The sequence below is a fragment of the Culex pipiens genome, chromosome 1 (assembly GCF_016801865.2).
Source record: "Culex pipiens pallens isolate TS chromosome 1, TS_CPP_V2, whole genome shotgun sequence".
In the NCBI taxonomy this organism is placed as follows: Eukaryota; Metazoa; Arthropoda; class Insecta; order Diptera; family Culicidae; genus Culex; species Culex pipiens.
The window spans coordinates 109,504,114-109,626,009 of NC_068937.1; the positions used below are offsets into that span (position 1 = coordinate 109,504,114).

Consider the following 121,896-nt stretch of genomic DNA (forward strand, 5'->3'; position numbering starts at 1 on the left):
GAAACCGGAAATTGGACAGATATAGGACTGAATAAGCAGAACAATAAAGGTAAAAATTGTTAAAAAATCAAATTATCTCCCAATTAAACATTTCACAGCACAATTAAAATTGCGCTAAATATTGTTTTTTGCAATTCCGTTTTGAAACTTACAGCTTTTCTGTCATTCTCGCATGACGAAAAGACCTACTAAAAATAAAAGAATCGAAAAGTAGGGGAACTATACCCTTTCTCAGCCTATTTCTATTATCGGCCTATCAGCACTTTGATCATGAATTACAGCTTTCATAAAGTGTTTTTGACTGTTACAAAGTAATAAATAGGTCAAATAAAAGTGAGCAAGCAACTCTCCATTGATGAAACATCTGAAAATGTTGATTTAATAGTGGAAAACGGCAAAAGTGATGAGAATTGGTCGAACGGCTTAGAGTGATTAAAATGGGTATATTTCCCCTAATACTTTACGATACAATACAGTAGAACTTTTCAGCACTGAAATGGGAGCTAAAAAAAGTTAATATTTTCAGCACTTGTGTCGAAAAGTATTGTTTTGATTTTATCATTTATTGAAAATCGGACCATTATTTGCTGAGATATCAACTTAAGAAAAAGGAGGTTTGTTTAGGTGATCAATTTTCCTGTTTCTTTTGCCTTCCTCACTGAGGTAAGGCTATAATCCTGCTCTTCAAATGAACTTTTTATTAAAAGCTCAAAGACCCACCTTCATGTGTACATATCGACTCAGAATCGAAAACTGAACAAATGTCTGTGTGTGTGTATGTGTGTGTGGATGTGTGTGTATGTATGTATGTGACCAAAATTCTCACTGAGTTTTCTCAGCACTGACTGAACCGATTTTGACCAAACCAGTTGCATTCGACTTGGTTTAGTGTCCCATACATCACTACTGAATTGTTTGAAGTTTCGATAACTAGTTCAAATGTTATGTATAAAAATGTGTTTTCACATATATCCGGATCTCATTTATATGCATGTAAACGATGTCCGGATCCATCATCCGACCCATCGTTGATTAGGTAATTAAAAGACCTTTCAAACGAGTCCACAACATTGAATATCTGGCAACCCTATCTCGAGTTATGACCACATAAGTGATATTTATGAATTTTTTTTCACTTAAATGTAGCTGGTCGCACAAGGCGGTGCGTCGGCTGTCACTCGAGACAGCAAAACGTCATATCCTGCACGTCGGGGAAGAAGCCAGTATGCAAGTCATCGTCTGTGAGAAGAGGCTTTACAACGCGGGTACAGCAAACGTGTAGATTATCGACAAATTATAGTTTTTTCGAACCGAGAGAAGAATTGAAAAGTAGTGGCGGATTTTCTTATATATAAATTTATTCTAACTAATTCTACCTGCTTAGGTGACTTCGGCGCCAGCGGTATCGGGGGGAAATTACCAGTACCTGCGGGAGTCCGCATTGCAGGATACGGCTAAAATTAGTTGCTACCCATTTCTTATTTAAAACATGTTCTAAACCAAACTATGAAACTTAGGAACCATCAGCTAGCAGTCGCAACAGTAGGCCAATCCACAAAAAGAAGTCGTTGTGCACCAAATAATGTAAGCCCTCCTCCAACAATCCCAATGAATTCTCTAAAAATAAACTTAATTTACAGCTTGAAGCTGACAACAGTAAATTGTCTGCTTTCTCGATTTGGGACGCAACACGTTTCCACCCTAACAGTATGTAAACGATGTCCGGATCCATCATCCAATCCATCGTTGGTTAGGTAATCAAAAGTACTTTTCAACGAGTCCAAAACATTGAAGAACTGGCAACCCTGTATCGAGTTATTACCACTTAAGTTATATATGTGTACTTATTTTTCTGGATCTAAAAAAAAAGCTGAAGTATGTGTCCAAACCATTCATACCATTGTTGGTAAAAAGTGAGGAAGGCATCAATCACATAGGTGGATTAAGTTAGTTTTTCTATATGCCGCTATATCTCAGCAACCAGTGTTCCAAACTCAATGTCTCTTAGACAATTTTATAGCAACTTTTCAAAAAAATATTTTTGAAGATGGTCACCATTTTTGAAAACCAAAAACAACTGCAAATATTTCGTTAAAATCAAACTTTCAGTGGCATTTTTTTGAAAACAGGGCTCTTTATCAAAAATAAATTTAAAGTTTTTTTTCGATTGCTATATGTCGACTTTTTCAAAAAATCACTATATTTTCAAAAATTAATAACTCGGCGTCAGATTTTTTGACCATACTTCTAAATGGCGGGTTTTGTCTCTTAAAACATATAAAAAATCTGGGAAATTGAGTTTTTGTGAAAAAAAGTCAATTAAAAAAAAGGCAAATATTTTTTTCCGAGCACCTATTTTTTCTCAACAGTCCTCAACATTACCTACACAGCAACTTATTTTTGTGTTTACAAAAATTGTACATGCAGTGTGTAATATTAAGTGTTTATTTTGACGACGAAGGTGATGTGCATGCTTTTGCATGCGATTTTACCATTGGATTTTTTGCTGTGTACAACTTTGGCTAAGACATCAATTTGATCAGAAAATTCATTCAATAGTTACAGATTTTCGAAAATTTACGTAACATTTTTGTAAGGACAGCTGCCAAAATTGTATGGAGACTTGTATGGGTGAACCAATGACACAAAATAGCATCCTAGGTCATAGAGAAGGCCTCCATTATGTTTTAGCCAAAGCATACAATACAAAAAATAAAAATGGTCGAAATTGGTCGATTTCCTAGAGAATTGCTCTATAGTAGAAGATGTAAAAAACAAGCGAAAAAAATAAATTGAAAAGTGACTGTAAAAACATGAAAAAACCTAGAAGGGAAAAAGTAATGGAAGGTTGTGGTAACGTAAGCCAAAAACTATCAGAAACAAACATTAACTGAACATGATAAAAGCAAATAAAAACCATAAAAAAAGAACATAAAAAATAAAACAATAAAAATAAAGCTTTTCGTAGGACAAAAGATGATTCAAATAACCTTCTGAACACGGGAAAAATACAAAAAAAAATCGAAGAAATTGGACATTATAGGGTTAATGAAACAACTAAATTACATTTGAACGAAAAGTAAAACTTATGTGTTTGTATTTTTTTAGTATTTGATATCATCACACTGGTCATATCCAAACCAAATGGACTGTAAAACAATAGCTTCTATGCTTACTCCCATGCAACAAGTTCAAAACTTTCTTCGTCATTGGCTCGGTGCTCTAGAAACAAATTGTTCACAACAGAGAAGATCACTGTCTATTTCTGTTACGAGCTGCCCGATGAATGGCAGGCATGTCAATTTCCGGCCAATATTGCTAGCCAAAGTGTTTCGCAAAATGCCCCTGGCTGTAAAACGTAATGCTCCCAGCATAGAGTAGCCCATAGCGGTATCAACCGGTGGTTATTTCTGTACTATTTTTATACGCTTTTCTTTTACGACCAAACCGTCGGTGAATATTGCACCCATTTTCTTACGGACCATTTCCCGGGTAACCATCGAAGATGCAAGAACCCGAGAGCACCGATTAGCCACGGCTGCTTGGCCAGTGGGCTCCATTTCACTTACCCAAGAAAAGCGGGAAAACGATGCGAGGGGCAGCTCCAGCAGCAATCCTTGAGAGCGCAGTTCTCGCCTTTGAAGATTATCCCGTTGTTGGCATCTTGATTTCCTCCAACTCCTGCTTCCACGAGATGCCCTTGCCGACACGGATGTTCTCGTTTGTGATGTCTCTCGAGTTACAACACACTTCACTCTGATAATATTTTACTTTCCTGCACCCGTTTCGGTCACTGAGCTTGGATTGTCGGAATAAGGTTTACGTTGCGAACTTTTGTCACTTTGCACTAGATTTGTTCGCGTTTAACCACAAATCACCACTGCTGGCTGTTGTCTGATTTCGTGCTGTTTTTGTTGCCCAGCATGCTTTATCTTCATTTAATCAGGCTCTGCTCATTCAAACCGAACGTCCCACCACCATTTAGTATAGTCAATATCGTTAAAGGCATACATTTTATGTATTTATGTTAAATTAGATAGACACAATATCTAAAGCTTTAAAAAATCACTTTTTATAGAAATTTAAATATTTTGGGCGCAGCTAGAAGCAGTTCTTTTATTTTAAGATAAGTTCGAACCAAGGACTTTGTTTCCACCCATCTACTGGATCTATCTGTATTTAGCCAACTTATGCAGGAATGTACAAATTTATTTATTTCTATCATTATTTAAAACAATTATCAAGTACAGGGTTTGAAAAACATGGTCGGTACAGGCAATTTTGATGCTACAAAAGCATTTTGAAGATTTTTTTTCCTGAGAGCAGAACAAGCCGTTACTCGTTTTCGAGTGAAATTATTTTAAAGAGACTTGCTTTAAAAAAAAAAATTCGAATTTTAATACAAAACTATTATGGCCTTTATCCAATAGTAATAAAGTTTTATTGATTCAAAACTAAAATAAACTAAAATTCATTCTAGAAAGTTATAATCATAACGTGCAACTTTTCCAAAGAACCACATCGATCTTTTTCTTTCTCTTTTATTCAGGCACTCCAAACTATTCTTTCTCCCGAAACTGAGTGTACTTCCGTCAACTTGTGCCTCGTCAGCTTGACGAAAAACGGAGCTTCCGGCGATGTACAAAAAGTTAATTAATTGCCACCCAACCAGCCGCCCTGTCACGGAATATTAACGGGTAATTTTTCTTCCGTTTAGCAGGACGCAATGATTCGTCAGACTGTGTCCACCCCCACGGCGAAAAGTTTCACAAAAAATCGTGCAATATTTCGGTATGTTTACCTATCACTTTTTCACAGTTTTCCACGTGCCTCAGCTACGAAACTTTGCAAGGTGTGTTTGCGTTCCAAAAAAAAAGTCTGTTTGCGCTCAGCCATCCCCCAAACTGAAGCGTTTGATTACACTCGTCACAATTCTACCGAAAAGTTATGATGTCGCCCTTTCAATCACCTCACCAACAACAAAGAAAAAAGGCTATCGTCATCGGTAAAAACGGGGGAAAAAAAGGAAGGTCCCCTAAGCAAACAAGTCACTAAGTAGTCTCAGGGTGACGAACTACCTCCGAGGAAAGAATACCGGTGCGCGAGCGTCTTCAAACACTCAATTAGTGGCCGTCGATGGTGGTCAAGTACTGAACTCTCTACTGGAGGAAGAGTCTATTTGATCTGGCTCTGAAAACTCGAGAGACGATCGCGGATCGATCAGCGAGTAAGCGAGAGCACGATTTTGTGTTTGAATGAGATGATCTGAAATAGAGTCGATTACAAAATTTACATTAATAAAAACGAAATCGTTTTAAAATACTATAAAATACTTAACCAATACAAAATAAAAACTATGAGGTTTGGGCAATCTCTAAACCACAACTCCAAAAAAAAATCTACACAAATCGAATGTAAAAAAAAAACGAACATGTTTTGTTTGGTTGACCGTTCTGTGCATTGTCCCGAAGTTTGATTGAAGAGGGTCCAAAAAAAATATTTTCAGTAACTGGGAATGTACGTGTGACAAAACGTCCTCTTGCTAAATTCCCTTTGGCCAGTTGTCGCACTTGCTGCAATTTGCAGGTTGTGTCAAGACAGCACAATCAGATCGAAACTTCTTTCAAATGAAGAGTGACAACAACTATTTGTTTTTTTTTTCCGGTTTTGTTGAATATCAAAGGATTTAAATCGTACTTTGGAGATCTATTAAGGTCGAAAGGTGAGGTATTGAATGCTGTACAAAAGTGCGTCCTTAACTCAATTTTGCCAATCTTGATGTAGTCTTTTTGAAATCTGATGTACTGAACCTGAGCCAAATGATGACCGATTTAAAAAAAAAATATTAGGGATTCGGAATACCTCATTGTTTAACGAGTTAAACGATGTTTCAAAAAAATAAGGCCGAAATTTGACATTTTCAAATCGTGTAAATATCCCAAAGATTGCATTTTTCAAGCACATCTTCCTCCTAAATATTTGGCATTTCAAATAACTGTACGGATTTTTGCTTAGCAATGTCTGAGCGCTGATTGAATTAAAGAAATTGATTCATATAATGTGTTCAACAATCTTTTTTCATTATGTTTGATACATTCTTTGCCAACTCTCACAGCTATTTTCCCGACCCTCTTCAATTTATGGATCATCGATAAGACTCAACCCCCGGTGGTTAGTCATTTTTTCGATTGACACTTTTTTAGTTTGTACCCCGCTGGTTGGTCAAAGTCAAACTGAAAAGTGATGAACTGTCACTTTTTACACGGGACTCACACTTAGTATTAAACCAAACGAGGGTGTCAAACTAAAAGTGACCAAATCATCGGGGTTTCAAAGTACTCGAATTTAAATATGGGACAAAATACAGCTTTAATAAAAGTTTTTTTTGATTATTTTTAATCTGGTTATTTTTGCGATCCTTTCAAAGTACGATTTTCCAATTCTATTATCTGATAATTTGGGTTCGTGAATTTGCACGATTTTGCGGACAACGTGAAATTGAATTACAAGATAGCGGCAAAAATAGTGATGATAAAACATTGAAAAAATGTATTTGGGTAATTCTCCGCCAACTCACACAGCAGTTGCCCCGACCCCTCTTCGATTTGCGTGAAACTTTGTCCTAAGGGGTAACTTTTGTCCCTGATCACGAATCCGAGGTCCGTTTTTTGATATCTCGTGACGGAGGGGCGGTACGACCCCTTCCATTTTTGAACATGCGAAAAAAGAGGTGTTTTTCAATAATTTGCAGCCTGAAACGGTGATGAGATAGAAATTTGGTGTCAAAGGGACTTTTATGTAAAGTTAGACGCCCGATTTAATGGCGTACTCAAAATTCCGAAAAAACGTATTTTTCATCGAAAAAAACACTAAAAAAGTTTTAAAAATTCTCCCATTTTCCGTTACTTGACTGTAAAAAATTTTGGAACATGTCATTTTATGGGAAATTTAATGTACTTTTCGAATCTACATTGACCCAGAAGGGTCATTTTTTCATTTAGAACAAAATTTTTCATTTTAAAATTTCATGTTTTTTCTAACTTTGCAGGGTTATTTTTTAGAGTGTAACAATGTTCTACAAAGTTGTAGAGCAGACAATTACAAAAATTTTGATATATAGACATAAGGGGTTTGCTTATAAACATCACGAGTTATCGCGATTTTACGAAAAAAAGTTTTGAAAAAGTTGGTCGTCGTCGATCATGGCCGTTCATGGTCACCCGCGACAGACACGGACGACGAAACAAAAAGAAACGCAAAAAGTAACTTTTTCAAAACTTTTTTTTCGTAAAATCGCGATAACTCGTGATGTTTATAAGCAAACCCCTTATGTCTATACATCAAAATTTTTGTAATTGTCTGCTCTACAACTTTGTAGAACATTGTTACACTCTAAAAAATAACCCTGCAAAGTTAGAAAAAACACGAAATTTTAAAATGAAAAACTTTGTTCTAAATGAAAAAATGACCCTTCTGGGTCAATGTAGATTCGAAAAGTACATTAAATTTCCCATAAAATAACATGTTCCAAAATTTTTTACAGTCGAGTAACGGAAAATGGGAGAATTTTTAAAACTTTTTTAGTGTTTTTTTCGATGAAAAATACGTTTTTTCGGAATTCTGAGTACGCCATTAAATCGGGCGTCTAATTTTACATAAAAGTCCCTTTGACACCAAATTTCTATCTCATCACCGTTTCAGGCTGCAAATTATTGAAAAACATCTCTTTTTTCGCATGTTCAAAAATGGAAGGGGTCGTACCGCCCCTCCGTCACGAGATATCAAAAAACGGACCACGGATTCGTGATCAGGGGCAAAAGTTACCCCTTAGGACAAAGTTTCACGAAAATCGAAGAGGGGTCGGGGCAACTTTTCCCGATTTCGTGTGAGTTGGTAGAGAATTACCCATTTTGTAATTTGATAGGCATCCAACCATTCACATTTTAGTAAAATGGGGCCGCAGAAATCGAATTTAATGTTAAAAGTGAGAAATAACTTAAACCATATTTTTTAAATATTTCAAAATGCTGCTTTTAACACGATGGGGCTTGTTTGAAATTATATAAAATAAATTTGACTGCCATTTTATGTTGCTGGTAGAGTTCCAAAAGAAAAATGAAAGATTCAAACTCTTGAACTCTTAAAGATTGAAGATTTGTGCTTTATAAGGCCGATGATAATATTTTTCAAAGTTTTTGTCTCTTGACTCCGGCCGAAGTCTAGGGGGTGGCAAAATATAATAAATTCAAGAACAAGCCAGAATTACAAAATTTCTATGAAAAAGTTGTTTGAAAATGCATCATTCACTAGAACAGTTGCTTTGCAATTATCAGCTTTTAAAAAAAAAGTTTTGAAGAAATATATTTTTCGCGTAATTATGCGCTGAAACTGAAAATATTTTAAACGAATTAAACATGTGGAAAAATTGTATCAACGCAGGAGAATGCATTTTAACCCTCTTCAACGCAACCTTTGACCTTAAAATTCACCAAAAATCAATTTTCCAACCATTTTATTTTTATTTTTAGAAAGCATTAGAAATAAAACTCTTAAAATTTAAGAAAATCATTAGTTTTGAAGTGTGACTTGTTTTATGCGACTTTGCCAACGTTTTTAAAAAAATATTTTTTCTGGGGTCAACTTTGGCTGTGTTTCTTACTAACATTGCCCCCATATTGTGTGATAATAAGTATGCAGTAATTTTGTAGTGCACCAGACTATCCCCTCTACGCATTTTTTTTTACAATTCAAATGATAATGGTATCGTCCAATAGTAGAAAATAAGAAAAAAAAGCAAAAAAAAAGTGACTGTAAAACATGAACAAACTAGAAAGGCAAAAGGTACTGTCAGAAACAAACATAAACTAAAAACTAACTTAATCCACCTATGTGGTTGATGCCTTCCTCACTTTTTACCAACAATGGGTAATATGAGTGGTTTGGACACATACTTCAGCTATTTTTTTAGATCCAGAAAAATAAGTACACAGATTTAACTTAAGTGGTCATAACTCGAGACAGGGTTGCCAGATCTTTAATGTTTTGGACTCATTGGACAGGTCATTCAATTACCTAACCAACGATGGGTCGGATGATAGATTCGGACATTGTTTACATACATTTAAGTGAGATCCGGCATCAAAAAAGGAAAAATATTTCACCTAAGTGGACATAACTCGAGACAGGGTTGCCAGATCTTTAATGTTGTAGACAAGTTGGAAAGGTCTATCAATTACCTAACCAACGATGGGCTGGATGATAGATCCGGACATCGTTTACATACATTTAAGTGAGATCCGGCTTCAAAAATTTACATAAATATCACTTAAGTGGTCATAACTCGAGACAGGTTGGCAGGTTGACAGGGCTACATACATGTAAATCGGCAAAAATGTCAGAGGTTTGTATGAGCACTTACTTCAACGTTTTTTTCAAATCTATTTTCAGGGCATTAAAGTATACATTTTCATCAAGTAACATAAAAAATTTATAGGTATTTGGTTGCATTATTGCCGAGATACAGTCCAGACTCGATTATCCTAAGGCCTCGGAAAAACATTCACTTCGGATAATCGAAACTTCGGATAATCGAATCACGGCTATTTTTTTATTGTTGAGCTTACTTATGACCCCTAGACTACGCTAAAGTGATTTAAAATGTTTAAATCCAATATGGGGGCCAATATGGCGGTGACGAAATATTGAAAAAATGCATGTTATAATTTAATAGACAATAAACTATTCAAATTTGACTAAAATGGGGTCGCAGAGCTCAAATTTAATGTTTTAAACAAGAAAAAGAAATAAAACGAAAATAATATTTTTTGGTTCGTGATTCGATATTCCGAAGTCCCATACCAACCTTCGAATAATCGAACTTCGGATAATCGAAATTTTGGAAAATCAATGCTTCGGGTAATCGAGCCTGGACTGTATACACGGAGAAAAAAGAGTTCCAAAAATCGTGAACGTACCATGGAATTTGAACACTTTGTTCGTGGTTCCCATTTTCATGAACGCTTGTTCACGATTTCGGGAACTCTTTTTTCTCCGTTTAGCTTTTTGAAATTAGCAGTTTCAAAAAACGGGTGCCAAGATATCTTAACACTGCTTAGACCAAATTTGTTAAATATTTTGGTGAAGGTTCGTCAAACCGGTTCCGTGTGCATGACGAAGGCTGATGGCAAATTTGTCAGCTTACATTGTCTCTTTCGCAGTTTGATCATGAAATATCTTCATGAAACTTTCAAGAATGATTGAAAATCATGTTCATTGTGGATTTAATAAATTTTCTGTAATGTTAAATTTTGTGATTTTCTACATGTATGTAACCCCTAAATTTAGAGTAAAAAACCTTTCCGGTTGTTGCTCTTTGAAATTTGTTTTTTTTTTTGTGAAAATTGATTTTTTTTTTGTTATAGGGTAATTCTCTACCAACTCACACGAAATCGGGAAAAGTTGCCCCGACCCCTCTTCGATTTGCATGAAACTTTGTCCAAAGGGGTAACTTTTGTCCCTGATCACGAATCCGAGGTCCGTTTTTTGATATCTCGTGACGGAGGGGCGGTACGACCCCTTCCATTTTTGAACATGCGAAAAAAGAGATGTTTTTCAATAATTTGCAGCCTGAAACGGTGATGAAATAGAAATTTGGTGTCAAAGAGACTTTTATGTAAAATTAGACGCCCGATTTGATGGCGTACTCAGAATTCCGAAAAAAAGTTACCCCTTAGAACAAAGTTTCACGCAAATCGAAGAGGGGTCGGGGCAACTGCTGTGTGAGTTGGCGGAGAATTACCCTTTAGCTTTGGCTAGACATATACTAAAATTGGAACGATACAGAGAAAATTATTTTTTTAGCGTAAAAAATCACTAAGCCTACTGATAATGAAATTTCTTCTAATTATTCAATCTGTTTGAGATCGACTCTATTGCAGCACACTCGACTCATCAGCACCACTCGATTGGAACCACCACGCGCCTGGTCACTACTGTCCAGTTGGGGCTGCTGGTTGGCTGGGTTCGGCCGTATTAAGTTCCCCGTCGAGTGGAACCGACCACCACGTCCACCATGGACGATCACGCCGCCAATATCCCAAGCGGCTGTCTTGAGCAGTCCGTTGCCACCGTGTGTCAGTTTTATTTGTTTACTAAAAAGCAACATACACACTCACGCACAGACACTGCTGGTACACACACAGAATGTAAACGCGATTCACACCTTTATTATTTTTCAAATGGTCCTCCACGGGTTTTTTCTTAATAACACTGTAACACAGTTTTTATTTTTGGAATTTATTCATTCATTCAATCCGCATCATATTTAGATTTACAGATCTCAAACAGTCGAATAAAGTTTTAAATCACTAGAATTGGTTTAATTAGGATTCAAAAGTCTTCTTTTTTCTTCTAGCAAACCTTCGGCATTTCAGATTCACATTTTTTTAAACATTTCTTCGAGTTAAAAATTGTCGAACTGTGTAACCGCTGCCAGCCACCGCGACTAGAAGTAAAATACTCAATGAAGGTTGGAATTCGATTCCTCACACATGGTCACACTTGTAGCAGTATTCACTTTTGAGACAGACCGTTGAGTTTACAGCGTTTGGTACACGTTGTTTGTAATTCTTCCGGGGATTCTGGACAATTCTACACTGTTTCCAGTTGATATCTCATAACTACTAAAAAAAAACCCCCGATTTTCACCACACAATAACTATTCCTCAGAACTGTTCTGCTAGATCCAGCTGTCCACCATCGGAGGTTGTTCCGGATTGCGCGTCCTATCCGACCGACGGTTCGCAGCAAACTGTCCTCAACGGTCCGCTATCACAGCCGGTTGAGTGCTACCACTATCGCGCGCCCAAACAGCATCAATCTGACAGCATTGTTCTTGCATGTTATGCTGTGAGTTGGCCAATTTTGGCGGGATTTTGGCACGCATGCGCGTTCTTCGTGTCGAGTCCGGAATCGTACATTGCTGTAAACGAATACGCTACACTGGAATCTCTTGTTATTCGAGTGCCGCCTTATATTACACGCTGCCAGGTGTGATGCTTCAGGGCGTTCGATGATCTCATATAATGGATTTGTAAACAATGTGGACGGTTGTATGCTTTCTTGGCCGCAAATCTAGTGGTTGCGCTTCTGGGTACCGCTTCCCAGATTGTTGTTGACCTGTGGGACTTGGTGGTAGAACCTTGGGATTCCAGCACACCGCGATGCACTCAGAGTGAATGCAAATTTATGTTGGTGTGGAAGTCGGAATGAAATCCGCTGATATATGTAATATCGTTTGCATACATATTAAAGACAGGATGTTGCTCGAGTTTGCGTCTTGAATTTGAACATTACATGGATGAGTATAATCTTACGATAAGATATTTTAGAAATTTTCAGAAAGACTACCTAAACAGGAGTAGCTGTACAAACACATGGATAAAGTTAACATTTTAACTAATGAGACACTAAACCGAGTCAAATGCAACTGGATTTGACTTAACGTGGAGCCATCCATCATTGCCATAATTTTTCGTTCAAAGATGTAAATTTTGCGTCGCTTTCAATATTTTGACAACATTCCTTCAACGACTCCGCAGCCCTGGAAAAAAGGAGTGTTGGATTAATCTTGGGAAACTTTCAAGAATTTCCGTCAGTTCAATTCTAGATTTTTTTATTAGGTCTTACAAACAAATGTAAACATTGAGTGTATCCCGCTTACTTCAATAAACATTGACTTTTTTTTAAAGGCGGTGAAATAAATGAAATGCCATAAGGTGTGAAAGGGATACAGTCAATGTTAACAATTGTTTATAGGACCAAATAGAAAAAAAAGTTATTAATTTATGATTCAGCTGATTAATTTTGTCTTGCCCGTGTGGATCAATCGGACCGCGCACTGGATTCACAATCCATAGGTCGCCGGTTCGAATCCCGTGGCGGGCGCTCTAAAATTCGCTCCGTGCCGTACTCAAACACTTAGGAGCCCAGGGCGGCGAAGTCCTTGTAGATAAAAAGGAAGACACCAGTGGTTGGTACTAACAATGGTGGCCGACAGCTGTAAAGTCAACCTCGTTTAATTTCTTTTTTTTTATTTTTGGGATTCCTTGACCAAAATATTTAGAACAGATTTCCATCCTCAAACCACGTGGATACGTTTTTGGAAATCTCAACCACCCCCCTCCCCCCACATATCGTGGACAATTTCCATACAAATAAAATCTTTTTTTTTGTATGGAGCGTGGACAATCGCCAAAGTATAAAATATAAAATGCTGTTTTGAAGGTCTTAGGACCTTTGTCTTTGTCTGAAAATATTTTTACCGGATTCCTCGGAAAATTTTACAATATATATCAAAAAATTGTGAGGTTGTTAAAACAGGATTCCGAGATACCGTCATATGGGGCGAATCGGGACACATGGCTCGAATTCAGACAGCTGTTTATGCATTGTTACTGCACAATATTTGAATATTTGATTGGGTTTTGATAGAACAGACACAGAGTAACAAAAACAGTTCTTTGAATTCCAAATTTCAAGCATTTAAGTGCTCTTACACCTGCTGTCCCTATTCAAACTCTAGTCCCAATTCGCCCCAGATGACGGTACTAGTTTTTGAAAATAAAAACTGGGGTTTTCGACGCACCGCGCGCAAAACCGAAAATAGGCACCGGTTCCGTCTGGGATTGAACCCAGGCCTGCTGGGGTTCAGAGGCTACCACGCTAACCACTAAACCACCGGACCCGGCTGCCTTCTCCTTTTATAACTATTATGTCAAAATCTAAAACAGAACAAACTGGAGTGTGTGAATTTAAAATTATAATTTTAACTAATCATGGCTTTTGCATAGTCTTTGCTTTATTGAATTGTATAATTCAGTTTTGCTTTGCATTTAAATTCTTCATTTTGTAAAAAGAGTAACGTCTTTTAAAAGTGTAATTTAAACCAAATTAACCATCGGAAACCTAAAGCTATTCAATATCCTCTAACAAGGTCTCCCTGGACCGGTGCCAAAAATAATCACCCTTTAAAGCCTCTGATTACGCGACGCTCTTAAATTTCCATAAAAAGCTGCTTGTGTTTTTCATTCTCTTTTTTTTGCTTCAATCCTTCCCAAAAGCTCCACGTGCCGCGGTGTCATACTTCCGTGCGTCGACAGAAACCGCCATTGATCATACTGCTGCACGCGCGTCTCAAGGCCATCGGGCTGGGCTTTTTGCTCGCAATCAGCTGGTGTGGCCCCGGGAAACAGACCAGCCGAGGCCGGCAGAGACCAACTGAGTGAAAAATGTGTTCCAAAGGTTGCACGGGAAGAAGTTAATCCAGATTGCTGCCGGTGATTTACTTTTGGGGTAATTGGACAACCTTGGCACTCCATACTATTTGAGGCAAAAAAGGCATTTATGACCAAAGATTTTATTTTCCTTTTAAAAAAGGCACAGTAATTGGATGTTTGAACTAAATTGAAAGAGACACAGACCTAATTGTTCTTGGATAACTTTCGAATGCTCTTTTTTGGTCTATCTTCAAATTCGTGTTTAATGTCTCAAACTGAAACCATCTTGAAATAGGAAAAAAAAATCTTTTTCCTAATTGAATTCAATTGGGGTGACATAGTGCCCGGGAACGTGCCCCCCACTCCCTGATACCGCCAGTGCCAAGAATTAAATTTAGTTCAAAGCAGGGTTTTTAATAAAAAGATACAAATCAAATAAACTGAAAATGCAATATGACCCAGTATTAAACAAATTGTGCAAATCTGAACTATTTTTTGATTTGGTCCTCTAAAAAAATAAACATTGAGTGTATCTCTCTCACATTTTTTGTCCATTAGAGAATGAGTAATGCATTCTATGTTTACATTTGTTTTGTAGGTACTAATAAAACAAATCTAGAAATCTGGGCCACCACGAGTAAAGGGCGAATAACCATTTTTAAAGCTGAAATTATTTTACAAATTTTGGAGCTATTTTTTCATTACACTCGATTTTCAATTAAAAGTTCGCCGCTGTAAAAAAGTAACCCATTGTCTGGGAAATGGCAAACGAGTCTCAGCAGTTTATATTTTGACATGATGTTTTCAGCATTCATTTCAAAGAAAATCGGCTTTTTCTGGTAATCTCACTTTCAGTCGGATGCCTTCAATTCAAGAAAGACGTGCAAGTATTCCTCTTTGTAAAGTATAAGTGAATTCGAGCAGGGGAAAATAACACATGAATACCAAATTTTGGTATTACTTGGGCAAATAACAGAGACCAAAATGTGCTCTTGGTTGCCCAGTAATAGATGATAAAAAACCATAAAATCATAACAAAATCATGCATGTGAAAGACCATCGCTGAAATTTTCAAAAGTAATATCAACATTTGGTATTTTCATGCAATTTTTAGTGCAGCAGTTGCAAATAGTGAAAAAACGGATATGATATCACAATGCTACATATGTAACAGCAAAATCTACTCACCTGATGATTCCATGTTGTTCTCAGTGATATTCTTCGCCACATCGGATACATTTGTCATTGATGAACGGCTTACCCTTGAAATGCTTGAAGCTTCTGAAAAATAACAAGATTGAATAATAAATGTCATCAAAATTTCAAATACTATCAATTGACTCGTTAATTAAGGTATTTGGTTATCCCAACAACGAATTTAAAAAATTTCTTAATGGGTATATCGAAAAAAAAAATAATCAGCTTTAAAATTTATGGTTTTCAGGCCATTTTAGCCAAGGTAATTTTTTCAAAATTTTCGCATTGTTGCAGAAAAAATGATAAAATACTGTAGAACCAAAATAAAACCAAAATATGGTATCCTGACTTAGAAAATTTTCCATAATTTCAAGTCATTTCTTTAGGGGGTATATAAAAAAAAATATAATAATATCAAGTTTGAGATTTTCGGTTTTCAATGAAAGCATTTGCGCAAAATTAATTACCTTTTCAAAATAGGTCAACAATTTCCTATAGTTTCAGAAGAAATTGATAAAATACTGTAATGCCAAAATAATACCAAAATGTGGTGTCCGATCATTGACAAATTGTGGAGTTTTGCAATATCAAAACAATACCTTAAATTGGTATGATATCAAATTGTGCTCTTGCACAATCCTTAAGACAAATTTTAAATGGTCCTGGAATACCAAAATTTGGTATTGATCAAGGGAATGATGGAACGAGAAGAATCACAAATCCGCATAAACAATAATTTCAAGATTGTTCAGGTGTAAACCGAAAACGTGATCAAAAATTAAAGTGGAAGAATAAGGCTTTAACTGCTTATTTGATTGTCGGTGTACAGGACGCCGCACTGTTCAATCATTTTCTGGCGTACATTCAATTTTGCAGTCTAAAACCAGTCATTGAATTGGAAAAATAAAATTCTTTTTCAAATTTGCTTTTCTTGATTTGTGTGCACCTAACGTCATGATTCGAATTCCCGGACGCTTCGAAACCCGGACACCTCATCTTGTTTTGTGATTTTTTTGGATATAAGTTTGCATAATGAATGTCAAAACTGTGTTATTTGATGAATTCTAACATCAACTTTCATTTAAAGTTTGTTTGAACGCTGTAATTAGTGTTAAAACAATAAAATAAAATAAAATTATAAGATTACCAAAAATGCGAAACATTTCACGTGAAATATTTCATAGGCGTCCGAAGCACCGGGAAAGCAAAGCAGAAATTTATTGTTTTGATTTCCTTAAATTCTAGCGAATTTTTATATAAAATATCGATTGTTTTGATGTTAACAGCTTCCATTCACTAACATGTCAGCAGTGGTGTCACGGTTCGCTCACTCGAATCGTGGTTCAAACGATACGTCATGACGCTCAAGTGTGGTTCGCTCATGATTGCGAACCAAGCACGAGCGAACCACGATCCGAACGCCTGCCGTGGTTCGCATGAACCCTTGCTCTCTCATCGCGAATGAGAGTGAGAGGGACCATCAATGAGCGGTTCGCAATAAGAGCTAAAAAACAGCACTCAGAGAAAAACACTTCATGGTTTTGACAACAGAAGGCTACGGCAGACGGCTTAAGTGACTATGGAGGGCTACAGTGCATGGCTGCAACAATTGGGATGTCCTGGGTTTTCCAATGACTCCCTGGATTTATTATCGGTGGGTACACCGCCGTAACAAGCAAGAGGTCTGCGGTTTATGACTGCAGATCATACCCGCATAGCTCCAGTGAGTATGGTAGACTTTTTTATATTATGTTGTTATGTCCTGGGTCAACAGAGGACTCCCTGGTTCCTTGGGGACCATCCACAAACGTGGACACTTTTTTTGGAAATCCCCCCACCCCCCACCCCCCATCATGGACAATTTCCATTCAAATTAATTCTTTTTTCCATGGAACGTGGTTAATCGCCACATACCCCACCTCCCTCTCACCCTAAGGTGTCCACGTAGTTTATGGATGGTCCCTTGATAACTTTATCGTTAACAAATTTGAACAATTTTGTGGGAGTGAAGAATAAAAACAAATAAGTTTTTCTATCAGTGCCTACATTCTCCGTTGGCGAACCGTTCGCTGAACGCTCTCTTTACTCCGTTCAGAGCGGAGCGGCAAGCGAGCAGAGAAATGATGATCGAAATTTTGGTTCGCGAACCGTTCAAACCCGCCGCTCTGAGCGTTCGATAAGCGCTCACCCGATAGGTTCGTCGATTGAGTGGCTGTGATACGCTCAAAAGCGAACCGTGACACCACTGCATGTCAGTCCAAATTTGTGCGATTCATTAGCAAAAACGAGTGACCGGAATTCGAAGCAAAAGTGTCCGGATTTCGAATCAGCTTTTATTAGTGTCTGGGATTCGGAACACAACAAGTCATTTTAATTTTCAAATTCTGATGAAAAAACGTTAGAAAATACATAATTTGCATGCATTCTCTGAAAACTGATTGTTAATACTACATCCTAATGATATTTCTTCATTTCCTACTTATTACATGGTTTTTTGTCAACTATAACGAAAATAATATGCTACTAAGTGTCCGGATTTCGAATCATGACGTTATGTCGAAGACCAAGATTGTTTACTTTTTGCTCTTTGGTCTGACAGTCTTCGTCTGACAGATTTGGTCTGACAGCTATATCATGGATTTTGGTCTGGTCTAGGTGAGGGATAGGACACAGCACCTTCCTGGTATTGATACCAGAGAAAGGTATTATTACGCATTTCCCTTGTTATTTACCCATGCTCGGGAAATTCAAATGGTTAACAAAGCTCGGGTTCTCTCCCAGGTATTATCACTTCCAAGTGCTCACGTTCACATAATGTGGTTGCCAAAAGTTAAGGATGAGGAAATGTTCACTAAACTGCCTTTGTTTCATTTGAAATAAAGAGCATTGGGGTAAACTTAACATTGTTATGAACACTCGTTTGGAGTTTGGTTTGAAAGTATTTTTTTGTATGAAAATGACCTTTTAAGCTAACCATAATCAAGCTTAACCATCGCTTAACATAAAGCTTAACCATCTCTTAACAAAAATAATTATAAATTTATTACATGCCTACATCTCCCTTTAAACTCTAGTATAGCATAAGCCAAAACAATTCGATAATCCTTTCTTATGAAACTGCTTTTCCACACGCAGGCACTGAAATTCATATTTTATGTTATGCAAGTGACGTGAGTGTTGGATTACTTGTTTTAGGCAACGTGTTTTCTGAGCATTCTGTGGTACACAACAAATAAAATTCGCTTCAGCTTTGGTGGTTCCCAATCGTGGCATTCCATCTGCTAACCAGTAGTTAAATTCAATTTCCCGCATCAAATAGCGTATAGGGTTTGTCACACGTGTGATGGTGGTGCTGCAAAATTGGAAAATCGATTTCTGCGGTCGAATGCCATCGAAACCGAAATCACAATATCACGAGTATCCAGAACGAGTGTGAGTGTGTGGTAAGAAAGTATTGTTGATCACTTGTCTGCTTATCGATGCGGTTGACAAGGGGGCGGTGGAGGTCTTGAAAAATCAAATCGAAGTTTGGTAGTCAAACTGCTGAGTCGCAACTTCTGAGAAAGAAGGTCAAGCGATTTGCCTGTTGAACAATGGTACGTAACTTTATTTAAATTCTTGGAAATGAGGTAAAGTTTGATTTGAAATATTGTACACCAAGTTTCTCTTGGAATCGGTTATGGAGAAAGAACGTCGAGACTTATGCGGGCTTTTTTTCTTATGCGTGCTTTTAAATGTCACTGTCACTTTATTTGACGGAATATGTGGCCAACCCAAAGGGTGATCGTCGAAAATTATATTTTTTAAGCTGAATTCTTATTTTGTAATGAATGCATTGAAAAAAATGAAGTCAGTTGATGTCCGAAACGAGCAGGATAGATGTATATATGAGTTGGTAAGATTACAAGAATATTAGATTGTATGAATTGTATGTTTGAAACATTGTTAAAAAATAAGATTGTGGTAATGTTACTATAAAAGATAATAGATTAATATGAGAATAAAACGTGATAGATAAATAAACGTGCAAGATAAATTTTATCTTATCTTCCTTGCTTTATTATAGCAATTACAGCTTGAAATCCCCACCGATACAAGTTAGAGGGAACATTAAGATATAACTAGATTGGTGCGGAAAATGCTTTCGCTTCAGCAAACCAGCAGCTGTCCTAATTTAGTTGGGATTCTCCCCCAAACTTACAGATTTTCCCATGACGGGTCTGTGTGCAGAAACTGAACGTACTTCGGCTGGGATAAGTGCCCAAAGTGTGTGTATGAAGCGGCACTGGTGATAATTTGTTACCCTGTTTAAAATTCATAAGGCGTTTTCACACAGAACACGGTAACCATGATTGCTTTGCTCAGCACAGCTCAAAGTTCTTTTTGTGCAAATGTAATTGAGCCAGAATCCGACGAAATGTCGGAGGCAATGGCAATGGTTGAAACGTAGTTTAAATAAGCAAAGCCATTGAAAGCTATGGAATAGTGTTGAACTTAGAGGGTGACGATTCTCGAGATTTTCAATATCCCGGGAATCGAGAGTTGAATTTTGCAATTTCCCGGGAATTCCCGGGACCCAAAAGTGCCAATAATTTAAAAAGAATAATTATAAATTTGTTTTTTTTTCAACAATTTTAGTTACAAATAGTTAATAATTATTCAATTAAACGTTAATTTAAGTAAAAAAGTAAAAAATAAATAATATAAAGTTAATTTTAGTAGCCTCATTATTGAGGGACTATTCCTTCCTTTTGATCTTCATTCTGAATCTGTTTATACAAGATCGTTTAAGGAACTTATTTGGACCCAACATTGTAGTTTCAAATGTTTAGGAATCATCATTCGCACTAAGTGATTTTTCAAAAGTAGCATGAACTTATTAATAGATTTTTGTGAAGTTAAAATGTAGCAGATATTAAATTTCATTGCAGTGGCTTTTTTACAATATGATAAATAACGACTCAAAACAACAATTTAAAGTTGTTTAAAGAAGGAAAATTAAGATCAACTGTAAATATTCACTGATGAAATTTTTACAGTTGTCAGAAAATCCCGCATGTTCACAATTGCTGTACCTGAACTTTAAAATGCAAGAGCTTTAATTTTTTTTTATATAATTTAATATTAAGGTAGATGCGAGTCACAAAATGACTATTTGGCACCAAAAAAAAAAAAAAAAAAAGAGGAGGACATGAAAATTGAACGTATCTTGACTTGGCTTTTCCCTCTTAGAAATAATAAATAAAAATTATATTCAATTTTTTTTTTAGTTTTCCATTTTTAGGGTATAACTGTTAAGTAAGGTAAATTTTGGAATCCACATTGTTTTGGCTTATCTCAATTATAATTATTAGAATTTTTGACAAATTTAAATTTACTCTTTCTGAATAAGAAAATTAGAGAGCCCAATGTTCTAAACAATTTAGAATTTCTCAATTGTTTTTTTGATTAGCTTAAATAATGTTGCTTCGATATTTATGTGTATAAAATTTCCCGGGAGTGGTCGATTTCCCGGGAAATTTTTCCCGGGAATTCCCGCTCGTCACCCTCTAGTTGAACTTTTTTAAAACTTAAACTTCGAAGTCAGTTTGAAAATGTTTACGCAATTTTTCAAACAGATTAACTCTTGAGAAATAAGTAACATTTTCAGAAAACATTTTTGTTTATCTCAGAAGATTTCATGCAACTCAAAACTCGTATAGTTTTAAAGAAACGTCATGACCTTATAATCGATTGCTTCAGAAAAAAAAAATCCTGCTACACTTATTATCAATATTTTGAAAACAGTTTAGCGAAAGGTGAAGGATTTCCAAATAAATTTCAAAGGTTCTCTAGAACTTCACAAAGCCAAACATTTTTATGAGTACACAGCAGTCAAGGAAGCTGTTGTCTTCTTATTCCAATTTGGTCTAACTTACGGACCCAATCCTGCAACATTCTGATTGTAAAAATAGTCAAACTTAGTTGTTAATAGTTTTGCAGACAGCACCAAAAATTCTCTTTATAGTTCTCGTAGTTTTTAGAATACTAAAATTTCTGTAACAAAAATCTTGGTGCAAAAAGCTCTGGTTGATGAGCACCGTTTATTTTTATATTTTTTATGGGTTTTCTTTGTCTTTCGATTAGTTAGGTCCTCATAAGCCATATTGCATCATTGGTCTCTCTCTTCTATTTGATAAAAAAACATGGAAAAATTAACCAATGTTTATACTAAACTGTTTATGACAAATAAATTATTTTGGCAAAATTAACCTCCTTCGATCATTTTATTTTAAACATGTTTTTTTTTTTAAAGTTGACAAAATGTTCCAACTTTTGAGGGTTTTCATTTTCGCAAAGCCACGATTTTTTAATGTGGCTTTTGGTAAGTATTGAAAATTAACCCGAAAAAGCTATCAAAAATTGAATTTGGAATCAAAAAGTACTTCGTGATTTTTGATAAATGCACCGTTTTATATTTGAAGCCATGTTCTCAGGCCTTACATTTTCAGAAAAATGTTTTTATTTTTTATAACAGTTTGTATTGATGATGACTGATTTGGACCTAAGGAATCATTTCATTCATTCATTCGGTTTTATTTGTGAATAATCAAGTTACAATGAGTTCATTTAGGTACACAACAGAGTTTTGGTGTACCTTTCAGCTGTGTTTTACACCGTAATTCAATCGAAAAATTATTACTTATAACTATGGAATAGACAAGAGTAAGAAAAAGTTTTCAAAAAACTTACAGAAAGTGCAAACCTAAGGAATCAGGAAATACTATTTAAAGTCGATTTTTGAAAACGAAGAGAATTGCCCAGAAGGCTAAAGTTAAAAAATAATATTTTATTTTAAACACAAACAATCACACCAACAAACCAGCATGGAATCACCTATTTTTGTAAAACAATTTAATATTAAAGCTTTCTCGACTTTCACCCAAAAGATGGGCAAATATCCCAACCATTTTTTTTTTTAAATTTTGAAGTGAGGTCTGCTGCTTAAATTATGCAGGAAATATTTCTAAACATGAAACCAGTTTGGATTGGTTTGATGTGCAAATTTAATACTGGTACCTAAGCTTTCATGTGTAGCTGTTATGCTGATTCAGAGCAAGCCCATTTCAATATTAGTGATAAGTTGGAAAAGTTTAATTGATTCGCTTTCAGAAAAAAAAATCCATCAACTCAAACAATCCATTACCCACCAAAACCCCAATCGCCGGAAATCGTTTTCTCTTTACCATTGTTGGAATTCGAGCGAGAAGAAGGAAAGCATTTCTCGCTCGCGAACGAGGGAGAGAACTTGTAGTACTTTTCTCTTCTCGCTCGCGCTCGCATTTTCGTTCGCGTTCTCGCTCTCGCCGCGAGCGCTCGCGAGCGCCTCGTGCTAGCCGTTCGCCCCAAGCTAGCAATTTGTTTATCAGGCTTATGAATAAGAACCAGGCGATGGTATAGAGGTGTAACTTCAATCGCTGTGTTGTTTTTTGTTCGTTTCTAACACGTTCAACTTCTCGCGAACGGGCAATTCTGGCTCGCGAGAAAGCCCGTTCGCGAGCGGAGGAGAGCACGGGAAATCGGTGAGTTTCTCTCGGCAGCTTGAGACTCGCGGCGAGAACTCGAGAGAGAGAAAATTTTGTCGCGAGAGCGCGATAATACCAACACTGCTCTTTACAAATTTCGCCCCTGTTCGTTTGTATCTGAAAGCAATAAACAGTAAAGGATTAACTGTTGAAAAACTTTGGCACAGATAGTCAATTTAGTGTCGACATTCACAGATGCTTGATAGTCAAATAACGAAGTATTTCGACAGTCAATTTGGTTTATTTTGTAGCCAATTTCATTGAAATAAGAGTTTGCCCGTTGACGCAGAGTTTTATTGGATTCTCATAGCTGAAGTTGAACGATTAACTGCAACTGAATTTTGTTGAATTCGGTTTATTTCTCTTGTGAAATATGCTACCCGAGGGCTTATCAAAAATGTATAAAGGTAGAAAGTACTTTTCTAGGCTTGGAAGAATAAAGAAAGTCTTCATCGTATATTATAACCATAATTATCCTTTGAACCCATTTTGCTTCTAGCACTGTTTGAGGGCTATTAAATTGAATACTTTGAAAATTGTAAAATCAGACTTCAAACATTAAAGCACAAAGCATCAAAATTTGCGTTGCATTAATCAAAAACTTTCCTTAAAAATCAACTGCCATTCCAATCAGCCCAGAAACTGCACCCATTTTTCCTGCACAAACTTTTACACAATCCAAATAAAAGCCCCCGTCCAAATTGCGAAATTCAATTAAATGCGTCCGCTGACGGCCAGCTCGCTCAAAATTAATCCAACTTTTTGAACCGAATCATGCCCGCTTGAAAAAAAGCTCAAACTTTCAGCTGGCTTTGTGCTTCAAGGGCGGCGAACTTTGCGCGCAGCAGGAAGTGACAAGCCGGTGTGGAAAATCGATACCGCCGATACCAGCGAATTCCACCGTGTAGACTTCTTCCCCGAACCGACGCGCGACACGGGTGGGAAAAATACCCAAGAAGCTATCCGTGTCGGTACACAGAAAGCCATTACACGCGCGCTTTTGACTTAATTTGGGAAATTTTCCAATTGAGGCTGCACTTATCGAATTACTTAGGAATGGCACTTTTCCAGACATCCTGTCGTCGTCATTGTCACTTTCTCTTTGTTAGTCACAGCTGAGTTCAATTGGGTGATTTGTTTTTTGCTGAAATGGCGTGGTTTTACGGTCGGACATTTGGTGGTGGAAATAACCAAGCGATTGTGAGTAAATCTTAATTCTATCACATTTGACATTCCTACAATATGAACAATAAAATTACGTACGGGAAATGAACTCTCGATTCGAAACGATTAGTTATTTTTGCCCTGTGAATGAAAACAGTCGCAGGATATTCTCTAAAAACTGAGGCAAATAAAACCGCAAGAAACAGAAAAAAAAGTTGAACGCAAACAATGCCTTCTTCATTGGATTTAGTTCGATTGACTTTCCCAATTGAGACAAAGGAGGTCACCGGCACCAGGAGTAACAAAAGTTCGCTTTTTAAGAGGCAGTATTTGTAGATTTTGCTCGTTTTGTTCTAGAGGTCGTATCGAGGTGCTCCGATTTGGATGAAACTTTCAGCGTTTGTTTGTCTATACATGAGATGAACTCATGCCAAATATGAGCCCTCTACGACAAAGGGAAGTGGGGTAAAACGGGCATTGAAGTTTGAGGTCCAAAAAGCATGAAAAATCTTAAAATTGCTCCCATTTGCGTAAAACTTGATCAATTCTAATTCTCTTAGTTGCATTCGAAATGTATTTTGAAGCACTTTAAAATGTGCTATATACATCCGAGATTGGTTTGGCTTTTTCTCATAGGCTTAGCAAATTACTGTTAAAAATTGATATTTTAAAAAACCCAATATCTTTTTGCAGCAACTTCCAATACCCATACTCCTATAGGTCAAAAGTTAGAAGTTAGATTTACGATTTTTCTTTAAAAAACTTTTTAACAACGTTAACTTTTGCCCTGTAGCCCAAGCAGACGGCCCTTTTTGGGCTCAATTTTTGCATATTCGGATTCCTTGGAAAATTTCACTTAAAAACTTCAGTCGTAGAGGGCTCATATTTGGCTTGAGTTCATCTCATGAATAGACAAACAAACGCTGAAAGTTTCATCCAAATCGGAGCACCTCGATACGACCTGTTACAGATTGTTGAAAAACTCGCTCTTAAATGCGACTGGCCCAACATTTACATTTGGAAATAATGCCTACCGACCTTACTTTTCCGGTAAGTCCGTACTTCGTTAATGAAAAAAGTTTGAGCGACTCATCACCTGCGACTGTATATTATTTGGACTTGAAGATGACTAGAGGGTCTTTATCGAAAAACCGTATTAGAGTTGTTTACTACTACACTGTAATTTATATCACCCAACATTAAAGGATCTCATAAGTTCCATTAGCCATAATTGTGTTTGCTACTCACGTGAATTATCCAATCTCTAATCATGATATTTGAACAAACACCAGACACACCATGGGTTCGTCAGGTATCAATATCGAATGTCCTGTTATCTGTAATCCCAAACGTAAACAATCCTAAATGCCAACGCGGCTTATGATCTTTTAATTGCAGCTCAACCGAATCGCACAAATAAATAGGACAAACTGGTCACAAAAACAGACTGAAGCCGGCAGTCTTTTTTTTTTTTCCTCACAGCTAGACGATATCAGTCAATCGATGTCTGCAGGCTGTGACGAGGTCGATGATGCACTCCCACCGACAGACCGGCAATCTAATCAATCATCATAACGCTCATTATTTGGGTTGATACTCACAATGAATGAAAGGGAGAGCAATGAGGAAGACATACCCGACGGATGATTGGCATTCTAGGGGTTATGACGGTTTTTCGATTACAACGTTTGGCCCATTGTTTTGAAACAATCAAACTGGAATTGGTAATAGACCAAGGCTTGACGTTTAGCTCAATTTCATGATTTAAGCCGTTTTAAAAAAATATTCAATATTTACCAAAAAAAAGCAAAGAATTCATGAAGATATTATCACAACTTACGCCATTCTAGTGTAATGCAGAATGTTTGGTGAACTTGTTTCTCCATCTGACACTGCTGCAAGCAATGTAGCTCTTTCACTTCCGTTCCGTTTCGGATTGTAGACCACACCGCAAGACACGCGCTAGTCACAGACCGACTGTGACAAGACCGTTGTTCCAACGACAGCAGCGCAAGCATAATTAATACAAGCATTATACGGAAGTGGATGCACCCGCTCGTTTGTCTGCCCGTGGAAGACTCTGGCGGAAGGCGGTCAGGGTTGTAATGGGACGATCTTGGAATCTTATCCTGTGGTCTTGTGGTTTATGCGAAAAGTTTATGCGGTTATTTATTTGCTAATTCAAAAAGGGTGCAACAAGTTTTTTGGAGATTAGTCAAGGTTATTGTTTATTATATGTACTTTGGGCTGCGTAGTCGGGCCATATTTCAAAAGACTGACTCCGACTCCAGCCTACCAACTCTAGCCGACTCCGACTCCAACTCGCCCTGCTTTATAGGATGACTTTGCATCGTATCTATAGATATTTCCGTCAAAAGCGACTTACAACAAGATAGCACGATGACGTCAGTTTGAAATATTCGAACAAGGTATGCAGATTGAATCGGTAAGGCGGGTTTTCGAGCTGTCAAAAAATAGTTATCACTAATAGAAGTTTATGCAACAAGTTGCAAAAAGATGACTTTTTCAGCATGAGTCGTAGATTTATCCAACGAGTGCTGAAAAAATCAAGTTTTGCAACGAGTTGCTTACAACATTCTTTGCAATTCCGGAAAAGACCCATTGAGTGAATTTTTAAGTAAAATTTTCATGTATTTTCTCAATAAATCGTTTTAATCAAAAAAATGTTGAAACGTGTTACTTTTCGAAACAAGTGCTGAAAAGTTCCATTTCAGTGCTGAAAAGTAGAACTTTTCAGCATTTATTTTGAAAAGTGTTGCTATTCGATTCTGTTATTTTTGGTACAGAAAAGAAGGCTATTTCGTCGTTCAAGAATGACAGGAAAAGTAAGTAGTTTCACGACGGAATTGCAAAAAAGCATTTTTCGATCCGATTTGACATGCTGAAATATCGTGCAGAAAAAATCCAGTGCGCAGAAAATGGTCAAACTTTCCTTTTGACGAAGAACTTCGTCTTAGGGCTCTATACAGGGTAGCAATCCAAAATTTCGCGAAGCGAAATGAAACCGAAAAATGAAACGCCTTCCCCAAGCAGAGGGGAAAATCACAGAAGCAGCGCGGCCGACGGTTTTGATATAAATATAAACGGCACCCCCTCCACCGCATTAGTTTAGTCGGTGGTCTACCACCGAAGCGAGAGGAGCTCAGCTCTTCTCGCGAGCGCCAGCCTTCTCTCTTCCCTACAAAACCACGGGAAATTTGAAGGCTGGCTTCAGTCGGTGGTCTACCACCGAAGCGAGAGGAGCTCAGCTCCTCTCGCAAGCGCCACTAGGTGGCGTCTTCAGGAACTAGCCTTCCCGCTTCCCTACAAAACCATGGGAAATCGGAAGGCTGGCTTCAGTCGAAATTTGACAATTTGGCAGTAGTGGCCACCACCTGGAGTGGCCGGAGGCCCCGGGGATGTTCCGATAAGGGGACATTTGCGGAACCATAAGAGTTGGGGCAATATGGGTATCAAACTTAAGGGATTTTGATACTGGACATGAAATTTGACATTTTGGCAGTAGTGGCCACCACCTGGAGTGGCCGGAGGCCCCGGGGATGTTCCGATAAGGGGACATTTGCGGAACCATAAGAGTTGGGGCAATATGGGTATCAAACATTAGGGATTTTGATACTGGACATGAAATTTGACATTTTGGCAGTAGTGGCCACCACCTGGAGTGGCCGGAGGCCCCGGGGATGTTCCGATAAGGGGACATTTGCGGAACCATAAGAGTTGGGGCAATATGGGTATCAAACTTAAGGGATTTTGATACTGGACATGAAATTTGACAATTTGGCAGTAGTGGCCGCAACCTAGAGTGGCCGGAGGCCCCGGGGATGTTCCGATAAGGGGACATTTGCGGAACCATAAGAGTTGGGGCAATATGGGTATCAAACTGTAGGGATTTTGATACTGGACATGACATTTGAAATTGGCGGAACCATAAGAGTTGGAGGAATATGGGTAGCTGCTCCTCTGTGATGTTGTTGCACGGTTACGCAAAACAGAAATGAAATTAAATCCAGCCTTGCAATCAGAATCACCTCGAAATTTACGAGCGATTACATATGTGTATGTGTGAGTGTAAGCGCGTGCAGTCCAAAAATCTCAGCCTGCTTTGCTGCCAAATTGTTGGCCGATGCGCCAAACGCAAAACAAGAAAATGCCCAAAAAGAATAAAATGAACATAATCATAGCCAACTGCGCTGCTCTCGACGACAATTAAATCTTACCAAGCGGAAAACAGAACCTTTTTTTCACATCTCGCATACTTACGCACATGACATGTTTTTGATCGATTCTCTGCTCGAATCCGGATCAGGCACCGTGTTGGCGTCGTTTCGTTCGAATCCAGATGAATACAACCACATCAGCAGATTTACCCTTCGATGCGAAAGCAAATACGTGTGTATGTACGAGGGCGCGCGCAGTGACAAAAATCTGCGCCTACTGCGTTGCCCAGCCGTTGTCAAAAATCCAATCCCACAGCACAAAAACAACAAACATGAAAAATGCTCAAAAAGAAGAACTGAAAATTCGCAATAAACTGCGTGGCAAAATTATTGAAAACAGTTAGCCCTGAACAGGGTTAATTAACATTCTTGAATTTCCGCTGGACGTTTCCTGGCTGTCAGCAGCTGGACCAAAAATCGTTGCTTCGCCCGAATGCGAATCATGAACCACCGGCGTGTAGGCGTCGTTCCGCTCGAATCCGGATCAGGAACAGTTGTGTTGACCACACGATGAAATCTTAGGCAGGTCCAGTGGCCAAGTCCTCCTCGTCGTTGTTCGCTGCTCGAGTTGTGAAATCTTAATGAAATTGAACACAACCGCAACAGCAGATTTACCCCCCGATGCGAAAGCAAATACGTGTGTGTGTGTGTGTGTGTGTGTGTGTGAAGGGCGCGCGCGCATGCAGTGACAAAAAGTGGCCGATCTCACGCACACTAGCACGCCATTTGTTTTAGCGTTCTAAAGTTTCCAGGGGAAATATACTGTACGCAAACTGGGCAGCTACTCGGCAGGACGTCTTCTCCGTGGGGTTTGTTTCGGTGTGGGGAACTTGCCAAAATCAAAAACGAACTTTCGAAGAAAAACTATACGGCTTTGACTTGGGCCATTTATTCAAAGAAAAAAGCGAAAAGTGATTTTGGCAGAGGTTCCTCCTCGATGTATTCTTGCGAGCGTTGTCGAATACAGACTGAACTGATGAGCCGCAGCTCCCTATCGGCTACCCGATCGATCGTGCTGACGATCGTCGGCGGAAATGCAAAAGATCGCAGAGAGCGATAAGAGATTGATTGAGAGAACGCAACAATTCATGATTACATTAGAACAGTCCAAAATTCTTATATCTAGGGTAACAAATTCAATCATCGGCAGTAGTTCTCCAACATGCCGGCCCCGTTGAAAGGCACTTTCAAGAAACCACCAAGCGCCTCCAGGCTCAGTGGGATGGTTGGACAGCTGCGTCGGTTGGTAGGTCGGATGGCTGCTCGGATGGTTCCTCGCTGGGTTGCTCGATGGGCAGCGGACAGACCTCCGTGATTGCACGCCGATACGTGCCGTGCGCCGTGCGGACATCCACCACACGAACGAGCCCATCTTTGCCGGGGAACACCGCCTCGATCCGGCCCAGCTTCCAGCGCATTGGAGGAGCGTTGTCCTGCTTTAGGAGAACCATCGTGCCGACTTCGATGTTTGGGCGGACCACGGGCCATTTCTTGCGGTTTTGGAGGTGGCCGATGTAGTCGCGCGACCATGCTCTCCAGAAATGCTGGAGCTTTTGTTGCATCTTCTGGAAAGAGTTGAGCCGATTAATAGAAATGTCGCACAGATCGGGCTCAGGGATGGAGAACAGCGGTTCTCCGACGAGGAAGTGCCCAGGAGTGAGGGCAACCACGTCAGTGGGATCGGAGGAAAGAGGAGTAAGGGGTCGGGAATTAAGGACGCCTTCGATTTGGACGATCAGGGTGTTGAAATCGTCAATGGTGAGCAGCGTATCCTTCATCACGCGGTAGAGGTGATGTTTGAAGCTTTTAACAGCGGCCTCCCACAGCCCTCCGTGGTGCGGCGATCGGGCAGGGTTGAAGTGGAAGGTGATCCCCTTCTCTGCGCAGTGAGCGGCGACTGCATCCGACGAGTGCATCGCATCGAATGCTCGGCGCAGTTCCTCCAGGTGGCGATTAGCCCCGACGAACGTTCGGGCGTTATCGCAGTAGAGGTCGGTCACGCGGCCGCGACGTCCAACGAGGCGCTTTAGGACGTTTATGAACGACGCGGACGTGAGGTCGTACACCATGTCGATGTGTACCGCTTTCGACCACATACAGACGACGATCGCGACGAATACTTTGACGGACGCGCCGCGACGATTCGGTGGCCTTACGGCGAACGGCCCGCAGTAGTCGACACCACTGCTCGCGAACGCGCGCGACGGAACGAGACGAGCTGCTGGCAAAGGCCCCATCATCTGGTCAATGCTTCTTGGCTTGCAGTGGAAGCAGTCCAGACACTCGTTGACGACTCTCCTCGCAACATCTCGCCCCCTGACCGGCCAGTAGCGCTGACGTAGCGTCGATAGCAGCAGTTGTGGACCCGAGTGTAGAGTATCCCAGTGGGTGTTTTTGGCGATCAGATGTGTCAGATGTGCTTTGGCGGGCAAAATTATGGGGTACTTGGTGTCGAACGGTAAGCTGCTGTTTTCCAACCGGCCGTGCACTCTGAGCAGACCCTCCGGGTCGATGAAGGGATTCAAGGTCTTGATTTGGGATTTGAAATCGAAGTCTTTACGGACTGGGCCGGGATTTTTGAGAAGATGCTTGATTTCCTGAGCGAAGTGGGTGCGCTGCGTCAGTGTGATGAGCAGCTTGAGTGTGTCGTCAATTTCTCGAAACTTTAGAAAACCATTTCGTCGTTCTTCGGGACGGCTGCGACAGTTGTCCGTGAATCTCCGAATCCAAGAGACTGAGCGGAGCAGGGGCAAGAGTGCGGAATGATCTTCGATTTGGATGCGATCTTCGAGAGAGCTTGTTGTGAGCACCGACACAGTTTGGCGTGCTTCGTCGTCACGAGCCTGCATGTGTAATGGTGAGAGTTCAATGCAGTTTTGGGGCCAATGCGAAGAGGGCAGCTCGATGACCTCTGGTCCGTGCTCCCACAATACACATCCAACCAGCTCTGAAGGAAGAAGTCCCCGAGAAATAAGATCTGCTGGATTCAGGTGGGTTGGGATGTGACGCCAGGGCATGCCCTGCGTGAGGCGTTGGATTTCTGCGATCCGGTTCGAGACGAACACCTTCCAGGTTGATGAGCACGACGCAATCCAATGCAAGACGATCGCAGAATCGGACCAGTAGACCACTGGACAGCTCAGGTTGGTAGCTTCCAGGACAGCTGCGGTCAGTTGGGCCCCCAGCAGAGCTGCGCACAGCTCGAGACGGGGGATCGTTAATCTGCGCCTAGGGCAGACGCGAGATTTCGAAATGAGCAGGTTGACCTTCGACCTGCCGTACGAGTTGGTTGACTTCACGTAGACACAAGCGCCGTACGCTTTGTCGGACGCGTCCGAGAAACAATGCAGCTCGATGACCACTGAGTGATCGATTAGAACTCGGCGAGGGATTTTGAGCATGCTGAGGACGCGAATTTCGATTCTGTACTGCTTCCACCATTCTTGATACTCCTCTGGCAGCTCTTGGGTCCACCCGAAGTTCTTTTCCCACAGCGATTGGAGAAACATTTTTGCTCGAACAATGACTGGTCCTGCCATACCAGTTGGGTCGAACAGCTGCGACAATTCCGAGAGAATGAGTGCCTTCGTGATTGGCTCCGTCGAGTTGTATTCGGGAACCTTGCAGCTGAGGTGGTCAGGCACCGGCTGCCACAGAAGGCCGAGCGTCTTGATCGATCCGGATTCGCTGAGCTCCAACTCGGTTCGGGGATCTCGGAGTTCCTCGGGAATGTGAGACAGAACGCGAGAACTGTTGCTGCACCACTTGCGCATGGTGAAACCGCCAGATCCAAGAAGTCCGATGAGTTGACGATTAGTTTCCATCAAGCGGTTCTCGTCGTTGTCACCCGATAGGTAGTCGTCCACGTAAAACGATCGCTTGACTTGAGGAGCAGCGAGGGGGTAGTTTTCTGCCTCGTCGTCGGCCAGCTGGTTCAGGACGCGGGTTGCGAGGTACGGCGCGGGGGCGGTACCGTAGGTAACAGTGTTCAACTGATACGTCTTCAGGTCCTCGTTCGGGGTAGATCGCCATAGAATCTGCTGCAACGGCCGATCGTCCGGATGGACGAGTACCTGCCTGTACATTTTCTCCGCGTCGGCAGTGACGACGTACTTTGGCAGACGAAATCGCAGAATGGTGTCCAAGAGTGGTGGTTGCACCGTAGGTCCAATGTAGCATAGATCGTTGAGCGAGATGTTGTTTGACGATCTACACGAAGCATCAAAGACCACTCTGGTTTTTGTTGTTGTGCTCTCTGGTCGCTGGATCGCGTGGTGAGGAAGGTAGAAGTGAGGCTTGCTGAGATCTGGAGTGACCTCTTCCATATGCCCGAGCTGTTCGTACTCCGCCATGAACTTTGAGTACTCCTTGTTCAGCTCCGGGTTCGACGTGAACTTCCTCTCAGTACTAAAGAATCTGCGTTGAGCGACCGCAATCGACTCTCCCAAACTAGATCGCAACTCCTCACGAATTGGCAGACGAACCACGTACCGACCGTCAGGGGCTCTAGTGTGGGTCTTCACAAAATGATTCTCGCAATACCGTTCCTCGAGGGACAGGGCCTTCCCTGTCTCAAAGCTCTCCACCTCCCAGAACTTGCGAACTGCAGCTTCCAGCCGTTCGACAGCAGTAACGTTGCAAGTTACGGATTGTTGTGCGGGTGTATCCGTGTCGCCAGCGACGACGTATCCAAAGACAGTGTTGCGTAGTGTTGGTAGGCCAGATCCAATCGATAGTTGTTCACCCTGCAGGATGGCGAAAAAGTGCTTGACGCCAATGATCATGTCGACGTCATGAGCGATGTTGAATTTTGGATCGGCAAGTGGGAGGTGGCGAGGAATGACCCACTTCGAAACATCCACGTTGGTAGTGGGAAGGATTCTGGTTAGGGAGGGCAGAATCAGAAAGTCCATGCTTGTGGTGTACGGGCCCACACGAGACGAAACAGTGATTGTGGTTTGGTGCTTCACTTTCTTGACAGTTTGACTGATACCGTACACATCGACGTTTGCGGGTTTGCGTTTCGACCGCAGAGCCTGCGCGAGAGATTCGGTCACGAAATTTGCTTCAGAGGCGCAATCCAACAGGGCTCGAGCATGGATGTGTGTGCCATCTGCACACATCACCCTAACGTAGGCGGTCAGCATAAAGACGACAGCTTGACCAGCCTTCGAGACGAACGAGTGGGTTTGAGTGACTGCTTGGCTGTGAGTCACTTGCGAGTTGTGAGACCCTGACGGTACTGCGTGCGAGACCGACGACGGAACGAACGAACGCGAAAGACATTGCCCAACCGACGGCGACGGGGCCGATCCCATTTCCCGAGGGACCACGTGACACTGCTCGGCAGTGTACGTAACCGACGACGGAGACTCGACGACCGAAGCCAATCGTGAGGATTGTTGACAGTGGGCAACTTGTACAGCTGAGGCCGTTGGTTTGTCGGCGGCAGCTGTGTTCAGGTGTAACAGTGTGTGGTGGCGTTTGTTACACGTTCGGCACGAACCCGCAGTGCATGCTTTCATCATATGGTTTGCCTTTAAGCAGTTCAAGCAGAGACCGTGCTTTTTGGCAACGTCGAAGCGGTTTTGTGGCGAAAGCTTCTTAAATTCATCGCACTGGTGCAGCATGTGCTCTTGCTTGCACAGCTTGCACTGGGATAGCGTATCACTAGTGTTGGTAGAGTGGTACGCTGAGGTCTTCGAGCGAGTGGATTTGTGTTCGACCTTGGGTTCGGGTTTTGTGCCGTGTTGCGAAGTTTGGGAGAGCTTTAGAGATTGTAACGTGCGAGAGCGCTTGAGGATGTATGCAATCAGATCAGGGTAAGTAGATTTCTGGTCGTCCTCCAAGCTGTGCTCCCACGCCGTCTGGGTTCCAGGATCAAGCTTGATGCTGAGAAGGGTGACGAGGAACGAGTTCCAGTGATCTTTGGACTCTTCAAGCTTGTTAAGCACGCCAACGCGCTTCTCAAATTCGTCAGCGAGTTCCGAGAGCGCTGTCGACGATTCTTTGTGAACAGAAGGAATAGATAACAGCGCCATGTAGTGCTGTTTCAGGAGCAGATTCTTATCATCGTACTTTTTCTTCACAATGTTCCACGCGATCGTGTAGTTTGCCGTGTTCACATCCAAATTCTGAATGCGCCGCGCAGCATCCCCTTTCAGCACAGATTTCAAGTATTGAAACTTCTGCACCGATGACAAATGGTGGTTCGAATGAATAAGTGAGTTGAACAGATCGTGAAAGTTCAACCACTCATCATAATCCCCGTGGAAATCAGGGATTTTCAATTCGGGGAGCCGGACGGAGGAATGAAATGCAGGTGGAGCAATGGGGGAGGGAGGCGCGTGAGTGTTCTGGGTGGCGATTTCCAATTTCGACGAAAGAGCTCCCTTCAGCTCAAAGTAGTCGTTTTCAAATTGAGTCCTAACAGCGTCAGGCTCGTCGGTCAAGGGTTGGCTAAACTCAATTTCAGCTTGCACCTCGTTGAATTCATCCCAAAGATGATCCAGTTTCTCGAGGCGAAATTTGAGTTGGGGGAAATCCCTATCGAACACAAAATTATCGTCGTAATGGTGAATCAACTTTAGGGAACCCAAAATGTTGTTCCGACGAATCAAATGCTGCTTCAGTTGCTTCGACATAGTGATGAGCGCAAAATCCTCAAACCCCGTGAATTCACACTTTATTTGTCGCAATTGTGGTTCACTTGTAACTCACCTTATCTGCTGCTGTGAGGTTACCTTTGCTCGCTTGGCTAGACCTGCTTCCTCGTCCACGCGGTTTCCACGTGCACAGTCCAACGATGTCCTTGCCTCGTACAAATGTCCAGGTCGAGAAGACTGCCGTGGGCAGATTGTTCCGACCGAAGATCCCTCGTAGGACGAAATCAGCTACTCTCCGACAGACGACGATTGTTGCCGGAGTCCAAGATTCCCACGATGTTCTCCTCAGGCCGGCCGACGATGGTGATGACCAGGCAGTCCCGGGTTTCGGCACCAAAAAATGTACGCAAACTGGGCAGCTACTCGGCAGGACGTCTTCTCCGTGGGGTTTGTTTCGGTGTGGGGAACTTGCCAAAATCAAAAACGAACTTTCGAAGAAAAACTATACGGCTTTGACTTGGGCCATTTATTCAAAGAAAAAAGCGAAACGTGATTTTTGGCAGAGGTTCCTCCTCGATGTATTCTTGCGAGCGTTGTCGAATACAGACTAAACCTAATGAGCCGCAGCTCCCTATCGGCTACCCGATCGATCGTGCTGACGATCGTCGGCGGAAATGCAAAAGATCGCAGAGAGCGATAAGAGATTGATTGAGAGAACGCAACAATTCATGATTACATTAGAACAGTCCAAAATTCTTATATCTAGGGTAACAAATTCAATCATCGGCAGTAGTTCTCCAACATATACCATTACTCGGCCCATATCTATTATCGGCTTTTATGAACATTGATCATAAATTACAGCTTTTTTGCCATTATGAGGAATGAGACAACTCTTTCGTGATAAATTTGTTGGCCCTGAAAAGGGCCGTTTGTTTCAGAGACATTCTTCCGGCTGCGCCGAGCCAGGTTTGATCGTAGCACCGCATCACGGTTGAACTCTAGAAGCGCATTTCCATCCTGGTGTGCTGGCAATTTCACACAACAGCCGCTAAAAGGGCAACATTTCCGTGGACTTTTGGTAGCGACGAACGATATCGTTAGACTTCTGCACATCTCCGGTGCCCGGCGCACTCTTATGGGCTGCTTTCGATGCTTGCTGCTGCCGCGGGGTCTTTCCTCAGGTGAAGCACCGATTTCTGCTACTGCTTCTGCTGTGTCCTCGAACAGAGTTGAACAGGGAATGGGGAAAAAAATACTGAAACACACTTTTATAACTTCGCGCAAACGCGAGAGGCCTTCCCCTTCCAGCGAGAGAGTGAGAGAGGAAGGAAAGATGGGAGGTAGAGAGGAAACAATATATAAGAAAGTGGCAGGTCTGATTTTTTTCACATTCAACCACCAACTTTCGAACGGTCATCATCGTACCGACGGAGCAATCAGGACTGGACTGGACGCGGCTAGGGAGGCAGAGAAGGCGCCAAGCAGAATGGAGAAAAGCAGCACAATGGAGACCGGACCAGTAGAAGCAAAGCAGACGGAAACCCAACACAGCTTTGTGCGCTGTTTAGAGGAAGACGACGATGATTGGATACGGTCGATTCAGTCAGCTTTCCTTGGGGTTTTCAGACGTTTTGGAAACAGGCGGTCTACCCGCAGACGGCAGAATGAGCGCAGCTGTGGCTGCAAGTAGGAAGGCAGCAAATTGAAATCAACGGCCCTTTTCAGGGCCACCAAATTAGTCACGAAAGAGTTCTCTTCTCGATTTCCTAAATTGCAAATGACAATTGCACGTATGTGTGTGTGTGTTTACGATTTTCTATATTTATTTATAGTATAGTGTGAGAGTTTTCTCACAAATTATGATTCTTAGAAAACATTAACTGATCTTTCAAAGCCTACCTAAGACGCTCATATTAAACAGATCAAAATTTGTTGTGGAGCAAAGAAAATCGTTAACAGAAAGTTTAGAATGACTTTGTGATACATTGGCCGTAGGAACGGCAAATCAGTGTATGTGTGTGGAGGAAGGGGATAATAAAATGATTACTGCGATGCAAAATTTTTGTGCCGCAAAGAAAATCTATTACAGAAAATCGATGAAAAACTCATTCGTAATCAATTCGAGCTTTTTAAATGTTTGCTGCTGAAATTTCCTTTGCTGTCGCCGGGTGCTGGCAACAGCCTTACAAAAACATTACACCATCGAGACAAAGTTGAACGTTTCAGTCCACCCAGCTCGAGCATCTCCGCCGCCAGGTAAACCGGGGCACTGGTATCGATGAATTCGGTTTATTTGCGTTTCCGCAAGACCACCGTCTCACCTTCCGATGGTGAGCGCCCGTGCCGTGTCGTTATGCACTCTCTAACTGTCGAGAGTGAAATATGACGAAAACGAGAAATCGACCTAGGGGAAATATACCCTTTCTAATCAAACACCTATCTTCGTCATATGGAGAGTTTGGTGCTCGATTAAAGCTCCAAAAATACTATTTAGGCTGTAAACTTACCAGCAACAGCACCGCCTCGAGTAAGCACGCAAATGTATGCCACTTACTGGCCAAAAAGATCAAATTTAATGCACTTTTGATCATAATTTCTATTTTGCGAGACCATTTCTCATCATTTTGGTGGCACACACATCCACACGCAAGATCAGAGGTTGACTGCTTAACGAAAGTCGCCATCAATATCCTTTCACTTGCGCTAACGATTTCAAAGCGCTTAAAATATAAAATTGCTTCCAACTACCGGCAACATGTTCTTTTGACCGTTACTTAGTCACTCACTTGAAAAATAATCCCGAAACATGTAAATAATTAGCAAGCGCCATCAAAAAAACAAACGCGCCAAGTCTTTTGACGTTTCAATCTTGATGACCCATTCCAAGCGAAGCCTGAAGAAAACCGAGCGAGAGGCAAAAGCAAATAAAGAACAAAGGGTGGCCACCAACACCACCAGCAGCGCTTGTGGTGTTGCCAGGAAACTTTCTCTATAAATGCTACTTTTCGTGAGTGTTCGCGCAAAATTTCATCAATTTTGGCAGCATCGACCTATATTTATAGATTTTCGTTTTGGCATTTCGTTCCACGAAGAAATCTTGATGGCGAATGCAGTAAGAGTGCAGAGAGAATGCCGTAGAAACGGCAAAACAAGAAAAAGTACTGCGCGCTTGAGAGTGTGTGTGCGTGCCTTTCCCAATCACTCAATCGAGGGACGTAACATTCAAGTACCTAAAATAACCCTTACTCAAGCTCATAATTTTTGGATCGTCGTCGAGGTCACATCAGCAGCAGCAAAAGAAAGCGCAGAGTGCGAAATTTACCCGAGGCAGCCCAGCGGACAAAAACGCCTAACAACCGCTGCACCGCAGGAGAAGTAAAACACAGGCCAAGATCCCGAAGGAGAGAAGAAACAGGCCGCGGCCCATCCGTTGGTTGCCGAAACGAATCTGGCCGCCATCACCCTGAAGCGGCCCAAATGGCGCACTACACCTCGCAGAAGACCGTGTTCATCCGGGAGATCCAGACTGTCGTTTGACTGCTGCTGTCCGAAGAGTTGGACAAACATGCCGTGTCCGGTTTCTGCGATTCTGAAAAAAACAAACGGCCCTTTTCAGGGCCACAAAATTTCTCACGAAAGAATGATTCTTGAAAATTTCGAACGGTTGTTGACATGAAAAGTCGGTGACGTAGGCACCATCTTCCCCCCTCCCCCCTCAGGAATGTTCCCTTAATTTACATTTTAAATTATCAAATGAAATTCACCACAGAGTTTGCATGAAACCACTGTTTATGTGTGCTAAATTACTAAAATACCATGCGCGCTTGTGCGTGTGTGTGAGTACGAGAAGTGAAACATCGCCTACTGTGATGGATACTTTCTGTGGCACAAAATGCACAAGAAGAGGCAGAATAACTCAATTGAAAAGGGCTGAACTATTCTGTAATTTCCCAGACAATTTTTCAACAAAACTGGTAAATGCAGGGCTGCGATTTGATCACTAGAGGGGATAAATTGGCAACTGAAATGCAAAATTAAGAGTAAATTTGCTCAAATAAATTCAAGCAAAACAATGTAAAGGGGCCAATGTGAGTTTGTAAACAATGAGTCTATCCTGCTCACTTCTAATGTAAACATCCACTGACGTGAGCAGGATAGACTCTTTGTTTACAAACTCGCATTGGCCCCTTTACATTGTTTTGCTTGAAATGGAACTGATTGAAGAGTAACTCTTTCGTGAAACTGTTGTTCGTCCTGAAAAGGACGGTTTTTTGTCAAAAATTAATTCGCTGCCGCCTCTGAATCTCCTCCTGGGTCTTTTTCGGCAGCAGGACGGCATGAATGTTCGGTAAAACGCCGCCCTGCGAAATCGTGACCCCGAGCATCAGCCGGTTAAGCTCCTCGTCGTTCCGGATGGCCAGCTGCAGATGGCGAGGGATATCCGAGTCTTCTTGTTGTCCCGTGCAGCGTTTCCAACCAACTCGAGGACTTCCGCCACCAAATATTCTAGCACGGCAGCCAGGAAGACCGGGCACCGGCGTAGTTGCCCTTCACTAGGAATCGGTTGAATTGTCCGACGGGGAACTGCAGCCCAGCTCGCGACGACCGTGTCTGCTTCTCGCCGATGTATCCTCGTTCACTGTCAAGGTTGATATGAGAACGAAAATGCGAAATCGACCTATATTTATAGTTTTTTGTTTTGGCATTTCGTGCCACGAAGAAATCTTGGTGGCGAATGCAGTAGGAAGGCAAAGAGAATGCCGTAGGAACGGCACAACGAGCAAAAGGGGCGGAGCATGCGTTGACGCGTTTTGCGCACAAAACCAGTGTCTAAATTTTCATCATTTCTCGTTGGACCATTGAAGAAGATACCACGGATCGAATTTTTCGAAAAGTCGACTGCTGCTGACTCGGCGTTCCGGCCAGGAAGATCGGCGCTCCAGCCATCGCAAGTGTCCTCGCGGGAGATCCAGATCACCGTACGACTGCTGCTGCCCGGAGAGTTGGCAAAGTATGCAGCGATTCATAAAAACAAGCGGCCCTTTTCAGGGCCATCAAAATTCTCACGAAAGAGTTATATCTTGAAAAGTCTTGAACAAGTAGCTGATAACTGTAAATGTAGATGTAAATTCTGGCGTAACACTTAAAAAAGGCGCATAAGCATTTTGACAAAGAAGTCCAGCAATTTGAGCAATTTTACAGCTGGAACTATTTTTATTAAAATTCGTTTTATTCCAAAATTTAAATAAAAGAAAGGTTGCGTCTTCTGAATCACGCTCTTATTTGTTGTTATTTTGCAATGTAAATATACTTGTGGATTCATTGATTTCGGCGCAGATGGCCTCCTCGGAAAAGCCAACGACATTCTACAGAATCTCAAAAAAATTAATTAAGACAGTAGGATAAAGAGCAACTCTTTCGTGAATTTAGTTGTGGCCCTGAAAAGGGCCGTTTGAGTAAATTAGTTCACTGTGGAATCATCATCATCCGGTTGATTGAGTATGAAGCTCGCTTTTAAGTTTCCTTTTGTAAACAAACGGAAGTCGAGTAGAGATAATTCTACTTTCCGCTTCCGGCACAGGAGGCAGAGAAATTACATTTCCCGCGATCAGAGGCAACTGGCCCATTAATCCTGGACAAATGCCCAAATCGCGCTGCTTGGCCATATCAGTTGAGCTGTTGCTGCTGCTAATGCGTCTGCTGGAACGGTTGACGATGAAATGAGAATCGCTCGAGCGACGAAAAACTCTTTTATACAATTTCTGAGCGGTACATTTCCCGTTTGGTGGTACACGCTGATTGGGTTCGATGCGTCGAGCTTCCCTTCCGCGGACGTTCGATTCAAGTACCTAAAATCGTCTCGGACTTAGCAAAATTGAACCAACCCCGAGACCACAAATTCGACAGAAAATCAACCGGAGCGCGCTGAAAATGGACATCGGACCGCCTTGACAGCAGGCAAAACCAGTTTTGGGACCACGGATGGCCAAACCTGCGCGTGATACGGTCGTTGGAAACGATAATTGTCCCTTGTTCCGTGCCCACCTGGTTCGGTTGAGTTTCCACCGGAGCGAATAGAAAATGGGCAGCAGCGAAAATCAACAGGTGATGCGCCAAGTGGAAAGAAAAGTCCACCTTCCTCCCTCCCTCCCTTCCTTTCCTCCTCCATCACATCCTGCAGTGCTGTGCATTTCGGGTTCCGTGGAGGATTTCCTCCATGCGATGCGAAAAATTCAAAAAACAAAACGGTCCTTCTTAGGGCCAATAATTTAATCACGAAAGAGTTTCTCGACTTATACCCGAAAGGGTAATTAATCAATCAGCTTGCATTTCAATGAGAGTAGCAAATGCGCACACATACACACTCCCCGTATGATTGTACACGCTGATTGGGTTCGATGCGTCGAGCTTCCCTTCCGCGGACGTTCGATTCAAGTACCTACAATCATCATACCCAAAAATCATACCCAAAACAAAATCGACTAGCGAGGATGTCACAACACCTGGCGAATCATCGCAAGCGAAGGCGCGAGGAGAGTGCGCGGGAGGATGGAGTGGTGGCACCACTGAGGCAAGCCGAGACGATCGCTGATCGTGACGAGGAGGAGATGGAGGACGACGTGGAGCAGATGGTGGCGGAGGCAGAGGAGCGCCAAACGCCGGTGCCCCGGAAGAAGAGCACGGAGCGCGTCAGAGCTTTCCGAATGCGGGAAAAACTGAGAGCGCAAGCTGTGCACGATGCGGAGGGAGCAGAGGAGTCGAAAAAAGCGGTTCCGCGGATGACGAGCACTGAGCGCGTTCGAGAATTCCGAAGGCGGAAGAACCTGGAGAGGGAAGCGGATCTTGGAGGTACTGTTGGGGCTGGAAATGCTGCAGCAGCTGTGGATTTGGAGCCAATGCCCGGCCGAAGCACTGACCCTGTGCGATTCTACCCAAGCCGTGACCCGATCTTAAACCTGGAACCGATGCCCGGCGGGAGTAGGGATCCTGTTCGATTTTTCCCACGTCCCGACCCGGTCCAGATTCCAGCGCGCTCTAGAGGGGGCACGTCCCGGGCCGATTCCGGGAGAAATCTTGGTGAGTTTTTCAAGAATATTGATTTATTTCCATTCAACTTCATGAAAATCCAAAATTTGTCTCTTTATTCTGTTCAAATATCAACAGAAAATCGTGATCTTTTATGATGTTTTTGATTTTAAAACAAGGACTTGCAACATCATTCGCATTCTTTATGAAACTTTAAATTTAAAATTATGTTTTGTTATAACATTTACAATAGTTCAAAAATAGAACAACTTAAAATGCCAATCCATCGAATTTTGACGTTGGATAACGTTTAGGTCGAAAGTTCTGGGGTGGCATTCTGGACAACAACGTGTAAATCAGCAAAAACGTATAACCTTGTTCGATACAGCAAAAAGGGCAATTTAAATATCCTATTGAACAAACACTGAAAGGGTTCGGGATATATTTTGTTACTGACTTTTGAGTTTACATCTTTTAACGAGAGTTTGACCCTGATGTATTGGTTTATCAGAATCTCATGAACGATTAGGTTTAAAACGTGTTATCTTACGTGAATCTACAGCACAAAATATTTTCAATAAAATCAAAAGCAACAATTTAGATCTTCCTGTATCTTACAGGAATCGTACCGACTCGTTCCGCTCTGAACGAGTCCTCTCAGGTATCAGTACCCAATAGTCAGGGTAAGTCTGGGTAACTTAGGGAGGTCTTTCAATAGTGTACCCAAATGTTTAATGTTTTGTAGAGACGGGTACGACTGCCACAGCTGGTGGCAAGCCAGATTGCGCGAAGGCCGACATTGCTTTTCACAAAAAGTTTACCAACAACAAACTGGGTGATTATTGCAATGTTTGTGAACGCATCTGGTTCAGCAATGACTTGAGGTCCATCACAAGCGATGGCGGGAGAGTGTTGGTCGAGGCAGGCCACTTTGAGTCAGTCGCGGGATTCAAGGTGTGCCAGACCTGCCACAACTCACTGAGGAATGGAAAAGTACCCACTTTGTCCACATCGAACGGATTTACCTACCCGGAGAAGCCAGCGAACCTTCCACCACTGGATCCGATCACCGAGCGGTTGATTGCGCCAAGGCTGCCGTTCATGCAAATTCGTCGGCTCAGTCATGCGCGAGGTGCAAATTTTTATCAATTTTGAATTTAGTCGTTGGTAACGTGCTTTGAAATTTTAGGAAGCTACACAATCATCGGGCAGATCATAAATGTCCCTGTTGATGTCAACGAGATGGTTCGGATGCTTCCGCGTCAATTGGAGGATGATTACGCCTTTAATGTTTGCATTAAAAAGCAATTGATCCACAAGTCTAACTACCTGCAGGGATATGTCAAGAAGTCTGTCGTAAAAGCTTGGCTTCGCTATCTTATCAACACTCCGTTGTATAAGCGCGAAGGTATCGTTTTGGATGAAAGCCTCATGGGACCAGATGTACCAGAAGGTACTGACGGTGAGGAACTGATTGAGCTGGAAGTATCGGAAGTCGTGGATGTCCCAAGAGATGTCCCAAGAATTCCCCAGCAGAACGACCAAATTGCACTTGACGTACTCGAAACTGAAGCGGAATTGTTCACAGGACAGCAACAGACCGTCTTCTGGAACGAGGACATGAGTCTTAATATTGCTCCTGGTCAGAACCGAATGCCGACTTCCATCGTGTACGATCAGTATGCAGAAGAGCTTTCTTTTCCCGGAATCTACCAAGGAAAAATGCGATCGTACAGGAAAGGGGTTCGCGTAACTCCTTACGATAAGGCTACCAGTGAAACTAGACGACGTGACCGGCGTGGAGCAAAGCCGACTCACATCCTGTACATGGGTGTTAAGATCATGCGTCTTCGGGTTCACGATGGAGTTTCGAGCACCTTTAGGGTCCAAGGTACGAACAATGTGACCCGTGCTCAACTCAGTGACCCGCAGTTCATGCAGTGCCTTATCGAGAGGAACTTCGCGTGGCTGAAATCGATCCCGAACTCGGCATTGTACTGGCAGATACGGGAGAAAGATTTGTTCGCCATGATTCGACAGCTGGGAAAGCCGACGGTTTTCTTGACAATGAGTGCTAACGAGACTCACTGGCCCGAACTGCTGAAGATACTGTACAAGCTCTCGGATCAAGAGAACAGGATCGACTTGACCGAACCGATGGAGCAACTAACAGCACTTCAAAGAGCAGTATTGGTCAGTGAAGATCCAGTCACGTGCTGCCTCTATTTCAATAAGCTGATCGAAGTCATCCTCTTGATCTTGGGTTCGAAAACTCATAGCCCGTTCGGGAAGTACTACGTCGTCGATTACTTCAAACGGATTGAGTTCCAGCATCGCGGTAGTCCCCACTGCCATGCAGTGCTTTGGCTCGCCAACGATCCCAAGGAACCTGCTTCCGAGCACATGCCTGCTACTCTGGAACTGATCAACACCATCACTTCCATTAGATTCGAGGACCTTCCCACTCAGACGGCTACTAAGCAGGTTCATCGTTGCACGTTCACTTGCACAAAGCGAGGGGAAAAGCGCTGTCGGTTCAATATACCGTACTGGCCTATGAAGGAACAACGGGTCCTGCTTCCTCTTAAGGCTGACGACAGTCGCCGCAAAGAGTTGAAGAAACGCGCTGAGTGCGTGATGTGTGAAAATGCGTGATGTCCTGGCAACAATGGTATTCGATACGATTGAGGACTATCTGGCCCACTGCGAGTGTACATACGAGTACTACCTGGATGTAGTTCGTGCATCGCTGAAACAGCCTACGGTCTTCTACAAGCGCTCGATGGATGAAAAGGAACTGCGAACGAATCCGTTCAACGCATGGATTGCGGACAAGCTGCGTTCGAACATGGATCTCCAGTTTATTGTTGACGAAAAGAAACTTTGCCACTACCTGGTAGAGTACGTCAACAAGTCCAATCGTGGTGTTAGTGGATTGCACCGAGAGCTGATCCTCATGCAAGAGCAGAACCCCGAGATGGACTACGGCGAGATGCTGAAGAAGATCAGCCTGAAGATGCTTGGAGCTGTGGAGATGTGCGCTCAGGAAGCAGCCTGGTTCCTACTGCGATTGCCGATGTCCGAGGCAAGTAAGAAAGTTGAGTTCATTCCAACTGCGTGGCCTCAAGACCGGACAAGAAGCAGGAAGCATTTCAAGACCATGGATGCAGAAGGAGTTGGCGATGACTCGACTGATGTGTGGAACAAGAACATCATCGAGAAGTACGAAGAGCGTGAAGGCCTGGAAGACGTCTGCTTGGCTGAGTTCGTAGCTTGGTATTCTCAGGAAAGAGGTAAAAACAGCTACAAGAAAAGGACACAGCCAAGGGTGCTGCGTTGGCGCGGATTCGGTATGAGCGAGCTTACTGAGTATAAGCGCGAATCTGTTCTTCTGTTTCTGCCATTTCGTAATGAGGTGGTGGATGTTCTCGACCAGAATAAGTTCCTCCAGTTGTACGATTTGCATGAGGAACAACTCTTGGCAAAGCGTAAGGAATACGACTGTGAGTTGAATATGGAGCAAACGGTCGAGGAGTATCTGCGCACTATTGCGAACTTGGATGATGGAGCGGAGAACAACGCAGCAACCGAAAAGCACGACGAGCTGGTGCGGACAGTCATCATGCAGCCGAATAATGATGACTTTGAGCTGCTGCCCACAAGAGGTTTAAGATCTGTCATCAAGCAACGCACAAACGTGTTGTCGAAGGAGGCATATTGTGAGATGATGCGAGCTACGAATGCAGAGCAACGGGCATTGATTCTGCACGTAATCCATCTGATGCATTGCTACGAAGAGCACGAGCCGCTGCAGGTTTTCTTGACCGGTCCGGCAGGAAGCGGCAAAACCTTCGTATTGCGTGCGCTTATGGAAACGATCAATCGGTACAGCCAAACTCACAACTCCCGCGACAACGCGTATGTAGCTTCAGCTTCGACTGGAAAAGCAGCCAGCGCAATTGGTGGAACCACCCTGCACCACGCTTACCACATCACCATGTCTCGCCAGGCAACGAAGATGAATTTCGAAACGCTCCAGATGTACAGGAACGAGATGCAGAATATCAAGTTTCACATCATCGATGAGGTCAGCATGGTTGGCGCCCACACCCTGAATACCGCAAACATACGCCTCCAGGATGTTTACATGATCTATGATGTTCCATATGGAGGTGTGAATGTGTTGGTGAGTGGAGATTTGATGCAGTTGCCCCCAGTCAATGCTCGCGCCGTGTTCAAGCCTCCGTCTAACACCATATGTGGCGCTGTGGTGTGGCAATCGTTGATGTTTCACGAGCTCAAACGGGTTATGCGTCAGGCGGATAAGCAGTTTTCGGACATTCTTACCAAGATTGGTAATGGGCTGAAACTGACCGCCGATGAAACCAAACTGATCGAGAGCCGTTTCTTCACAAAAGAGGATCTGAGCAAGGAGGACACTGGCGGGGCGGTACGACTGTTCCATCGGAACATTGACGTAACCAGCTACAACAACGAAGCGCTGAGAAACATTGACGGGCTAGATTGCACAGCAGACGACACCTTTGTGGGATACAAGACTGCAGAGCAACTGGCAACTGCTCGTATCAAACTCTACAAGATGAATCTGGCTGAAACGGCAGGTTTGCAGTATACAACTAAGTTCTGTCCTGGAATGCCTTACATGGTCACCACAAATGTCAATGTGGAAGATGGCATAGTGAATGGTGCAATTGGGGACTTGATGTATGTCGAAGAGGGTGTTGATGACTCAGAGGATCGCATCATGAGACTTTGGATCAAATTTGAAAACGCGCAGATCGGGATCATTGCGAGGAAAGAGGTGGAGCCTATGATACGCACACGACCCGACATCTTGCAGTCAGATTGGACTCCAATCGTGAAGCGATCCGCAAACATCGATCTGGGTAACCGCATTAAATGCAAGCGCATACAGTTCCCGGTTGCACCAGCTAATGCTCTTACCATACACAAATCTCAAGGTGGAACCTTTGATAAGATTGTGTACGACTATGATAAGTCCCAGGATCAGCAAATGGTGTACGTCGGTTTATCACGTGTGAAGTCGCTGCAGGGCCTCTTTTTGACCAACTCAAAGGGAGACTTCAAGTTCCACCATGCGAAAGGCTGTGACAGCCCAAAAATGCGAGAACTGCGTAACGAGTACAAGCGTTTGCAGAATCACCGTTTGCGCACCATTGTGGACGAAGTGGGTTAGGTCTTAGAGAGCAGCGGACCTGCCACCACGTTGATGACCATCAACGTACAGAGTTTGAGAGCTCACAAGTTGGATATAACCACCGATCCCATACTTCCCAAGGTTCACTTTCTAGCACTGAGTGAGACGTGGCTGGATGACCACTCCTCAGAGGAAATAGAAGGTTTTACCTGTATCATCCAATCGAAGCGGGTTGGTGTGCGATCGGGAGGTGTTGCAATCTACCAGAATACGACCGATCCGGATACTACCTTGGCAGTCCCTCATACGCTTGAAGTGGTGGGCAACGAACGCGACCAAGAATTCGGCAAGGCAGAAAAGTACGGAGATATTTGTGCAGCAAAGGTGATGGTGATGGGTACTGAAGTACTGCTGGTATCAGTATACATCTCCCCAGGAACCACAACGAAGCAGAAAATATGGTTCCTTGCTCGCAATTTGATTCGTACTGCCTATGTGGATACGCCAATGGTGGTTACCGGAGACTTCAATCTTGACATCACCAAGCAGGATAGTGCAGACTTTGTGGGTTATATGCGAGAACATTTCATGCTGAGTTTGTGCAATGATACGAAGAAGACGACCACACTTGGTGGTACAGCTCTTGACCTTACGTTCACAAAGAACATGACGGCGGAGGTCACGCGGTACATTGCATATTTCTCTTATCATCGGCCGATGTTGTCTCTCCTAAGACCAGCAGCATCCGAACCATCTCAGGCGATCTGAACAGCTGTCCTCTGCGCATGACTGATTGCGCACAACTATAACCTGGATTTGACTACAACCTGGATTCGACTACAACAACTACAACCTGGATTTGACAACAGCATCTACACCAACAGAAGACAAAAATGAAACCGAAGAAGAAAATTTATTGTTAAATTCTAACCTCACTGACACTAACACACACTCACAATGAACTGTTCATTTATTAGATTAAGGTCAAATTGAATTCATTGTTACTATTGAGACATTGACACAACTACATAACCTCCTTCCCCTTACAATAATACACAAACACATAGGGATCCAATGAAATGTACATAATAGGTTAAGCTGAAGTGAACAGTGCATACTTTAAAACTAAGTTATGTTACACTTAAATCCCCCCCCCCCCCTCCTTTCCCACCACTTAATGATATTTCTCCCATTGATTAAATATTTAAACTCTTCTACACACACATACAATCACACATACACGTAAACATACACACACATACGCGTAAACATACACACACATACATACGAGTTCACATAAATAACACCTCTACTAATTCCTAAAAATCTACCGATCTAGATCTTTGCAGAGATCATCCATTTATTTTCAGATTTAAACCCACTATAACGATGACGATTGACAGGAAGGACGAGCGACAGGAAGGACGAATGACAGGAAGGACGAACATCCCAAAAACACCACAGACGACAGCCCCAGGATCACCACTAATCAAATTTTCTTTTCAGGGCACTCAAAACAAACGGTCCTTTTCAGGACCACCAAATATCTCACGAAAGAGTTACTCATCGCAAATCAAACCAAAGCAAACTAATGAAATGCAACACAAAAAGAACAATCTGGAATTAATCTATTACTTTATTTCGTTCCAGATTAACCATTCATACTTCCGTAAGGAAATTAGCGGACGGATATCTCACGACTGGCAGATTTTGAATCAATTCTAGTTCTGCTCTCAGAATTTCATAAACATCTGGTCTATTCCGGACTATTGCACCGGAAATCACGAAAGAGTCATTCTTAAACAAATAATTGTTGATAAATAAATAAAACCCAACAATAAATCCCCCTTTCTAAATTTCATAAAATTATTCAATGGACTAAATAAGAAGGAATGCAAATCATAGTTCTTAAAACTTTTCATATACGTTTGTGTCCGAAGTTCTTCGTCATTATGGTTATGCCTGTAGCATTACCACTGCACCTTTTTTTTTTATTGATGAGGACGATTTAGAAAAAAAGAACACGGAAAAAGTTAATGATTTTTTTTATTATTTTTTTTACAAAAATTATTTTTTTCCAAAAAAAAATATTTTTGAAATTTTAATGTTCTGGGGACAAATCTTGCATCTTTTCAGTCACTCAGAAGAATTGATCAAAATTTTGCTGACAAGTTATGATTTTTTTTAAAGAGTGATCTTGTACTAAAAATTATTTGACCTAATTTTTTATGTAAAATTAAATTTGCAATCGAAAGATACTTTACAATTTTTTTGATAAAGTGTATCGTTTTTTAAATATAGCCATTTAAAATTTAATTTTGTCCGAAAAATTCCGTTTTATTTCATTTTTTCAAATAGTGTTTATGATTGTCCACTCCTTAAATTTTTTTTTTTGCAAAGTTCAGAAAATTTCTTACAATTTCGTCCAAGAAACATTGAAGATTGGATCCTTGGTTGCTGAGATACAGCGAATAAAAGAAAAAGAAACAGGAAAATTGTTTTTTTTAAGTCTCACCCAAACAACCCTTCTTTTTCTAATGTCGATTTTTCAGCATCTAATGGTCCGATTTTTAATGGTAAAATATGAAACATTCGTGAAATTTTCAGATCTTTTCGAAAACAATATTTTGAATTAATATATTTAGATTTTTTTAATCAAGACTAACTGCTCAAAGAGCCAAATATTTAATATTACGCGCTTTTGAAATGTAAGTCTTGATTAAAAAAAATCAAAACATTGTTTTCGGAGAGACTTTACGAAAACCAATGACACAATGTATTTCTTTGGTCATAGGGAAGGCCCCCACAAAGTTTGATCCAAATCAAAGAAATTAAGTAAAATCTATTTCCGGTTTTGGTGGAGAATTGCTCAGCTGGAAAACTCGCCTTAATATTTGAAACAAATCTGATTTTTTTTTGATGATTTTATTCTTTTCTATGTTTTAAAGATAGTACACCACTGTTTTTCCCCATTGAGCCACCCACAGCTCACAAGTGCACTGTAATGTTTCCTCTTGCCCACATTCCGCTCAAATGTTCCTGTTCCGCCCGATGATGGCCCAAAGACGATGTTGGCAAGCAAACTTAACGCTGTTTTATAAACTTTTCCACTTCTACATAAAGATGTCGTCAACATCATCTGGTGGCGCACATACAAACACACACACACACACACACACACATGAGCATGATGTGCTCGCGTTGTACGTAAGCCGAACATGACATTACCCAAGCGTTGGTACAATTAAAAGCTTCAATTGAATTCTAACGAATCTACACCTCCTCCCACTTCCAGCTCAGTGACTCACATCGTAAAGGGTTTTGCCACTCTCATGTGACGCCATGGTGTGCGCTAACCCTTGGCTATTATAAAATTTACCCGGAGCTTAGGATTGACAAGTCAAGGGTTAGTCCGTTCTGGGTGTTTGGATCCATTCGGTCGATTCAGTCATCCATTCGAAGTTACATCGCCGCGCGCGAAAGCCAACTGTTGCAAATGGAACCAACCGTGATGGTTTTACACCCTTTTGCTTCATGTGTATAGATACGGTTAAATCATACAAACAACACCAGCAAAAAACGACGCGCCGTGAGGATAACGACAAACCCATCAACGTTATTCGAAACCGGGCGCATGAGCGATTTGAAAGCCAACAACTGACGCTGCCAATCTGCCGTGAAAGTGATGACATGATTCGGTTTTGTGAATGAGCCAAATTTGGTGAAAAATATCGCTTTTGGAAAACCGGAGGGATCAGCAAACGCTGTGTTTCCTTACTTTTCGACTCATTCCTAATCATATTTCGATGTCGAGCGTTGTTGAATGCTTTGAGCGTGCAGTTGAGTTTGCTGGAACCATCTCATAACATGATTATTTTTTTTTATGAATGATGGAAAATAGTTAAATTGATTAGGAAAAATGTGTATGAAAACCGTAACAGCTGTAGGTTTTTTGATAGTTTTTCCTGCTCCTGTCACCCCTTTTCAAAGTTCAAAACATCGAAAGATTATTGTGTACCGTAATCTGGGGTGAATCGGGACTACAGTCTGAATAGGGACAGCAGTTTTTAGAGCACTTAAAGCTTTTAAATTTGGAAATGGATGTACACATTTTGTTGGCCTGAGTATGTTCTAACCGAAACCAACCAGAAAAATCAAAATATTGTGCTCCAACATGGTTAAAACTGCTGTCCCAATTCGCCCCATGTGTCCCGATTGACCCCAGTTTACGGTACTTAGTCATAGATGAAAGGAACCCCATATCTCTATTGAATGTATTTTAAATACCACAACTTGTACACCGATATGTACCACTAATAAAACAAAATCGAATTGAATCGAAACCGTAACAGCGATTATTTTTATTTTGGGTAATTATCCGCCAACTTACACAGCAGTTGCCCCGATCCCTCTTCGATTTGCGTGAAACTTTTGTCCCTGATCACGAATCTGAGGTCCGTTTTTGCCTTCCTCACCTTACTGAGGAAAGGCTATAAAATCACTCGAAAAACGAACTTCTTAATTAGGCCTTATAGACCCACCTTCACGTATACATATCGACTCAGAATCAAATTCTGAGCAAATGTCTGTGCGTGTGGATGGACGTAGAATTTTTTTTCTCACTCACTTTTCTCGGAACTGGCTCAACCGATTTTGTCCGGATCTGTGTCGTTAGATCAGTCTTCAGGTCCCCTGAGTCTTTTTTGAATATCATTAAGTTTAGTTAAGTACTTCAAAAGTTATGCTAAAAAAACGATTTTAGTTAAAGTTCAGAAGATTGTAAAAAGGGTGGTTTTTGTAAGAAAACTGGTCATGCTATATATTTTTAGAAAGGTATTTGAAAGACCTTTAAAATCAAAGATCTGATAACCCTATCAAAAGTTATTAGCACTTTAGTGTTATTAATGCACTTTTCGGAGGCCGGATCCCAGATATTTCTATCATAACGGTGTCCGGGTCTAGCATGTGACCCATCATTAGTTAGATAATTGAAAAACCTTCCAAATGAGCCTAAAACATCAAAGATCTGATGACCAGTTCAAAAGTTATAAGCACTTAAATGTTATTTTTACACTTTTTGGAGGCCGGATCTCAGATATTACGATGAAAAAAGTGTCCGGGTCCATCATGTGATCCATCATTAGTTAGATAACTGAAAGGCCTTTCAAATGAGCCTTTAACATCAAAGATCTGATAACCCTATCAAAAGTTATGAGCACTTAAGTGTTATTTCTACGTTTTTTGGAAGCCAAATCTCAGATAATTTGATGAAAATAATTTTCGGATGCACAATGCGTCCCATCGTTGGATGAGAAATCGAAAGACCTCTTTGCAAAGAAACAAAAACTAAGAAGATACATATTTTCTCATTTATTTTCATTTTTTATAAATATGACTTTCTCCACTCGTGGTCACATGAAACTTCCTCCTGCTGCCTCAAGTCCATCATCGTTTAAGGTCTCGCGTATTTTGTAGTCTGGAAGACAATGTTGTATCTACCGCGACAGGATCTTCGATTGCCGATCTGCAACGGATCGTCCCGGGATAGGAAGTTGTTCCGTCGGTCGTATTGGAAAGTCGATCAGGAACGGACCAGACCGATGATGACGCTGCCGCCGCCATCACTCTTGTTTAGTTTGACCAAAGACACTACAAAGAAACTAGTTAGAAATTATTCAAGTAACTGTAACAAAAATTACCTTTTAGCCTTTTTTTCACACAAAACTTGATCGTCCACTTGAAATTTGATAAAATTAAAAAAATAAATATATTTTGTTTGGAATTGCTTTTGACAGATGACATTGTGAAGAATGCAAAACAGGAGATGGATTCTGCATTTTTGCACGAACACTCACATTGAGAATTGATCAAACGTCAAAATTACCTCTCACTACACACTGACCAAAAATCAAGAGTTCGTTTTCCCACATTTTCAAGCAAATTTTAGAGTTCAAGTCGAGCATTTTAGCTCGAGCCTCGATTCGATTTGGCTCGCGTTCAAGCCTTAATCGACTCGATGCTAGAGCCAAAATTCTCACTAGGTCAATGTTCAAGTACTAAACCAAAAAAGGGTTATGGTTGAACTGAAAAAATCGTATGTAAAAGTGATATAACGAATTAAGTGAATCGTAATTCTTGGTAAGGGTGATTTTATTGCAAAAAATAAAATAATTTGTCAAGACAACATTTACGATGGATCAACTATGGTTCCCTTGGAACGAGGTTTCAAGTAAAATACTTTATGTCAAGATCGGCCGTGGAATCAATTTTTCAAAATGGATTTAAAATCTAATTTAAACCTGTTGTGGTCATACAAAGTGCCATTGTGCTGACAAAAAAAAATATTTTCGTTGTAAACAATAATATCACTAATTTTAGTTCAATTTTAGGATTCAAATTAGATCCTATGTTTTGTTACATGAATAATTGTGGTGAGGGAGAAGGGATGTCCAATGTGTTAAAAAAATGACATCCTTTTCCCTCTCCAATCGAGAAATTAAAAGTGAGAGTGTGTGCAACATGGAGTTAAACTTTCTATGAAGATGTTGTGAAGGTTACCATGACTCTTTGAAAAGTTTAACTCCATGTTGCACGCACACACTCTCACTTTTAATTTCTCGATAGAGTTATCTACGTGCGCAGGTAGGTGACAGGTGACTCACCACACATAACCTATCGGACGCCTAGAAATGAGCAGAAACTTGCAACAGAGACCACAAAAAGACCCGGGGGTCGTTCAAGTGGATTGCTTTGCTGTTTTACGTGCGCAAGTATTGCGTATACGTACATGAAAAAGATTGAGGTTAAATTTTGTACCGGCCAGCAAAACAAATGGTGTGCCCTATTGTAAACCATAAATGTGAGGAAGGCACCAACCACCTATAGGTGGATTAAGTAACGTTTTTTTTTTATATTTCGTGACGGAGGGGCGATACGACCACTTTCATTTTTGAACATGCGAAAAAGAAGTGTTTTTCAATCATTTGCAGCCAGAAACGGTTAGGAGATAGAAATTTGGTGAAAAGGGGACTTTTATGTAAAATTGGACGCCCGATTAAATGGCGTACTCAGAATTCCGAAAAACGTATTTTTGATTGAAAAAAACACTTTAAAAGTTTTAAAAACTCTTCCATTTTTCCGTTACTCAATTGTAATTTTTTTTGGAACATGTCCATTTTAAGGGAAATTTAATGTACTTTTCGAATCTAAATAAACCTAGAAGGGTCGTTTTTTCATTTAGCACAAAAATTTTCATTTTAAAATTTCGTGTTTTGCATAGAATCGCTAACTCTTTAAGCTTGTTTGGAAACCGTTCAAATTTGACAGAACCGGTTAAAAATCTACTAGTGGAAGTACTTGTTTCGCTAGAGTCAGCGATATTTTTCGCTGGTTCAGGAAGATCTGCCGGATTCCAAAATCAACCAGGACATTTTTCTGCTGGTTTCGAGAGACTGTGCGCTGGACCAGCGTATTTAAAAACTTTTTTAATCGAACGCGTGCCAACCGAGCAGTAGTGCTATGGGCTGGACTTATTAGTATATTTTTACTGTTTATACGATAACGCGAGTAAATTCAAAAATAGTAAATAAAATACGCTTAACTCTTCATAAAATGGATAGTTTGATGAGTTAATACTAAAACTGCCAGTTGGAATAAATTATTACGATCAACAAATTTGAACGAAAAGAAAAGAGGACACCGCGTAAACGATTGTGATGAAATTAAAACAATAACTTAAACGAACTAAACCGGCGGCGTGCCTTCCGATCAACGATGATAAAAGAAGGACTTATGAAAAATAAAATATTAAATAATAGTTTTGCATCATTTCCGGCATTGTTCTGTGAAATGATTTTTGTTCTATTGACCAAAACCCCAAATAGGAGGGCCGAGGTACCCCAACGGAATCCGGAATATCTCCGGTAAAAGTGGACCATATTTTTCCTCCATCTGACAGTTAAAAATATAGACAAATCTGGATCTTTTGCAACCAGGAGCATCCAAATTGGTCAGTTCTACCAAAAGTTATGAGATCTCTAAGAAAAAAAAAAAAAAAAAAAAAAAGGGGTCAAATGACTACCCAAGCGTTTGAGTGTTAATGTCAACGTGTCTTTCGATAAACGATTCTAAAGAAATGTCTTTTGCACCATGAAAATGTAATATATTATTTGAAAAACTTATGCACAATTTACCGGACGCCGTGCCTTCTGATCAATGATGATATAGGAAGGGCTTTTAAAATCACAAAACAATTAATGTAATCTTAATTAAAGCACACGAAACACGAATAATCCTGCAAGGCGTGCGCGCTCCTCCACCGTTCAAAATCAACTAAAAAATGACAAAACTCACAAAGCTATGCACCGCGCACGAAAAAGAGAAAAACCGATGATTACAATAAAACTGCCGGAAAAAATAAATAAAAAAAAAACAAACAAACAAACACGCCTGAAACGAAACCGACAAAAAAAAACACTTTTTCAATCGCGCGACTCTTTTCCAACTAACCAAACATACAAATAAGCAAAAAACACACAAAAACTTTGTTCATGTATTCCTTGTGTCAGAAGAAGTCAGTTAGCATCTTCAGTTTATCCATACAATTGTGCGAGCTGGTCATACAAAATGGACACACTCACTACACTACACTCGAAAATCATATCCTGAGAAGGGATTTTCTGATCGAATTCATTGTATCGTCAATGTTGTAGGTTATGATAAGAAAAATTCGTTTTCAAATTAAATTAAGTAATCAAACCATCTACTTTAACGAACCCCGGGTCTTTTGTGGTCTCGTTGCGAGGTTTAGCTCAAACCTAGGAGTTCAAAGGCTTGAATGGGGAAAGCATCCATACCTCTTTCTACTCCAAGGAACCTTCTAGCTTTCACCCCAGGGTTCGAACTGACGACCTTTGGATTGCGAGTCCAATAGCATCCAGTGATTCCACCGGGGCAGTCTTTAACCCTCTACAAGCCAACCCCGCCTCTAGACGGGCCATTTTCAACCAATTTTTGATCTTCAAAAAGCATTGGAAAGAAGAACTCCTAAAATTTTAGAAAATTTTAGGGTTGGAAGTTTGACTTGTTTTATGTGACTTTGCCAATGTTTTTAAAAATGTAATTTTTTCAGGGGTCAACTTTGGCTGTGTTTTATACTAACATTTCCTTTATTTTAAGTAAAAAGAAGTATGCAGTAATTTTTCTAGTGCCCCAGACTATGCCTCTACGCATTTATTTACAATTTAAATGATAATGGTTCCATTTTATAGCAGAAAATGTGAAAAACATGCAAAAAATTGAAAAAGTTACTGTAAAAACATGAAAAAATGAGATAGGCAAAATGTAATGATAGGAGGTGGTAGAGTAGGCCAAATACTACCAAAAACAAACATAAACTAAACAAGATAAATGCAAATTAAAATACTAAAAATGAAACAAGAAAAACATAAAACAAGAGAAGTAAAGTTTTTCGTAGAACAAAAGTTGCTCAAAATGACCTCCTGAACACGGGAAAAATAAAAATTTTCGAAAAAAAAATTTGGGCAGTAGAGGGTTAAGTCGCAGCATTCACGAACATGGATTCTCTCACATTGTCGTCACCAGTTGAATCAGCGGCCAAAAGTTGGAGAGAATTCAACACCTCCAAGCTTCAGCCAAGAAACCAGGAAAACAAACTAGTTGATCCATTTTCTACAAAACATCAATGACAGGTATCAATAGATTAATAAATATTTCTGCTGTTTTTGTGCGTAAATCAACAAGCTTTTAACAGAGGTTAAATTTTGCTTTCAGAAGCTAAGAAGAAATCTGCGACGTTTTTTTTTCTTGGATTTCATTCTTATCTGATCCATGTTTAAAGCTAGGAAAATTGTTGCTGATTTTGTTTCATTGAGTTACACCCGTAATCATAAAAAAACAAAGTCGTTATGTTTTATTTGTTGGATTTCCGTTGGGATTTATTTACTTTCTAAGATCTCCACACTTTTTTATAGTCAATTGAAAGAGAAAGTTTTTCATGAAAAGCATTCATGATTGGTGTATTGTTGGAAACTTTGTTTGAAAACAGCACTCAACTTCTATGAAATAAGCTAAACAAGCAGTTGAATGGAGGCGCATGGTGAATTAAAAAAAACTCCCGCTAGAGTTTGTTCTTTTTATGAATTTCACATAAAGTTCTAGGAATGCTGCTAGCAAAGTCACCCGAAGCTCTCAACTTGAGTGTTCGTCCCATAAACTCAAAAGTGCAGTGGGCGAAATCAAATCGACCTCGGAAGCCTACGATGCAATACATGACAACAAAGGTAATTGAATCATGAGGGTAATTTGATTTGCTCCCCCGTGCAAGCAGCATCAGCAGCAGTCGTGTTGTTTTTCTTATCAGTTCACCTCTATTAACATATTGTTGGGTTTTCCAGCAGTCTGGTGGGAAAGGAAGCTGCCACTTGGTAGAAGGGGGTCAGGACCTAGTCTAGATTGAAAGGTTCGTTTATATTGCTATTGCGATATAGGACAAGCAAGTCGTTTCGTACCCTAACTTGGTCGGTTTCAGAGTGAATTTGAGCGTGGGCTATTATACTGCAAGCGAGTCAGATCACGGATAAATACTGTAAAAAAATTTTAAATTAGAAGTCATGAATCTCTCATGGAATTATTGTTATTGTATATTATATCTTAAGATTGTTATTTAATTTTTAAATGATATTTTTTAAATTCTAAAATCTATCATCTGTTGCTTTCGGTGCAAGTAACACTTTCACACAAATGCTATAGCTTCTTTCTTGAACACCTGCCCCCACTCACTTTCTTGGAGTAACACAACGGTCTCGCTTGTCAAACTCGGTTGTTTTCATCCTGCCAGGTCAAGACGAAGAAGACATTTAGGTGCCACGTTCATCCGACAACCTCCTTCTGAGACTACCGCTTTTCTTCCTGTATTCAATATGAAGGTTTCTTTTAGCTGGATCTTTGAAGCTCTGCACTCAAGCGAGGAATGCTGAAATTCAAGATTGTCTCAGCTCGAACATTGAATGTCAAAATATTTAAGCTCATGATAGTTTATTACCCTTAACTTCCAACATCATTTTGCGTAAAAGAGGTCGGACGCCTAGAAATGAGCAGAAAACAAGACCCGGGGGTCTTTAAAGTGGATTGCCTTGCTTTTTTTTCCAACATCAGGACGCAACCTAATTTCAATCGCAGGGCCTTCTGGTCTAACGTATGTGTATGTTTTTCGTATTGAAACTCGTTTAAAAACTGGACATACATTTTGTCGTCGAACATCTTTCGTTTGGGTGTACGTACAGAGTATTGAAACACAGAACCACCTTACCTTTAACCTCAACAGGTATGTTTCCACTGAACGATATGTGTCAGCGAACGTCAGCAGCCAAGCAAGAGTTGAAAAGGGAAAAATTTAGTTGCCAGTACGACTCGTCTCGAAGACAACTTCCGTGAAAGCAAGATGATTGATATCATTATAGGCTGCCGTATCGGGTTGCGTCTTCTGCTCCCATGACTTTCAACGGCTACACTACCCGTGAAGCAAACAAACGGCTATAGTGCATGGTACGATAAACGGCATCCAACCGACCACGTGCACAACATGGAAATCTATTTCCGAGAGGATAAACACGTGCAAGGTAAACCTTAGCAGGACTGAACGATTGCTTACAGGTGGTTTTATTCTTTTTCTATTTATAATATTTCAATTTTGAATTGCGGTTGTCCTTCCATCGAATGACTTCAAATAAACAAGCACTGAAACCCCCCCCGCCCCCCTCCCACCAAAAAAAAAACATTGAAATTAACCACACATCAAGCAAAACAGATATCCACGACTGTAATTATTGAAACTGAAAACCAGCTGGGAACTCAACCCCGAAACCAAAGTCCGTGCCGCCGTACCGCGAGCTTTCCGGGAAAATTAAAACAGTTAAATCTGCAGGGATTTGCAAAGTTTTGCGCCCAATTTATTGAGCTCATCTACCCTCGTCGAGGGTGAACTCAATATACGTGACTGTTGTCAGCTCTTTTCATTGGTTTTGAAGATTTGAAGTTTTTGGGTTTACTTTGGAGGGCTGGTTTCAAGTATTGGAGACGGGAGTTTTGATGTGATTAAAGTGGATTTGAAAATAACTGCTCATTTGCTTCACAGAAAAAAAGTGTAAATATACTCAACACGGAAATAAAGAGAAAAAAAATGAAAAATTCGATCGAATCTTCTGTATCACACGTAAAATTATGTTTTTACGTATGATTTGTTGTAAATTTACGTTAAATCGAATTTGAATTTAAATAATTAATGACGTGCAAAAGTGTTACATCATTAAAGATGTAACACTTTTGCGTTGACACCTTTTTTAAATTTCAACAAAATAAAAAAAAACCGATTTAATCCCACCTGGGGTGAGATAGAGCCTTTCTTACTAAAGAATATAACAATGGTAGAACTTTTTTTCAATTCATAACATCGACTTTGTTTATTTATAACGCCAGCACAAAAGAAAGTCTTTTGATGAAAGCAATGTATTATAAATGATATGATTTCCAAAAGAAATAAAAAACGCAATTTTCACCAAAAGAATATTTTCAATCGTACAATATGTTTGAAAGTTTGTAATCAAACAAGCGTTTATGACAAACGCGATCATAGCAAGCTTCCCATGCGCCATAACAATCGCACCACTGCACACTCAATCGCGAGAACCTTAGGTAGAAAGCCATTGGCGTCGCCAGCATTGAAAACTTTGAAAACGATATAAACGATGAAAAGCTTAGAAAGCTCCTATTGGAACAATGAACCCTGTTAAATAAACTTACGAAAATGAAGTCTACATTTAAGCGATTTTAGGAGCGCACGGGAAACAAATTGATTGTGGCCGAATGAATGTCCTATGTCACAAAAGTTTTTGCATAAACATTGGACAGTTATGCAAAAACGGACAGGGCAAAAGAAACCGAAAAGCTACGATATCTTACATGTTGAAGGAAACATCGGTAGACAAGCTACTACAAAACGAGTATAAGTCGAGCCACAAAATATTTGCGCCAGTGTTTGAAGCTCAACTTGACAACTTGGCGACGAAGCGTCGAAGCGTCGAAAATCGATGCAGTGTGATTTTTGACGATTTTTCCGATGAAAATTCATGGTGAATCGACATAGTTACGAAGATGGAAATGACGTCCAGCCTTAAAGTAAAACCTATACCTTTCTTTACTAAGAAAGGCAAAATGTAAATCGTTCTAAAAAATTATCGGGATTGCCGATAGATGTCGAATTTGTTTCAGATGCTCACTCATGGTCTGTACTGTGAATGTAGGAAGAAATTTCGAATAAAATCAGAAATGAAAAATGTTGGCGAAGGTAACCAGGTGGGCTTTTACCTTTTTTAGGGATTTTTTTCTTATGGTAGGTTAATCAAACGGCTCTAACTCCAGAACCGTCTTATGAATCTGGATGAAAATTTTGGGAGGTTGTAGAGCTCGAAAAATGTAATTTTTGAGATAAATAAAAGATATGAAAATGAAAAAATTTGACCATATTTTCATTTGAAAACTGTGTATTTTGTTGAAAAGTCTGGCCGCATCCGAAAACAGATGGATATTTCGAAATTTGCGCGGCAACTCGCCCAGGTTCAGCACACTAGCTTTCATCTGCATTTAGAAGAATCGAAATCGGATATATGGGAGCTGAGAACGGCGCGACACAAAATTTTGCAAAATTTTACCACATACGAACATCACTCGACCTCCACGGAATTTATTTTCTCAAAATTCGAGGATTGGAGATAGACGAGTTCTGTCAAAGTGAATCGATAGAGCGTCGAAAATCGATGCAGTGTGATTTTTTGACGATTTTTCCGATTAAAATTCATGCTGAATCGACATAATTACGAAGATGGAAATGACGTCCAGCCTTAATGTAAAACCTTTACCTTTCTTTAGTAAGAAAGGCAAAAACGGAAAAATATACAAAATGTTATGAAATAAGTCATGGTTTTGATATTTTAAAGAGATAAAAGTAATTTTTAATGCATTTGAAATTTGTCCAATTGTTTTGCAATTATTTGTTCCAAAAATTATTTATGTGAGAAAAAAAAATTGGAGTAGAGTAAGTAAATTTTTTTTTCCACCTGAATTTTCTAAGCAATTAAACACAAGTTTTTTTTTAAATATATGAAGAAGCTTAACTTGCAAAATAAATTAAAAGAACGTTACTTAATCCACCTTTAGGTGGATGGTGCCTTCCTCACATTCATAAAGAAAATACATTTAGTAAAAAGAGCAACATTCCCCCTTAACATGTTTAACAAATCAACTTTATTATTCATTTCATTTGATAGGGTTCTGATAAAAAACCTATCCAACGATAGTTCGCATGGAAGATTCAGACAATACTTCTATCACATTATCTGAAATCCGGCCTTCAAAAAGTGTATAAATAACACTTAAGTGCTAATAACTTTTGATAGGGTTGTCAGATCTTCAATGTTTTGGGCTCATTGGAAAGGTTTTTAATACCTTTCTGAAAATGTATAGCATGATAGGTTTTCTTGCAAAAACCACCCTTTATACAATCTTCCGGACATACGACAAAATCGTTTTTTTAGCATAACTTTTGAAGTACTTAACTAAACATGCTGATTTTAAATAGAGACCTATGGGACCCCAAGACGGATCGAATGAGACTAATACGGTCAAAATCCGTTTATCCAGTCCGGAGATAATCGAGTGACATTTTTTTGTCCACCCACCTACACACATCCACACAGACATTTGCTCAGAACATGATTCTGTATGTATACGTGTATACGTGAAGGTGGGTCTACGAGGTCAAATTAATAAGTTCATTTTTCGAGTGATTTTATAGCCTTTCCTCAGTAAGGTGAGGAAGGCAAAACGTTTATCAAAAGTAAATAAATTAAATGAATAAATGAATGGAGAAGTCAAAGAAAATAGTAGTTTTAACAATTTGATAAAATTCTTAAAATTTGAGTGATTAAGAGTGTCGGAAAAGAGAAATACAAACATGTTTGTAACCATTCCGTAAAAAAAAGCTTGAACGCAATATTGTGGAATGCAAAAGCTTTTCCGGATAAATCTAGAGCTTTGGCAGCAAAGCTCGTTGCAGGAATATTTCAAATTGTACGGAAAAACGATGATACTTGTGGATCTGAGATTGGCGTGGTGAAATTGTACGATAGAATAACTTTCACATATTTCAATATTATTTTTTAATAAACTTTGCATAACTCCTTCCCACCCAAAGCAAAATTGAAATTGTTTTGCCTTCCTAACTGTGATAAGGCGATAACCGGAATCTAAAGAAGAACTTTTTATACGTATTTTTCATCGAAAAAAACACTGAAAAAGTTTTAAAACTCTGCCATTTTCTGTTACTCGACTGTAAATTTTTTTGGAACATGTCATTTTAAGGGAAATTTAATGTACTTTTCGAATCTACATTGATCCAGAAGGGTCATTTTTTCATTTAGAACAAAATTTTTATTTAGAGTGTAAAAATGTTCTACAATGTTGTAGAGCAGACAGTTACAAAAATGTTGATATATAAACATAAGGGGTTTGCTTATAAACATCACGAGTTATCGCGGATTCATGATCAGGGACAAAAGTTACCCCTAAGGACAAAGTTTCACGCAAATCAAAGAACGGTCGGGGCAACTTTTCCCGATTTCTTGTGAGTTGGTAGAGAATTACCCATTTAGAACAAAATTTTTCATTTTAAAATTTCCTGTTTTTTTCTAACTTTGCAGGGTTTCTTTTAAGAGTATAACAATGTTTTACAAAGTTTTACAACAGACAATTACAAGAAATTTGATGTGAAAACATAAGGGGTTTGCTTGTAACCATCACGAGTTATCGCGATTTTACGAAAAAAGTACTTTTTTGCGTTTCTCTTTGTTTTCTCGTCCGTGTCTGTCGCGGGTGACGATGAACGGCCATGATCAACGATGACCAACTTTTTCAAAACTTTTTTTTCGTAAAATCGCGATAACTCGTGATGGTTACAAGCAAACCCCTTATGTTTTTACATCATTTTTTTTTGTAATTGTCTACTCTACAATTTTGTAGTGCATTGTAATACTCTTAAAAATAAACCTGCAAAGCTAGAAAAGAGACGGAATTTTAAAATGAAATTTTTTGTTCTAAATGAAAAAAAAACCTTTTTGGGTTAATGTAGATTAAGTAAAATATTTTTTCAAAATACTGGAAAATTTCAATGGACATAGAAGTCTTATCAACACAAAAGAATCTTAAATGCCTTTTTCTATTTCGATGATCATATTTAGCTTATTTGGGCTTGATTAAAAATATTTAGAAATTTTTTGAATTTAAAATGTTCAGAAACGCAAAAACTTTTGTTTCTCGCAAAAATAAAATTTTCATCAATACTCAGAAATTTCGTAAACTTATGGTTGTAAAACAACTGGACAGGTGTATAATGCATTTTAAAACACTTTTTTCATTCAAGTGTTGAAACCGTGGCCTGTAATTTAAATTTTTTACCTATTTTTATTTTTTTGTTTTAAAAATAAAAATATTTGAAAATCATCGATTTAGTTAAATTTTTGGTGGTTTTTAGCAATTTCTATATGACAAACTTGACTTCTATATGACAAACTTGATTTTTCAGTCTCAAACATATTTTACCGAAAAGCTCGTCAAAATTCCATTCTTTGACAAAACTTCAATTAGAAGTATGGAATTCCAGATACAAGCTTAAGTACATTGCTCATAATGGAAAAAGGATTTTTTTTTTCAGTGTAGTAAGTTGGATGGTAGTAACCTGGATAGTAAATTAATTAACATCAATAATAAAACGAGTGAAATACGAAAGCTTCTACATGCAAACTTATGGGAAATTAGCATAGCCCTCCGGTAAAATATTTTCGAGACCGAAAAATCAAGTCTGTCATATAGAAATTGGCAAAAACCACAAAAAAATGCCCAAAATCGTTGTTTTTTAAACACTGTTACAAGGATTGGACTTAGGACAATGCACTGCACAGTGTTAGGAATGGCAAAATTAAGTGGAATAAATTGTTAACTCCTTTATTTGACGTCCTAGCCAAATTTTGCCTTCCAAAGAGTTCTAGAGTTTTTTTTTGAATACGTCCTATAAACTTATGAAAGACAATAGCTTAAATGACCTCTTGAAAAAAAAAAAAACTCTAGAGTTGTACTTGATAAGATAAGCTATCTTTTCAAGTTATTGAGGGTGACGACCTTGTAGGTGTAGGGGAGAAAATTTTATGAAAGTTTCCCAAGCAGCACAATTGTTCGCCCAGAGATTTCCGAACTGGGTGTTGAACTCATTAACTATGTTTTCCGAACGTCCCCGAGAACTCTTGAACGCTGGAAAAAGCGCACGTTTTTCTGTTATTGAACATCTTTTCATCCGTTAGAAAAGTGCGTGTTTTTAGTTAGTTTTGTAAGTGCACGTCATACTTGCATAGAGAGCATTTGTTGAACATGTCATAAGAACTCATGACCATAGGATTTTGAACCGGGTTAGGTAAACGTTGTTAGAACCGTTTAACAACATATCGTGGCAGACAAGAATGTGAAAGAAGTTTTTCATAAAATACGTCCCAGGCGTTCGCTTAAGAGATTTTTTCTTTATTTAATACTTTATTTGTGAGTAAAATGTCACTTTACTTGCTAAATAATAAAAATATCAACCATAAAAATCATTCCATTTCATTATTATGCTCTTGGAGATCATTTTTTTTTCCAAACATGTTCGAGTGCTAATCAACATCGCTTGCTACTACTACTCTCCTGCTGCTGCTGGTTCCCGGTGATGCATCTTTAGTTTTTCGTTCTGATGAAGAATCCTTAGGTCAAGTATCGAACTCAAGATCACTCCAAATGTAAGTCCGGGCGCGCGTCTGCATCTTTCCACGAGGGATTATGTTGGATGAGCAGGCCTAAACGTCAATAAGAAGTCTGCGGTCATCTAGGTTTTACCAAGTTCACTAACAGTTAGTCAAAACTTCTTTTGAACATAAGCTGTTTCTATTTTTAGAACTATCTGTGCTTGTTTCGTCATCATGCTCTTGCTCGGTTTTTAAAACACGAACGCGAACTACACATAAACCACTTGTTTACGAGAAATCCCAGCTGAAACCAAAGGTTAAATCTACTATGTTATCATGTTTAGCAAACTGAAATGAAACATCATGTCTACAAATGTCATTTTGCTTTTCGAGTTCTACAAACATGTTTCATTTAAGTCAGAATAAACTTCAAAATGAACTATTCGTAATCCGTTGCTAGATTTGGCATTTGTGTTACACATTCATGTTGAACAATGGTTTTTTGATAAAAATGTGAAAAATTGACCAAATTTTATGACACTTGTATAATAATTAACGTATAAAAACGCTAGTGGAGCAATTGATCAACAAAAAGCGATGTTTTACTTGCTAGGCCTAGAAATGAGCAAAAACTTGCAACAGAGACCAAAAAAGACCCGGGGGTCGTTAAAGTGGATTGCTTTGCTTGTTTACAACTACATTTCTTGAAAATTTCTCCGTGTCTATCGGTGTTTTTATCAATTCATTTATTATTTTTACGCGGAATCTGATTGAAATCGAGGTGATAATCGGTAAATTAACCCTACATGAATTGATCTCAAAAAATGCTTTTATTCAATTCAACCCTGTTTCAAATAATTGATTACCGTTAAAGTGGTCCAAGGAATTTCTCAACGTTTCCAAACAATTAAACAAATTCTCAACGATTTCTTACACTTAATTTTAATCGACAATTTCTTGGAACCAATCTGTTCCAAATTGCGCAACCATTCTTGCTTCAAGAGCAGCGAAATAATTAACCCACCCTTTTTGGTTGGATGGCATGTTATTTATTTGGTGTAGATGTTGTGCTCTGTATTCCACCGTACGAGATATTTCATATCTTTGCTTCTATAATTATTTTTTAACAATCATTTTGAGAGTCTATAATTTGCTAATGTCTACTACATTGAGATTTTGACGAAAAGCTCTTCTATTTTCTCCTCACTTAAGTACTAATTTAATGTCACTTTGATATCAACCATCACGGTAAATCAGTGAAGCTGCCACGTTTTGTACTGCTGCGTACGGTGTTTGCTGATGACGAGTCCGTCACACGAGCAGGAGATTGTGGGAATATTTGACGAGGGTTTAATCCTAATGCTTTCATCTGCTACGGGGATGAGTGCTTAAATTTTTATTTTTACATTCACTTTTTCATGCAATTTATCCTGACCATACGGAAATTCTACTGTTTATTAACTAATTATTTACAATTAGTTGGAGATTTTGTTGTTGAAGTTTCCTGGAATGCGATATGATTTATAAATCAACATGGGATGTTAAAATCACCTATTTTGTAGCAGAGATATGGTTATTTCTGGAGCATCATTTAAAAGCATTTTGACAGCAGCAACTATTTTGCAAATCCCAAGACAACGATTAACTATTAAGGAAATTCCGGAGTGTTGAGAGGTAGCTGGAGAGGCCAGCTTTGTTACATTTTTCGTTTTGTGAAAAAGTTTTCTGAAGCTTAAGAATTAGCAAATTTTTTGCAGCTGTCAAATTTGTTTGTATTGTCTTGTAAAAAAATCTCTTTGAAGACATCTATTTTTTTACTATTTTTCAAACTACAAAGACATAATTCTGGCAGTGCTAATTCGAAGCAAAACATTGTTACTCGACAGTACAATGTACAATGTCATGTGATGTTTGTTCAATTACCAAAAATATTTCCAAACATTCCTACAATCATCCCTTGCGTATAACAACTCATCGTCTCTATGGCTTAAAGTACGCCAGATTAGGCTTACTTTTGTAAAACTTCCGGAACGTCAACCGCCAGAAGGCGATCCGAAAGTCGACGTTGTAGAACGCGTAGATGAACGGATTGATGGCACTGTTGATCCAGCCAAGCCACGTAAGGAACTCCATCAGGTGTTTGCTCTTGGATCGTTCCGGCAGAAAGGGCATAATCAGGTAGTATACGAAGAAGGGCAACCAGCAGGCAATGAACCCACCGACGACCATGCTGAGCGTTTGGGCCGTTTTCGTTTCTCGCTTGAGGGACGAAATCCGCATCGGCATCCGCTTGCCGTGGTGGACACGCACCTTGGCGTGGCTCGTGGTCACGTTGGACACGCACGACTCCGCGAGCGAGATCTGGCTGGCGCTGAACTGGACCGTGTTGATTGGCCGCATCTCGTAGTTGTTCCGGTACTTGCCCGTACCTTCGTTCCCGCTGGCACTGGTGTTGGTGCTGCTTCCGGCGTGACATCCCAGGGTGGTCAACCGGGCCGTCGGTGTGGCCAGCTGGTGCCGTTGGGCGTTTGGTGTGGCCCGAGCCGAACTCAGAAACTCGTACAACGTCTGATGCGATTGGGCGACGTATGTGGAGGACAAATTTCGTCCCAGATAACCCAAGCCACCGCCGCCGGATTGCTGTTTCGGGCTGGTGTCCATTTCAGATGTATAATTGTCCGCTTCGACCTCACAGCTTTTCTCAGTAGCCTGAAAAGAAAAATTGCTTAAAATTGTTGCTTTTACAGAAACCCCTCGAGGATTTCATAAATAAATTCTTTGAACATTAACTTTTGGTAGCAATAAAGCTATCCTGCTAAGAAATGGTTATGAAACCAAAAACAAATTGCTTCGATCAATCTTTACCAACCCATAATTCATGAATCTAGCGCAAGTGGCATTGAAAATAATTCTAAGATTTCGTGAATTGTTGAAAAATCTCTTGAGCAGTTCTCTGCGTTTTCCCCAAAAATATTTAAAAGTTTATTTTTAGTATTTTTTAATTTCAATGAATTTTTTTCATACCTGCCTTAGGTTACAAAGGACATTTGGCGTCAACAGTTGGTCCATACAAATAACCATACAATTTTGGAGAGCGAGTTGTGGCCAGGGCCTTAGAGGAAATACAATGTCCCATGATCAAATTAAATTAGACAAGTATCCATACAGTTTTGGATTTTGCAGTCGATTGTGAAAAACTAACTTTTGAGCTATATTGCATGACGAACATTTTCGAAAGAATGATTTCAACAAAAACGCTTAATGTTTTATTTAATATAAAACTCAGTAAATGATAGTCTTGAACGCAGCCATTAATTACTCAATCAAAATCAAATTATTCGCTCTACAGCATTGCCTTGGCGTACTATATTGCGAGATTCCTACTCGAAACTAGGTGTCCGAAGGCTTGATTTTTGAGGCAATTGCAAACCTCTTTTACACCGAAGCTTCCATCCACCCCAGGATTCGAACTGAAGACCTTTGGGTTGCGAGTCCAACTGCCTTCCATTGACTCCACCGAGACAGGACCCAGGGAACGACTCCTACATCTGGACTGAGCTATCGACCCAACCTCTTGGTTAGACCGGCCACCGGGACCTTCTGGGATGGAACCCAGGCCGACTGGGTGAAATTTATGACTAGAGGCTTGAAACTTGAACAATTCAAAAAGATAAAAAAAATAAAAAAAATTAAACATTTTCGAACCTAAAAAGTCCTATAGGCATACCAGAAAACCATTTTTGATCATCATCTTTTTGCAAATATGGAAAGTGTCATTGTGCTCAGAAAAATAAGCCTAATCATTGTGTGCAGCCAAATAAGCAATTTATACTCCATTTTAGGACCCAATTGGTCTATTTTCGGCTGATAAGGCAATTTTTAAATGCGGATCCACGCCTAGTCGTAGTGGGTGGTAAATATTTCCAGCCTATCTGTCAATAGCCTCAGGATTAAATGAAAACGGCTCGTTTATACAAACATCTCCTACTTGCTACTTTCGTCGATAAATCTACCATGATCTTTGAATCGTTAACCGGTTTGCGGTGTATATCAAAGAGATTTGAAAAAGTGAGCTTGAATATTGATTTTTACTTTTACAATAGAACAAATTCGGTGGAGTTCCAGTTCAATAGAAAAGCGACTGGTTCATTGGTTATATATTCTTCTACGGAAAAAATAATGCCTCTGTGGAGAAGGGATATTTTAATTCAAAAAAATATTCGAGCCTCCGTCAGCTGCATAACGAAAATTCCTAACTGATTTTTTTAATGGGCATATTTTTTACGGTGGTTGGAGATGATGCAAACATATATGCCAAAGGTAGAAGCAGCCTTCGTTTTGTGACTAGAAAATTACCAAAGGCTCAAATATTTTAATCTTTTTTTTTAAATGGAAAACTCTTTCCAATGCTTTAAAGGAATCTTCACATCTAAGCCTGCTAACCATAAATATAAAAAAATATCCCGCGATTGTTGAGATTATTTATTGGTTCATTAATTAAAGCTGATCAATTGAAGTATACACTTTCATATGATTAAGCAACCGGTGAAGGGTCGACGAAAACAAAACATGTTCGATCCATTCCACTAATCACTTCTCGGAAAAGGAAAGAGTTTGAGCTGTCTTGTAGATGAACATTACGCTTTTTCGTGACAACAAAGCTACGAGTGTTCACTGTGCTATGGAGGCTTGATTTTAGTCGATTGAATTTATTTTGAGCAATTCAGAAAATATCAATTTCACCTCTAGGTTATTAAAAATGCCAGAAGGCCAAAGAATGGTGATGATCCAATCTTTAAAGCATTTCGTGTTCAAACGTTCAATGCTCTAGATTATTTAATATCTATTTATAACATTGTAATGGAATCCTGAAATTCCATTACAATGTTATAAATAAAACTCGGATTATGCACTCAAGAGTCAACAGTGAAAAGTCTATTTGCGTCTTAACATTTCTCCATATTCCATTAAGCTCTGGGAAACCCAAAAAAAACTTTGCAATTTCAGAAACCGAGCAAATTAAGAAAAACAAACCTGACAAAGTCAAAAAAATAAATAATCATCGACCCCACATTTACATTGTTATGGCTGCCACGCGCGTACCTCGGTCCGTGAAATCCGGTGCTGCCGTGACGTCAACACGTAGCATATCTTCGAGTACACGTACAGCATCACGCTCATCGGAATGAAGAAAGAGCCCATCGCCGAAAACACGACGTAGCCCTTGTTCTGGTTGTACTGGCACTCGTTCCGGCTGCGATCCTGGTCGTACCTGGGCGAAAGAAAAGGCAAACCACACGAGATGTATGAAAAGAGAAGTCACAAATGAAAGTTCTGAGAATAAATCGTCGCTGTCGTGCTAACTTGTCGTACGTGCATTTTGGACCAAATTGAGTTAAGAACGCCATTTTGTGCTGCTCACAATGCCTAACCTTTTGACCTTCACAGATCCCCAAAATTCGATTTCAATCCTGAGATATTTAAGGGGTAACTTGACTTGCCACCCTGCCAATATTTTTTACGCTTCGATTTTTTAGAATTTTTTAACGATGGATATCAAAAATCTAAGAATGTAAGCTTGTTGTATACATGTTTGTGAACATTTGGTGAAAGTTTGATGCAATTTGGATGATTTTTTGGAAAACTGAGTGGTCCATAAACAACGTAGTTTTGAAAAATAGAGTATTTTGCTTTTGTAACGCAAGTTTCCCGTTATGAACCTAACAATATGGGTATCAAAATTCATGATTTTGAAGCACCAACTCAAAACTGGTCTTTGGGAATGCTTTGGTGGCCACTGGCCAACCCGGAACCGGTTCCTGAGAATTCCGGGGAACCTACGGAGTGGTCAATACTTTGTCAATCAAAAACCAGCTAAACAGGATTCAAATTACAGCGCATCCAAAATCATTTTCATTTATGATCACCAGAACCGATATTGGACCGACCTGGCCACTTTGGAACCGGTTCCAGGTACCCCAGCGGAATTCGGAATATGGCCAACCACGCAGTTATTCCAGAATTGTTTTTGTTCAAGCAATATGGGTGTCAAAGTTCACCATTTTTAACAAGGAGATCATTTATATTGTCCAAAATTATTTTTGGACCGACCTGGCCACTTTGGAACCGGTTCCAGGTACCCCAGCGGAACTCGGAATATGGGCAACCACGCAGTTATTCCACAATTATTTTTGTTCAAGCAATATGGGTGTCAAAGATCACCATTTTTAACAAGGAGATCATTTATATTGTCCAAAATTATTTTTGCACCGACCTGGCCACTTTGGAACCGGTTCCAGGTACCCCAGCGGAACTCGGAATATGGCCAACCACGCAGTTATTCCACAATTATTTTTGTTCAAGCAATATGGGTGTGAAAGTTCACCATTTTTAACAAGGAGATCATTTATATTGTCCAAAATTATTTTTGGACCGACCTGGCCACTTTGGAACCGGTTCCAGGTACCCCAGCGGAACTCGGAATATGGCCAACCACGCAGTTATTCCATAATTATTTTTGTTCAAGCAATATGGGTGTGAAAGTTCACCATTTTTAACAAGGAGATCATTTATATTGTCCAAAATTATTTTTGGACCGACCTGGCCACTTTGGAACCGGTTCCAGGTACCCCAGCGGAACTCGGAATATGGTCAACCACGCAGTTATTCCAGAATTATTTTTGTTCAAGCAATATGGGTGTGAAAGTTCACCATTTTTAACAAGGAGATCATTTATATTGTCCAAAATTATTTTTGGACCGACCTGGCCACTTTGGAACCGGTTCCAGGTACCCCAGTGGAACTCGGAATATGGGCAACCACGCAATTATTCCACAATTATTTTTGTTCAAGCAATATGGGTGTCAAAGATCACCATTTTTAACAAGGAGATAATTTATATTGTCCAAAATTATTTTTGCACCGACCTGGCCACTTTGGAACCGGTTCCAGGTACCCCAGCGGAACTCGGAATATGGCCAACCACGCAGTTATTCCAGAATTATTTTTGTTCAAGCAATATGGGTGTGAAAGTTCACCATTTTTAACAAGGAGATCATTTATATTGTCCAAAATTATTTTTGCACCGACCTGGCCTTTTTGGAACCGGTTCCAGGTACCCCAGCGGAACTCGGAATATGGCCAACCACGCAGTTATTCCACAATTATTTTTGTTCAAGCAATATGGGTGTCAAAGTTCACCATTTTTAACAAGGAGATCATTTATATTGTCCAAAATTATTTTTGGACCGACCTGGCCACTTTGGAACCGGTTCCAGGTACCCCAGCGGAACTCGGAATATGGCCAACCACGCAGTTATTCCACAATTATTTTTGTTCAAGCAATATGGGTGTCAAAGTTCACCATTTTTAACAAGGAGATAATTTATATTGTCCAAAATTATTTTTGGACCGACCTGGCCACTTTGGAACCGGTTCCAGGTACCCCAGCGGAACTCGGAATATGGTCAACCACGCAGTTATTCCAGAATTATTTTTGTTCAAGCAATATGGGTGTGAAAGTTCACCATTTTTAACAAGGAGATCATTTATATTGTCCAAAATTATTTTTGGACCGACCTGGCCACTTTGGAACCGGTTCCAGGTACCCCAGCGGAACTCGGAATATGGGCAACCACGCAGTTATTCCACAATTATTTTTGTTCAAGCAATATGGGTGTCAAAGATCACCATTTTTAACAAGGAGATAATTTATATTGTCCAAAATTATTTTTGCACCGACCTGGCCACTTTGGAACCGGTTCCAGGTACCCCAGCGGAACTCGGAATATGGCCAACCACGCAGTTATTCCACAATTATTTTTGTTCAAGCAATATGGGTGTGAAAGTTCACCATTTTTAACAAGGAGATCATTTATATTGTCCAAAATTATTTTTGGACCGACCTGGCCACTTTGGAACCGGTTCCAGGTACCCCAGCGGAACTCGGAATATGGCCAACCACGCAGTTATTCCATAATTATTTTTGTTCAAGCAATATGGGTGTGAAAGTTCACCATTTTTAACAAGGAGATAATTTATATTGTCCAAAATTATTTTTGGACCGACCTGGCCACTTTGGAACCGGTTCCAGGTACCCCAGCGGAACTCGGAATATGGTCAACCACGCAGTTATTCCAGAATTATTTTTGTTCAAGCAATATGGGTGTGAAAGTTCACCATTTTTAACAAGGAGATCATTTATATTGTCCAAAATTATTTTTGGACCGACCTGGCCACTTTGGAACCGGTTCCAGGTACCCCAGTGGAACTCGGAATATGGGCAACCACGCAGTTATTCCACAATTATTTTTGTTCAAGCAATATGGGTGTCAAAGATCACCATTTTTAACAAGGAGATAATTTATATTGTCCAAAATTATTTTTGCACCGACCTGGCCACTTTGGAACCGGTTCCAGGTACCCCAGCGGAACTCGGAATATGGCCAACCACGCAGTTATTCCAGAATTATTTTTGTTCAAGCAATATGGGTGTCAAAGTTCACCATTTTTAACAAGGAGATCATTTATATTGTCCAAAATTATTTTTGCACCGACCTGGCCTTTTTGGAACCGGTTCCAGGTACCCCAGCGGAACTCGGAATATGGCCAACCACGCAGTTATTCCACAATTATTTTTGTTCAAGCAATATGGGTGTCAAAGTTCACCATTTTTAACAGGAAGATCATTTATATTGTCCAAAATCATTTTTGGACCGACCTGGCCACTTTGGAACCGGTTCCAGGTACCCCAGCGGAACTCGGAATATGGCCAACCACGCAGTTATTCCAGAATTATTTTTGTTCAAGCAATATGGGTGTCAAAGTTCACCATTTTTAACAAGGAGTTAATTTATATTGTCCAAAATTATTTTTGGACCGACCTGGCCACTTTGGAACCGGTTCCAGGTACCCCAGCGGAACTCGGAATATGGCCAACCACGCAGTTATTCCAGAATTATTTTTGTTCAAGCAATATGGGTGTGAAAGTTCACCATTTTTAACAAGGAGATCATTTATATTGTCCAAAATTATTTTTGGACCGACCTGGCCACTTTGGAACCGGTTCCAGGTACCCCAGCGGAACTCGGAATATGGGCAACCACGCAGTTATTCCACAATTATTTTTGTTCAAGCAATATGGGTGTCAAAGATCACCATTTTTAACAAGGAGATAATTTATATTGTCCAAAATTATTTTTGCACCGACCTGGCCACTTTGGAACCGGTTCCAGGTACCCCAGCGGAACTCGGAATATGGCCAACCACGCAGTTATTCCAGAATTATTTTTGTTCAAGCAATATGGGTGTCAAAGTTCACCATTTTTAACAAGGAGATCATTTATATTGTCCAAAATTATTTTTGCACCGACCTGGCCTTTTTGGAACCGGTTCCAGGTACCCCAGCGGAACTCGGAATATGGCCAACCACGCAGTTATTCCGCAATTATTTTTGTTCAAGCAATATGGGTGTCAAAGTTCACCATTTTTAACAAGGAGATCATTTATATTGTCCAAAATTATTTTTGGACCGACCTGGCCACTTTGGAACCGGTTCCAGGTACCCCAGCGGAACTCGGAATATGGCCAACCACGCAGTTATTCCACAATTATTTTTGTTCAAACAATATGGGTGTCAAAGTTCAACATTTTTAACAAGGAGATCATTCAAATTATCCAAAATCATTTTTGGACCGACCTGGTCACATTGGAACCAGTTCAACAACAACAAAAATAATTCTGGAATAACTGCGTGGTTGGCCATATTCCGAGTTCCGCTGGGGTACCTGGAACCGGTTCCAAAGTGGCCAGGTCGGTCCAAAAATAATTTTGGACAATATAAATTATCTCCTTGTTAAAAATGGTGATCTTTGACACCCATATTGCTTGAACAAAAATAATTATGGAATAACTGCGTGGTTGGCCATATTCCGAGTTCAGCTGGGGTACTTGGAACCGGTTCCAAAGCGGCCAGGTCGGTCCAAAAATAATTTTGGACAATATAAATGATCTACTTGTTAAAAATGGTGAACTTTGACACCCATATTGCTTGAACAAAAATAATTCTGGAATAACTGCGTGGTTGGCCATATTCCGAGTTCCGCTGGGGTACCTGGAACCGGTTCCAAAGTGGCCAGGTCGGTCCAATATCGGTTCTGGTGATCATAAATGAAAATGATTTTGGATGCGCTGTAATTTGAATCCTGTTTGGCTGGTTTTTGTTTGACAAAATATTGACCACTCCGTAGGTTCCTCGGAATTTTTTGGAACCGGTTCCGGGTTGGCCAGTGGCCACCAAAGCATTCCCAAAGACCAGTTTTGAGTTGGTGCTTCAAAATCATGAATTTTGATACCCATATTGTTAGGTTCATAACGGGAAACTTGCGTTACAAAAGCAAAATACTCTATTTTTCAAAACTACGTTGTTTATGGACCACTCAGTTTTCCAAAAAATCATCCAAATTGCATCAAACTTTCACCAAATGTTCACAAACATGTATACAACAAGCTTACATTCTTAGATTTTTGATATCCATCGTTAAAAAATTCTAAAAAATCGAAGCGTAAAAAATATTGGCAGGGTGGCAAGTCAAGTTACCCCTTAATGAATACCGCAAAAACTCCGTGCATTTTTGTCACTTTTTATATAAAAGAAGTTTCAATCTTGTCATGCTGTCTTGACACAGCCTGAAAATTGATGTAAGAGCATGAGCATGAGCATGAGAGACCACCCATGGTTGTCCTCCTCTGTTGCTGAACAGGACCGTAATAACCCATCAGAACAACCGATCATACGCCCCAACGATCTGGTGATGTTTCTCTTATCAACAGCATGCATGAATGCGATGAAAAGATAAAACATCAAGATCATCAAAACTAGAACTGCTGCAGATAGGTCACAGTCGTTGGCCACCAACGGCGCCCGCCATGTCAGTTTGTAGATCTCGAGGGAATGGGACGGGAATGTTAGTTAGCACAGGCTGCTACCAAGGGTGGGTTCTATACGATATCCACACCCCCGCGTGTGCCGGAAAACTACTTCTACTTGGGATTTTGTTAGTAGGGAAGGGTGATGGTCAGGATTCATCATAGAAGATGATGATGTGACCCAAATAATCGATAAGTTTTGTTTAATGGGTAATGTATTATTCCCAAGGCAAGCAATCGGATGCGGCTGTTGAGACTATTCCCGTTTATTTGTGATTTATTTACGATCAGATGGATTATCTTAGACAGCCGGCTGTGGAAAGATAAAACCAAAAAGAATGTATTTAACATGTAAGATATTAAACTCCTCGTAAAGTGTTTTGTTCGAGTGGATCATAGACGATTTCAAGTTTTGAATAGTTATAAGAATAGCGACCGATTACTGATGAGTTACGAAGCTACAAGAAGGGCTTGGCAATCGCGTAGGTGAAATACTCGTTATCGTGCTCTCCGGGCTATAATGCTGAGAGTTTTTTCACGCGTTTTACGGGAAACGTCTTTTTGAATTTTAAATTTATACCTCGCAAGCGTATAGCGCACCTACAAAACACATATTTTCAAATCGTAGAAATAATACTAGGAAAAACGGCTGTATCATTTATAAAACACGACGACGAACGCGCATAACAAAACTAACCCGACGCGTGGCTCGAACTTAACTATCGGACTAATTTTGTTTATTTATGAACATTAATATAAAAATCGATTACACGACTACCGAAAAACGCTACTCGATCGTATTTATATCAGCAGTAAGCTTGCCCTGAAACCAAATATTTCATTAGTAATTTTCATACTCTTTCATTCATTCATTCACTCAGCCAATCACACAAAAAACTAATTAATTTGAATTGCTGATTTAGATACTTAAAATGTTCAGTGGAGAATTAAATATATTTAAATTATGTTTTAAACGAGAATCATGTTATTTATAACAAAGATAAGACCTACGTAGATTTACATGCTGCTGTTAAGAGCACTTATGTGTATTTATTTTTTTATGTTTTATATTATTTGAAATGGTTAATCTTAGGCAGCCGGCTGCGGAAAGATAGGTCCAAAATTTAATGTCTTTAGGTTATTTTTTTTATTATTTTCCTGTTTTTCCACATAATTTATATATTGTTTATTTCGGAAAAAGAAAGTATCGACCACAAAATTCGAAAGTATCGATCACAAAATAGCAAAAACACAAAACAAATTGAAATCAATGCTACACTCAACCCCCGGTGGTTGGTCACTTTTTCGTTTGACACTTTTTTAGTTTGTACCCCGTTGGTTGGTCAAAGTCAAACTAAAAAGTGACGAACTGTCACATTTTACACGGTGCTCACGCACACTATCAAAACAAACGTTTGGTAGTGTGTGTGAACTCCATGTAAAAGGGGTGTCAAACTAAAACGTGACCCCGTTCGTTTGACAACAGTTGGTGTCAAACCATCGGGGCTTGAGTGTACTTATTGGAAAAATATTTCACACCGTACAGAAAACCACGCGTGATTTAATATGAATAACTACAAACTTTAGCCTTCTTTAATACAAAAATTTATGTTTAATTCTAAAAAGTCTGCAGAAGGTTTGTATTTGCTCCATATGGCAACACTTCTGTGGAGCGTTTACGATCCACATGATCCATAAATGTCAAACTTCTCCCGTTCATCCCAATCTCACTCACACACTCGTAAAGCAATCAACATGAAACGAACTCACCAAATTCAGCTTCAGTTGATTCTGGTGAGATGCTGGCCTTCTCGTTGGCCTCGGCATCGGGCAATAAGCAAGACAGCGAATCCAGTCCTCCGGCCGTCCAGTGACAACAAAAACAAAAACCTCCACTGCACAACTCCCAGCCCAAACATTCACTTGAAAGCTCTGATCCACGAGGACCTACGCACACGCACACAGGTCATCTTTTAGCCAAAGCTTTGAGCACGGGTCAAACACACAGAAGCGACATTATTTTTTTCGGATCCTTCTTATTACTGTTGCTTTTTTCCTTCACTTCTCCGTGCTTCGGTCTAAATCCTAGATATCACCAACACCACTAAACTCTTGACACAGCCTGAAAATTGATGTAAGTGCGACAAAGGGCAAAGGGATTTTAAGTCAGAACGCGTTTGACACAGATACGAGCTCGACTACCGTAAACATTTTCAATTATAACTCGGGACTCCGGGAACCAAATTCAACCAAACTTCGGGGTATAATGCACAGAATTAGGTTTTACGCTGACTCAATTTGGAGGTTAGAATTTAACACAGTTCGATTGTCGACGATTTTACCCGACCAAAATTGACGAAGACCATGTAAACAGTGCACACGAGCTGTCAAATGCCGTCACGGTGTAAAACCTTATGGTCAACCAAACAAAACGTGTTTGTTATTGTTTACATTGCGTGCTCTCGTTTTTCTTTATTTAAGGTCAAACATTAAAACGCGTTTTTCTTGAAACGTCAAAAAGCGACGTACGACATGATAGCACGACGGCGCCGAAACGCTGCTTGATTGATTTTTTATCGCTTATTGGTGCTGGAATTATTAATTCATGTTTTCTCGGAACATCGCTTTTCTTTTATTTAAGCATGCACGCATGTGATTGATTGCTAGTGCTTTCTAGTCGTTTTCTGATTTAATTTTACTCCACAATGTATTAATCAATTGAGTGAATTGAATTACAAGCAAAGCTTGGTTTTGTAACTCGCTTTAATCAAAAATTTAATTAATTTAATTCAAATTGTAGCAGAAAAAAGCCCAAAAAATATGTTCCGGTCTGCTACCTTTCCAACAGCTGACTTTTCCTCCGTGAATGGTCACGGGTTTCATCTGAAGACTGCATAGGTGATGAAAGAACAAAGTACTGAGAGATAAAAAAAACCTGAGAAAGCCCAAGGCACCAGTGAAACTTGTTAATCATTCAGAAGGATGCCGGGACGCGGCGCGTGTGCCAAAAATATTAATAAAGTTATGAAATCTGATAGAAGCCGAAATCTTTGCCCAACGTTTTTCAAGTCTTGCCCTGCTCTCTTTTTGGCTTTACCATATGGTAATAAATTGGAGAATGAAATTTTCGCGGGAGCAGAAGTGCATGACTTGCTACTAGGGTTACCGAATTTTCACGATTTCATGGACAGCGTTAAATTCGTCAAATTCCACAATTTACGCGAGGAACGGAACTTAAGGATTTTCTAAAATCCATGAATAAAAATAAAAAAAAAATCAAATATTTAATCCACAAATGTTTTAATATACATTGAAAAACTTAAATTTAAATTATAAGCCAGAATTTCAACACTTCAATGATAAAGTTGTTGTAAAATGCATTAAACGCTAGTGAAGTTGGTTTGCAATCATAAATTTTCAAAATATGTAAGTTTTGACGAAAAAATATTTTTAGCGAAAAAACTAATTTCTAAGTTGGGATAACAAATTGTGACATTTTGGTGGCATTTTAAATGTTACCAAATATTTCTGAATGTCCCACCCGTGTGGATCAATCGGACTGCGCACTGGACTCACAATCCAAAGGTCGCCGGTTAGAATCTCTAAAATTCTTTGTGTAAATATGGGTATTCGGCGCCGTCGTTCCGTGCCATACTTTCATACACTTAGGAGCCTAGGGCGGCGAAGACCTTGTAGATAAAAAGGAAGACACAAATGGTTGGTACTAGCAATAGTGGTCGACAGCTTTAAAGTGCTAGAAAATTCGTGACAATCTAAAATATACGGGTAATTCTCTACCAACTAACAAGAAATCGGGAAAAGTTGCCCCGACCCCTCTTCGATTTACGTGAAACTTTGTCCGAAGGGGTTACTTTTGTCAATGATCACGAATCAAATTTCTACATCATACCGTTTCAGGCTGCAAATTATTGAAAAACATGTCTTATTTAGCATGTTCAAAAATTGAAGAGGTCGTACCGCCCCTCCATCACGAGATATCAAAAAAACGGACCTCGGATTCGTGATCAGGAGAAAAAGTTACCCCACTAGGACAAAGTTTCAGGCAAATCGAAGAGGGGTCGGGGCAACTGCTGTGTGAGTTGGCGGAGAATTACCCATACAAATAAGTATTTACCGTTGCTTGGTCGCTGAAGCAACCCAAAGCTATACTACTGATGAAAACTTTAGAATAGGCTTCTGGCAGACACCTACGCATCAATTCGAAAAAAGTTTTTCGACGACTCTGAACATCAAAAGAGTCTATTAATTGATTAAATTTCAAACTTACGAATATGCTTGAGATGTTCAAAAGTTCTTTGAATCCACCCAAACATGCAATCATTTATAGAAAAATAAAATCTCGTTGGATATAGCCAAGATCTGTTACTTTCCTCAATGCCTCGCATGAATGAGCGAAAAATATGTTTGTCGGATTACAAAAGCTTATTCGCAGAAATGTTTGTCATATGATGTGGGACAACATTCACTACCGGGCGGTGAAGTCTACCGTCAGTAAGCGGCTGTTTTGCCAGGAATATAGAAACGAATGATTCAATTCAGAGTTATAGGCTCGAACGGATCTTGAGCTTGGTGAGAAAGGAGGTAATTGAATTTCACCAAGGTAACAATGAATGAGCTCACTCGGTGTGCTGATAAATCTTTTTTGAGACCTAACATGAAAATATGTTTACGTATAATCATGCACGCGTCATTGACCACGTCAATCCCTAATTCATAACCATTGAAATATCACTCTTTTATCAACTAAAATATTTTTTGACTACTTACCATCCCAAAATCGGAGGACACGTGATGGCAAGTGCCACCAGCCATACAACGAAAATCATCAGCAATGCCAACCGTTTAGACCGCCTCCGCTTGGAGTATGTCAAAGGTTGTGTAACTGCCAAATATCTGTAACAATAAATAATGTATGAATCAACAAGAATAAAACTCGTGAGTAAGTCCGCACCCCCACGTACATCAAAACTCCTACACATGGCAATATTGACACTTGAATAGGTCCCCTGGAAGATTTGCGCAATGCTTATTTGCCAATAATAAACTATACCTTTTGCATCCGCCAGGAGCTGCCCCTTCTCCACCGCTCTTACCTATCGACGCTGATGGCGCACAAACTCAGGATGGATGCCGTACACAGCAGGACGTCGAGTGAAATCCAAATATCACAGAGGATCCAACCTAGCTGCCACTTGTCTGATGTTGTTGAAGATGTTGTTCTCCCGTATGATGGAAGCGGGGCGAGGTTGGGGATACGGCCGGGGTCAGATTGGGCCAAAAAGGACGACCAACGAGTTGAGTCGAGTACATGAAAAAATCAGACGGAAGAAACAAACACACACAAAAACCGTTAATATTAAGGTTTTATCATCTGCAAAGGATCATCGAGAAGAGGGCCCGAAGAGATACGCATGCAATTTTATGGACCATTTCGATTTTGTTTCCCAAATTTTCCTCTCTCCGTGCCTTTTCATGGTTTATGCAAGACTAGACCGAAATATGTGGGTATTTTTTGGGATGTAAGAGATGACGAGCCCTAGATAACGCGGGTTAATGTGTCCCCTTCTATGAATTGTTTAAGTGTTTTGGGGCTGAGATTTTTCATTTTTTTATGATGATTAATTTATACCCGCTTCCCCTAACTAACCCTTCTAAATTGACGCAAAAATCACTTATTTTTTCTGCGAGGTCAAATTTTCTTTGAAGGTTTTTTAACTCCATACACCGATGCTTGTAATAACATGTTGATGATGGAGCAATCAAGCAGATAACGAAGAAACTTATTTATTCCGATCGAATACTTAACGTTAATCGCAATCCATTCAGCATAACGGAATCTGTTGCTGCCAATCAACATGTGGGTAATTGGTCTAACCCTTGAGTGATCAAGACTGTTAATCGGTAATACAAATCGGTCTTGCATAACAAAAAAGGAAAATTGTTGGAATAAAGAAAATCGTTTTCTTTTTTTGGTGACAAAATACATATAAAGTCAAACAGTTAAACAACAAATCAAGAGTTTTTTTTAATAGGACCTATAAGCCATTGTGTTTCATATGTTTATTGGACCTTTTAAAAAAATACTCTAGAAATGAAGTACATAACTGCTACAACCACTCTGAACAGGGCTGCCGTCTGCACTCTGGTTACGCACTGGCGAATGTTTATTTTGCCATGTTTGGCTTACGTATTGGATTCGAATACGATTTGCGAATAAAAGGGTTAAAACAATGCCGTGCTACTTGGAATATTTTTTTCTTTTCCCCTGAGTGACATGAAAGGATCAAGCTTATAAAAACAGCATGGGCTTATGGAATAGAAAAAAAGGTACTCCAAGACAAATAAACGGAGATTACACAATTTGCAGTAAAAGCAGGTTTGACCTGAGATATGCTACACACATGACTAGGGTTAGTGATTTTTTTAACGAAGCATGAAATACGGAAAATGTGATACTTTCCGTGAAAACGAGTGAAATTTTTCTGTTTTCCCGATACGGTACACTCAATTTGAGACACATTAAAATACATTTTATCTGTGATGTTTCGGTTATGTATTGCAGATTGCAGCGATTTTTAGACAATCGTGCAACTTGTGGCAAGCTCTATACAAAAGTGCACACCTCAAACTACAGCAGGAAAAAATTTTCTAAGACACACATCCTAGTTTGAAACTGTTCTAAAGTGGTCGAAAGCAACAAAGCTCAGTCGAGACACACACCACTCTAGGCGAGCGGGGGGGAGAAGGGGTAGGATTTCAAGTGTGCAAATATTTGGTGTGCAGATATGATTTGCAAGGGTGGAGAATTTGGTGCAAAGTGTGCAATAATACAAATTATCAAAGAGACCTTAACTTGCCAAACATCAGAGAATTTTCCCTAGTTTTGACTGTGAATAAAACATATTCCTGTTAAAAAAAGAGTTATTTTGAAAAATGGTCAAAGACAATCTTATGGGAAATTGGACGAGATTTCCGGTAAAAATATTTACGAGACTGAAAAATCACGTCTGTCATATAGATATTGTCAAAAACCATCAAAAAAACATTTTTTACATTTTCATTTTTAAAACCGCTGTAACTTCACAAGGGTTGGACTTAGGACAGTGGTCAATATGGAGACTTTTATGTAAAAAAGTCTAGAAAATCGATTCCCGTATTCGTTTTTGATTTTTTTTTACGTTTAGTGCACTTAAAAAAAACAGTTTCAGTAAATGGTTTTTGTGTTTTTTTAGTGAGTTGATCCATCCTGCATTTTTCGTGAGTCTTTTTTAACATCTTAGGCTATTTTCACAAAAATTTTGAACGAAAAAAAAATCGTGGGCTCACCCGAGGGGGACGTCACTCCGCGATAACACACTAAAACGCACAAAAACGAGCTCGAAAAGCATCAACGCTACTCATCGTGCCGAGTTTTCACATAACGCCACCTTAAAGCAAGTTATCGCATGTTAACGCGCGTTAAAGCGAGTTAAAGCGACCAGCGTCTGCTCGACTTTCGAACCAGAGAAATCTATCTTGCAACCTTGCCGTCGAGCAGTTTTTGGTCATGTTTGGCAACTCGGTCTTTGTTTTGGTTTTTTCAAGCAGTTTTGACAGAAAGAAAAAAACAAAGCAAAAATTGCGATTTTTCCAGACTGGTGGCAAGCTTGTCAAAAAGTGAACCTCGCTTTTGACAGTCCATATAGGGTGAACGCTTCATAAACTGGTTGCACAAAATAGGGTATACAGGCCATTTATGAGTAAATTCGAAAATAAGTTTATTTAATATTTAGGTTTGTAATTTGAAATTGTTATTTATTGTCTAGTTAATTTTTTTGTTAAAACCGAGCCATGCGGCAACGCTTCCGCCTCGTAAATGGGAGTTCAGAACCCGGTGCGGACCAACATAGCTGGTTATCGTTTCCCTTCTGGATTCGATTTCTAAGTAAAGGAAAAGTAGTTTATCGTCACAAGCTGGACATTATCTTCTTGGAATATTGACATTTAACACTAAAATATGTTTATAAGTTAACATTAAAAAATGTGAACGATTGACTTCGTCCTCAAAAGGCTGGATAATATTTTATTTTTTCTAGTTATTTATTTTTTGACAAAACATATTCAAAATTATTCATCAAAAACAAAATTTAAAATAATTTTTCACAAAAAAATAACTTGTTTTTCAATTGCACATTTGCTGGCTCTTTTACCCCCTATTAAGCGACCAAATAGCGGGGTTCACGGTCCAACCAATGTGAGTATCGCGGCCCATACATACAATTTGACAATCTTGCCATCAGGCTGAGTGAAACTGGCTCCATATACAAAAAAATGGCTTACATAAGCGTAGGATAACATGTCTACAAAGTTTCATTGAAATCGGACAGGAAAACCTGTCTTGTTATATATTTTTAGAAAGGTATTTGAAAGACCTTTCCAATGAGCCTAAAACATTAAAGTTTTGACTTCAAAAGTTATTAGCACTTAAGTGCTATTTAAACACTTTTTAAGGCCGGATCTCAGATATATGAAATTGATGTCCTAGTCCATCCTGAGACACGTCGTTAGTTAGATAGTTGAAAAACCTTCCAAATGAGTCTAAAACATCGAAGATCTGATAACCCTATCAAAAGTTATGAAGACTTAAGTGTTATTTATACACTCTTATGGCGTCATCGATAAAGTACTGTAACCGTTATACTAAATTGTTTTATTTGATTTAAAAAAACATCACAAAATTAGCGCTTTGCGCAAACTCTATTTATATAACTTTTTTTTTTTTTTATTTAAAATTCGATTTCGAAGATAGCCCCTTTGTAAAGACACTCACTGCTTCACAGTGAGCGACGGCGTGCTAGCACTCGCGTTTACCCCTGATGTTTAGGCAACCCCCATAACGTGAGTTCGCTGCGCGCGATTTGATGAGCGGTTGCTCAAACCGACACGTGATTGGAACTCAGTCACGATCTTAAGGTCAGGCACCGATGAGGTCATCCGCGAAAATTGGGTTTTTAACTTTTTTTTTGTTTTGCTCATAACTTTTAATAGGAACCGAATTTCAAAAATCTAAACTCGTCCGATTGTGGGAAATTGTCTCAGCTTTCAGAAGTGTATTTTGGTTTCTTTTGAAAAGTTATGTAAACTTTTATCCAGAGCAAACTTTGTAATTTTTTTGCAAAAATGATCAAATTTGCGATTTATACAATTCCCTTGGACTTCACGGAAATTCGGAGCGGGACCGTTCCTCCCCAGATTTTGACAATATTTTCCACTATTTGCCTATATGATTATATACCGTTGGATTCGTTAGAATGTAACGAACATTTTGGTGTATATAAATCAATATTTCATGAACTTTTGTAACAGAGTTTTTTGATTACCAAAAAAAAACTTGTAATTTTCGGCTCGCGCAAAGCAACGGGCAACGAAACAAAGGAGAAGTCTCAGAGACCGAAAAAAATCCTCGTGCGCCGCGTCGCGACGCGTGGTCTGCATCGGTCTCACGCACACACTCTCGTGCGCGGCGCAAGCATTATTTTGGATTTATTCTTTCATGTTTCGTGGCTGATTTCTATAATATCAGTTTGCATAACTTTTGAAGTAAACATGCAAACAAGTTATACATATAAAAATGGTTGATTATTATTTGATAAGTCATCCAAAAAGTATACAATAAAATCTGTTATGAAAAATCATTCCGTATTCTCTCTAGATACTTTTTTAAAACTTCTCAAAAAGTTCAAAAACCATATCTCGTTCACCCACCAAAAGATCCGGTCAAATTTCTTGTTTTCGTACCACCTCTAATCTGTACAATCAAATCCTTTGGCAGCATTCCAGAATAGCCGGTATTCCGGTTCCTATGGAACATGTTTGAATAATTGTGCCAAACGATATACGACAATTCAAACAAACAATAATTCAAAGAAATCAAGATTCTAAATAAATTCCTCGAAATTCGAAGATATTCCTCAAATCGTCAATCCTCAAAAATATAAATGTTTCTATGAGTAAAAAAAACATCCTAAACATTACTTTCTTTTGGTCTTTTTGGAATATACAAATCTACAGATATTTAAAACTGAAGTTTTTTTTAAAGAAAAAACGTTGTGTAAACCAAATTTCTATCTTTGTAAGTAAGTCTATGATTTTCATATTTTTCTTAACAAATCTACCCCCTCCTCTTCTCCTAGAAACTCTACAAGTCCAAGACATTCTTGAAATTCTTTAATCGTTTTAAAGCATATTTCAGTTCTTCAAAAAAAAATTGATGTTCAAGAAGATTATACTTTTAAAAAAATCAAGAAATTTAAAAATACAAGAAATTCAAATTTTGTTTAAAAGAATATCAAGTTTAAAAGAAAATCAATAAACTTAGAAAACTCAAGTAATTCAAGAATTTCGTAAAATAAAAAAATCACTTGAAGAAATTCAGAAAATATATTTATTCAAGAAATCCAAAATATTTAATAATGTCAAGAATTTGAAGAATTTGAAAAATTGAATTTTTTTTAGAATTTGAAGAATTTGAAGAATTTGAAGAATTTGAAGAATTTGAAGAATTTGAAGAATTTGAAGAATTTGAAGAATTGCAAGAATTGCAAGAATTTGAAAAATTACAAGAATTTCAAAAATTTCAAGAATTTCAAGAATTTCAAGAATTTCAAGAATTTCAAGAATTTCAAGAATTTCAAGAATTTCAAGAATTTCAAGAATTTCAAGAATTTCAAGAATTTCAAGAATTTCAAGAATTTCAAGAATTTCAAGAATTTCAAGAATTTCAAGAATTTCAAGAATTTCAAGAATTTCAAGAATTTCAAGAATTTCAAGAATTTCAAGAATTTCAAGAATTTCAAGAATTTCAAGAATTTCAAGAATTTCAAGAATTTCAAGAATTTCAAGAATTTCAAGAATTTCAAGAATTTCAAGAATTTCAAGAATTTCAAGAATTTCAAGAATTTCAAGAATTTCAAGAATTTCAAGAATTTCAAGAATTTCAAGAATTTCAAGAATTTCAAGAATTTCAAGAATTTCAAGAATTTCAAGAATTTCAAGAATTTCAAGAATTTCAAGAATTTCAAGAATTTCAAGAATTTCAAGAATTTCAAGAATTTCAAGAATTTCAAGAATTTCAAGAATTTCAAGAATTTCAAGAATTTCAAGAATTTCAAGAATTTCAAGAATTTCAAGAATTTCAAGAATTTCAAGAATTTCAAGAATTTCAAGAATTTCAAGAATTTCAAGAATTTCAAGAATTTCAAGAATTTCAAGAATTTCAAGAATTTCAAGAATTTCAAGAATTTCAAGAATTTCAAGAATTTCAAGAATTTGAAGAATTTGAAGAATTTGAAGAATTTGAAGAATTTGAAGAATTTGAAGAATTTGAAGAATTTGAAGAATTTGAAGAATTTGAAGAATTTGAAGAATTTGAAGAATTTGAAGAATTTGAAGAATTTGAAGAATTTGAAGAATTTGAAGAATTTGAAGAATTTCAAGAATTTCAAGAATTTGAAGAATTTGAAAAATTTGAAGAATTTGAAGAATTTGAAGAATTTGAAGAATTTGAAGAATTTGAAGAATTTGAAGAATTTGAAGAATTTGAAGAATTTGAAGAATTTGAAGAATTTGAAGAATTTGAAGAATTTGAAGAATTTGAAGAATTTGAAGAATTTGAAGAATTTGAAGAATTTGAAGAATTTGAATAATTTGAAGAATTTGAAGAATTTGAAGAATTTGAAGAATTTGAAGAATTTGAAGAATTTGAAGAATTTGAAGAATTTGAAGAATTTGAAGAATTTGAAGAATTTGAAGAATTTGAAGAATTTGAAGAATTTGAAGAATTTCAAGAATTTGAAGAATTTGACGAATTTCAAAAATTTCACGAATTTCGGGATCTTCAAGAATTTCAAGAATTTCATAAATTTTAAATTTTTTAAAATTTTTAAAAATTGCAAGAATTTCAATAATTTTGAGAAACACAAGAATTTCAAGAATATTGAAAATTTTAAGAGCTTCAAAAATTTCAAGAATTTGAAGAATTTCAAGAATTTTAGTAAATTTAAATAAATTCTAGAAATTCTTTTAAAAAAATATAGAAATTATCGAAATTATAGAATTTTTTTAATATCGTTAAATTAAACAAATTCAACAAAACCAACGATTTTTTTTTAATTTGTTTCAATTTCTGTAATTTCTAGATATTCTAAAATTATCAGAAATTCTTGATTTTATAAAATTTCCAGAATTTCCACAATTTCTAGAAATTTTTAAAAATTTTGAATTTCTAGAAATTCTTGATATATTTGAATTTCCTACATTTTCTAAATTTCTCCAAATGATTTTTTTAAATTTTATGAAGTTCTTGAATTTCCTGAGTTTTCTTAGTTTCTATATATAAAAATCAAGATTTTCAAGAAAGTCAAGAAACTAAGAAAACACAAGTGATTCAAGAACTTCATAAAATTAAAAAAAAATCATTGGAAATATTAAGAAAATTTATCAATTTCAAAAAGTTTGACAATTTCATTGATTTCTAGAAATATTAAATACTCTATAAAATTGAAAAAATCTATAAATTTTTGAAAATCTAGAAATTGAACAAATTCAATTCATTCGAATTTAATGTTGAATTTGTTTAATTTCTTGATTTTCTATAATTTCTATAATTTCCAAAAAATCTTTCTTTTATTGAAATCATTGAAATTCTTATAATTCTTGAAATTCTTGAAATTCTTCAAATTTTTGAAATTCTTGAAATTCTAGAATTTTTTAAAGATTCTAAAAATTCCTGAAACTTTTAAAATTCTTCAAACCCTTCAAATTCTTCAAATTCTTCAAATTCTTCAAATTTTTCAAATTCTTCAAATTCTTCAAATTCTTCAAATTCTTCAAATTCTTCAAATTCTTCAAATTCTTCAAATTCTTCAAATTCTTCAAATTCTTCCAATTCTTCAAATTCTTCAAATTCTTCAAAATCTTCAATTTTTTAAATTTTTAAAGATCTTGAAATTTTCAATATTCTTGAAATTCTTGTGTTTCTCAAAATTATTAAAATTCTTGCAATTTTTAAAATTTTTGAAAACTTTAAAATTTTTGACATTCTTGAAATTATTGAAATGCTTAAAATTCTCAAAATTCTCAAAATTCTCAATTTTTTTTAAATTGTTGAAATTCTTGAAATTCTTAAAATTCTTGAAATTCTTGAAATTCTTGAAATTCTTGAAATTCTTGAAATTCTTAAAATTCTTGAAATTCTTGAAATTCTTGAAATTCTTGAAATTCTTGAAATTCTTGAAATTCTTGAAATTCTTGAAATTCTTGAAATTCTTGAAATTCTTGAAATTCTTGAAATTCTTGAAATTCTTGAAATTCTTGAAATTCTTGAAATTCTTGAAATTCTTGAAATTCTTGAAATTCTTGAAATTCTTGAAATTCTTGAAATTCTTGAAATTCTTGAAATTCTTGAAATTCTTGAAATTCTTGAAATTCTTGAAATTCTTGAAATTCTTGAAATTCTTGAAATTCTTGTAATTTTTCAAATTCTTGCAATTCTTGCAATTCTTGAAATTCTTCAAATTCTTCAAATTCTTCAAATTCTTCAAATTCTTCAAATTCTTCAAATTCTTCAAATTCTTCAAATTCTTCAAATTCTTCAAATTCTAAAAAAAATTCAATTTTTCAAATTCTTCAAATTCTTGACATTATTAAATATTTTGGATTTCTTGAATAAATATATTTTCTGAATTTCTTTAAGTGATTTTTTTATTTTACGAAATTCTTGAATTACTTGAGTTTTCTAAGTTTATTGATTTTCTTTTAAACTTGATATTCTTTTAAACAAAATTTGAATTTCTTGTATTTTTAAATTTCTTGATTTTTTTAAAAGTATAATCTTCTTGAACATCAAATTTTTTTGAAGAACTGAAATATGCTTTAAAACGATTAAAGAATTTCAAGAATGTCTTGGACTTGTAGAGTTTCTAGGAGAAGAGGAGGGGGTAGATTTGTTAAGAAAAATATGAAAATCATAGACTTACTTACAAAGATAGAAATTTGGTTTACACAACGTTTTTTCTTTAAAAAAAACTTCAGTTTTAAATATCTGTAGATTTGTATATTCCAAAAAGACCAAAAGAAAGTAATGTTTAGGATGTTTTTTTTACTCATAGAAACATTTATATTTTTGAGGATTGACGATTTGAGGAATATCTTCGAATTTCGAGGAATTTATTTAGAATCTTGATTTCTTTGAATTATTGTTTGTTTGAATTGTCGTATATCGTTTGGCACAATTATTCAAACATGTTCCATAGGAACCGGAATACCGGCTATTCTGGAATGCTGCCAAAGGATTTGATTGTACAGATTAGAGGTGGTACGAAAACAAGAAATTTGACCGGATCTTTTGGTGGGTGAACGAGATATGGTTTTTGAACTTTTTGAGAAGTTTTAAAAAAGTATCTAGAGAGAATACGGAATGATTTTTCATAACAGATTTTATTGTATACTTTTTGGATGACTTATCAAATAATAATCAACCATTTTTATATGTATAACTTGTTTGCATGTTTACTTCAAAAGTTATGCAAACTGATATTATAGAAATCAGCCACGAAACATGAAAGAATAAATCCAAAATAATGCTTGCGCCGCGCACGAGAGTGTGTGCGTGAGACCGATGCAGACCACGCGTCGCGACGCGGCGCACGAGGATTTTTTTCGGTCTCTGAGACTTCTCCTTTGTTTCGTTGCCCGTTGCTTTGCGCGAGCCGAAAATTACAAGTTTTTTTTGGTAATCAAAAAACTCTGTTACAAAAGTTCATGAAATATTGATTTATATACACCAAAATGTTCGTTACATTCTAACGAATCCAACGGTATATAATCATATAGGCAAATAGTGGAAAATATTGTCAAAATCTGGGGAGGAACGGTCCCGCTCCGAATTTCCGTGAAGTCCAAGGGAATTGTATAAATCGCAAATTTGATCATTTTTGCAAAAAAATTACAAAGTTTGCTCTGGATAAAAGTTTACATAACTTTTCAAAAGAAACCAAAATACACTTCTGATAGCTGAGACAATTTCCCACAATCGGACGAGTTTAGATTTTTGAAATTCGGTTCCTATTAAAAGTTATGAGCAAAACAAAAAAAAAAGTTAAAAACCCAATTTTCGCGGATGACCTCATCGGTGCCTGACCTTAATAGGCCGCACGTACAGATTCTGAACCAAGGGTTTGACTCGTTTATCTTCGTGAGAATTGGAAAAGGAGAGCGTGTAGGCCGTGTACCTTCAGCGTACCGAGTGGGAGCGATATTTCCCGAATAGGCTAAACCCAACGCAACGTTTACGTGCATCCGGTAGGTTCGTACGTATTTTCGGCGATCAGTTTCCCAGGCTCGAGTCTGAGAAATTTTAGTAACTCGATCACATTCTCCTAACCCGTGGAACGAGTCGGACGTGCAGTGAATTTGCTGGAGTACAATTGTAACGTAGGTAATCTGCGCGAGGTTCGATCTCGGGTGTTAATTTAAAGTTAACTTTTCAGAAGCTAGGCCGATAGAAAAGTAGTGCGACAGATAGCTAGTGACGTTGACACTTGAACATCCCCAGTCTGCAGTTTTGACGCACCCTGTGCGGTTTGACGGCTTTGACTCACACACTAACACACTCATACACACGCATGCATACAGAATAAAAGTCAAGTTGAGTTTCACACGTTGAATCGATCGGTCGCATTTTTTGCTCCTATCCGAAACGTCTCCGGTTGCCGCGAAAAGTACAGTCCACTCCTCGAAGGCCAACATGGTCCTTACGGGACCGGATCGCGAGACCCATTGAATCTCGACGGAAGCTCTTTCCCTTCTCGAAAAGGGAAAGAGTTTACGAGCATTCGATCGCTGCTGTCGGTCGGGTGTAGTGACGCGCTTTCGGGAAAAAGCGGTTGCTGCGAATCGAGCATTTGTGGCCGTGCCCGCAAATGTGACGCCGTGTCGTCGCGGAACAAGTGAAAGAGCATCAACTTGGAGGATCCAGTTGGTGTAGGTGCCCTTACCTCAAAAAGGAAATCGAGCACTCGTCGGTTGACTCCACGAGTGTGACGCCGTGCCGTCTCGTGAATTGAGCAACAGTTTCAAATTGTTGTTGGCTTCCCTTTGCCTCGGAAAAAGGTTTGTGAAGGTGTGCGTTCCGCGGTCGGAACAGAGACGCATTGCTGCTGCAGGGAAGCATCGAGTAGCACTGTCCGGAGATCGTCGAAACTGATCCGGAAGTTGTGATCGCGACGGAATTAGCCTGTAGGTGTTCCGTTTTCGCAGCAGAAGAAGGTGAAATTTGGAAGATTTGGCCTCGGCAGTGTTGTGATTGCAAATGGCGGACGGACGCAAGTGAACATCGTCGCCGTCGCCACCCCCATCGACGCCGCCCCGATTGAAAGCAGGTGCTGAGCAGAAAGCGGACGGAAAAGAGGAGAAAAGCACAGTTGCATGTGTTGATGAAGCAGAGAGAGGCAGCACGCGAAACGATGATAAGTTTGCGTGACGTCTTGCAGCGGAGAGCCGATCATCGAAACGAACACCACCAAAGGAGCGGTGAGGACAGATACGTCGACTACGAGTCGGTGACCGACGTCGCGCCGATTATACTGAGATCGCTAATCGATGTCTGGTCGAGGGTGAAACCGGCTATCTCGGTGTTGGAGCGCAACCCCGGAGAGAACGAGCTGTGGAGCGAGGCGTCGGACGAGTACGAAGAGAATGATTGAAATCTACATTTCAACGCCCGGGAGTATGTCGTTGACACTTGAACATCCCCAGTCTGCAGTTTTGACGCACCCTGTGCGGTTTGATGGCTTTGACGTACACACTAACACACTCACACACACGCATGCATACAGAATAAAAGTCAAGTCGAGTTTCACACGTTGAATCGAGCGGTCGCATTTTTTGCTCCTATCCGAAACGTCTCCGGGTGCCGCGATAAGGTACAGTCCACTCTTCGAAGGCCAACAGCTAGCTTTTGTGACCTTTGTGCGAGAACCTGCGAAGAAAAGGTAATATAGTCAATGTGCGAAATAGTGCGTGCTCTAAAACGATCGTTTCGACGGTCCGTGTTCCCGTTAGGCAGCGTGGTCACAAGTGTACTTGTCTCCGGCGGCTTCCCTCGTCCGCGGACGGGATTGCTGGCCAAGCTACAACCCTGTGGCCAGCTGCCGCGCCGTCAACATCGTGGCAGAAAACCCCCGGTCGTACCGCAACCTATTGACCGAGCCACTCCAGTGTGGTTTATAAGCCACTCAATAGGATGAACTGTTCCAATGAACGAATGAACACGCGAGAGGTTTATACTCTCGCAAAATAGCACTTTCCTCACGTTTCTTTTCGTGAGGACTATCCCCTCGTTCTTTAACTTTGGGTGTGGGGACCCCCACAGTTGTTGCACCTCCTCTTGAGGTGACAGTTCCTGGTTCCATGACCCAGCTGCAAGCAGTTCCTGCACTGGGTCACGTTCGGTCGGTTGTTACAGTAGGCCTCCAACCGGATATGAAATCTTCTCAAGTGCTTGATTTCACTTAGCTGCTTGAGGTTGGTGTCCCCCTTGGGGAACGTAATAATGTACGGGGTTTCCTCTGAGGAGGCAAACTCTGCTTTTCTCTTGATGGCGTGCACCTCCACAGCATCCAGGTTGTGCGATTCCTTGAGGTTCTTCTTGAAGTATTCCGGTGAAGTCGGTGGAAGCCCTCTGACGACGACGCGGAGTTGCCGCTCGCTTCGTTTCTCGTGGGTATAGAACTCCACTTTGTTCGCAATTAAGTGAGTCCGCGCGGTTTCAAAACGCTCCTCGGAGATACACAGCAATTTGATCCCGAACGGAGTCAGCTTGTAAGTTGGCTTGGTTGTGCACGAAGACAGTATACTCCTCAGCTTGGCGTAGCTCGTATTCTTTACCACCAGAGGAGGTGGTTTCTTGGCCACTGGAACCACTGGAACCGGTGGGACGCTTCCTTTCCCGGCTGGGATACCATAGTTGTTGTTGTTGTTGTTGGTCTAAGCAAGCGGGCTGAACTTGTTGTTGTTGAGAAGATTCTCCTCTGGGCCATTCCCGAAAACGGCTCCGTCGCTGGTCTTCCTCCGCTTCCCCGTTCCGTTTACGGAACGAAACACGTCCCTATCGGAGGGTTTTTCCACCTCCATCCGTAAGCACTTTGCCGCGCCACGAAAACAGCAGAAAAAACAACCGCTGTTTCCGGCTGTCAGACGAAAACAGTTTGTTTTCACGGTTCTTTAAAAAGAACTGGTTCACAAAATAAACCGCCGCTCATTCGTTCTTTCGCCGGTTCATATGAACGGTTCGCTCAATTCAGCCAATCTCTAATCTAAACTGATTTTTTCCGAGGCCTTCGGATAAAAGAAGACCATGATTAAAAGCAACCGAACAAAGTTGCATCCAATGCTATTATGTATGATGGATGAGCTACCTAGCGAGAAATGAATCCAAAAATGAACTGGGAATGTTTCGTAGGTGGTGCGGTTTCCGATATATCTTGACGCACTTTGAGGTCAGCATAATTAAATCCCTGATGAAGCTTAGAAATGTCTGATGCTGCTTTATACCAAGAACGAGTCATTCTACTCAAACATCGCCGGGTGAAATTGTTCAAAAGGTAGAATCAGCTTCAAATCAGCTTCAAATCAGCTCATCAGCAGTGCGCAGACAAATCAGACAATTTAATTAAGCCGTTGGTCGTAAATTGTTCTGCTTAATCGGTGGAAAAAATCCTTGGCTGATGAGAGTGCAAACAATCAATGTGATGGATTATTATAAAATGCGTGCATCGCCGATGTTTGCTTTTTATGTGAGACATTGAAAGGCAGTGAAGGCAGATTTATGGTTCATTGAACATGTGGAGACAAACAATAAATAAAATAGATAATTTTTCATGTACAATTATTTACACACATTTCCATACGACTGGTACTCTGATGAAAAAAAATCCCACTTCAATAGTCAGATATGAATGCCTATAGGCTATAGAGGAATACTATAGCACCTGGCTTATTTTGTAGCTGACGCATGGTAATGGCTTTCAAGTACTTACCCACGACAAAGAGCATCACGGCCGGTGGCATCACGAAGATCCCCACGAGCCAATCGGCCACGGCAAGACTCATCACGAAGCAGTTGGTGACGGTTCGCAACCGCCGGGTGGTGGCCACCGACAGAATAACCAAAGTGTTGCCAATCACCGTGATGACGATCAGCGTACAGAACAGCACCACCAGCAGCATCTTCTCCCACGACAGACAGATCCTGGTACAGTCGTCCTCATCGTCCCGTTCACGATCCCTGGCAGTGTCGTGCGTGAAGGACTGCGACGAGCTGTTGGGGGAATCCACCACGATCCGCTCGCTAAAGTTGAACAGATCTCCGTTGACGATTTGCAGATTCACGAAGATCTCCTGGTACACGGTCGTGAACGAAGCCGTGTAGTTGATCGTGATCGATGCCGTGGTTGCGTTCACTGCCATCACTGACCAGTGCGAATGCATCGACCGTTATTCTGGCCGATGATAGTTCACAGAATTGCTGGATTGTTTACTTGAGTTTGACTGTGAAAGCCATTCCTCTTCTGTGAAATAGATAAGAATATACCGTAAACCGGGGTGACTTTGATAGGATTTCAATTTGTTTTTAGAATATTTTCCAACAGGTAAGGTTTTTCTCAAGATTATTATTTTTAAAACATGTACTGGGGTAGGCCACACAAAGCCCATGCACTATTTTGGAAAAAATGTTTTTTCAATAGTGTTTAGAAAAATAGTTACGTTAAAAATTCTTAGTTTTAATTCCGGGGTGACTTTGATAGTCATAGTTTTTCTTGTTAAAATCATATTTAAGATGTTCCAACTTTATTTGTACGTTAAATGTACCATCACTAAAGTAGCTGATATAGTTTGTAAGAAAAAAAAATCAATGTTTATGTTAAGTTAACTAAGTTTATAAGCTTTTTAACAAAATACATATAAATTTTAGGTAAAATTGTTAAAAAGTCGGAATTTTTCCTGAAATTTGTTAAAACTAGTTTTGTTTATAAAATTATCGATTTATATTGCATTTTATACTGAATTCGAAGCACGAATCACAAGTTTTCACATTTTACATGAAATTTGTTCTACTGAAAATGCCTGAAGTTTTTTTTTAACTGTGTTTCAAAAACACATATTATTTATTATTTACAAACTTATTTAACCTTCTCCTAGTGGAAAATTGTCCAAAGAATCCGAAAATGCATTCCGTTTTCCGATTCAAAATCATGTTCATTGAGAAAATCATGACACTTTGAGAAGTTTAAAATAATGACTTTCATTAACATTTTCTTAACTATAGTTAACTAACTTTTTAAACTCTTCAAAATTTTATGAAAACTTCTTCTTGAGGTACTTTGAACACTTCTCTACCACGGTCAGTATGTTTCTGAACCATTCCTTACGTTTTTTAATCGTACTCTTCATTTTGCGGAAAAATCGCAAACCTATCAAAGTCACCCCGGCTATCAAAATCACCCCGTTTTACGGTACCAGAATGATGATTGTTAAAAATATTCATGTTCATTAATTTTTTATTGCAGTTGTTTTAGACAATGTGTATTTTAGCCTTTGTATTGTGTGACCACAGTATTTTTCTATTTGCTCGGGGCAGAAGTTGATTGATAAAGAATCCATTACACGCTATACTGATATCGATTGAAAGGATCGACTTAAAACTCTTAAGGGGTTACATACATGTAAATCGGCAAAAATGTCAGAGGTTGGTTTGAGCACACACTTAAACTTTTTCAAAATCTGTTTTCAGGGCTTTAAAATATAAATTTTCATCTATTAAAAAAACAAATTAGAAGACATTTGGTTATATCATTGCCGAGATATAGCTATTTGAAGTTAGCAGTTTCAAAAAACGGGTGCTACGATATCTCAACAATGCTTCGACCAAATCGGCTCAAAATTTTGGTGCAAACTCGTTAAACCGGTCCCGTGTGCATGACGAAGGCCGATTTTCAAAAAAAAAAAAATTTAAAAAAGATAAAAATAGTTGTGTGTTTTTCATATAAAAAATATGTATATATATATACAGCAATTCCCCACGAAAACAGCATGGAAAAAAACAAAAGTGCTCGGATCGGGCTCAAAATTTTTGTGGGAGTTCTCTGGCCGAAATAATTAGACCCGTATTTTTTTGTTTGGCCATTAGGGTGACCTACGCCGTGTTAGGGTGGTCTGAAAAATTGCCATTTTCGTCGATTTTCGCAAAAACCACTTATTTCGAAAAATCATAACTCCTCGCCATTTCAACCGATTTCAATTGTCTTATACGCAAATGAAAGGTGATAAGTTGGCCTTTCAAAGAAAAATAATAAGAAGTTTCAAAAATCTAGCCTAACATATGAAAAGGGCGTATGCAACTTTAAAATGCCGTTTTGACAGTGTCTGGACCAAAGAGCCTATGTCTGGAAATAATTTTATCGGATTCCCCGGACATTTTTACATAACATACCGTAAACCGGGGTGACTTTGATAGGATTTCAATCTGTTTTCAGAATATTTTCAAACAGGTAAGGTTTTTCTCAAGATTATTATTTTTAAAACATGTACTGGGGTAGACCACACAAAGTCCATGCACTATTTCGGAAAAAAAGTTTTTCCAATAATGTTAAGAAAAATAGTTACGTTAAAAATTCTTAGTTTTAATTCCGGGGTGACTTTGATAGTCATAGTTTTTCTTGTTAAAATCATATTTAAGATATTCGAACTTTATTTGTACGCTAAATGCACCATCACTTAAGTAGCTGATATAGTTTTTAAGAAAAAAAAAACAATGTTTATATTTAGTTAACTAAGTGTATAAGCTTTAAAATTGTTAAAAAGTCGGAATTTTTCCTGAAATTTGTTAAAACTAGTTTTGTTTGTAAAATTATCGATTTATATTGCATTCTATACTGAATTCAAAGCACGAATCACAAGTTTTCACATTTTACATGAAATTTGTTCAACTGAAATTGCCTATAAATTTGGAGATTTTTTTAAATTTTGTTTTAAAAACACATATTATTTATTATTTACAAAATTTTATAACCTCCTCCTAGTGGAAAATTGTCCAAAGAATCCGAAAATGCATTCCGTTTTCCGATTAAAAATCATGTTTATTGAGAAAATCATGACACTTTGAGAAGTTTGAAATAATGACTTTCATCAACATTTTCTTAACTATAGTTAACTAACTTTTTAAACTTGTCAAAATTTTATGAAAAGTTCTTCTTGAGGTTCTTTGAACACTTCTCTACCACGGTCAGTATGTTTCTAAACCATTCCTTACGTATTTTAATTGTACTCTTCATTTTTAGGAAAAATCGCAAACCTATCAAAGTCACCCCGGCTATCAAAGTCACCCCGTTTTACGGTACTAAAAAATGGGAGGAGTTCATTAACAGGATTCCGAGATATGATTTTTTGAAAATAAAATCCGTGTTTTCTGACGCGCCGCGCGCAAAAACCGGAGAATGACGAAATTGGCAAAAAATCAACTTTTTTCACAAAAACTGCGATAACTTAAAAATTTCAGCGATGACCTATACATGTCTGGGTACCAAAAGTTGCTTTAATTACGAAAATTTTGGTACCCAGACATCTGTATATGATTTTTTGTATTTTTTGAAAATTCAAAAATTCAAAATCGGGCTTCGTCATGCATACGGGATATGTCTTGAGAGTTTTCACCCAAAATTTCAGCCAATTTGGTCCGTCCCATCTCGAGATATCGTGGCACCCGTAAATGAACTTGGTGCTCAGAGATAAACGCTCAGAAAGTTAGACAGTTTGCTTTGCGCATGGCAAAATTTTGAGCTTAAATCGTCTCTAACTCAGTCAAATCATGAAATATCTTCATGAAACTTTCAGGAGTGATTGAAAATCATCTTTTAAGTGGATTTAATAAATTTTCTGTAATATGAAATTTTGTGATTTTCTACATGTATGTAACCCCTTAATCGCACAATCACGACGTTCAGTGTTATTCTAAGCTTTGAATAGTTGAAGCAATGTAAACCAAGACTTACTATGTCGTGAAAGCGAAACACATTTGCTCTAACTTCTAGTTCAGTGAATCGCACCATACCATGGTTTGTCAAACATAATTGGGCGAGGCTAGACCAAATTTATCTTTCTAACATCGATTTGGTAACCTTGATTACTGGAAAAATTGCCCTAGGACAGTTTAAATTTTAATTTTGTATTTCGCTTCGCTTGGAAATAGAACCAACTCCACCTGAATCAAATTCTCAACACCATGGCAACCGTCCATTGCCGGGATTTGGAAGACGGGAGTTGTTGATGCTCGACTTTTTCAACAGGATAAGGGAAAATCTCCGGCTGGCGCCCTTGGTGGTCGCCAACTGCGCCAATCCCTAGGTACGGCGCTGTGAGTAAGTATTTTTAAATAAAACCGAAAAAAAAAATAACCTTGCAATATTGGTGAAATAAGTTGTTTTCGACATAAAAATCTTGCTTTAATCACCTTCAACACTGATTTCATCGTTGGGATCTTGTAAAAATCCAAATCTATAACCTCTAATAATAAATTACCAATAGTATGGCACAATTCGGCCACAACGTTATTTTCAACGTTTTAGCTTGATGTTAACATCCAACTCTTCTTTTCACTGAATCCATCAACTGTTCAACTGTTTGATGACCTTGATGACTTCCTTTCAACCCATTTAGAAAAACTGATCTCCATCAACACTGATGCGAACAAAAAACGGCGGAAACTCGCACATCACCAGTCGGTGGAATCGATGAAGCAAATAACAGCTGTCACCTTGTTTTATCAGGCCGCGTGCGAAAATATTCCCCCATAAATTGCTTTCCACTCCCTGGTCGTAAAAACAGTCGCATTCGTCTAAGTCGGGACTGCCTGTTGGGGGAAAAGAGTGCGAATGTGTGGGAAGGATAACGGCCCCGCACCACCCACTGGCTCTGGTGATTGACCCTGTTTTCAGCACCGTGGAAAATGTTGGCTGGGCAGGCAGACTTTGCCAGTAAGTTGACGATCGGGCCAATTTAGCAGCGATATCTGTGCGATAATGGCCCCCCAATAAACTTTGGTAAATTAATTGAGCAAAGCACAGGTGAGTTCGCTGAATTATAGCTGACTTGGGTCTTCCGGATTAAAACGATGGAAAGAGCCTGTGTTTTTAAAGATTGACATTTTTGGGAACATGATGATAGTGATGACAAATACTATAAAGCTTATATTGACTGTCTATACAGCCTCCGGAGTTCTCCAAAATTCAACATTGTAAATGAGAAATTGTGCACAAGGTTCAGATCCAAACTTCACTGATGTTGAAAATGATCGCTTTAGCGGTCAAAATACCTCAGTAGAAATATTATAGATGGTTTGTAAAAACTACAGCTGCATATTACTTTTTACTACTATTATTTAAAGTATTTGTCACATAAGAAAAAAAATAAGAAAAAAATCAATCACGTGATTTTGGAGAAAAAAATATACTAGTCGTCGAAGCATCACGTTCATTACAGTCTAACTAAAGAATCAATCAATCTAACGATAGAAAGGATCGTTGACACTTCATTTTCACCCTAAATTTGTCAGTCTGTAATCAAAGATGCTACGGCCCACACGCAATTCCTAGCCCGAGCCACGTCGAAGTTTGCAAATGGCACTTTTCTTGTTTTGTCATTAGCTAATTAACTAAATAGCTTCACTGAACGAGAGTCGAATCTCCCTAACTGGCTTACTGGAAGGTCCAGCAAAACTTTATCATACGATATTATCACTCGCATTTTGGCCTGTGTTTTTAGAAGGCTTGGGTGGAAATTCAATTTGCTAGAATTATTTATGACGGAATTGCTGTTTAATTTCAAGCCAATTTAACTATAAATTTCTATGAAGGTTATGAAGAAAAACAAGGCACAGCAGTACGTTTCAGCACAATTAACAAGAAATTGAAAATTATGACTCAATTTTCTCAGTCAACATGCCAACAGTACTTTGAGCACAATTATGATTCAGTATTCTTCGAAATAGATTAATGCTAATTTGATTGCATTTACTGCACAGTACAAAAATGATTGTATTTACATCAAAAAAGGAAAAAAGTAACATAAATTGAAGTAAAATTGCAACAAGAAGGATTTAATATAATCTACAAAAATAAATTAATTGTCCGATCCTCAGCATGGCAGAGGCGATCTCTATTGCAAGATGTTTAACCCTTTCAGGCCTCATGGGTTATCTATGATCCAAATATCAAAATTTTCTAAAGTAGCCTATAATTTTCGTATGGTCCTAAGGATCATTTTCCCATCATCAACTAAAACAATATTTTTTTGAAAATTCAGGCCTAAAAGGGTTAAAGTAAATTTATATATACAGCTATTCGGATTCGGTGCTCGGATCGGGCTAAAAAAAAATCTGGGGTTTCCCTTGCCGAAATTATTAGACCCGTATTTTTTGTTTGGCTATTACGTTGATTAACGCCGTGTTAGGGTGGTCCGAAAAATGGCCATTATCACGCAAATGAAAGGTGATAAAATGGCCTTTCAAAGAGAAATAAAAAAATCAAAAATCTAGCCTAACTTATGAAAAGGTCGTATGAAACTTTAAAATGTCTGGACCAAAGAGCGAAATATTTTTATTGGATATTTTAACGTAACATGCTAAAATATGGGAAGAGTTCATTTGCAGGATTTCGAGACATGATTTTTTGAAAATAAAATCCGGGTTTTTCAAAGCGCCACGCGCAAAATCGAGAAAATGACGATTATGGCAAAAAATCAATATTTTTCACTAAAACTGCGCTAACTTTAAAATTTAAGCGATGACCTATACATGTTTGGGTACCAAAAGTTGTGTCTTTCAGTTACGAATATTTTGGTACCCAAACATGTATAGGTCATCGCTGAAATTTAAAAGTTGGCGCAGTTTTAGTGAAAACAGTTGATTTTTTGCCGATTTCGTCAATTTACCGTTTTTGTGCGCGGCATATTTAAGTATGTTACGTAAAAATGTAAAAATATCACCTTTCATTTGCGTATAAGACAATTGAAATCAGTTGAAATGGCGAGGAGTTATGATTTTTTTGACAAAAAAAGGTTTTTGCGAAAATCGACGAAAATACATTTTTTGAACCACCCTAACACGGCGTATGGCCAAACAAAAAAATACTGGTCTAATTATTTCGGCCAGAGAACCCCCACAAAAATGTTAAGCCCAATCCGAGCACTTTTGTTTTTTTTTCCATGCTGTTTTCCTGGGGAATTGCTGTACACCATATTCTTTTTTAAGTCACACTTTTTTAAACGATTCTCGATTTACGAAACTTTTTTAAGTAATGACTTAAAATGAGAATATCCATGACTTAAATTGAGAAAATGACTTAAATTAAGAATCATTGGGATTTCGTAATTTGTCAGAGAATTTTCAAAATGTATCAGTTGTATTATGTTTGGTTATGTTATTAAAACATTTTAGCATGGTTTTGGAACACTTGGGATGTTCTTGTCCATCCGAAACTTCCGGAAATTTTGTGCTTACCAAAGAAACAAGTCGAAACTTCATAATTTTGACAACGGATTCTACCCAGACTGGTTCAGTGAGTGTGGTAGGCTACAGTACATTGTTGTTACAACTTATTAGAATGATTTTGGTAATCCAAGAACTGCTTGGAGTCAAGACCGGTGGGTCTACCGCCGTAACAAGCAAAAGGTCGACGGATTTTGATCTTGGGACATACCCGCATAGCTTCAGTGAGTATGGTAGGCTACTTTGCTCATGTATTGGGCTTTCTTGAATCATCCAAGAATTCCACTGAGGTATAACATGAGGGTCTATCGCCGTAACAACATACCAGCATGTATGTCCCGAGGTCAAAATCCGTCGACCTCTGGCTTGTTACGGCGGTAGAACCACAGATGTTAACTCCAGCGAGTCCTTGGATGCCGCAGAACATCCAAACACATCAGCAAAGTAGTCTAACATACTCACTGAAGCTATGCGAATATGTCCCGGAGTCAAAAAGCGTTGACCACTTGCTCGTTATGCAGTAGATCCACAGATCTTATCTCCAGGGAGTCCTTAGATGTCCCAGAACATCCCAACACATCAGCAAAGTAGTCTACCATACACAGCAAAAAAAAGTTGAATTTTGGAATGTTGAAAATTTGGTAGGTTGAATATTACCTCTTTTGCCTTTCTTACTAAAGAAAGGTATAGGTTTTACTTTAAGCCAGGACGTCATTTCCAGCTTCGTAAATATGTCGATTCAGCATGAATTTTAAACCGAAAAATCGCTGAAAAATCACACTGCATCGATTTTCGACGCTCTATCGATTCACCTTGATAGAACTCGTCTATCTCGAACCCTCGAATTTTGAGAAAATAAATTCCGTGGAGGTCGAGTGATGTTCGTATGTGGTAAAATTTTGCAAAATTTTGTGTCGCGCCGTTCTCAGCTCCCATAAATCCGATTTTGATTCTCCTAAATGCAGATGAAAGCTAGTGTGCTGAACCTGGGCGAGTTGCCGCGCAAATTTCGAAATATCCATCTGTTTTCGGATGTGTCTAGACTTTTCCAGAAAATACACAGTTTTCAAATGAAAATATGGTCAAAATTTTTCATTTTCATACCTTTTATTTATCTCAAAAATTGCATTTTTCGAGCCCTACAACCTCCCAAATTTTCATCCAGATTCATAATATGGTTCTGGAGTTAGAGCCGTTTGATTGACCTACCATAAGAAACAAAATCCCTAAAAAAAGGTAAAAGCCCACCTGGTGACCTTCGCCCACATTTTTCATTTCTGATTTTATTCGAAATTTCTTGCTACATTCATAGTACAGACCATGAGTGAGCATCTGAAACAAATTCGGCATCGATCGGCAATCCCGATCAATTTTTAGAACGATTTACTTTTTGCCTTTCTTACTAAAGAAAGGTATAGGTTTTACTTTAAGCCAGGACGTCATTTCCAGCTTCGTAAATATGTCGATTCAGCATGAATTTTAAACCGAAAAATCGCTGAAAAATCACACTGCATCGATTTTCGACGCTCTATCGATTCACCTTGATAGAACTCGTCTATCTCGAACCCTCGAATTTTGAGAAAATAAATTCCGTGGAGGTCGAGTGATGTTCGTATGTGGTAAAATTTTGCAAAATTTTGTGTCGCGCCGTTCTCAGCTCCCATAAATCCGATTTTGATTCTCCTAAATGCAGATGAAAGCTAGTGTGCTGAACCTGGGCGAGTTGCCGCGCAAATTTCGAAATATCCATCTGTTTTCGGATGTGTCTAGACTTTTCCAGAAAATACACAGTTTTCAAATGAAAATATGGTCAAAATTTTTCATTTTCATACCTTTTATTTATCTCAAAAATTGCATTTTTCGAGCCCTACAACCTCCCAAATTTTCATCCAGATTCATAATATGGTTCTGGAGTTAGAGCCGTTTGATTGACCTACCATAAGAAACAAAATCCCTAAAAAAAGGTAAAAGCCCACCTGGTGACCTTCGCCCACATTTTTCATTTCTGATTTTATTCGAAATTTCTTGCTACATTCATAGTACAGACCATGAGTGAGCATCTGAAACAAATTCGGCATCGATCGGCAATCCCGATCAATTTTTAGAACGATTTACTTTTTGCCTTTCTTACTAAAGAAAGGTATAGGTTTTACTTTAAGCCAGGACGTCATTTCCAGCTTCGTAAATATGTCGATTCAGCATGAATTTTAAACCGAAAAATCGCTGAAAAATCACACTGCATCGATTTTCGACGCTCTATCGATTCACCTTGATAGAACTCGTCTATCTCGAACCCTCGAATTTTGAGAAAATAAATTCCGTGGAGGTCGAGTGATGTTCGTATGTGGTAAAATTTTGCAAAATTTTGTGTCGCGCCGTTCTCAGCTCCCATAAATCCGATTTTGATTCTCCTAAATGCAGATGAAAGCTAGTGTGCTGAACCTGGGCGAGTTGCCGCGCAAATTTCGAAATATCCATCTGTTTTCGGATGTGTCTAGACTTTTCCAGAAAATACACAGTTTTCAAATGAAAATATGGTCAAAATTTTTCATTTTCATACCTTTTATTTATCTCAAAAATTGCATTTTTCGAGCCCTACAACCTCCCAAATTTTCATCCAGATTCATAATATGGTTCTGGAGTTAGAGCCGTTTGATTGACCTACCATAAGAAACAAAATCCCTAAAAAAAGGTAAAAGCCCACCTGGTGACCTTCGCCCACATTTTTCATTTCTGATTTTATTCGAAATTTCTTGCTACATTCATAGTACAGACCATGAGTGAGCATCTGAAACAAATTCGGCATCGATCGGCAATCCCGATCAATTTTTAGAACGATTTACTTTTTGCCTTTCTTACTAAAGAAAGGTATAGGTTTTACTTTAAGCCAGGACGTCATTTCCAGCTTCGTAAATATGTCGATTCAGCATGAATTTTAAACCGAAAAATCGCTGAAAAATCACACTGCATCGATTTTCGACGCTCTATCGATTCACCTTGATAGAACTCGTCTATCTCGAACCCTCGAATTTTGAGAAAATAAATTCCGTGGAGGTCGAGTGATGTTCGTATGTGGTAAAATTTTGCAAAATTTTGTGTCGCGCCGTTCTCAGCTCCCATAAATCCGATTTTGATTCTCCTAAATGCAGATGAAAGCTAGTGTGCTGAACCTGGGCGAGTTGCCGCGCAAATTTCGAAATATCCATCTGTTTTCGGATGTGTCTAGACTTTTCCAGAAAATACACAGTTTTCAAATGAAAATATGGTCAAAATTTTTCATTTTCATACCTTTTATTTATCTCAAAAATTGCATTTTTCGAGCCCTACAACCTCCCAAATTTTCATCCAGATTCATAATATGGTTCTGGAGTTAGAGCCGTTTGATTGACCTACCATAAGAAACAAAATCCCTAAAAAAAGGTAAAAGCCCACCTGGTGACCTTCGCCCACATTTTTCATTTCTGATTTTATTCGAAATTTCTTGCTACATTCATAGTACAGACCATGAGTGAGCATCTGAAACAAATTCGGCATCGATCGGCAATCCCGATCAATTTTTAGAACGATTTACTTTTTGCCTTTCTTACTAAAGAAAGGTATAGGTTTTACTTTAAGCCAGGACGTCATTTCCAGCTTCGTAAATATGTCGATTCAGCATGAATTTTAAACCGAAAAATCGCTGAAAAATCACACTGCATCGATTTTCGACGCTCTATCGATTCACCTTGATAGAACTCGTCTATCTCGAACCCTCGAATTTTGAGAAAATAAATTCCGTGGAGGTCGAGTGATGTTCGTATGTGGTAAAATTTTGCAAAATTTTGTGTCGCGCCGTTCTCAGCTCCCATAAATCCGATTTTGATTCTCCTAAATGCAGATGAAAGCTAGTGTGCTGAACCTGGGCGAGTTGCCGCGCAAATTTCGAAATATCCATCTGTTTTCGGATGTGTCTAGACTTTTCCAGAAAATACACAGTTTTCAAATGAAAATATGGTCAAAATTTTTCATTTTCATACCTTTAATTTATCTCAAAAATTGCATTTTTCGAGCCCTACAACCTCCCAAATTTTCATCCAGATTCATAATATGGTTCTGGAGTTAGAGCCGTTTGATTGACCTACCATAAGAAACAAAATCCCTAAAAAAAGGTAAAAGCCCACCTGGTGACCTTCGCCCACATTTTTCATTTCTGATTTTATTCGAAATTTCTTGCTACATTCATAGTACAGACCATGAGTGAGCATCTGAAACAAATTCGGCATCGATCGGCAATCCCGATCAATTTTTAGAACGATTTACTTTTTGCCTTTCTTACTAAAGAAAGGTATAGGTTTTACTTTAAGCCAGGACGTCATTTCCAGCTTCGTAAATATGTCGATTCAGCATGAATTTTAAACCGAAAAATCGCTGAAAAATCACACTGCATCGATTTTCGACGCTCTATCGATTCACCTTGATAGAACTCGTCTATCTCGAACCCTCGAATTTTGAGAAAATAAATTCCGTGGAGGTCGAGTGATGTTCGTATGTGGTAAAATTTTGCAAAATTTTGTGTCGCGCCGTTCTCAGCTCCCATAAATCCGATTTTGATTCTCCTAAATGCAGATGAAAGCTAGTGTGCTGAACCTGGGCGAGTTGCCGCGCAAATTTCGAAATATCCATCTGTTTTCGGATGTGTCTAGACTTTTCCAGAAAATACACAGTTTTCAAATGAAAATATGGTCAAAATTTTTCATTTTCATACCTTTTATTTATCTCAAAAATTGCATTTTTCGAGCCCTACAACCTCCCAAATTTTCATCCAGATTCATAATATGGTTCTGGAGTTAGAGCCGTTTGATTGACCTACCATAAGAAACAAAATCCCTAAAAAAAGGTAAAAGCCCACCTGGTGACCTTCGCCCACATTTTTCATTTCTGATTTTATTCGAAATTTCTTGCTACATTCATAGTACAGACCATGAGTGAGCATCTGAAACAAATTCGGCATCGATCGGCAATCCCGATCAATTTTTAGAACGATTTACTTTTTGCCTTTCTTACTAAAGAAAGGTATAGGTTTTACTTTAAGCCAGGACGTCATTTCCAGCTTCGTAAATATGTCGATTCAGCATGAATTTTAAACCGAAAAATCGCTAAAAAAACATACTACATCGACTTTCGGCGCATCGTCGCCAAGTCGACAAGTTGTCAAGTTGAGCTTCGAATACTGGCGCGAGAATGCTGGCGCATATGTTTCGGCTCGACTTATACTCGTTCGTAGTAGCTTGTCTACCGATGTTTCCTTCAACATGTAAGATATCGTAGCTTTTCGGTTTCTTTTGCTCTGTCCGTTTTTGCATAACTGTCCAATGTTTATGCAAAAACTTTTTTGACATAGGACATTCATCGGGGTACAATCAATTTGTTTCCCGTGTGCTCCTAAAATCGCCTTTAAGTAGGCTTCATTTGTCGTGTCGTTTTATTTAAAAGAGTTCATTGGATTCCAATAGGAGCTTTCGAAGCTTCTAAGCTTTATATCGTTTTCAAAGTTTTCAATGCTCGCGACGCCAATGGCTATCTACCTAAGGTATTGCGATTGAGTGTGTAGTGGTGCGGTTGTAAAAATATCTATCTCTGACTCTCTCACTTTCGTAGACGCTGAATGGCAAGCTTCCCACTGTGCGGTAAACTCGGTTTTGCTTTGCGCCTGCTTTGTTCGGTTTTTGGGCTCGTACCAAAACTAGAAAACCAAAACCGCGGTGTGTGTCGTCACTTGCGCATTGGAAGCTAAGAATTTGTACGATTAAAAATATTCGATAGGTGAAAATTGCATTTTCAATTTCTTTTAGAAAACACATCATTAATAATACCTTGCTTTCATCATAAGATTTTTTGTATCAAGTCGATGTTGTGAATTGAGAGATGTTATATTCTTTAGTAAGAAAGGCTCTATCTCACCCCTGGTGGGATTAAATCGGGTTTTTTGAGTAATATTACATAAAAAATGTGTAAAAATGTGAACCTGATGAATATTCATCAAAAACTGATGAAAATTCATCATTTTCTGGGGTAAAATTTATCATTTATTTTGCCACAAAATCTGTCACCATTTCCTGATGAATATTACCATCATTTTTTTTTTTTTGTGTACTCACTGAGGCTATGCGAATATGTAAAAAACGAAGTTGACTTTATAGCTGTCTTCCATTTTATCTACAAGGACTTCGCCGCCCTGGGCTCCTAAGTGTATGAAAGTATGGCACGGAGCGGCGGCGCCGAATACCCATATTTACACAACAAAATTTAGAGCGTCCGCCGCGGGATTCGAACCGGCGACCTCTGGATTGTGAGTCCAGTGCGCGGTCCGATGCGGATATGTCCCGGGGTCAAAATCCGTGCTTGTTACGGTGGTAGACCTACCGGTCTTGACTCCAATCAGTTCTTGTATAACCGAGATCATCCCAATAAGTTGTTACAACAATTTAATGTAGCCTACCACGCTCACTGGACCAGTCTGGGTAGGATCCGTAGTCGAAATTTTGAAGTTTCGGCTTGTTTCTTTGGTAAACCATTTGCACAAAAGTTTCGGAAGTTTCGGATGGACTAGAACATCCCAGGTGTTCCAAAACCATGCTTAAATGTTTTAATAAAATAACCAAATAAAATACAATTGATACATTTTGAAAATTCTCCGACAGATTACGATATCCCAAAGATTCTTAATTTCAGTCATACTCTTAATTTAAGTCATGGACATTCTTTTTTAAACGATTCTCGATTTAAACACCCCCATTTCGTTGTGTAAATCAAGAATATGGTGAAGAAAAATGCAATTACGAAAGCCGACTCGATCCTTATCAGGTCCCAACACCGAAAAGGACTAAGTTGAAATGTACTTTTCAGTACTGTTATCTTTGACGATGAATGTTAGGCATTGCCGTCATTCGAGAATGACATTCAATTAAAAACACAAAAAAAAAGTTGAATTTTGGAATGTTGAAAATTTGGTAGGTTGAATATTAACTCTATTTTTGAGTAATATTACATAAAAAATGTGTAAAAATGTGAACCTGATGAATATTCATCAAAAACTGATGAAAATTCATCATTTTCTGGGGTAAAATTAATAATTTTTTTTGCCACAAAATCTGTCACCATTTCCTGATGAATATTACCATCATTTTTTTTTCTGTGAATATATGCACGAAAAATCACTTCCATCCAAGTCGATCTAACAAAAAGTTCTATGGAAACAAAATGTCATTTGATGTAAAACTTTCAAGCAATCATCGCTGACCCCGTGGGAAATCTTTGGCAAGTTGTTACACAGAAAAAAAAAGTTGAATTTTGGAATGTGGAAAATTTTGTAGGTTGAATATTAACTCTATTTTTGAGTAATATTACATAAAAAATGTGTAAAAATGTGAACCTGATGAATATTCATCAATAACTGATGAAAATTCATCATTTTCTGGGGTAAAATTAATCATTTTTTTTGCCACAAAATCTGTCACCATTTCCTGATGAATATTACCATCATTTTTTTTTTCTGTGTAGTAGAAACATCTGGGAATGACTGAGGGACTTATCTTCGAAACTTTCGAGTAATTAAAAAAAAAACAAATTCAATCTCTTCAAATTCAAAGGTCTTCTATGCATTTCCGATCGAAAACGAAGTTGACTTTATAGCTGTCGGCCACTATTGCTAGTACCAACCACTAGTGTCTTCCTTTTTATCTACAATGGACTTCGCCGCCCTGGGCTCCTAAGTGTTTGAGTACGGCACGGAGCGACGGCGCCGGATACCCATATTTACACAAAGAATTTTAGAGCGCCCGCCGCGGGATTCAAACCAGCAACCTCTGGATTGAGAGTCCAGTGCGCGGTCTGATTGATCCACACGAGCGGGACTATTTCCAATCATTCTTTCATATATTTTGCTCTTGAAATTGTTTGCTAGAGGGGAAAAATGCCTTCTCTAGAAAAAAACGAATGATTGATGACCTTCTTGGAACATGTTTTCCAAGTCCTTCGTGGAAATGCTTGCCATGTTGAGAGTGCAAATTCAAATGCGGTCAAAAATCGTCCCATTAGAACATCATCCCAAATCAAATCAATTTGTTCCTTTCACCCTGTGGCAATTGTTGAGATAAAAGATTTTGGCCATCCCACATTCCGTACAATTAAAAAAAAATTGTGCTGAAAGAGAAAACCTGTAAATGTAATGTGTAAATGTAAATCTTCTGTCGAAAGATTTGTCATGTAAGCTTAGAAAGACATTTTAAATCGATGATGGTACTATGTATTGGGAAAAACGTTACTTGACTTTTGATTTATATCATGAATATTGTTTTTTGGCAACGCTTACCTTCTGGAAAATCTGAAAAGTTTACACCCGAATCACTTGCATGAATCACCCTTTGGCATTTGCTGTGATAAGAGATTTTTATCCTTCCCACATTCGTACCCTCAAAAAAAGTGCGAGGGTTTTAAACATCGGAACTAAAACAACAAAAATGCTAAAAGCGTATTCCGAGATTTTACCATCTCATTGTGAACGGTGGTTTGGCATTGTAGTTGACATGGTGTGGGAAAAATACAAGCTCTAGTTGTGATTAAAACCATGGCATTTAAAATTTTAAGGAAAAATCACAAAATTATTTTTTTTAGATGCATCACTTTTGATCTTAATTTTTGTCAATCCCTTTTACTTTTTTATTTATAAACCTCTAATTATTTTTGGATAATTTTCTGCTCCTCCATAAATACTTGCCTCATGAGGTGAAAAATATGGAATTTCAGTTTAAGATAAAAAAAAATATCAGCATTGAAAAAGTACTTGTCCAAAATATAAAAGAAATTATGTCAAAATAATTCCCAAAATCTCACGTTTTACTTGAAAATGTTCGTTTGAAAATTATGTCCAAACATCGATATTGCCTCTGCCTTTCATGACAAGTGGTTTCGCGTAGTAATTGTTCCAAGAAATTTGAAGCTAATGGCTTACACCACAAAACGGTAAATTTGCTGGTCTGTGGGGGATTTTCAAACACTCAATTTGAGAAGTTTGTTATCAGAACCAAATCAGCATTTCAAAGGAGAGGGTGGTGATACTTTTGGGATGAGCTTTCAAGCAAATCACACACGTCTGCTGGCAAGGTGCTTTATTCAATTTTCGCTGTCTCCTTCCAACGGATTGTGGGAGACATGTGTGGTATAAAATTTTCTCAACTTAACCTGATGTGGTGAGCCGAGGGGAGGAGGAGCTAACTAGGAGGGGTAATTATAAAATTGCGTAATCCTCGCTGAAAGGGCAATGTTTTACATGATGAAACCCCGAAAGCTTATTAACTTGATACCCCTTCTAAGACAGACTGGCAAAGTATCGTTTTAATGGTGCCTTTTAAACTAGTTTCGAGCTTCAAAGGAATTTTAGTGCTTAGTTTAAGCGTTATTTGTTTTATTTGAAAGAATTATTGTGCATTTTCTATGACCTAAGTGACTGTTTTTTATCCATAAAAATCTCCATACAATTATGTTGAAAAGTCAAATAAAAAGGTACGTCGATATATGTCGATGTCGATGTATGATATATGCCGATATTTAAAATTTTATCTTACGTGGTTGCCCACTTTGGCATATGTGTCCCACACTTGTTTAAATAACTTTTTAGTTTATGATGCTGTCTTGCTCTAAAGCATCTAAAGAATTTAAAACCCGATTTAATCCCACCTGGGGTGAGATAGAGCCTTTCTTACTAAAGAATATAACGATGGTAGAACTTCTTTCAATTCATAACATTGACTTTGTTTAGAAGAAGAAGAAAGTCTTATGACGAAAGCAAAGTATTATAAATGATATGATTTCCAAAAGAAACAAAAAATTCCATTTTCACCAAAAGAATATTTTTAATCGTACATATTCTTAATCAAACAAGCGTTTATGACAAACGCGAGCATAGCAAGCTTCACATGCGCCAGTTACAACGCACACCGCGGTAGGCGCAAAGAAAAACCGAGGTATAAGTGAACCGCATGTGCCGCACGGTGCAGGGAAGATAGCCATTCAGCATCTACGAATGTGACAGAGTCAGAGATAGCTATTTTTACAACCGCACCACTACACACTCAATCGCGAGAACCTTAGGTAGAAAGCCATTGGCGTCGCCAGCATTGAAAACTTTGAAAACGATATAAACGATGAAAAGCTTAGAAAGCTCCTATTGGAATCCAATGAATCCTGTTAAATAAACTTACGAAATCACGAAAAAATTGAGTCTACTTTTAGGCGATTTTCGGAGCCCACGGAAAACAAATAGATTGTAGCCGGATGAATGTCCTATGTCACAAAAGTTTTTAAATAAACATTGGACAGTTATGCAAAAACAAACAGGGCAAAAGAAACCGAAAAGCTACGATATCTTACATGTTGTAGGAAACATCGGTAGACAAGCTACTACAAACGAGTATAAGTCGAGCCAGCAAATATATGCGCCAGCATTCTCGCGCCAGTATTCGAAGCTCAACTTGACAACTTGTCGACGAAGCGTCGAAGCGACGAATTTCGATCCAGTGTGATTTTTTGACGATGTTTCCTATGAAAATTCCTGCTGAATCATAATATTTCCGAAGATGGAAATGACGTCCTGCCATAAAGTAAAACCTATACCTTTCTTTAGTAAGAAAGGCAAAAAGTAAATCGTTCTAAAAATTGATCGGGATTGCCGATCGATGTCGAATTTGTTTCAGATGCTCACTCATGGTCTGTACTATGAATGTAGCAAGAAATTTTGAATAAAATCAGAAATGAAAAATGTTGGCGAAGGTCACCAGGTGGGCTTTTACCTTTTTTTAGGGATTTTTTTTTCTTATGGTAGGTCAATCAAACGGCTCTAACTCCAGAACCATATTATGAATCTGGATGAAAATTTGGGAGGTTGTAGGGCTCGAAAAATGCAATTTTGGAGATAAATAAAAGATATGAAAATGAAAAAATTGACCATGTTTTCATTTGAAAACTGTGTATTTTGTTGAAAAGTCTGGCCGCATCCGAAAACAGATGGATAATTCGAAATTTGCGCGGCAACTCGCCCAGGTTCAGCACACTAGCTTTCGTCTGCATTTAGAAGAATCGAAATCGGATATATGGGAGCTGAGAACGGCGCGACACAAAATTTAGCAAAATTTTACCACATACGAACATCACTCGACCTCCACGGAATTTATTTTCTCAAAATTCGAGGGTTGGAGATAGACGAGTTCTGTCAAGGTGAATCGATAGAGCGTCGAAAATCGATGCAGTGTGATTTTTTGACGATTTTTCCGATTAAAATTCATGCTGAATCGACATATTTACGAAGATGGAAATGACGTCCTGGCTTAAAGTAAAACCTATACCTTTCTTTAGTAAGAAAGGCAAAAAGTAAATCGTTCTAAAAATTGATCGGGATTGCCGATCGATGTCGAATTTGTTTCAGATGCTCACTCATGGTCTGTACTATGAATGTAGCAAGAAATTTTGAATAAAATCAGAAATGAAAAATGTTGGCGAAGGTCACCAGGTGGGCTTTTACCTTTTTTTAGGGATTTTTTTTTCTTATGGTAGGTCAATCAAACGGCTCTAACTCCAGAACCATATTATGAATCTGGATGAAAATTTGGGAGGTTGTAGGGCTCGAAAAATGCAATTTTGGAGATAAATAAAAGTTATGAAAATGAAAAAAATTGACCATATTTTCATTTGAAAACTGTGTATTTTGTTGAAAAGTCTGGCCGCATCCGAAAACAGATGGATATTTCGAAATTTGCGCGGCAACTCGCCCAGGTTCAGCACACTAGCTTTCGTCTGCATTTAGAAGAATCGAAATCGGATATATGGGAGCTGAGAACGGCGCGACACAAAATTTAGCAAAATTTTACCACATACGAACATCACTCGACCTCCACGGAATTTATTTTCTCAAAATTCGAGGGTTGGAGATAGACGAGTTCTGTCAAGGTGAATCGATAGAGCGTCGAAAATCGATGCAGTGTGATTTTTTGACGATTTTTCCGATTAAAATTCATGCTGAATCGACATATTTACGAAGATGGAAATGACGTCCTGGCTTAAAGTAAAACCTATACCTTTCTTTAGTAAGAAAGGCAAAAAGTAAATCGTTCTAAAAATTGATCGGGATTGCCGATCGATGTCGAATTTGTTTCAGATGCTCACTCATGGTCTGTACTATGAATGTAGCAAGAAATTTTGAATAAAATCAGAAATGAAAAATGTTGGCGAAGGTTACCAGGTGGGCTTTTACCTTTTTTTAGGGATTTTTTTTCTTATGGTAGGTCAATCAAACGGCTCTAACTCCAGAACCATATTATGAATCTGGATGAAAATTTGGGAGGTTGTAGGGCTCGAAAAATGCAATTTTGGAGATAAATAAAAGATATGAAAATGAAAAAAATTGACCATATTTTCATTTGAAAACTGTGTATTTTGTTGAAAAGTCTGGCCGCATCCGAAAACAGATGGATATTTCGAAATTTGCGCGGCAACTCGCCCAGGTTCAGCACACTAGCTTTCGTCTGCATTTAGAAGAATCGAAATCGGATATTGCCGAATAAATGAAACGTGTCCAAAGGCTCCGTCGGTTTCTTCTCCGCGCAGCTCGAAAATCAAACCAAAAAATATTTCGTCACCAAAAATGTGCATGAAAACCTTAGAGGTTTGCAAAACAGCAACGAAAAACTGCATGAAATCTGCCTAACTGCCTGAAAATCAGCAGTTTTTCCTCACAGCTACTCGAAATCCTTGTGTTTTGTTTCAAAAACATTAGTTTTTAGGCTGGCGCGGAGAAGAACAAGATGCCCCGTCGCCGGCGAGATGGCCATTTTTCTTTGAATCGACAATATATGGGAGCTGAGAACGGCGCGACACAAAATTTAGCAAAATTTTACCACATACGAACATCACTCGACCTACACGGAATTTATTTTCTCAAAATTCGAGGGTTAGAGATAGATGAGTTCTGTCAAGGTGAATCGATAAGGCGTCGAAAATCGATGCAGTGTGATTTTTTGACGATTTTTCCGATTAAAATTCATGCTGAATCGACATATTTACGAAGATGGAAATGACGTCCTGGCTTAAAGTAAAACCTATACCTTTCTTTAGTAAGAAAGGCAAAAAGCTTAAGTACTTTGTTTCAAACAACTTGATAAAACTCCACTTTTTGCAAAAAAAACCTTTTCCTCATAATTCAAGTAAATAATGAATAACCTACGACGAAAACATGAAAAAAACCTTCTACCTAACATTCCATCACAGTTGCTGGAACGCGAGTCTTTTCAACTCTAAATAATTGAATTTGAATTAAGTTAGAACGTAACAACAAAAAATAAATAAACAAAAGAGAATCGTCAAAAAAGAAGCTTACTACAAGGTGACGTTGTTATGCTATTTTGTCGCACGTCGCTTTTTAACGTTCCGAGAAAAAGGCGTTTTATTGTTCTACCTTGAATAATGCAATGTAAACAGTAAGAAACATGTTTTGTTTGGTTGACCATTCTGTGCATTATCCTAAAATTCAGTTCAATTTGATTGCTGGAGTCCCGAGTTATTAATACAAATGTTAACGGAAGTAGGGTATGCACTGTACGTGTGTCAAACGCATTCTGGTCTGAAATCCCTTTGGTCAGTTGTCGCACTTACAACAATTTTCAGGGTGAAACTTCTTTCATATAAAAAGTGGCAACAGTGCACGGAAATTTTTTCGGTTTTTATTGAATATCTCAGGATTGAAATCGAATTTTGAGTATCTGTGAAGGTCAAAAGTTGAGACATTGAGAGCTGCACAAAGTGGCGTTCTTATCTCAATTTGGCCCAAAATGTACGTGCGACAAGATAGCACGACAACGACGAAGTGATGAAATGTGTGAAAATCGCCTAAATTGAATATGTTGCTCCAACTTCAATCCACATCATCTCGATACTTGAACTTCAACAAAGTTATGAAACTTGCGTCGGCGTCAAAATCAAGTTTTGCGTTTCAACTTATTGGGGTGTTGAACAAATTTATGCGATTGAAAGTTTTTTGTGACGCCTACTTTTGGGACAGTGTTGCCAACTCAGACAGAAGTCCTCCTTGGGATTCAATTTACCGAGCGCAATAAAAATGTTCAAGTGGTTCTACAGCTACATTGCCCTGCAATTTAATCTGGTAAAAGATTTGATGGAAAATTAAACACGATTTTTATCGTCAGGTGACCAATGAACAATGAAAACGTGTGATTCAAGAATTTTTGCGAGGTCCGATGGTGTAGTAGTGAGCGTGGTTACCTCGCACACCAGTTGATCTGGGTTCAATCAAAGTCGGTGCAAATGACATTTTTCGAGACAAGATTTTTCTGATCACGCCTTCCGTTAGATGGGAAAGTAAATGTTGAGGAGAATCGGGACAGTAGTTTAAGCCATGTTATCGCACAATTAATTGTTTTTTTTTTGTTTCAGTTAGAACAGGGACAGAACTTGTACAGAACAACAACATTAACTAAATAGAAACAGAACCAGCGTATGTGGCTGAAAGGCTTATAAAGAAAGGTTAACATTCCAACTCCCAAGGCCCCAAAAAAGTTGGAACGGTTACTTCAACTCGCTGTTTCTCGGGCATTACTCAACCAATCAAGACGATTCTTTTTTCTAGTGATTAAGATGATCCTTCTAGATGATCCTTCTCAATTTATTCGAATCTGTAATTTTTGCGATCAAAAACATCGTTCCAACTTTTTTTTCACGGATAAAAAGTAATTCGCTCAAAATTCAGCGGAGGTAGTTGTTTTAAAAAAGTTGGAACGATGTATCGGGTCGCAGACATTACAGATTTGTTCAAATCAAGTTCTGCAAAATTTAAGGATCATCTAGACATTCTTACAAATCATCGTCCTGATTAGTTGAATTATGCCCGAGAACCAACGAGTTGAAGTTATAAGTTTTAAATGTAGAAATATCATCAGGATGTAGTATAAACAGTCAATTTGAAGAGAATGCATGCAAAATATGTCTATTCTAATAAATTTTCATCAGAATTACTAACTTAAAATGAATTGTTGTGCTTCGAATCCCGACAGCGTCCAAACAAATTTGAAATGAAGGTTTATGATAGAATTCATCAAATAACACAGTTTTGATAATAATAATTCAAACTTATATCCAAATAATTGATAAAACAAGATGAAGTGTTGCGGATTGCGAAGCATCCGGGAATTTGAAGCATGACTTCAAAATTGCTGTCCTTATTCTGAATGTACCATTTCCTTAAAAAGTCTTCCTCTAAAAATAGAAGCCTTTGTCTAATGTTTGAAGAAATAACAGCCATTAAACCTACACAGCAAAAAATTCTGTTCAAAATCGCATGCAAAAGCATGCACATCACCTTTGTGAGCAAAAGCATGTAATATTGTATGAGAAAACGTGTACACAAAAAGCATGTACGGATGAAAAAAAAAATAAATTGTGCACACCCCAAAAATATCATCAATCTGGTGAGAGTCATATTCAGCTTAACAAGTCCGCGCCCCAACCATCTCGGCTATCTCGCCGCTGTGAAATAAGCTGGAGCAACACCGATGTATACAGCTGAAAAAGAAGTAATCCAGCTGCGTGTTAAAGGCCTGGGTGTAAAATAAATATTGCATTATTTTTTGCAATTTTATGTGATTTTACACCCTGAAATATGTAGCCCATCAGTATGGGAAACCTGCTTGACCGAAATGTCAAGCTCATATATGCGTTTATCCTTACAACTGTTCATCGGTCTGATGGCCGAGTGGACTAAGGCGCCAGTCCCTACTGTTGGTGCTGGGTTTGAATCCCGTCGGTTGCAATTTTTTTTTTGTGTTTGCAAAAATTGTACATGTAGTGTGTAATATTAAGTGTTTATTTTGACGAAGGTGATGTGCATGCTTTTGCATGCGGTTTTACCATCGGGTTTTTTTCTGTATAACATACGGAAATTCAATTCTACATATTGAAATTGCAATCCAGAACCATGGCTTCAAAGAAGCAACTGGTGCGTGATAGACCAACTAAAACCGTTACATCCCACAACCCTTCCAAACATGATTAATTTGTCAAAATTGTGCTCAAATACCTTACATATTTTTTGAGTCAAAATGAATTTAAAGTAAAACTAGAAAAACCAATTCGAATAACTAAATCTTCTAAATCAACTCATTGTTACATTTCCCTCATAATCAAGATAATGTTTAATATATCACTCTGAGTTTTATGTTTGTTTATCCCAGCCGCAATTATCGAAAGGTATCCGGCGGTGTGCGTGCAATTGAAGCTCAAGATGATCCTATACAAAGTCAGGATAAACTATATCGCTTAGGGGTAAACAAACATGTTGGTTTGCACGTGGAACGCTTCAGCCCCATGGCCTTAGCTTCAGTGCGAATGTGCAAGGTGGCTTTATTGGAGCATTGGTACATAAATGGCGTACGCGAAGACTTAATGCTAAAACATTTCGTATTTTTCTCAATCGTGAGTAGTTATTGAACATATTGTAAAGGTTTTTTTTTAATCGAGCATTTGCACTTTACACGCTTTTGAGTAGTTCATTAATTTTTCAAGAGTTTTTTTTATATTTCAATGTGTTTTGTGTGTTTTGTGTACTTTAAAACGTTACAAGCATGAGCAACTTTTGAAAAAATAAACAGGGTTAAATATATATTTCGTGAGTAAATAAAAGTAATTTGTTTAATATTTTTGTGAGTTACTGCAGCATTTCCAACAAAACACTCGACTCGAGCAGAACACTGATGAAGTCTGCAAGTAGTAGACGAAATACGTATCTGTCAAGATATTAGATTACACAGCGGAATTAAAAGGAACAACTAGTCTCTTTGTATTCACAGTAAATATAAAAATAATATTAACCCTTTACATTCCTACATCGCCTATACAGCCCATAAGTCTAAACACTTTTTCAGTAAAATTCAAGTTCCAGAAGATGCGTTGGAACATCCTCTACCACCTGGAGCTAATGGTGGGCAGTATAGGGGAAATCTACCCTTTCCAATCAAACACCTATCTTCGTCATATGGAGAGTTTGATGCTCGATTAAAGCTCCAAAAATACTATTTGGGCTATAAACTTACCAGCAACAGCACCGCCTCGAGTAAGCACGCAAATGTATGCCACTTACTGGCCAAAAAGATCACATTTAATGCACTTTTGATCATAATTTGTATTTTGCGAGACCACTTCTCATCATTTTGTTGGCACACACAGTGACACACACGAGAATCCCTCAAACGCTTAATGAATATCGCCAAAATTACCTTTTCACTTTCGCTTACTTTTTCACGGCGCTTAAGATATGAAATTGCTTACAACTACCGGCAACATGTTCTTTTGATCATTAGTAAGGCACTCACTTGAAGAATAATCCCGAAAAATGTAATAAATTAGCAAGCGCCATCAAAAAAACAAACGCGTCAAGTCGTTTGACGTTTCAATTTTCACTTTGCATTCCAACCGAAGGCTGAAGAAAACCGAGCGAGAGACGAAGGCAAAAAAGAACAAAGGCTGGCCGTCAACACCACCAGCAGCACAGCCAGCGATGCCAGGAAACTTTCCCTATAAATGCCACTTTTCGTGAGTGTTCGTTTGAACTGTCAGCGCAAATGGCAACACTCGACAGAGTGTTGGAAGAAAAAAGAACTAAGCCGATATTAGAAAAATGGGCGTGGCCCAATGCATTCGCCTCGATTAGAATACCCTTGGGAATTTTTTTTGTTAAATGCTTGGTAAAGAAATAGAATAACTTTTAGTGAAAGTGAAAATAAACAGAAATGTTCACAAAAACTTGCTCTACTCGTTGGTGTACTTGGTTTTAGTAAAATTCAAGGGAGACTCTAGATTATCCAGCATCATTCAAACACGACCGCTTATTAGGATTAAATTGGGTAGATTTCCCCTAGGTGGGCGTTGATCTAAAAATACGCTAAATCAATTTTTCAACCAGTTTTTTACCATTAAAAAGCATTGAAAAGAAGACATATTTTAAGGTTTGAACTTTGACTTGTTTAATGCGAATTTGCTAATGTTTGTGCCTATGCACATTTTTAAACAATTTAAAAGAGAATTGTATCGTTCTATAGCAGAAAATGTGAAAATCAAGCAAATATAAATAAATGAAACAGTGACTGTAAAAACATGAAAAAAAAGTAGAAAGAGAAAAAGTAATGATACGAGATGGAAGTATAAACTAAATTCTATCAGAAACAAACATGATAATGCAATATAAAAACGTTACTTAATCTACCGTAAGGTGGTTGATACCTTCCTTACATTTATATAGTTTTTTTTTGGTAAACCTACAAATGTTCTCTAACAAGTCCTTGAATGCCCATCAAATAGTCATTTTTGTTACATCCCATTCCACTTTCCTATTTTACCATTTGTCTAGGGATTTCAGTTGTAGATTGATTTTTAAAACTCATTGTGCTATTTCTCAGACAAAGGCCAACAATGTTTACAACAATGCACTGTATAGTTTCTAGGCAACGATCAATTTCCTGTTTGTTTGACCAGCGTTACTTACTTGTAAACAAATTTCCCCGTTGACATCAGACTTAAACCAACACCTTCGACCTAGTTCAACCAAGCCGTGTGTGCGCTCATCAACAAATCGCTGTCCATCATCATCATCATCATCGTCATCGTCATCCTAGCCATCCTCACTGCCCCTGGAAGTCTTCCAAGCATCCTCATTAACTTGTTCACTTGTTCATAAACTCATTGTAGGTCACTCATTTTTAATATTTAATTAAATTTCCACCTTCCAGACAATATCTCCACTCCACCAACGTAGTCTATATAACCGGAAGTCCTGCCTGGCGCCACTAAACGGTCCACTTGGACATCCGGTTTCACACTGCACACACCCACACACACACACACACACGCAAGAACAACTCAACCGCCGGCGATTCAAACTTTGACGAGACTACGCGACTCCGGAAAATCCAACCGTTTCAAACGACAGTCACCACGCGACTGACTGACTGAGCTAGCTCACCGGTGGGAAAATGCCGACAGAAAATTCGCAACCCCAGCAGCAGGAAAAACTCCGACAGCACCACGAGACAAGCCGAACGATGCCCGACCAACCGACGCGCGTGATCCTAACCTGAACTGGTGGAGCGTCGCGACGCGAGATGGAAATCTTTGGGCGATTTTTTTTTATTGTGGTTTATTCCAAGAAATTTACCTAAACGTTCGACCAGCGCCAACCGACGAACG

The 121,896-nt window shown here is 38.9% G+C and overlaps 4 protein-coding genes, 2 long non-coding RNA genes and 1 pseudogene across 6 annotated transcripts in view; 1 reads left to right on the plus strand and 6 right to left on the minus strand.

Annotated features, from left to right (window-relative positions):
- Positions 1 to 3,993, minus strand: part of LOC120425717 (octopamine receptor) — a 78,221-nt gene extending 74,228 nt beyond the window's left edge. The window contains exon 1 of the mRNA XM_039590324.2: positions 3,570 to 3,993. The gene's annotated coding sequence lies outside the window, so the exon portion shown is untranslated. The remainder of the gene's footprint in view (positions 1 to 3,569) is intronic.
- A 6,911-nt stretch (positions 3,994 to 10,904) lies between these two features.
- Positions 10,905 to 12,197, minus strand: LOC120425724 (uncharacterized). Its single transcript, XR_005606581.2, has 2 exons — positions 11,589 to 12,197; positions 10,905 to 11,503 (listed from the first exon to the last, which is right to left on the minus strand). It is a non-coding gene; the product is annotated as an uncharacterized LOC120425724 (long non-coding RNA).
- A 17,457-nt stretch (positions 12,198 to 29,654) lies between these two features.
- On the minus strand, positions 29,655 to 35,084 carry LOC120425723 (uncharacterized). Its single transcript, XM_039590328.1, has one exon. It carries the CDS (start codon positions 35,082 to 35,084, stop codon positions 29,655 to 29,657), a length of 5,430 nt encoding a protein of 1,809 aa, XP_039446262.1.
- A 4,141-nt stretch (positions 35,085 to 39,225) lies between these two features.
- Positions 39,226 to 40,714, minus strand: LOC120425716 (histone H2A-like; annotated as a pseudogene).
- Positions 40,351 to 48,396, plus strand: LOC120425726 (uncharacterized). Its single transcript, XM_052706435.1, is given in 5 exon segments — positions 40,351 to 41,910; positions 41,998 to 42,125; positions 42,841 to 43,206; positions 43,264 to 44,705; positions 44,707 to 48,396. Coding segments are annotated over 5 exon segments (5,715 nt in total). The 5' UTR covers positions 40,351 to 41,446; the 3' UTR covers positions 48,022 to 48,396.
- A 4,183-nt stretch (positions 48,397 to 52,579) lies between these two features.
- Positions 52,580 to 53,339, minus strand: LOC120425722 (uncharacterized). Its single transcript, XR_005606580.2, has 2 exons — positions 52,953 to 53,339; positions 52,580 to 52,902 (listed from the first exon to the last, which is right to left on the minus strand). It is a non-coding gene; the product is annotated as an uncharacterized LOC120425722 (long non-coding RNA).
- A 12,683-nt stretch (positions 53,340 to 66,022) lies between these two features.
- LOC120425725 (probable G-protein coupled receptor No18) lies at positions 66,023 to 121,643 on the minus strand. Its single transcript, XM_039590329.2, has 6 exons — positions 121,196 to 121,643; positions 95,117 to 95,647; positions 81,134 to 81,236; positions 80,808 to 80,933; positions 70,197 to 70,365; positions 66,023 to 67,802 (listed from the first exon to the last, which is right to left on the minus strand). The coding sequence occupies exons 2-6, from the start codon at positions 95,565 to 95,567 to the stop codon at positions 67,074 to 67,076; spliced, it is 1,578 nt and encodes a 525-aa protein (XP_039446263.1). The 5' UTR covers positions 95,568 to 95,647; positions 121,196 to 121,643; the 3' UTR covers positions 66,023 to 67,073.
- Between the last annotated feature and the right edge of the window lie 253 nt (positions 121,644 to 121,896).

Coding starts and splice junctions, on each gene's coding strand:
- LOC120425723 (XM_039590328.1), bottom strand. CDS start 35,084: ATGTCGAAGCAACTGAAGCAGCATTTGATTCGTCGGAACAACATTTTG.
- LOC120425725 (XM_039590329.2), bottom strand. CDS start 95,567: ATGCATTCGCACTGGTCAGTGATGGCAGTGAACGCAACCACGGCATCG. Junction 81,237..95,116: donor CGTGATGCTCTTTGTCGTGG/GTAAGTACTTGA, acceptor CAACAACATCAG/ACAAGTGGCAGCTAGGTTGG. Junction 67,803..70,196: donor ACCGGATTTCACGGACCGAG/GTACGCGCGTGG, acceptor TTTTCTTTTCAG/GCTACTGAGAAAAGCTGTGA.